The sequence below is a fragment of the Delphinapterus leucas genome, chromosome 14 (assembly GCF_059928025.1).
Source record: "Delphinapterus leucas isolate spDelLeu-1000000601 "Yukka" chromosome 14, BTC_Dleu_Yukka2, whole genome shotgun sequence".
Classification (NCBI taxonomy): domain Eukaryota; kingdom Metazoa; phylum Chordata; class Mammalia; order Artiodactyla; family Monodontidae; genus Delphinapterus; species Delphinapterus leucas.
In genome coordinates, this window is record NC_143142.1 from 18,129,352 (window position 1) to 18,271,417 (window position 142,066).

At 46.5% G+C, this 142,066-nt stretch overlaps 3 protein-coding genes and 1 non-coding gene across 7 annotated transcripts; all 4 read left to right on the forward strand.

Moving 5' to 3' along the window:
• Nucleotides 1-4,132: 4,132 nt before the first annotated feature.
• On the forward strand, nt 4,133-4,205 carry TRNAE-UUC (transfer RNA glutamic acid (anticodon UUC)). The gene has a single exon. It is a non-coding gene; the product is annotated as a tRNA-Glu (tRNA).
• Nucleotides 4,206-7,604: 3,399 nt separating this feature from the next.
• On the forward strand, nt 7,605-90,910 carry CORO1C (coronin 1C). 3 transcript variants are annotated; one of them, XM_022550891.3, is made up of 11 exons: nt 7,605-7,711; nt 37,761-37,960; nt 60,122-60,244; nt 79,686-79,815; nt 82,400-82,581; nt 83,761-83,880; nt 84,727-84,831; nt 86,311-86,456; nt 88,449-88,506; nt 88,608-88,853; nt 89,951-90,910. In XM_022550891.3, the coding sequence occupies exons 2-11, from the start codon at nt 37,766-37,768 to the stop codon at nt 90,068-90,070; spliced, it is 1,425 nt and encodes a 474-aa protein (XP_022406599.1). In that variant the 5' UTR covers nt 7,605-7,711; nt 37,761-37,765; the 3' UTR covers nt 90,071-90,910. The 3 variants fall into 3 exon arrangements, with proteins under 3 accessions (XP_022406599.1, XP_089750737.1, XP_089750736.1); XM_089894611.1 differs by lacking the exon at nt 7,605-7,711 and adding an exon at nt 25,192-26,439; XM_089894610.1 differs by lacking the exons at nt 7,605-7,711; nt 37,761-37,960 and adding an exon at nt 46,782-48,454.
• Nucleotides 90,911-91,032: 122 nt separating this feature from the next.
• Nucleotides 91,033-118,147, forward strand: SELPLG (selectin P ligand). 2 transcript variants are annotated; one of them, XM_022550890.3, is made up of 2 exons: nt 91,033-104,597; nt 115,485-118,147. In XM_022550890.3, the coding sequence occupies exon 2, from the start codon at nt 115,490-115,492 to the stop codon at nt 116,840-116,842; it is 1,353 nt and encodes a 450-aa protein (XP_022406598.1). In that variant the 5' UTR covers nt 91,033-104,597; nt 115,485-115,489; the 3' UTR covers nt 116,843-118,147. The 2 variants fall into 2 exon arrangements, with proteins under 2 accessions (XP_022406598.1, XP_022406597.2); XM_022550889.3 differs by lacking the exon at nt 91,033-104,597 and adding an exon at nt 111,551-111,987.
• Nucleotides 118,148-130,638: 12,491 nt separating this feature from the next.
• TMEM119 (transmembrane protein 119) lies at nt 130,639-137,479 on the forward strand. The gene is made up of 2 exons (XM_022550995.3): nt 130,639-130,703; nt 134,835-137,479. Exon 2 carries the CDS (start codon nt 134,847-134,849, stop codon nt 135,693-135,695), a length of 849 nt encoding a protein of 282 aa, XP_022406703.1. The 5' UTR covers nt 130,639-130,703; nt 134,835-134,846; the 3' UTR covers nt 135,696-137,479.
• Nucleotides 137,480-142,066: the final 4,587 nt, after the last annotated feature.

Consider the following 142,066-nt stretch of genomic DNA (forward strand, 5'->3'; position numbering starts at 1 on the left):
GAAAATTTGTCACCCCGTGCACACATTGCCAGCTGAGGTTGAATGAGGCAAAGCTCTGTCTTCTTGTTTCAGCTTGTACTGTAAACAAGTATCCTTTCCTGGTATATTTAGTGCCACATTTTTAGCCTTTGTGTGTTTTGGCATGATTTTGCTACTTAAAATGGCCCCTAAGCATAGTGATAAAGTGCTGTCTAGGGTTCCTAAGGACAAGAAGGCTGTGATGTGCCTTATGGAGGAAATATATGTGTTAGATTAGCTTCATTCAGACATGAGTTATGGTGCTATTGACTGTGAGTTCAGTGTTAACAAATCAAATACATATATGTATAAAATTCAGCAATGTACAGTACATATTAAATAAGGTGTCTTTAAACCAAAGCACACATAAAACCAGGTTATATATTGATTGGTTGGCAAAAATGTGGCCAGAAGCCTGTAGGAACCTAACCTTTTATTTCCCCTAGGAGCAATAATTCAATATTCACTTGCTCAGTGTTTCTGTTGACTTTATAGAATATAACTACGTAGAATAATGAGAATTGATTGTACCTTTGCATGTCACCATGATTATTGCCTTAGGATAAATTTCTGACAGTGGAATTACTGAGCCCGAGTAGAATACCTGTTCTGAGGTCAAGTTTGTATCAGTTAGTTCCTGCTGTGTAACAAACCTCTGTTTTCACCTCTGTAAAAGGCTGATTTAAAAAAGCCATATTAGGGCTTCCCTAATGGGTTTGAGGTCTGGTCCGGGAATATCCCACATGCCACAGAGCAACTAAGCCCATGCACCACAACTACTGAGCCCGCGCTCTAGAGCCTGCAAACCACAACTACTGAAGCCTGTGCACTTGGAGCCCGTGCTCCGCAACAAGAGAAGCTACCGTAATGAGAAGCCCATGCACTGCAATGAAAAGTAGCCCCTGCTCACTGCAACTAGAGAAAACCTGCACATAGCAACGAAGACCCAACACAGACAAAAGTAAATAAAATAAATAAAAAATTTAAAAAGCCATATTAATTCTCATCAGCTTAGTATGAGGATTCAAAGAGTTAGTGCCTAGCAAGTTAGTAACACTGGGCCTGGTGAGGACTAAGTGCTTAATAAATACAAGCTCCATCATAGTGTTTATTTGTATTAAAGATCTGTGGCAGATACTCTCACAAACACAATCACAGGTTAGTATTATTTCTCCCCATTAAAGAGATGAGGAAACTGAAGCCCAGGGAGGTAACATAACTTGTCCAAGGTGTCCGAGGCCCCAGGAAGTGGCAGGGCCAGTCATTACATCAGGGCTTCTACCAGCAACTCAATTCAGCAGGGCTATTGTGCATGGACTTAGCTTCCAGCACATGCCAGGCCCTAAGCCAAGCATGCAAGTTGCATTTTCTTCATAGATACATTTTCTCATGGATGCTCCCACAACACCAGTAGGACAAAAATTAATCCAACATGGATCACAGACTTAGATGTGAAATGTAAAATTATAAAACTTTTAGTGAAAGCATAAGAGAGGGACATCCCTGGTGGTCCAGTGCTTAAGACTCTGCGCTTCCACTGCAGGGAGCACTGGCTCAGTTCCTGGTCAGGGAAGTAAGATCCCACATGCCGTGTGGTGCGGCCAAAAAAAAAAAAAAAAAAAGCCTTGGAGAAAATCTTTGGGATACATGCAAAGCATTCTTAGATCTAACACTGAAGCATGATTCCTAAAAGGAAAAATGGATAAATTGGTCTTCATCAAAATTGAAAACATTTTTTTCTGTGAAAGACTCCATGAAGAGGATGAAAAAACATAAAGCAAACTACAGACTGGGAGAAAATATTTGCAAACCACATATCCAGCAAAGGACTAGCATGTAGAATATATACATATATATAATGCTCAAAACTCAACAGTAAAAAACCAAACAGTCCCATTTATAAATGGCAGAAGAGGGCTTCCCTGGTGTCACAGTGGTTAAGAATCCACGTGCCAATGCAGGAGACATGGGTTTGAGCCCTGGCCCAGGAAGATCCCACATGCTGCGGAGCAACTAAGTCCGTGTGCCACAACTACTGAGCCAGTGCTCTAGAGCCCACGAGCCACAACTACTGAGCCCACATGCCGCAACTACTGAAGCCTTCGCACCTAGAGCCTGTGCTTCTCAACAAGAGAAGCCACAGCAATAAGCCTGCGCACCGCAACGAAGAGTAGCCCCGGCTCGCCGCTTTTAAAAAAATAAATAAAAAGTAAAAATGGCAGAAGACATGAAGAGATATACAGATGGCAATAAGTACATGAAAAGATTTTCAACAGCATTAGCCATTAGGGAAATGCAAATTAAAACCACAACGAGGTATCACTATATACCTATCAGAAAGGCTAAAATAAAAAAGAGCGACAACACCAAAGGCTGGTGAAGATGTGGAGAAACTGGATGCCTCGTAGATTGCAGGTGGGTGGGACTGTAATATGATATGATCACTCTGGAGAAGAGTTTGGCAGTTTTTTAAAATACTAAACATACAATTACACCCATACCTCATTTTATTGTGCTTCACTTTATTGCATTTTTTTACAAATTGAAGGTGCGTGGCAACCCTGCATCGAGCAAGTCTACAGTGCCATTTTGCCAATAGCATTTGTTCACTTCATGTCTCTGTGTCACATTTTGGTAATTCTTGCAATATTTCAAACTTCTTCATTATTATTACTATATTGTTACGGTGATCTGTGGTCAGTGATCTTGGATGTGACTATTGCAAAAAGATTATAACTCGCTGAAGGCTCAGATGATGGTTAGCATATTTTAGCAATAAAGTGTTTTTAAATTAAGGTATGTACATTGTTTTTTAGACGTAATGCTATTGCACACTTAATAGACTATAGTACAGTGTAAACATAACTTTTATATGTTCTGGGAAACCAAAAAGTTTGTGTGACTGGCTTTATTGTGATATTTTCTTCATTGTGGTGGTCTGGAACCAAACCCGCAATATCTCTGAGGTCTGCCTGTACCATACGACCGAGCAATAGTACTACTGGACATTTTTCACAAAGAAATGAAGACTTACGTTCACACAAAAACCTGTACATGAATGTTTATAATGTTCATAGCAGCTTTGTTCATAATAAACCACCCCAAACTGGAAACGACCCAGATGTCCTTCAATGGGAGAAGGGTTAAACAAACTCTGCTCTATCTGTGGAATACTTCTCAGCAATAATAAGGAACAAAAGGGACTTCCCCGGTGGCTCAGTGGTTAAGAATCTGCCTGCCAATGCGGGGGGTATCCCTGGTCCAGGAAGATCCCACATGCCGCAGAGCAGCTAAGCCCATGTGCCACAACTATTGACCTTGCACTCTAGAGCCTGCGAGCCACAACTATTGAAGCCCGTGCGCCTAGAGCCCGTGCTCCGCAACAAAAGAAGCCATCACAATGAGAAGCCCACGCACCGCAACAAAGAGTAGCCCCTGCTCGCTGCAACTAGAGAAGGCAGCAACGAAGACCCAACGCAGCCAAAAATAAATAAATTTATTAAAAAAAATAAAGAACAAAAGAAAAATGAAAAGATAACAGCAACAAAAAATAATAAGGAACAAACATGTAACAACCTTGATGCATCTCCAGAGATTTACACTGAGAAAAACCAGTCCCCAAAGGTTGCACACTATATGACTTCATTTGTCATTCTTGAAATGACAAAATTATAGAAACTGAGAACAGATGAGCAGTTGCCAGAGGCTTAGGAGGGGATGGGGGGAGGAAGGAAATGGGTGTGGCTATGGGTGTGGGTGTGAGAGGTCCTCCTGTTGATGGAAATGTTCTGTATATTGTATCAAGATATCGATATCCAGAGTGTGATATTATAGACTATAGTGTTTTTTTAACCTCTTTATTGAAGTATAATTCTTTACAATGGTGTGTTAGTTTCTGCTGTATAACAAAGTAAATCAGCTATACGTATACATATATCCCCATATCTCCTCCCTCTTGCGTCTCCCTATACTATAGTTTTGCAAGATGTTAACCACTGGGGGAAACTCATAAAGGGTACATGTGATCTCTTTGTATTATTTCTTATACTTGCATGTGAACCTACAATTATTTCAAAATCTTAACATTTACTTAAAAAAAGGCATCCTAGGGAATTCCCTGGTGGTCCAGTGGTTAGGGCTCTGTGCTTTCACCGCAGGGGGCCCAGGTTCGATCCCTGGTCAGGGAACTAAGATCCCACATGCCTCAACTTGTGGCATGGCCAAGAAAAAAAAAAAAAAAGGCACCCCATACTATTATATACAGAATGGATAAACAACAGGGTCCTACTGTATAGCACAGGGAACTATATTCAATATCCTGTGATAAACTCTAATGGAAAAGAATGTGAAAAAGTATGTGTATATATGTATAACTGAATCACTTTGCTGTACAGTAGAAATTAACACAATATATTTTTTTGAATTTTTGAATTTTATTTTATTTATTTTTTATACAGCAGGTTCTTATTAGTTATCCATTTTATACACATCAGTGTATACATGTCAATCCCAATCACCCAATTCACCACCACCCCCCTCCACTTTCCCCCCTTGGTGTCCATCCATTTGTTCTCTACATCTGTGTCTCAATTTCTGCCCTGAAAACCTGTTCATCTGTACCATTTTTCTAGGTTCCACATATATGCGTTAATATACGATATTTGTTTTTCTCTTTCTGACTTACCTCACTCTATATGACAGTCTCTAGATCCATCCACGTCTCTACAAATGACCCAGTTTTGTTCCTTTTTATGGCTGAGTAATATCCCACTGTATGTATGTACCACATCTTCTTTATCCATTCGTCTGCCGATGGGCATTTAGGTTGCTTCCATGTCCTGGCTATTGTAAACAGTGCTGCAGTGAACATTGGGGTGCATGTGTCTTTTTGAATTATGGTTTCCTGTAGGTATATGCCCAGTAGGAAATTAGCACAATATTGTAAATCAACTATACTTCAATAAAATAAATTTTTTTAAAAAGGCATCCCATCTGTAGCCAATCAATCAATTCTAGTTCCTATTTCTCAGAAAGAAGCACTCAAAGCAGTGAGAATCAAGATTGATCAATTGAGGGTGAATTTTAATATTCCCCAAGCTTTGTCCTCTTCTGTCACTCAAGCAGAGGTCTTGCTTACTGAGATTACTCTAGTAATCTGAGATTACTTCCAGTCACTCATTTAATTAATAGTATTATTATTTGTAAATGCTTCCACAGGGCTAATCCACCCAGCTTCCATGTTGCCCTGGCAACCTAAGGCTAAGGTCTCCATTTGCTACTAAGAGAAACTAGAAAAGTGATTTGCTTAGGAGCTTCCAAATGCAGGTCCCACAGTTCTTTCTTCTTCATATAAGACCTGGCATGTGTATCATGTGGGATATGGAATCATTCTTCTTTTTCCTGATCATTAAATTCATCTTCATCTAGCATCGATCTTTTAAGGCTACTTCAGAAATCAGGTTTTGAGAGCAGGAAAAGACTCTCAAATCCAGCATCTTACCTGGACCTGAATCTCTCCATTTAGGGCCGGTTTGGACAGAACCAAGGTTTCCTTTCGGGCCCACGAAGGAAAGGAATTCAAGAACAATGGGATGATGAGGGAGGAGGGATTTGCAAAGAGTTATGCAATTTTCCAGCTGCTTCTGGGAGTAGCAGCTCTCCACTGACCACATTTGGGTCAGGTGTGGTGAGGTGGCATTGCTTCTGGCTTTAGACGCTTTCTGTGCAAGAATCACCTCCCCCACCTTAAGGATAAAACTGGAAGGCAAAGGCCTTGGGATCTTTCTCAGCGTATTCTATGGTTGCAGTATTGTGGTGTCATCCTGGGGGAATTGATGTCCTGGGAAGTTTTACTTCGAATTTTATCATTTATAGAACTGGGAGATGGGAATCCACATGTTTTAAATACCTACTGTATGCCAGGCACTATGCTGGATACTTCTCCATGATTTAATTCATTGAATCTAAACTCCTGAATCTTCAAAACCACTCTCTGAAGTAAACATTTAGACGAATCCCACTATATAGACGAGGCGAGCAGGGCACGGAGAGGGGAGGTGATTTGCCTGAGGTCACACAACTGGTAAGAAGTGGAGCCTAGATTTAAAGCCGAGTCTGTCAGAATCTACAGTCCATGTTTTTCTCTTTTGTCATGCTGCCAGAGAGGCATCTTTAGTGTAATGACTAACTGACGGCTTATGCCGAGTCAGGCACCCTGCTAAGTGTATTACTAACCAGGAGCTCATGGAATCCTTCCCAAGGTGCGTCTGCTATTATCCCTATTTTACTGATGAAGAAACTGAGGCTTAGAGAGGAGAAATAATTTGCTGTGATAGCTGTTTTGGTTCAGGTGGGCCCTGATTTACATAACACATATTTCTGTGGCTGATGCTTAACATGAAAAATTCCCCTGCTGTGAACTGCAAAAATGCCTTGGTTTGGGAAGTAAATAGCCTACCCCATCAGCAGGTCTGCTTTGTTAATTCAGTTCATCAGTCCCAGTTTCCCCAAACCTTGGCATTTCAGAGCTTGGTATGTGAGAAAGGAACTCTGGCTATAAAGAGGACAACTTCACGCTACAGGTCAGGAGATTCAGGCTCACAGAGATGAAGGGAACTGCCTCAGGACACACAGTCTGACAGCAGCAGAGATGGACTGGAATCCCGGTGCTCTGACTTTCAGGCCTGGGCCGCCCAGTTATTAAGAGAGGGTCTTTGGCCAGTAAAAGGAAGGGAGGGACCCTGTATCCTTCATTTCCTCACCTGCGAAATTGGGTCAAGATAGGCCCTTCTGTGTAGTGGGGGCGGGGGGATATGTGGGTGTGGTCCAGCCTAGGGGCCGCCACCTTGTGCTAGCAAAGTGACAAGGTCTAGTGGAAGGAGGATCATAGCGTCGCGAATCCCCAGAAGTGGTGGTGGGAGGGTGTGAGGGCAGCAGAAGCGGAACTTCGGGAGCCAGAGGCGGGGATTCGAGAATTCTGGGCGGGGCTTGGAGAATTAACGCTGTTAGATGGGCAGTGGGCGGGACTTGCGATGCTGCGAATAGGGTTACCAGCCCGTGGGCGGGGCTTCTAGAAATTGGGGCGGGGTTTGTGACGCAGAAGGGCCAGTTCTGAAGGAATGAGAGGGGAGCTGGGCTTAGGGAGCCAGGAAGCTGGCAAGGGGTTTGGATGGGGCAATGGGCGGGGTTCAGAGGAGCTGATGTTACGGTTTTAAGGGACTCTGGGGAAAATTTTGAGGAGCCGGGGCATGTGGCCCGGCCGGGCCGAATAGGTCAGTGGGCGGGGCTCTAAGGTAACCGCTCCTGGTTCTTTGGGGTCAGTGGGCCTGGCCCTCCGGCCACTCAGAGGACTAGCGGGCGGTGCTTGCACTTGGGCACCGCCTTCCTCCGCGGCACTCCTGCATCCCTCGGCGCGACCAGAGGGGGCGCTAGAAAGAGTGAGGCGTGGAACGCCGGGTGGGAAGCGGGCTTCCCCTCCCGGAAGTGGGCGTGGTGCTCCGCAACCTGGCGGCCCTGGTTGGGCGCGGTGCGGCGCGGGGGCGGGGCCTGCGTGCAGCGGCGGGGGCGGGGGCGGCTGTCCGCGCCCCTCCCCCACGCGGCGCTCAGTGCCAGGCGGGAGGTGGTAGCGGTTGGAGGTTTCTCCGGGCTTTGCAGCTGGGACTTCGGCGGCGGCGCCTCAGGCACCTCAGCCCTGGTGAGCTGCGCGCGCCCGGCGGGGCGGCTTGGGAGCGAGCCGGACGGGCGGACGGACCTGTCCTTTAAGCGTGTGCCGGCGCCGGCTGACAGGAGCGGGCGGGGCGTGGGACAGGGCCCGGTGGAGCGGACAGGGCTTGGTGGGCGCGCGCGGCGCGGATCCTTGGGCCGGGGGTCCGCCCTGGCCGGTGTACATGGGGTAGGGGTAGGGGCTGCCGCGGGAGACTTGGGATCCGGTGGGGGAGGGAGTTGGGGACCGAACCGCTCGGCCTGGGGAGAGTGAACCCAGGTTCCTGTGGGGAGGAGGCTGCCCTGGGGAGACTTTTAGGGATCCGGAACCCTCCTGGCCGGGCGAGGAGCTGAGGGGGGACGAGGCTGCCCCGGGAAGGATTTTAGGGGTCAGGGCTCCGCCAGGTTGGGTGGGGTCTTGGGTGGGGAGCGGCTGCTAGAGGCTAGGGCGCAGAGCCCGGGGGGCGCCAGGCCTGGGAGGCGGGACTTGAGCCGCCCTGGGGAGCGAGTGGGTGGGGGGTGGCTAGGGGCCGGGCTCACGTGGCGCCGGGGGAAGCTGGTCCCTGCGTGGGAGGGGCGAGGGCGGCGGTCCGGTCTGGGGGTTGCCAGCTTTGGGGTGCGAGGCCGGCTCTGGGCCCTGAAGAGCTGGGTTGGGGGTCGGGAAGGGCGGGGCAGGGCTGAAGCTGGGGTGATGTGGGTGGGGGCGACTCGGGAGGAGGATGAGCCGGGCGTCGGGAGCGGAGGGCTGGGAGTGGCGGGGGAGGGGCGGGGGGGCGGGTTGGGAGAGGAAGAATGGGACAGGAAGGCTGCAGGGTCGGGGGCCTGGAGCGTCCGCGTGAACTGGGTGATTCAGAGATAACGCTCGTCTAAGAGCGGAGCAGCTGGCGAGGGACGCAGTAAGAAGGAGCGAGGTGCAGGTGGGGCTCCGCTGCGCCTAAATGACTGAGGATGAACTCAGATGTAGAGGTTGGAAATGCAGGGACCGAGCCCTCTCCCGCCTGTACACACAGGCGCGCGCACACAGCTCTGTGTCTCTCAAATGACTTGAATGTGTTGGGAAGTGGCAGGCTGCGGGGAGAGCCGAGAAGAAAGGGGCTTCCTCTTGCAGGGAGGCGCTGGCCCTGCCGTCCTTTTTTGGGAGTGTTCAAAGGGTTTTTGATTGCTGGAAAAGGAAACGTACGCTTTACTGCATCGCGGTTTAGAATCACATCCTATATTTGGCCTTAATGTAGGCTGTCCTTGTTTTGTGGTGTCTGAAGTCCTTGCTCTACATGTTGCAAACGTGGGATTCAGTGTGAGATGCAAATTGCAAGTCGCTCATCTCCCCCAGGAGAGCAAGAGGCCTTTCTTTCCTATAATACATTAAAACGGAATTGAATATAGTGCGCGTTTGTAAACTGGTACTGGGTGGCGAATGTGTTTACTTTTGCAAATAGTTATCACAAAATATAATATTAGGCCGTCTCACTGCAGCCTTCCTGCCCGGGATTACATCCTCAAACAGTACTTGTAGGGCTCGTAGTCACTCTATGTAATAATGCATTTCATTGTCCTTATCTGGCAGAGCTCTCCTGACACCAGGCCTGCTAGAATAGACAGAAACACGATTAAGTATAAGCAGTTGCTTTGCACCGTCTGTTCAGTTGTGAAGGCAAATAGATATCTGTTTATATGACTGCACTTTCTTCATTCCCTATAAAACTGAAGAAATGGGAAAAATCTATTTTGGACTTGATTCTGTATATTTCAGAAAACTAAGGAAACTAATTTTTTTTGTTTTTTGGCTTGGAGGTACATTTCAGAGTCACAGTGTTTGGATATGAAGCCTAATAGTAACTCTTGGGTCTGAGAGGTTGCATAAATAAATAGGGGGGGAAAGTGAAATAAAAGTGGGAATTGTATATTAGGCCTTGAGGTGCCATGTTTTGTGGTAAATGTTTGTCGTGTGTACTGGGTATAAAGGTTGGGTACACACCTTTTTGACAAATCTGGAATGTGCCTTGTCCGTATTTGTTTTTCATTATTTGTGGAAGGTACATGAAAGCTTGATGGATTCTAATAGACACATACCAATGAGAGATCACTGCACAAAGTATTGAATTTTTCATGATCATTTGTTACTTTGCCTGTAGATTGTGCTAATCAGAAGTTATGTCTATTACTTTATATATAATTTGGGATTAGATTCAGGGTTGACAGGACTTTCGGTGTGTGTGCTACTTCATTATTTTTTTAAAAATTGAGGTATAATTGACATGTAACATTATGTTAGTTTCAGGTGTACAACATAATGATCTGATATTTGTATACACTGAAATGGTCACCACAATAAGCCTAGTTACGGTGTGTCACCATACAGAGTTACTTTTATTTATTTTGTGACGAGAACTTTTAAGATTTATTCTCTTGGCAACTTTCAAATACGCACTGCATTATTATTGACTATAGTCACCGTGTTGTCCATTACATCCCATGACTTAGTTCATTTTATAACTGGAGGTTTGTACTTCTTGACTTCCTTCACCCATGACATACAACACTCTTTAAATACTTGGATTTTTTTGATGTAAGTTTTATGCTTAACGCAGCTGTCACTTTTGAGATTCACTCCAACCATGAGGAGAGTCACTCAGATGCCTATGAAATGGAACATTCAAAAGGATAAGTGATCAGTTCTTAGTTATGTCACTGGGGGTGTGGAAATTCTATGTGATGGCAAATTATTTCTTAATACTTTGATTTGTCACAAACGGTGCTTTAGAAACATTATATTAACCAGGTTGTTTTACCTTTGACTTCTTTTTTCAGAGGTGGAACAATAATAAATTTGAGTGCCACTTTCAGATTCAGGGTACAAATCCTGTTTGTTTCCTTTTGATGACTTCCCAGTGTCACCTTGTTCCTGTCAGAGCTCTTTTCTGACACTTGTATGTCTTTTTAAACTTAAGATGCCTTTTCTTTATTAAAACATGGAAATACTCATGAATATTTCAGTATGACCTAGTACCTAGAATGTTAAGTAATAGAATCTCTCTGGGTTTTCATTGCCCTAGTTCAGATGCTTTAAAATGAGTGAACAAGATTCTACACTGCTTTTGAGAGCTTATTTTGTATTTCAGTGGCACATAATGGAATCTTCTTTGTTTTATAACCACTTTATTGAGATATAATTTACATACCATACAGTTCACCCATTTAAAGTGTACAATTCAGTGGTTTTTAGTATATTCACAGAGTTGTGCAGTCATCACCACAATTTAATTTTTTTATTTTTTAATTTTTAAAAATAAATTTATTTATTTTTGGCTACGTTGGGTCTTCATTGCTGTGTGCACGCTTTCTCTAGCTGCGGAGAGAGGGGGCTACTCTTCTTTGTAGTGCACGGGCTTCTCATTGTGGTGGCTTCTCTTGCTGCGGAGCACGGGCTCTAGGTGCGGGCTTCAGTAGTTGCGGCTCACGGGCTCTAGAGTGCAGGTTCAATACTTGCGGCACACGGCTTAGTTGCTCCGTGGCATGTGGGATCTTCCCAGACCAGGCCTCGAACCCGTGTCCCCTGTATTGGCAGGCAGATTCTTAACCAATGTGCCCCAAGGGATGTCCCACACCACAATTTTAGAACATTTTCATTGCCTCCAAAAGAAACCCCATACCCATTAACGGTCCCCTGCCCCCTCCCCCCAGCTCTTCTCCCTCACCTGCCCTAGGCAACCACTTATCTATTTTTTGTCTCTATGGATTTCCCTTGTTTTGGACATTTCATATAAATGGAATCATGCAATATGTGGTCTTTTGTGTCTTTTATTAAGCATAGTGTATTCAAGGTTTATCTATGTTGTAGCATGTATAAGTACTTCATTCTTTTTCTAATGGTTGAAAAATATTCCATTGTATGGATATATACCACATTTTGTTTTTCCATTCATCAGTTGGTGGATGTTTGGGTGTTTCTCCATTTTGGCGATTATGAATAATGCTGCTGTGAACATTTGTGTCCAAGTTTATGCATGGATATATGTTTTGCTTTCTCTTGGGACTTACTGGGTCATATTGGTTACTCTGTGTTTAACTGTTAGAGGCGCTGCCAGACTTTTCCAAAGCAGTTGCACCATTTTACAGTCCCACTAGCAGTGTATAAAGGTTTCCGTTTCTCTACATCCTTGCCAACACTTGTTATTCCCTGACTGTTTGATGCTAGCCATCCTAGTGGGTGTGAAGTGGTATCTCATTGTGGTTTTGATTTGCATTTCCCTAATGGCTAATGATGTCCAGCATCTTCTCAAGTCATTAGTGGACAATTGTATATTTTCTTTGGAGAAACCTCTGTTTAGATGCTTTTGCTCTTTTTAAAATTGGGTTATCTTTTTGTTGTTAAGTTATGAGTTATTTATATATTCTAGATACAAGTGCCTTATCAGATATATGACTTGCAAGCATTTTCTACAGTTTGTGAGTTATCTTTTTTTTTTAAAATAAATTTACTTGTTTGTTTGTTTTTGGCTGTGCTGGGTCTTTGCTGCTGTGCACGGGCTTTCTCTAGTTGTGGAGAGTGGGGGCCACTCCTCGTTACGGTGTGCGGGCCTCTCATTGCGGTGGCTTGTCTTTGTTGCAGAGCACGGGCTCTAGGCACGTGGGCTTCAGTAGTTGTGGCACATGGGCTCAGTAGTTGTGGCTCGCAGGGTCTAGAGCGCAGGCTCAGTAATTGTGGCGCACGGGCTTAGTGCTCCGCAGCGTGTGGGATCTTCCTGGATCAGGGCTCAAACCTGTGTCCCCTACATTGACAGGCAGATTCTTAACCACTGCACCACCAGGGAAGTCCTGAGTTGTCTTTTCACTTTCTTTTCTTTTTTAATTTAATTTAATTTATTTTTGGCTGCACTGGGTCTTCGTTGCTGCACGTGGGCTTTCTCTAGTTGCAGCGAGCGGGGGCTACTCTTCCTTGTGGTGCGCGTGCTTCTCATTGCAGTGGCTTCTCTTGTTGCAGAGCACGGGCTCAAGGTACCTGGGCTTTCAGTAGTTGTGGCTCGAGGGCTCTAGAGCGCAGGCTCAGTAGTTGTGGCGCATGGGCTTAGTTGCTTCGCGGCATGTGGGATCTTCCTGGACCAGGGATCGAACTCGTGTCCCCTGAATTAGCAGGCGGACACTTAACCACTGCACCACCAGGGAAGTCCCTCCTTTCACTTTCTTGATGGTGTCCTTTGAAGTAGAAAAGTTTTTAATTTTGGTGAAGTTTAATTTATGCATAATGGAGTCCAAACCGATAATGAGTTAGAAATTATTTAGACCTTAAAATCAGATCCTCACTGGTAGTTTGGTTATATAAATTAAAATCCAAATGTGAAAGGATTAGGGAAAGATTTGAGTTAGTTCTACATCAAAAAGGGTTCATCAGGGAACATATAATTACCTGTTTAAATCCTCTCGTGGTCTCCCACCCCATTGTCTGTGGTTAAAGTTCAGACTTAATATGGTGGTGGATGAGGACAGCTCTGATTTCAGCCTGTCTCATCTCTCACTGCTCCCCTTCCTGTGTTTTCATCTCCATTGCCACTCCCTGAACTGTCCAGCCTTAAGATCTTGTGATGCGCTTACTACTCGGCTCCCCTTACACCTGGTGAATCCCTCTTGTCCTTTGGGATTCTCCATGAAACCTTCCTTAGTCCTCACAGGCAGACATTGTCCCTGCTCTCATGCATCAGACATTCATCACTCCTGTCTGCTAGGAGGAACTGGATTTGAACTTGAACCTACCGTCTGAAAGGCGCCTTCCCATAGAAGGCAGAATGTGGGAGAGAAAATCACATGGAAAGCAGACCGAGATTCTGTTGCTCACAGCGTGGTCTCTAGTGCCTACTGGATATTTGCTGAATGAAAGATTATTTTTATTGAAGTTAACTGGAAAGATCCTGAGGTCAGTGGGTTTCTCTGGTTATTATTTACACCTTTGTTGCCTATGTTAAAATAACGTGAAGTACAGGAGTAATTCCTCTCTGCCTTTCTGGCACCCAAGTCCAGCTCTTACCAAAAAATTGCTCAGATGTAAACCGAGTGTTTGAAACATTTTCCTGAGGGCAGAATATTCTTGTCCAGGTTCTTTCCCCCTAATAAACAGTGATGACTGGCGCACAGTCTTCTCAGCAGGGCAGATGGCCAGGGAGCACATTTGGTTTGGGATGACTTACCAAGACCAAATGCAGCAGGCCTAGCCGGGTGGTGTTGAGGCAGTCAGTGCTGGAACTACCCCAGTGCACGCCTGATGGTGGGTGTAAATTGGGTTTTAGAGGTGCATACTTCCTTCCTTTTCATTCTTTTGTTCGTGCTCTTCTCTCAGAGCATCTGGTTAATACTTTAATTAAAAATACTGCACTTAGTATCTTCTTGAGAATTAGGAGAAACCAGTTGGCCATTTGGGGTAGGTTTTCTGTGTGTTCACTGAAGGGATTGGATTGTGGCAAGGTAGTAAAAAGAAAAATAAATTTCAAATTTGTTCTTTGTCTCCTTAGGATCAATGAGCTATCTGTACTTATATAGTTTCTTGCTCTAAGAGTTCTGTCTAGAGAAATTGAGGCAATGAAGGGTGCAGACCTTCAGAGCCAGACTGAGCTGGGTTTCACTCTCTGCTATGATTTTGTCAATTAACCTACCTCCCTGAGCCTCTTCTGTAATATGGAGTTGCTAACGGTACCTTGCTGGGTTTTGAGTAGACACCCAATAAGTTTGTGTTCCCTTTGTCTTCACTCTTAAATGTCTGTTTTGGTTTTTTTCTTAATTAATTTATTTTTGGCTGTGATGGGTCTTCCTTGCTGCGCGTGGGCTTTTCTCTAGTTGCAGTGAGTGGGGGCTACTCTTTCTTGCAGTGCGTAGGCTTCTCATTGCGGTGGCTTCTCTTATTGCGGAGCACGGGCTCTAGGCCCGCGGGCTTCAGTAGTTGTGGCATGCAGGCTCAGTAGTTGTGGCTCGCGGGTTCTAGAGTGCAGGCTCAGTAGTTGTGGCGCACGGGCCTAGTTGTGTGTGGGATCTTCCCAGACCAGGGCTCGAACCCGTGTCCTCTGCATTGGCAGGCGGATTCTTAACCACTGCGCCACCAGGGAAGTCCTTAAATGTCTGTTAATGAATGGAACTGGGGAGAATCAAGTAGGGTAAGTTTAATATATTTTATTTCCGATATTAAGCTATTGTTGTGTGGATTCCCACTCCTGCCTCAGCATTTTAGACTTCAAATCAAACTTGAATCATTGGAGAGGAAAAAAGTGTCTAATTTTAGGATAGGAAGGTAGTGTTAAAAATGAGGCAGTTTTTGGCCATCTATCTGAATTGGAAATGTCTATTCAGACAGACTTCTCTTATTCAGGCCTTATGCTGCTATTCAGTCTGTCTGTCTGTCTATTTTAAGGAAAAAGGTTTAGTTCCTGGCAAAAGATTGATCTTTTTAGGGTTTGGAAGGAGATTGCACTGCAGGGTGTGAGATGCTCATGGGGTTGAGTATGATGTGAACGGCAGCATTGTGATACAATGTAACATTCTGTGTGGGAAAAGAGCCTCCATAGTCTCATGGGATGTTAAATTAGGCCTGTCATTTGAATCTTACATTAATGACAAAAATTGTTCCTCCTGTTTGCCATGGTCAAGAAAAATCAAATTAATGCAAAGATCGGAGTGAGAGAAACTACTATAAATGGGAGTAGGAAGGCTTGTATTTTGTATGACTGAAGGTGGGTATTTCACAATACATATTTTTCCCCCTTCGGTCATGCAGTTATCTACATTTTAAAAAATTATGAATAATGGATCATACTTTTAGCTCCAGTATCTCACCACCTTTTGAAAAATATATCATATTGGGGGTTTGGGAGATAATTTCTCACGCCCAGAGGTCCTCAACTTGATGCCTGTGAGGATCAGCTCTAGACCTTGGTCAGCCCAGCTGCCTGGGCTCCAGCTCCCTGGTGACTCTGAATCACAGCCAGAGCGGAAGGTACCTTGCTGCCTTGTTCCTCATCTGATGGACGAGGGGACTGTGGTCACAGGTGCTTGAAAGACTTGCCCAAGATCAGGAACTTGACTGTCTCTCCCTTCTGCCCCCACCTCCTTCCATGGGTAGTGTGAATTCATTTTTGTAGTAGGTGGTGTGGATTTATACTATGGTGTGGATTTTCTTTTTTAAACAGTGTGAACCCAGTGTTCTTACCCTGAGTTTTAGTCCTTGACCCAATGCAACAATTCCCTCTTAAGCTTCTGCCACAGTCTTTTGCCAGATTTACAAACTGAGCCTACTCACTGTTTATCGCTTCAGTTCACCATCACAATTGGTAGTTAGTACCAATGGGTTCCCTCCCCCCACCTCACATCTTCAGATTGTACATGTATTAAGCTATGAAGCTTGGTCCAGATTTTCAGGGTTTCTTTTTAGATGCAGTTTGGGGAAACTTGAAAATACGTGGAATCTCTTGGAAAAGCCTTTGGTAGACTTCATTTCCTAGTTTACATGTAAAGTTCCTTGACACTATTTTATTGATCCCTTTTTGTGTCCTCAATCATGCAATCTGACCATTAGTATGCAGTCTTGGTAAGGATTTATCTTGGGTGTTTCAAAGACCAATTAATATTGCAAAGGTTAGCCCCATTAAGCCATCCATATATGAAAAGGCTGATTTTGACAGGAACAACATCCAGCCAGTACTGGAACTACAGACAGGCATAATGAAAACCCCGTGGCATTGGCAGAAGTTGACCATTACTTCACAGCGTGGTCATTCTATCTCTGGGGAACCAAGGCAGCCTGGTAATCTGGGCACGTGGCAGTTTGGTGTAAGAGCCTTTTCTGCCCCATTGTGGACTCATATGTGTGTCCCCACGTTCTGACAGTTGCTGAGGCCTTCATTCTGGATGAACAAAGCTGTAGTTTTTCAGTTTCGTGAACGGCCATAAACACACATGGGAAGGGAAGTGTTGGGAGTGTGAAGCCTTTGGGGGTGTATTTCCACTCTTGACATTGTCAGGGTTCTTGACAAGATTCACAAGCTCCCCCTCTGTAGGACGAATGTTTACTCACCATTATTTGCTTACTTCACATGAAAGATACTTAAATTCCTTTTCATAATGGTCAAGCATTCTTTTCTAGTTAAAGACTCTAATTCCTTTCATTCTTAGGAACTTAAAGAATTGAGGCTGGTTTATTAATGTAAGAACTCAAATGCTGCCTGAGCGGTGACTGAGAAACACACATAAACTTGAGCTATCATCTCCGTTAAGCAGAAGGATTTATTAGGAGACTGACTAGTCACTTTACAAGCTAGATGGTGAATTAATTTTGCGGTTAGTAGTGTCTTTAGCTTAACAATGTCATCCGAGTTTTTCTTGGCAAGCAAGAGAAAGGCCAGAGCCAACAAGTGCTGGCCACAGCTCTTTGGGGTGATATTTAATAAGATGCATGTTGTCTGTTTTAGAAATAGAGTAACCATCCCTTAGGCTCTCTCTCTTATGGGAACCGCTGTTGCTTTACAGTGTTACATAGGAAAAGGGAAATTGGAAGTATTTATTTATTTATTCATTCATTCATTCATACATACATACATACATACATACCCTGAAACGTCCCTGGTCTTCTTATGCAGTATAGAGCTGTCATACATGCACTGGGCTGAATTATTATACATCGTCAGGTGGAACAAATGATACATCTTACCTGCGAAGGATAGTTGTGAGTCATGTGGTTCTCCAACCATGAAAGGTTGAGAGCCCAGAGGCAGCTTCTGTTTTGGAGGCAACGTGTACATTCAGTCCCCAACCCAGGGCTGGGTTGTGTTCCAAAGTCTAACTCAGTTATTTGGAACTGAGAAGGCATTTTTGGGTACAGATTCAGTGTTACAGTGGTGGGTAGGTTCCCAGCCTAGACTGAAGAAATCTGTTTAATTCACAGCACAGCTTTTTAAACTGTTAATGATGATAGCTGAATTCTGGATCTTGGAAGCTGGGAGTCATGTGACAAAGAAGTAAGGAACCCTGCTCCACCCCAGATGCCTGTCTGTGTAGGCTGTGTGGCATCCAGCAGCCTCATGCCACAGCAGCCCTCCAAGTTCATCTTCCTTCTCTCTTAACTTGAAGCTTCCACTCCCCTGGTTAAGCTGATCTCCTTTAAATAGTAGTCGCCAAGCAGATGGTTCAAATTCATTTCTGCTAATGTGCTCCTGGATGGCTACAGTTCCTACTAGGCTAGCACTGTTATTCAGTGCTAGAAGGACTACGGGCTTTGTCTTATTTCACTCATATCTCAACCCTTTTAGAGCTACAGTGTTAATATTTTTACAAAGGAAGCTCCTTATTGATAAACATCATCTCTCTGAAATGTTGGCATGTAGTCAGTATAACAATGTTTCAAGGGGAAAGTTGAAGGAAGGCGAGTGGGGTCAGACAGAGCCCATATAGAAGGCTAGCCCTGTTTCCTGGAATCGGGAAGAAGCCTTGCCTGCTTTAGAAAGGTTCCTCCTGTAACCTTGAAGACAGTGAATCTGCTCAGCTTGTTTCAAAATACACAGGATCCTTTTTTTTTTTTCTCTCTTTTCATTTGGGAAACACAGCTTGAAAGGGTCTTATGTTTTAGCAGTGACTGGTTTCCAGGACCTCTGAGAAGTAGATCAGGGCAGGGTAATGGTTGTGAGTTGGGGCAGCTTGTGCTACCAGAGCTGTGTGCTGGTCCCCGACTATATCTCTGTCCCTTTATAAACTCTTACCACAAAGCCCCTTCTTTCCTCAGAGGGAAATAATTGATCTTTCCTTTTTGTTATTGCCTCTTTGAAGGGTTTGGATTGTCTGGTTTTTAAGAACGTCTTATTCAAGCATTTTATGATGCTAAGTGTGGTAAGGATCAGGGACTTGATTTTTCTGGTGCAGTTAGAAAAAGTCTTGTTCACAAAGTGTTAATGGCAGGCTTAATATTTTGATTTACTTTTAAAAGATATAATAGTTTTAAAAATACATTACAAGCTTCTTCTAGCCCCCAAGTATGTAATTCTTGACGCTGAATTCTCTGTGTGGAGCCTGAGCTCTGCGGGGGGTTGAGAGGACAGGGTGGTGGGGAGTCAGTGTCTCTGGGACACTGGGTCGAGGCCCTGCCCGAGGGTTTGTGAAATAGCGCTGGGCTGACTCAGAGGAGGTGTAATTGGGGAAGAGTAGTGTCAAATGGATAAGGGAGATGGCCCAGATTGTCCAGGGTCATGAGAACAGAATACACATTTATACGGTGTGTTTGTGTAAAAGGTAAGCATAGTTTAGATATAGAGCTATAAAGGTAGCTGGAAGTGTAATTTGTGGGTGTCCCTAACGTTACTGATTTCTGTGCTATTCCTAATTACATTTTGGGTTAAATGAGTAGAAATTTTAAGTAAACATAAGTGTGGAATTATTATTTTCCACTTTGTGAAAGTGAACACTAGTACCCACTCTATGCCACGTTCCGTGAAGGCAGAGAATGTCACAATGTTTTTGTGCCTCCGTTTCCAAGTGGGCTGCGTGACACATGGTAGGTGCTCAGTAAATGGTAGTCGAATAATTGAATTTCAGTTTTACATGGTACACTTGTGATAGTGATTGTTAGTCTTCCCATTTTCCTAGAAGATGAAAGGAAAAGAGGAAATTTTCTGTGGTGTAGAAGGACTACTGATTGTAAACATTTGCCTAGTAAATTATCTTATGATAAGCTAGTCATCATTTTCATTTAAATAAGTGTGTTAGCATATACACACATTTATTTACTGAAACGTTTTATCTGTAAAGCAAATTTTGGAGTTCTGGTTATTTAAAGTGTGAATTCTGATGAAAAATAGGGTGGCATCACATGTTGGTACTTTATTGCAAATTTACCTAACTAACTTCTTGAATAAACTGAAAGTACTAGTGGCATGGAGTTCTTAGGGCTTTGATTTGTGGTTTGGTTAGCAACTTCGACTTCAGAAAGAATCCATGAAGGAACGTCCTAGTGGAAGTGTGCCTTCACCTGGAGAGTTTTGTCAAAACAGATATGGGAAGAACCCTAATTTGTATCAAGATGAGGATTTAAAGTTAAGGTAGCCCTCGAAAAAACTGAGTTTCCCTTTCTTGTCTTTCTCCTTTCCTCGAGTTTCTTATCTTTTAATCGACTGCCTGTAAAGTGTCTGCATTGGACGCTGAGGGGCCCCTAGGCCCAGCCCCAGGGGAATCACAGGGCAGGTCTCAGCTCATTTCAGTGGCTCCTGGATCTCCAAGGATTTAATGTGCTTGGGTTCATTTAACTTGAGAAATTGACAAGAACCAAGTACTTTAAGAAAGGGTGAATTGGGCACCCTTTCAGCTGTTGAATCATTTAGGAGTTCATTTGTGCAATATTAAAATTTGAAAATCTGTAGGCTTTGGTTTATATCTTTTTTTTTTTTTTTTTACGGTACGCGGGCCTCTCACTGCTGTGGCCTCTCCCGTTGCGGAGCACAGGCTCCGGACGCGCAGGCTCAGCGGCCATGGCTCACGGGCCCAGCCGCTCCGCGGCATGTGGGATCTTCCCGGACTGGGGCACGAACCCGTGTCCCCTGCATCGGCAGGCGGACTCTCAACCACTGCGCCACCAGGGAAGCCCTGGTTTATATCTTATTAGTAACATGTGATCACAAAAAAAGAATCATTCTGTAGCTGCGTTTTTGTGTGTGTTATTTCTGGCCGTTTTTAGAGGTTACTACAAACCATACATGTAATTTGTTTGTTGTAAATGTAGTTTTTTAGAAGAGTACTGTTAGGGGTGGGAAGCCCCTGGTCTTTCTGCTAACCTTCTACTCAAAATGCTTAGAAAAGGATTCTTCCTGCTTTCATTTGAGGCGTATGGAATTTCTCTTTTAGTAGTTACTATTATGCAGTCCAATTAATTTAACATAAAGGATTAAGGACTATGATTTTCTTTTCAAATCTTTATCCAGTTTGGAGGGAAATTGGGATGGTTAAGGTTACAGTTTTACCAGCTAAGGCTGGTAAAAGCTTCTAGTAATAGAGAATTCACTCCCCAAATACTTAGCCCAAATGTTTCCTCCTGAAAGTGAGTTTTGTTTGTCTCCACTTTCCCGGAGGTATTTTCATTTTATTGGTAAAAGGAGATGTGTGGCGTTTTCCCCCTAAAGAACTGAGACCTTCGGAAGGTGTTGGGTGGTGGTAAAGTATTTATTTGGTAGTAACTACATTTTCCCCAGTTTCTTGTACTCTGTTGTAGACACTGATATTCTGAGTTTTTTGTTTTTCCCCTCTTTAGAAGAGAGGTGTGCTGATAAGGAAATAGTTTGTAATTTTACCAAAAAGGATCAGACAAAACAATTTGTCTGAAGGTGCAGTAAGATTTCAAGAGGTACAGGCACACCTCATTTTATTGCACTTCACAGATACTGTGTTTTTTACAAATGGAAAGTTTGTTAGCAACCCTGCATCCAGCAAGTCTATCAGTGTCATTTTTTCCAACGGCATATGCTCACCTCATGTCTCTGTGTCACATTTTGGTAATTCTCGCAATATTTCAAACTTTTTCATTATTATACTTGGTATGGTGCTCTGTGATCAGTGATCGTTGATGTTACCATTGTAATGGTTTGGGGGCATCACAAATCATGCCCATAATAAGATGGTGAACTCAATAAATGTGTTTTCTAACTGCTCCGCTATCTGGCCATTCCCCTGTCTCTCTCCCTCTCCTCAGGCCTCCATATTCCCTGAGACACAACAATGTTGAAATTAGGCCAGTTAATAACCCTACACTGGCTTCTAAGTGTTAAAGTGAAAGGAAGAGTATTATGTCTCTCACTTTAAATCAAAAGCTAGAAATTATTAAGCTTAGTGAGCGAGGCATGTCGAAAGCCAAGATAGGCTTACAGTTAAGCTTCTTGGGCCAGTTAGCCAAGTTGTGAATGCAGAGGAAAAGTGCTTGAAGGTCTCCAGTGAACCTGGAATGATAAGAAGCAAAGCAGCCTTATTGCTGATATGGAGAAAGTTTTAGTGGTCTGGAGAGAAAATCAAACCAGCCACAACATTCCCTTAAGCCAAAGCCTAATGCAGATCAAGGCCCTAACTCTTTTCAATTCTGTGAAGGCTGAGAGAAGTGAAGAAGCTCCAGAAGAAAAGTTTGGAGGTAGCAGAGGTTACTTCATGAGGTTTAAGGAAAGAAGCTGTCTCCATAACATCAAAGTGCAAGGTGAGGCAGCAAGTGCTGATGTAGAACCTGGAGCAAGTTATCCAGAAGATCTAGCTCAGATTATTAATGAAGGTGCTCACTAAATAACAGATTTTCCACATAGATGAAACAATCTTCGACTGGAAGAAGATGCCACCTAGGGCTTTCATAGCTAGAGAGGAAAAGTCAATGCCTGGTTTCAAAGCTTCAAAGGACAGGCTGACTCTCTTGTTAGGGGCTCATGCAGCTGGTGACTTAAGTTAAAGCCAGTGCTCATTTACCATTCTGAAAATCCTAGGGCCCTTGAGAATTATGCTAAATCTACTCTGCCTGTGCTCCATAAATGGAACAACAAAGCCTGAATGACAGTACGTCTGTTTACAACATGGTTTCCTGAATATTTTAAGCCTACTATTGAGACCGACTGCTCAGAAAAAGATTCCTTTCAAAATATTGCTGCTTGTTAACAACTCACCTGTTCACTCCAGAGCTCTGGTGGAGAGGTACCACGAGATGAATGTTGTTTTCATGCCTGCTAACACAGTATCCACTCTGCAGTCCATGGATCAAGAAGGAGTTTCGACTTTCAAGTCTTACTATTTAAGAAATACATTTTGTAAGGTTGTAGCTGACACAGATGGTGATTCCTCTGATGGATCTTAGCAAAGTCAATTGAAAACCTTCTGGAAAGGATTCACCTTTCTAGATGTCATTAAGATCATTCATGATTCATGGGAAGAGGTCAAAATACCAACATTAATAGGAGTTTGGAAGAAGCTAATTCCAGTCATCATGGATGACTTCAGTGGAGGAAGTAACTGCAGATGGGATGGAAATAGCAAGAGAAGTAGAATTAGAAGTGGGGCCTGAAGATGGGACTGGATTGCTGCCATCTCATGATAAAACTTGAACAGATGAGGAGTTGCTTCTCATGGATGAGCAAGGAAAGTGGTTTTTGAGGTGGACTCTACTCCTGGTGAAAATGCTGTGAAGATTGTTGAAATGATAACAAAGGCTTTAGAATATGACATAAACTTAGTTGATGAAGCAGCAGCGGAGGATCGACCCCAATTTTGAAAAAAAGTTCTAGTGTGGGTAAAATGCTATCAAACAGCTTTTCATGCTACAGAGAAATCTTTCGTGAAAGAAAGAATCAATCGATGTGGCATATGTCATTGTTCTCTTATTTTAAGAAATTGCCGGGAATTTCCTGGTGGTCCAGTGGTTAGGACCCTGTGCTTTCACTGCCGAGGGCGCGGGTTCAATCCCTGGTCGGGGAACTAAGGTCCGGCAAGCCGCGCAGCGTGGCAAAAAACTAAGAAAAGAAAAGAAAAAAAAAGGAAATTGCCACAGCTACCCAACCTTCAGTAACCACCACCCTGATCAGTCAGCAGCTATCAACAGAGAGGCAGGACCCCCAACCAGAAAAAAGATTATAACTCTCTGAAGGCTCAGATTAGATAGTTGGCTTTTAACAATAAAGTATTTTTAAATTAAGGTGTGTACATTTCTTTCAGGCATAATGCTATTGTACGCTTAATAGTGTATAGCTACAGTATAGTGTAAACATAACTTTTATACGCACTGGGAAACCAAATACTTCTTGTGACTCGCTTTATTTTGAGATTTGCTTTATTGCGGTGGTCTGGAACCAAACCTGCAATATCGTTGAGCTGTGTGTGCCTATATGCTGCTGCTTTTTCTATAGGATGGCTGAAAATTCATTTTTATTTTAAACAGTGTTAGTTTCATTTTCAAATAGCCTGTTCAATATGTTTTTTGTTTTATGGTTATTTTTTGGCTGCGTTGGGTCTTCATTGCTGCGTGCGGGCTTTTTCTAGTTGCGGCGAGCGGGGGCTACTCTTGGTTGCGGTGCGCAGGCTTCTCATTGCGGTGGCTTCTCTTGTTGCAGAGCACGAGCTCTAGGCGCGCGGGCTTCAGTAGCTGTGGCAAGTGGGCTCAGTAGTTGTGGCTCACGGGCTTAGTTGCTCTGCAGCATGTGGGATCTTCCCGGAGCACGGCTCAAACCCACGTCCCCTGCATTGGCAGGCGGATTCTTAACCACTGTGCCACCAGGGAAGCCCCTGTTAAATAGGTTTACCTTCGAGCTCTGGGCACCTCTATGGGCAAACTACCTTAATTTTGAAGCCACAGATCCAGTTATTAATCTGAAAAGGCACAATAAGTAATTTAAATATTTTCGCTACGTTTTTGCTCTTTTCAGACACCCTACTTGTAAAGAGAAGGCTCTTGGGAGCTGCTCCTAAGAAGTGGTTCTTTGTCCTGTATTGACTCCCTGCCCCCGTGAACTTCTGTGTCCCAGTGTTTGTCGTAGCAGCACAGTGACGTTGGTGTGAATAATTGATTGTGGTGTCTCCTCCTGGAGACTGTCAACTTCGTGAGAGCCGGGCCCGTCTCCTTGCTTACCATTGCATCTGCAGCGTCTAGCATCACGCCAGGCGCACGGTCAGAGTTCAGTAAATAGTTGTTGAATAAATGCGTCATGAGTGACTGGGATTAAAGACCTCTTCAGCATTCACAGTCGATCGTATGTGTTTTGTGTATAACCCCGCGGGTGCTGCTAACTCCGTTCTCCTTGAATTGTGTGTGTTTTGTTAGGGGATGTGAACTGGATCCTAGTGAAAGAAGCGTTCTCTATAGATTTGTAGGCTTTAGATTATAATAATTATATTAATAATAGGACCCTAGAAATAATTTATTTTAGTTCTCCTATTTTATAGATGAAGAAACAACCAACCATAGGACTAAAATGATTTAGTGGTTAGGTGACTGTGTCAGGATAAGCTAGTCTTGCATCCAGGCCAGAGTTATTCCTACTCTTACCTCCCCTTGAAATATGGTCAGGAGTATGTTTATTTAATCACTGCTTGCCCAGGGTATAGGGTATTAAAAAGGGAAGACAGAAATTCTTCAGTTGAATGAGATTACTCTGTTTTTTTTGACATTGCTACTTTTGCTATGGCTAGCCTTATGAGGGTCTTCATAAAAATGCCTTAAAAAATGCCTTAAAAAAAACACCACAAAACGATCTTGGAGTCCAGTAATTTCATTTCCTGGTATAAGTATATTGCCAAAGAATTATGAAAATTTTATTCCAAGAGAAACTCCATCTGACTAAGTAGTGGAAACAGACTTAGCAAGTTTGAACAGTCGTACACAGTGTGCTTTCCCCCAGTTGTTGATAAGAAAAGTAGGTCATCAGTATAGAAAGAGTATTTTGAAACACATTCGTCATTAATTTTTAAGTGAGAGTGCTGGGCCAGTCATGGTGGTAAAAGTTCTGCAGTTGGGATGAGAGCTCTTGGGATTAATTTGGCTCTTTGAAGAGAGAGGCAGAGTCGAGCTTCCGAGCCTGATCTCCTGTGGGGCACTTTAGGGAGATGCTAGCAGCTCAGAGGATTCTACTCAGTTCCACCGCGTTGTCTGGGCAGGCAACGCCTGCTGCTGTCTCTGATGGGGGTTTCTTCAGCAGTCCTTTCTTAAAGCTCCAGGGAGGGGTATAGTGGGTGTGTTTATAAAGATGCTGGTGATAAGCAGAAAACTGGGAGATAGAGGGATTGTAAACATGTCATCCTGACACATTATGTTCTGAAAAATCTGCTCTTCCTTTGATAATGTAGTAAAAAAAAATTCTGTCATTGAAGAGCTAGAGATGACCCCTACAACCTTGTAATCTCATGTGTTAGTAACTGTAAAATTCATGTCGTGTCATTCTTCTTTATTTTAAGGGAGTTCCAGGCCCTTTTCGGGCATCTTTTAGTTGTAAAGGGTCTCTCTTTAATACAAGTGTGAGAGAGTGGATTTGAGGATTTGGGGTTTCTGTATTTAGGATCTTTTATCTGTTGCTATTTTGCTCTCCATGTCACGCTCATTTCTTTTTTTTTAAATTTCAGCCTTACTGAGTGTAGTTGACACACCGAATTGTAAGATATTTAAAGTGGGCCTCGCGGTGATTTGATGTACGTACATAGCTCGTTTGGTCTCTTGTCAGACTGAGTTTTCAGCAGTCACTCTCAGAGCTGCACGTCTCACTCTGTCATTGGGGAGCGGGGAGCGCCTGTGTTGATGGCAGGCAGCCCCCACTTCTTTTTGTAACCAGTTCCTAAAATGAGTACAGAATTGTAAACTGTGAAAGTCGAGTCCTTTTCTTAGAAAGCTTTAAAAAGAGTAAAAACCTGTCCGTTGCACCTCACCTTTTAGAACTTGTTCTAGATGTGTTGATTCCAGCCTTTTAGGCATGTCGGTTCAGGCTCTTGGACAGTTGAGCACAGAGCCCTCTGGCCTAAGCCTGAGGGTTTTCAGTCAGAAGCAAAGATTGGTTTCCTTTGGCACAGCTAATGCGCTCTCTCGTTGGTCTCAGCATATTTGAATGCGAACAGCCAGTTTGTGTATTGTATAAAGTGTGAGCCAAGCGCAGTTTCCTATTTAAAAACGGCACCAACAGGCCAGGTGGAACTGTGAGCTGTGGAGGCAGCACCCCATGGAGCGGTTCTGAGAGGCATCACTGGCTGACGTGGGAAAGCCAAACTGTATGTGTGTGTGGAGTTTATCACTGAAAAAGTATGAAAGTTCAGGGGGTGAAAAGTTGAATTGCTCCGTACTTTGTGGTTCGAGGTCATCGTGTCTCTCTCCGAAGTCCTTTATCTTTGGGCGAGTCACACAGTGTCTCTGGGCTGAAAATGAAAGTCCGGAACTGGTGACCCTTTTTACTCCAGGCTTCTGTGAGGACCCAGCCTGGATGTTTCTTGGTAAATCCGACTTGCATTTCTTTGTCTTTTCATTCCAAGAAACGTTTAAAAACCAAAATGATAATGGGTTCTTGAGTCGAAACAAAGTGCACTTAGAGTCGGTACGCCTCCTTCTTGGCATTTTAACCTAGTACCTGGGTGGATAATGGGATGAAAGCGTTTGGAAGGCTATAATGAGCGTGAATTTTCACCCTTTACTTTCGCCATTCTTGGTGTCATGATAAATTGAACCAACATAAGGGCTGTTCCATACTTGCAGTCAGTTGTCTTAAGTGGAGTGCAAACCTTTCAGCCTTAGCTGCTGTGTATGAGGAATGTTGTGTATCTATCTGACTTTCTCCTGTGCTTTATATAAAGCAAATTGTTGCATGCGGTCTGTTTTCTTCCTTCGTAAAACAACTTCTATTAAAGTAGGTAAATTAGGCGTATTTTTCTTGAGTATCTCATATATGAATCTGTTAACTAAGGAATTGGATGCAGTTCAAATGATTTGTTAGGTGAACTCTTCAAGTGTCACTGATGAATTTTGTTTAAGGACATTCAAAAAAAAGCACAGCCGTCTCATATCCAAAAATGATGAACGTTGAATTTTTGTATTTAATCAGAGCACCTCCCGTATTTGCTTTCGGTGTCTGCTTTCTTGTGAATGTGTCTTCTACGTAGGCTTACATATTACCTTTCTAACTTCTTACAAAGAATTTTTAACTGTTGGCATTGCCATTTAAATAACTGATTTCGGGACATTTGTTTCCTCCTCTGCTGTCCTGCTTGCCACTTTCTATTAAATAACGTGTCCGATCTCTCCCACATTAAAAAGGGCCAGAAAAGCATCAACTTAGAGGGAATGTGTTCTTTCCCTATTGGGACATTCTGGAGTCTCCTGTGGTTGCTGCTGGCTAGGGGACATGCTCAGCCTTCTGAGTCCTTGAGTAATTGACGCTCTGGAATGGTCTCAGCTAATGTGCCGAGCAGGATCTTGCTGCTAGTAGGGGTTTTCCTGTATGTGTTCCTAGCAGGATGTGTTTCCTTTCATACAAACCATAGAAGTGCATCTGCTGGAATCTTTAAACAGGAAAATGTCAAAATTGTCGTCATTTTTTACGAGATTGATGGAAGTAGACAGAGAGAATAGAGAAAAGGTAGTAACATTTATTCAGGTGTTTTGAGTATATTTTATTTGGTGCCATTACAGTATTGTAAACACCCTGTCTTGTTTACATTTTTCCCTCCCAACACCCAACACATTTCTTGTATGGCCTGTGAAATAAATTTTCTCTGTAACTTGACTAGGCAGTACCATAAGAAGCATGCCTTCACACTCCCCTGGAGGTTGAGGATGATCAACTGACTGTAAGATGGAAATTTTCTTCTGAGAATGATTTTCATCAAACTTTACTCTGATGCTTATAAAATAAGTCCTTAAACCATGGACCTTATTTTTACAGCTTGTTCTTGGTTAAGATGTTTACCCAACATGTAAAGAAAATTTTAATCATTTTTGTTTCCTTAGATGAGCTGCTAAGTATTGTGGATCTTGGTAGTCAGCTTTTAGATTTTCTTTATTTGGAGCTGAAAACGAGAATATATTATCTACCCATTAGAAATTTATGTAGGAATGTAAAATTGGTGCAGCCACTATGGAAAATGGTATGGAGGTTCCTCAAAAAATTAAAAATAGAGCTACCATATGATCCAGCAATTCCACTTCTGGGTATTTATCCAAAGGAAACTAAATCACTGTCTTGAAAAGATATCTGCACCCCTGTGTTCACTGCAGTATTATTTACAATAGCCAAGATAGTGGAAACAACCTAAGTGTCCATTAACAGATAAATGGATGGGAAAATGTGGTATGATGGAATATTATTCAGCCATCAAAAAGAAGGAAATCCTGCCATTTGTGACAACATGGGTGGATATTGAGGGCATTATCCTAAGTGAAGTAAGTCAGATAGCGAAAGACAAATAACATTTCAATATATCAGGGGTCCACAGCCTGTTAGGAATCAGGCCACACAGCAGGAGGTGAGTGGTGGGCGAGCGAGTGAAGCTTCATCTGCTGCTCCCCATGGCTCACATTACCGCCTGAGCCATCCCTGCCACGCCATCTCGCCTCGGTCCGTGGAAAAATTGTCTTCCATGAAACCGGTTCCTGGCGCCAGAAAAGGTTGGGGACTGCTGCTGTATATCACTTAACATGTTGAATCTTAAAAATGAAAACAAAAACAAAACAAAACCCAAACTCATGGAGACAGCACATTTTGGTGGTTGCCAGAGGTGGTGGATTAGGGGGGTGGATGAAATGGGTGAAGGGGTCTAAAGGTACAAACTTCCAGTTATAAGATGTAATGTACAGCATGGTGACTATAAAAAAGATAGATAAATTAAAAAGAGGTTTACTACGATGGCTGCTGGACAATCAAGACTTAACTCTTGCTTGGCCTTCAGTATCATCTAGAAACTTGGGCAGAGGAGACATGTGTCTTTGTTTCTAAAACTGAGGTTTCAACCACATCTTAGAGAGAGCATTTCAGAGTTGGGCCTGTGCTCTCAACCTGCTCTCACATTGTCTTTCAAAGACACCTCAGTTTTTATTATAATGAAAACCATTCTAGAATAGTCCCAGTCTTATTGGAAATTTGGGCAGGCCTATTATTATAAGGCCTTGGGTAAGGTTTGTAATTCCCAACATTTTGTGGAAATTAAAAACCACGTTGCATTTTTTCTAAAATCAGTTTATTTTGAAATTTGTAAACATTTCTTTCATTTGCTTAATGAACGACTTATTGCTACATTGTCTCCCTCCTTATTACTACGAGGATCCTTTATTACTGTGATAATTGCTAAGAAAGGGCCCTATGCAGTTTGAAGAATTTGTACTTGAAAGACCTAATGAGCAGGCAACCTCTCCAAGGTTGAACTCTGACAAGACATTTAAAATTGAGAACTTCCCTGGTGGTCCAGTGGTTAAGACTCCGGGTTTCCACTGCAGGGGGCATGGGTTCTATCCCTGGTGGGGGAAGTTATGCATGCCTTGGGGTGTGCCACCCCCCACCCCCACAAAATTGAATGTACTCTATCCTTGGACTTTGTGTCTATGTATTAGTTCAGGATTCTTTCACTTACTCCTTTTAATGTAACTGAAAATTAGATTTCTTTATAAAATGCTTTAGTTTTGGGGACACTCTAGTTTATAATTTGGAACAAGATATTTAATAAAAGAACGCCTAAGTTTGATGATATGACGTTTGGAAATTTATAGCCAAGCGTTTAAAAAATTGGTGAAACACTAATAGCATTTGATAATGCAGGCCTCTTTCTCGAGGAGAGGGTTTTTTTTTTGTAGTAAACAGCATGCTGAGGTGGGAGAACATAAAATTTTGTAAAGGTTCCTTGATAACTGATACTAGTTCATTAACGTGAAAATCATACTTTTGGCTCATAATCAGTAGGAAATTGATTTGGGTTTTCTCCCTTTGGGTAGGGAAACCTATTAGCAGTCTCTTAAATAACAATTGTTGACATTTATGGGACAGTGCTTATTACTATGCTTCAGATTCTATGCTAGGTACTTTGCAGGTTTTTAAAGAACAGCTTTATTGAGGTATAATTCACATATCATACAACTCACCCTACTTGAAGTGTACATCAGTGCTTTTTAATATGTTCACAAATATGTGCAACTATCACCACAAATTACAGAATATTTCCATCACTTGGGAAAGAAGCCCTGTGCTCTTTAGCTGTAACCTGCTATTCTGCAGTACCGCTTCCTCCCCTCCAAGCAACTGCTAATTTACTTTCTGTGTCTCTAGGTTTGCCTATTCTGGGCTTTTGTGTGAATAGAAATCATAATATGTAGACTTTTGTAATTGGCTTCTTAGCGTAATATTTTCAAGGTTTATCCAAGTTGTAGCATGTATTAGTAAGTACTTTATTTTATTTTATTTTTTAAATATTTACTTATTTATTTAGGCTGCGCTGGGTCTTAGTTGCGTCATGCAGGTTCTTTAGTTGCGGCATGCAGAATCTTTAGTTGTGGCGTGCGAACTCTTAGTTGCAGCATGCATGTGGGATCTAGTTCCCTGACCAGGGATCGAACCCGGGCCCCCTGCACTGGGAGCTCAGAGTCTTAGCCGCTGGACCTCCAGGGAAGTCCCCGACTTTTTTTCTTTTTAATTGCCAAATAACATCCCATTGTGTGGATATATCACATTTTGTTTTTCCGTTCATCCAGTGGATATCCAACACATGGGTTGTTTTCACCCTTTGGCTGTTGTGAATACGCTGCTATGAAAATTCCTGTACAAGTATTTGTGTGAATACCTGTTTTCATTTCTTTTGGGTATATTCTTAGTTGTGGAATTTCAGGGTCACATCATAACTCTGTTTAATCGTTTCAGAACTACCAGACTGCTTTCCAAAGCAGCTGCACCATTTTACATTCCCGCTACCAGTGTATGAGGGTTCTGATTTCTCTGCATCCTCATCCATACTTGTTATTCTCTGGCCTGATATTAGCCATCCTAGTGGGTGTGAAGTGGTATTTTATTGTGGTTTTGATTTACATTTCCCCAATGGCTAAAGATGTCCAGCACCTTTTCATGTGTTTATTGGATGTTTATGTATCTTTTTTGGAAAGATATCTATTCAAGTACTTTGCTCATTTTTAAATTGGATTATTTGTCTTTTTATTATCGAGTTGTAGGAATTTTTTATATATTCTAGATACAAGTGCCTTATCAGATATATGATTTACAAAAATTTTCTCCCATTCTGTGGGTTGTCTTTTCACTTTCTTGTTGGTGACTTTGAAGCACAGAGGTTTTTAATTTTGATGAGGTCCATTTTGTACACTTTTTATTTTGTTGCTTGTGCTTTTGCTGTCATATCTAAGAATCCTTTGCCAGATCCAAGGTCATGAAGATTTATTCCTATGTTTTCTCCCAAGAGTTTTAAAGTTTTAAGCCCTTATAGTTATATCTTTGATCAATTTTGAGTTAATTATTTTATATGATGTGAGGTCAGGGTCCAGCTTCTTCTGTATGTGGCTATTCAATGGTCCCAGCACCATTTGTTGAAAAGACTTATTTTTCCCCTCATTGAATGGTTTTGGTACCCTTGTCGAAATCGCTTGACCAAAGATGTATGAATTTATTTCTGCGCTTTCAGTTCTATTCCGTTGGCCTACATGTATGTCCTTGTTCTGATTTTGTCAGATTTCTGCGAGATGATCATGTGATTTTTGGTTTTTATCTGATTGATACATGTTACATTAATTGATTTTCAGATGTCACACCAACCTTGCATTGTGGGATAAGTCCCACTTGGTCATGGTGTATAATCCTTTTCATGTGTTGCTAGATTTGGTCTGCTAGTATTTTGTTGGGGATTTTTGTGTCTATATTTATAAAAGATATTAGTCTAGTTTTCTTGTGATGTCTTTGTCTGATTTTGGTATCAGACTAATACTGGCCTCATAAAATTTGTTTGGAAATTTGTTCCTGTCTATTCTTTGTAAAAATTGGTGAAGAACTGGTATTAATTCTCTAAATATTTGATAGACTTCAGCAGTGAAGCCATCTGGACCTGGGTTGTCAGATGTTGTTTTTAATTCTTATGATGGGTATCATCCCCTTCATTTTATAGATGAGGAAACGGAGGCTCGTAAAGGTTAGTGGCAGAGCTGGGATTTGAATCTGGATTACGGATGATAACAATAGCTGACATTTATTGTGTATTTAGTTATGTGTTTTTAACCAGACAGGGTACTTTAACGAAATCATCTCCTGCTGTAGTCCCATTAGCAAGTGCTCATTTAATGATCACTTTAACTTTATATGTAATGTACCCATTTCCAGATAGAGAATCTGACACTTAAGGAGATTATGACTTTGCCCTACTGAACCACGGCCAGGAAGTAAATGGTACAGCTGTGCTTCTCACTCACAAGGTTGCCTGACTCTGGAGCCTGCCCTCTTAATTGCCTTTCTCTACTGTGTGCAGCAAAAGCAGCTGTGCCACATGTGGGCAGCTGAGCCCAGATCAGATTCGACCTTGGATGTGAACGGCCTGGCCCAGACAGCACAGCACTCCGGGAGCCCCGGCTTTTCTCACTCTCTCTGCTCTGTAGCTAACTGTCCTCCATGGTTGTAGCAAAAGAACCTATCATTCTGACTTCGTGTAGTTAGATGAAAATTTGTGTAACATATGTCACTCTGTGTAATACAGAAATGACTTTTAAAGGTGTGTCAGCCAGCTGGCAGATTTGTGTGATGTCTTTCAGTGAAGACATTCAAAGCACTTTCCATATTTATGTTAATATTCATATTGTTGGTGAGATTAGATGGTATCTTGGCCTATTTGAGTGGAGAGGAAAGATTGTCTCCATTTTTCAGGTTGAAGGGCTTCCTCAAATGTCCGTTCACATTGATTAGTGGGCCCCAGAAAACTGACCCAGTGCCTGTGTGGGTAGCGGGGCTGGGTGGGTGGCGGACCTCACAGAGGGTGGTGAGGGCTGACTTCCTGTGGGGCAGGGGGGGTGCTATCTCAGCCAGGCAGCCAGCCTTCTGGGAGCTTCCAGAACACAGGGCTGGAGGCTCCCCTGTACAGGACCAGGTCGTCTGTGTGGTACCTGCTGGTACCCGTGCTCACCTGTGCTGGTGTTGTTCTGTCCAGGGCCTGCCCTGTGGCTTCTGGGGCGGGTGAGGGGTGGCCCCTGACGGTGCAGCACTCAGGAGCAGAGCTGGGTGTCTAGCTGCTCCTAATTAGGCTTTTGGTCAGTTTTCCCTGCAGCTCCTCTCCCACATCTGTTTCCCTTCTGAGTGCTCGGTGGTTTCACGGTGGGCCTGGTGTCCTGTGAGCCGCTCCTCCTGAGACCTCAGCTGAGTGGAGAACACTCACTTCTGTCAGTTACACTTGCCTGACAGCTTTCCTCTTCCACGGTTTTGTGGTCACATTTGCTCTCTTGTAGGCTCCTTTCCAGTGTTCTTTCGCTTGTCCTTTGGTGTTTATACCAGCTTTTATTCCTTTCCTGTCATTTTGTTAGGATTTCAGGAAGGAGTGGAGGTAAAACGCCATTTGTGTTTCTTTTGTAGATTACCTCTTCATGTACTTTGTGTAATTTCCTACTGGGATTTTCATGTTTGGAATCTATAAAAACTTTATATATGAAGGATATCAACTCTTTGGCATATGGTGTAATTCTCCCTTCTTCTTTGTTAACTTTACTTTTGAAACACTTGCTGGAAGGTAATGGCAGGGATTCCGGCTTCTGCTCACTTGTGCAGATGGTCGGGTAGGGAAATGGATCCTGAGACCAGCTGGCTGTACATTGGCTTTTGTGTGGATGTGCTTTTCTTTTGGTTTTCACCACCTCGTGGAAGCTGTCTTATCTCCTCCAGTTTGAGAAGTATTCATACTGTTTCACACATGGAGGACCCCGGCCAAGTGGAAGCAAGTCATTTGCCGTCTCCTCCACCAGGTGCTCTCAGCCTCGGGTCCTGGTGGTCAGCTGGGAAGGTGTGGCAGCAGCTGGGCTGAGGAACACGCCTGCTCACCAGCCTGCCAAGGCTTTGTCACCTCAGCCCAGCCACACGCCCTAGGCTTGGAGAGAGGCCGCTTCTGCACATGCCTTGAAAGGGTAGAAGGAGACTGGCAAAACTAACTTCTCTCCTTTTGTGCTTAGCAGTGGGCCCAGAGCCACGAGGAAGGGAATTCAAGGGGAGGAATTAGCAGCAGCCCCACATGTGTCCCATTTGGCATGAGTGGACAGGTGTTAGTTAGCCCTCCTGTCCTTGGGGATCAGGGGCACTTGTTTTCAGCTGAGCTGTGAAGGTTTGACTGTGTTCCATCTCCACTTGTGTTTTCTCGTGGCTCCTTCCTCCCTAGCCTGCATGAACAGAATGTCCTGGCATTAGCAGATGGGAAAAGGACACTGTGGTGCAGCCCAGGAGACCTCAGGCAGGTGGGGCTGCTGATCCTAAAGCCTGAACGCTGTCAGCGCACATGTCAGTTGGACAACCCAGTGGAAGTTGGGGTCCAAAATGACCCATGAGGAAGCCTGGGAACACCAGCTTGGTGTCACTTCCTGTCCCCTAGGCCCTCTGGTTTACTTGGGAAGTGGCTGTGGTGAGTGATCAGCTCTGACATCCTGGTTTCCATTACGCTCCCTGAGTTTTTCTGTTCCTCTGTCTCACTGCCGCTGCCGGGATCACTCCAGGCCTTTCTCAGGCCCGGTTCACCATCACAGCCTCTTAGCCCATCCCCTTGCTTTTTGCTTCTTGCTGTCTTAAGAGGTCCAGTGTGCTAGCGTTAGACCTCTTGTCATCCTCGTCTCTACTTTCCATTAAAATTTTTGCTACTCTTTTCCAAGACGTGGCTTTTGCCCCATGGTAGCAGTCAGACTTCTGGTAGCAGTCAGCACCAGGAGTTTGGTTCCGAGTTGCTCTGATTGTCCTGCCTGTGTTGGAAGCCTCTTGAAGGCAAGGGTGGTTTGCTTGTGCTGAATTCTCCACTGCATGTAGTTGGTCTTGTGGAAACACTCGTGAGCAGTCTCCGCTCTCAGACCAGAGTGCTGATGTCTGGAGAAAAAGCTGAAAAATGGAAAAATTGCCTTGGCAGACTGAGGAAAAAGCCACAATATCATAATTTGGGGGAGGAAGGATTCCTCAGTTTCAGATCTATCAGATAACTTCACTTTGGAGTTTCCTTATCTGTAAAAGGGGAGGGTGGGTTAGAGTGGATTGTCTTTCCATTCCCACCCAACTCTGAAAGGCTAATTTCCCTTCATTCTTTTTTTTTTTTTTTACATCTTTATTGGAGTATAATTGCTTTACAATGGTGTGTTAGTTTCTGCTTTATAACAAAGTGAATCAGTTATACATATACATATGTTCCCATATCTCTTCCCTCTTGCGTCTCCCTCCCTCCCACCCTCCCTCCCCATCCCACCCCTCCAGGTGGTCACAGAGCACCGAGATGATATCCCTGTGCTATGCGGCTGCTTCCCACTAGCTATCTACCCCACGCTTGACAGTGTATATATATGTCCATGCCTCTTCCTCGCTTTGTCACAGCTCACCCCTCCCCCTCCCCATATCCTCAAGTCCGTTCTCCAGTAGGTCTGTGTCCTTATTCCTGTCTTACTCCTAGGTTCTTCATGACATTTTTTTCCCTTTAATTCCATATATATGTGTTAGCATACGGTATTTGTCTTTCTCCTTCTGACTTACTTCACTCTGTATGACAGACTCTAGGTCTATCCACCTCATTACAAATAGCTCAATTTCGTTTCTTTTTATGGCTGAGTAATATTCCATTGTATATATGTGCCACATCTTCTTTAACCATTCATCCGATGATGGGCACTTAGGTTGTCTCCATCTCCGGGCTATCGTAAATAGAGCTGCAATGAACATTTTGGTACATGACTCCTTTTGAATTATGTTTTTCTCAGGGTATATGCCCAGTAGTGGGATTGCTGGGTCATATGGTAGTTCTATTTGTAGTTTTTTAAGGAACCTCCATACTGTTCTCCACAGTGGCTGTACCAATTCACATTCCCACCAGCAGTGCAGGAGTGTTCCCTTTTCTCCACACCCTCTCCAGCATTTATTGTTTGTAGATTTTTTGATGATGGCCATTCTGACTGGTGTGAGATGATATCTCATTGTAGTTTTGATTTGCATTTCTCTAATGATTAATGATGTTGAGCATTCTTTCATGTGTTTGTTGGCAGTCTGTATATCTTCTTTGGAGAAATGTCTATTTAGGTCTTCTGCCCATTTTTGGATTGGGTTGTTTGTTTTTTTGTTATTGAGCTGCATGAGCTGCTTATAAATTTTGGAGATTAATCCTTTGTCAGTTGCTTCATTTGCAAATATTTTCTCCCATTCTGAGGGTTGTCTTTTGGTCGTGTTTATGGTTTCCTTTGCTGTGCAAAAGCTTTGAAGCTTCATTAGGTCCCATTTGTTTATTTTTGTTTTTATTTCCATTTCTCTAGGAGGTGGGTCAAAAAGGATCTTGCTGTGATTTATGTCATAGAGTGTTCTGCCTATGTTTTCCTCTAAGAGTTTGATAGTTTCTGGCCTTACATTTAGGTCTTTAATCCATTTTGAGCTTATTTTTGTGTATGGTGTTAGGGAGTGATCTAATCTTATACTTTTACATGTACCTGTCCAGTTTTCCCAGCACCACTTATTGAAGAGGCTCTCCTTTCTCCACTGTACATTCCTGCCTCCTTTATCAAAGATAAGGTGACCATATGTGCCTGGGTTTATCTCTGGGCTTTCTATCCTGTTCCACTGATCTATCTTTCTGTTTTTGTGCCAGTACCATACTGTCTTGATTACTGTAGCTTTGTAGTATAGTCTGAAGTCAGGGAGCCTGATTCCTCCAGCTCCGTTTTTCGTTTTCAAGATTGCTTTGGCTATTCGGGGTCTTTTGTGTTTCCATACAAATTGTGAAATTTTTTGTTCTAGTTCTGTGAAAAATGCCAGTGGTAGTTTGATAGGGATTGCATTGAATCTGTAGATTGCTTTGGGTAGTACAGTCATTTTCACAATGTTGATTCTTCCAATCCAAGAACATGGTATATCTCTCCATCTATTTGTATCATCTTTAATTTCTTTCATCAGTGTCTTATAATTTTCTGCATACAGGTCTTTTGTCTCCTTAGGTAGGTTTATTCCTAGATATTTTATTCTTTTTGTTGCAATGGTAAATGGGAGTGTTTTCTTGATTTCACTTTCAGATTTTTCATCATTAGTGTATAGGAATGCCAGAGATTTCTGTGCATTAATTTTGTATCCTGCTACTTTCCTTCATTCTTTACCTTGATCTTTCTCTTGAAATTAAAACTGTTGAGCTGTTTCTGGATCTTGAGTTAGGAATTTTTCATTTCTTTGTCATGCTTGCCCTGACACATTTTGCAGTTTTCTCTGGCTACGTGCTGCTAAAGGAAATTTGGATTTGCCATTTGGCTACATTTTAGGAGAGCAGACAAAATGCCATACCATTCTGTTATTTTTCAGCTTTTCATTTGTAAAAGTAAAGCTTTCACTAAGGGGCATGATTTTAATGTACTTTTTGTTCTGCCACAGACACGATGAGGCGAGTGGTACGACAGAGCAAGTTTCGCCATGTATTTGGACAAGCGGTGAAAAATGACCAGTGTTACGATGATATCCGGGTTTCTCGAGTGACCTGGGATAGTTCCTTTTGTGCTGTCAATCCCAGATTCGTTGCCATAATCATAGAAGCGAGTGGGGGAGGAGCGTTCCTTGTACTCCCTTTGCACAAGGTAAGTCATCTGACTTTCCATCCTGTGAGACACCCTCTGGTAATCTCTGTTTAGTCTGTAATAGATTGATTTTGGAGATTGATAGTCACTAAGCATTGTGTGATTTCTAGGAACATTAGACTTGGATGTAATTGAGCTTAAGTTCCACACGCTTTACTAATAACCACATCAGTTTTTCTCTGACAGAATCATTAAACAGAATGGCAAATTCTGTTCTGGGTGTGCCCTCTACGGATGAAAAAGATTCTTATAATGATGCTGTGAGCATGGACAGGCACAGGAATTTTATGATTTGGTTCATAATCATCCACGTTTCATAAAAGTTTTTCCCCAAAGTGCAATTTTAGAAACAGTTATGTTTTTAAATGGGCAGAAATTGATAAGATCATAAGGGAATCTTTTTTGTGTGTGAGGTCATGAGGACTGAGACTTTTTGGTTTTGCTTTGTTTTTGGTTTTGAATGGTAAGTGGGATGAGGGCTCAAGAAAATGTCCGCGAACAATGCAGATTTCAAGTCTGGACAGTAGTAGGTTTCAGCATAGGATCTAAACAGCGTTAACAAGCGGTGGAAATAAAGGCTCTGTGTTGAAAGTGGTTCTGTGTGAGTTTGAACCCGCTGGGCTTCCTAGTTCTCCCTTCTCCTGACTTTATCCTTCCAGAGAGCCCTCTCCAGTATAGGGGAGAAGATTGGAGATTTGTAATTTTCTGCCTGTTCTTGAAAATTGTAGATGAAAGTCTGTACTAGCTTTAACAGGAAATCCCAGAATGGCAAATAATGGGGGGTGGGAAACACCATGAAGAGAGAGCTTGGAAAGAGTCATTTTCTGATTAGCTTTTAGGAGGAAAATAAGTTTGGTGAGTCCTGAGCCCTAATGATAAGGATGCAAATGTTGGGTCATGTTACAGCTGTTTCCACTCTGCTGGGAACAGTGGGTCTCCCTGAGTCTGAGCCATGCCTAGTAGAGGCATGTCTCATCGTAATGGACCATGTGATTCTGAAAGTGGTTACAGTAACATGAATTTCTGTCAAAGTATTGTATTTTGGTGTTTTTTCCTTAGGAAAACTCTTGCTGGGAAAACTTCCAATTCTCTTGTACTTTTCATTCTCTCAGATGCTCATGACTAACTTGTTTTATTTTAACATCTGATTTGTATCTCAGTGGCTGGATTGATGTGATATTACACAATAGAACCATCTCACTACAGAGGAGATGGATGCCTTTGGGGAACAAATCTGACATATGTTTCCAAACGTACTTTCTTATTGGCGAAGTTGTTAATCATGTCTAAAGGAGAATCTTTTCATTAAATTGAAATTAAATTTTCTACTCAGATACTTTTGCTTTTGTGGAGGAGATTGTTGTTTCAGTGATGAACAATACATTACACTATTGTAGCTGTACTTACCTGATTTGGGAGTGGGGGTTGGAGTTTAATGCCAGTCGCGTTTGATCTCCACGACTTTCTAGTCGATTTGTTCACCAAGAGCAAGGAGCATTTGGAAACTTGACTTTTCAGTTGTGGGTCTTATGGCAGCCAGCTGAGAAGACACCTCAGCTTGTCAACCAAGGTCAGGCACTGAAGTACCGTGATCTCTTTTGAGTTCAAGAGGGATAAATTTATGACTTTTTGCTTCAAAGAAGGAGAATAAGCCAATTAAGAAGCCCCAAATAAACTTTTGAATGGCTAATCTTCCTCCAAGTTCAGACAGTTCTCTTCAAGTCCCACATTCACAAAAGGCTCTGTGAGCCCACCTTTGCTTTCACAAACCGTGGGAAACTTAGAGTTACACTTATACTGTTTAAGGGAGCCCTGTGTGCAGGTCCTAAGCTAACTGGATCTTATGCTTTGATTTTCAGTTGCATTAAGTGACCAATACCTAATAAATAGGTTTTATTATTTTGTTCTTCAACCAGCTGTATAGGAATTGGGACAGAATAAGTTGCTTCAGAAATTATCATGTTTGAACGAAACATTGGTTTTTGGAGGAGCCTCGAGGGTCTGTCTTTTTCCCAGGCTTATAATACATCCTGTGTGGCTCTACTCCTTAAATATTAATTTGTGTTGGAAGAGGTGACATTGGCATAAACTAAGCCCAGTGGCACCCATTGGAAATAAGGTCAGTACTTGGGGTTATCGACTTTTATAATCGACGGGTTCACACGTACTCTGGGATTTTTGTGTATTAAAGTGTGTGTATTGAGCCCTTAGGGTCAGTGTGGCATCGAGGAAGGAACATGGGTCTGGAGCCAGGGGTTCAATCCTGTCTTGGTCACCGACTTGTGGTGAGACATGGATATGTCACTCTGTCCTTATGCTCTCCCATATCTCTATCTGTAACGTGAGGGGCTCTATATAAAAGTGATTTTCTAAATGGTTCTGAAGAACTTAGGGGCAGGATAAAGATACAGACGTAGAGAATGGACTTGAGGACACGGGGAGGGGGAAGGGTAAGCTGGGACAAAGTGAGAGAGTGGCATGGACTTATATATACTACCAGATGTAAAATAGATAGCTAGTGGGAAGCAGCCGCATATCACAGGGAGATCAGCTCAGTGCTTTGTGTCCACCTAGAGGGGTGGGATAGGGAGGGTGGGAGGGCAAGAGGGAGGGGATATGGGGATATATGTATATGTATAGCTGATTCACTTTGTTATACAGCAGAAACTAACACACCATTGTAAAGCAATTATACTCCAATAAAGATGTAAAAAAAAAAAAAGTGGTTTGCTAACCCAAAATTCAGCAAAGGAAACACTGTTGTTCCTTTTTTTTCCCTCCTTAGTGCCAACACGTAACTTTGGGAAGTAGATGCCTTTTTACTCGTGGCTGCTTTTCCTCCAAGGGCAAGGCTGAGCCCAGCAAAGAAAAGTGGTCTGTGGCTCCTGTAGACAGTTCTGTGTCTTGGGAGCTCTTAGAAGGATCCGCTGTGATGGCAGGGCCTAGCCCGGAGCCCCGAAGTGTCAGGTGACACCCACCTTTCTTTTCTTCCTAAGACCCTGTCCCTTGACTACTTACTACCTAGGCTTTTAGAAAATAGAACTATGTTCCACGTTGTCAGAAAACCTGCATTTCTGCCTGCATTAAAGGGCTGATTGCCCTCTGGATATCTATTTCCTTATAATTTTAGTATAATAATGAATATTTGAATACGGATCGTAAGTTTTACATTTTTACAGATATTTCGTTGTTCATATAGTACGAGGTCTTCACTGTTCTTTGACTATGCACATGTAGTTTGATTGTCTATAGACTGAGTGTCTGCTGGGTGCCATCTTTGCTCTCCAGGAGCACTGCATCTACTTTTCATTGTGGTCAGTTTCCTGACCACCCCCCGGCCCCCAGGAGATTGCTGGTACTGCGGTGTTTGTCTCACCTTTAGAAGTGCAACCTTGAAGGACAAAAACACTGGGGACCTGAGTACATGGTGAACCCATTGATCCTAGTACAGGACTCTGCCCTGGAAAAGAGATCCTACAACTTCAGTGTCTTGGCAACTTTGAAATAGTTTTACAGTGAGGTGCTGCTTTTGTTTAAAGGCAAAGAAAAACCAAATTCCCACATATAATAAGAAGTGATGCTTGAAATTAAGATTGTGGGAAATGATGCTCTGGGTGTGTATTGGGCTCCTGTACGTGTTGATGGCAGTCTAGGATTTCTCTAAACATGAACTTAAGGAGGTGGGTATGGTTTTTAATCACTATCTCAAGAGACTTCTGGCAGTGTGTATGTGTGTGTGTGTGTGTGTGTGTGTGTGTGTGTGTGTCTGTGTCTGTGTCTGTGTCCCCCCGCTGCTTTTTTTTTCCTGGTTATAGTCAGCCAGGTTGGTTTTAGTGATGCTTTGGGGGCTTTCTGTCCATGTTAATATTGAATATGTGTGTACTGATCTTAAGATGTATTGTGACTCTTTCTGAAAGGCTCCCATTTTAAAACATGGCCTTCCATGAATTCTTCTTCAAAGTTAGTTAGCGTCAGCAGGAAATGGGACTTATTGCAACCTCATGAGGCTTATGATTAGATTCCAGGAGAATCATGGTCTCTGTCTTCCAGGACTTAAAATTAAAAATGGAAAGAGTGGTAGAGACAAATACATTGACACATACACAGCAAGAGGTAAGCTTAGGAATGCATATATGTTTATTTAAGTGTATGGTTTATGAGGTTTTTGTTCGAAAGGTTTTATTAGAGAAAGTAGGATTTTAAGAGATCACTGCTGGGGGAATACAGAAAGTGCTCAGCCCTGAGGTGGGGCGATTTAGATTAGCACACATGATTCAGGGTTTCTTTTGTCATGCTTCCCTCAAGCTGTGGCATGCTGTTCAGTCATGACTTCTCAAGGTGTGGCTTAGTACATTTTCTTATTCTTTGGTCTTTCATAGGATGAATAATATCAGTCTTGTTGAACAGAAGTTGGCTTTGTGGTTTTGGCCGTTGCGTTCTCCCCACAACTACACAAGCTGCCTTGTCAGGAGCACACAGGTTCCAGCTCCCTGTGCGCTACCACGTGGGCACGAAGGGCACGAACGAGGCTCTCCTTGTGCAGGAGCCACGCTCGTGATGTGAGACCAAGGCATTCCCATCCCTGTTGTGAGCCATGGTGGCTCCTACAAACAGCAGTGTTAGATGTGTGTGGGCACAGGCGTGCACATACACACTAAAACTTCAGATCACAGTGAACCTGGAGCAAGGGTTGAGGGAGTTGGTTAGAATTCTATGCTCTTGATGTCTTGACATCCACTTGGACGAGGATGCAGATTGGAGGGCTCCTGTCTTCCCTAATGGCTTTCTCCCTTCCTCCCTTGACTGTTCTTACTTTGGAGGATTGGAGTGATGGCTAATTTCATCTTCCCAGTAATTGCCTAGGAGAGCAGCTCTGCTCTGGGCCATGATGGGATGGGTGTGGCCAAGTCTTTGTCAGCCTTTTGGGTCACTGTCTCCTCTCTCTTCTTGCTCCTCTGGTGTAGCTGTGAGGTGCCTTCTTATACACAGTTATGTTTCTCCCATATATTTTAATAACTGTGTGTGGGAATATTTGGGATCTTGCTTTATTTATGTCTGTGAACTATCTTTTCAACTCATTTTGTAGTCTTTCTCAACTAGAGTTTTGTGAAAGAATTCAGCCCCTACAGAAAATCATTTCAGTGAATATTTTCTTAGTTTTCTCAAGAAAGGGACATAGCTAAGCCTTATAGATGGATAGGAGAGAAATTAATCCATTATATAAAGTAGCTGCCTTAGGGCATTAGGACTTAATTCCTTCACAGAACCCAGGTTGACAAGGGCTGCTTTAGAGTATTTTTCTGTCATGTTTATTGAAGAAGAAATTTATTGAGGAAGAAATCTTGATTCATTTCAGTCAGTATTCTAAGTGCTCCTTCTTAATGTTTAGTATCCAACTCAAATTTTGTCTCCAGTTTGCTGAGACAGTGGAAATCATCCTCTGGGATTCCTTAGCTGCTTGTCTCATGCCACTAGTACCACAGTGCATTATCACATTGTAATGTAATTATTTTCTTAGCCACATAACAGATAACGGGCGGGTGGTTGGAATTATATGCTCTTGATCTCTTGACCTTCGCTTGGATGGAGGATACAAAATGGATGGGTGTATGGTAGGGTTCTCCAGCATCTCACCTTACTGTCTTGTGGTAGCAGCCTCCAAGATGGGCTCCAATGGTTCTTGCCTCCTTGTGTCTTGCCGTTGTGTGGTTCCCTCCCACATTAAATAGGGCTGACCTGTGTAGCCACTAGGATATGGAGGAATTGATGGAGTGTGACTTCTGAGACTCGGTCATAAAAGCATATTGGCTTCTTTATTTCTTTTGGAGCTTTCAGGCTGTAAGGACACTCAAGCAGCTCTGTGGAGAGGTCCATAGGACCGCCCGCCAATAGCCAGCACTGACTTACCAACCACGTGAGTGTGTCATCTTGAAGGTGGATCCTGCAAACCTAGCTGACACCTTGACTCAGGAGAACCCTCAGCCAGAACCACCCAGATAAGCTGCTTTTGAACTCCTGACCCACAGAAACTGTGTGAGATGAGAAATGCTTATTGTTTTAAGTAGCTAAATCTTAGGGTAACTCATTAAGCAGCAGTGATAACTAAAACATGTACAGTTGACCCTTGAAAAACCTGCCAAGGGGGTTAGGGGTGCAGACCCCTTGGCAGTTGAAAATCTATATATAAGTTTACAGTTGGCCCTCTGTATCCATGGTTCTGCATCTGCGGATTCAACCAACCGTGGATCTTGTAGTACATATTTTTTGGAAAAAATTTGCATATAAGTGGACCTGCATAGTTTAAACCTGTGTTGTTCAAGGGTCAGCTGTATTCTCAGGATGTGGCACTTGACTCAATAATGTTAGGTCACACAATGCACAAATAAATGAGTAATTCAAAGCGGCCTAAAAGGCCTTTGGATAATTTTAAACACTCTTTCCACCTCTCCTTTTAAAAAAAAATCTGTATAGGTAGATACATACATATAGATATACAGCATTCTATAATAAATCTTAAATGAATAATTGAGGGATTCTGTAGTAGTAATATCAGAAATATTACCAAAGCTCTATGAAGAGCGAATTGTTGTTTAAGCTTAAGTGAAATCTAAAACAGTACTTTAAAAAAATTACATTAATTCATTCACATACTTATTTCTCAGACATTTGAGCACCTGCTCTGTGCCAGGACCTGTTTCGAATCTTGCTCTTAAAAAAGCTTTGCTAACAGTTGACCTCGATCTCTCCAATGGGGAGGTTTGTCTGTGTCTAAAGGGCTCTGACACAGCGATGGGAGATGAGTTCTAAATGAGACTCAAGGAAGATGTCACAGAGAAGGTTCTGTTGGAAGTTGAGTTTCTCCTGAGTGTAGGAGCCAGGGATGAAACAGAAGAGGAGCCCAACCAACTCACTAAACTGATGTGTTAGAAGAGGGGCTCTGTTCCCAGGAGGGCGAAGAATGAGGGGGGCCACATTCCTTCTTTCTGCGTTGGGATGGCCTTTTCTCGTATTGGAGAAATGGAATGAATGCTTGATTGGAGGGGGATTGGGAGGAGCTGTAGGACAGCTTTTTGGTAGAAAAATTACACACTTCTTGGCTCTTTTTTTCCTTCACTTCCAGTGTAAATAGTACAAAACTAGTGTTTTCCTTCACCGTTATATGGAGAAGAACCAGGATAAGCACTGCTCTGCATTTTAGGATTTTTGTTAAAACTGGATCTACGTGGCATCTTTCCACTGTTTCAGCTTCAGGAAAAGATAGTGACTTCATGTTATATTCATAAAAATAAGGCTCCAGAGTGACATCAGAATGTGCTTGGAGGGTCCCCTTCATATATGATGTCTTAGTTTTTGCACACGGTGGGGTTGCTGTCATACCTCTGTTCTACAGTTGCAGAAATTAAAACTCAGGCTGAGTGACTGCCTGGAGCTGTGGGGTCTTCCGTGGATTAGAACCTAGGTCTCTGAATCTTTATTTGGTTTGTACATGTATATATATATATTTTGTTTTGTTTTGTTTTGTTTTTTTGCGGTACGCGGACCTCTCACTGTTGTGGCCTCTCCCGTTGCGGAGCACAGGCTCCGGACACGCAGGCTCAGCGGCCATGGCTCACGGGCCCAGCCGCTTCGCGGCACGTGGGATCTTCCCAGACTGGGGCACGAACCCGTGTCCCCTGCACTGGCAGGCGGACTCTCAACCACTGCGCCACCAGGGAAGCCTTGTACATGTATATTTTTGATTAACATTATTTTCCCACTGAGTGTGAAAGATTTTTTTAATAGAAACCGTGGTCTAATTGACACTTAATCCTTTGCATTCTTTCTCTGGGATTAGAAGACTTAATAACAAAAACACTAGCCTGTCAGGGCTCTGATTCTGGCAGCTCAGAGAATTGTCTCAAGGTTTGGAAAGTGCTTGGTCTCTACCATGCCTTTCGAGTAGACAGTGGCAGTGATGGAGTCGCAGCAGCTCACATCATTGAGGGCTTCCTTTAAGAGCCAGGCGCCGTGCTGATAAGTGCCTTCTTTCATGGACTAGTTCAAAAGAAATGGCAGTCTCCCGATGGTGCTTTTCTCTGTGACCCCCAGTTACTGCCAGCACCTGCTGGATTTGCATTGGCTGCGCCTCCCCCTTACTGTACGCTGCTGACAGGCAATTTCCATTCTCACAAATAGCGGTGCCCCATTTTGGACAAGGGTGGCAATGCTAGTAGCCCTTTGTACAGATGTGGACATCTGGCACAGGGTAGCTTTGGTGTGATGGGCAGGGGCTTTTATTCAGTGCCAGTGTCCTGATGTGTCCTGGGATGCCCATTCACCGCCTCCTGAAATAGACGCTGTCTGTCTGCTACCCTGAGCACCTTAACTGTCAATTGTTTGGGCTGTGAAAGGCTGGGAGGCAGGGCAGGGCCAGCAGTGGAGGATGCGGGGTGGGGGGCACCAGGTGCAGAACAATGACTTCCAAATTACTTCCGAGCTGCCAGCCCCACGAGCATTGCACGGCCTCATTACCACATGAAGTGCCACAGAAGGACCTTTTCATCTGCTCCCAGTGACTGTTTTCCACAGTCTTGTTGGGTGGGTGGGGGGATGGGAGGGGGACACCCTACTCACCCCCAGTTAACAATGGAGCACAAAGTCCTGGCAGAAGGAATCTTACCATGTACCCTGGGGCTATTTTTGATTACAGTGAGTGGCTGTGACTCAAGATTGTGCCCTGGCAGATGACGGCTCCCCCCTCCCCTCCCCTGCCTTCCTCCTACCCCCTCCCCTGGAGATGAGCAGGCAGCCTGTCCTTTGTGCGTTTCCTTGGCCGGCCTCTCACGCTGCTGCAGTTCACTGATATGTCCACAGCAGCCGGCCTGCAGGCCTGACAGGGCTCTGACAGTGGTTTTTACCATATATGGCCATCAGAGCGCTGGGGCTGTCAGCCGGCCAGGATCATTTCCTTCCTTTGCTTTGATTGGCTGCCTGGCTCGGAGAATGGTGGGATCTGGGAGTGTGTGGTGAGGGGAAGCCACTGAGTCAAGTGCAAAGAACATTTAACTCTTTCCTGGTTTTCTGGAGCATGAGTCTGGGCTGAGCACATGGGCAAGTGCTGCTGCCAGAAGCCACCTTGTATAAACGTGATGATGACCCAAGTCAGGGAAGCAGCGAAGAGCAGGTTTCTGAATACTGATTACTCTACTAAAATAGACTCCAGGTGCAATGGACAGATTTCTGCTGTCCCCGTTTGTCCAGAAGCCTCTTTATAACCATATGTAGTAAATGTTCTGCTCTCACCAAGTTGAATTCCATGCTAGTTGGGGGTGGGACCTGAGCTGAGTCCAGGGAAGGCTGAGCCTGGAGGGCAAGTGATGAGCACAGCACGTGTTGGCTTTCTCAGAGGAACGGGGACTTGCGTTTCCTTTCTGGCTGAGCTTTAAGTCGGGAGTAAATGATACAGGCTACTGAATTGGGTCTCTGCTCCAGTCCTCCTGCTGTTTACAACCACTGCAAGATGTGAGCTGCCTCGGCCATGCAGCCCAAGGCATTTGCCTAAAGAAAAAGAAAAAAGAGAGCTGTGATATTTTTCTGTTTTTCATCCCCACTTCAAAAAGGGTGGGTTTTTGTTCTGAGGCTTGTGGGTAAACCAGTGCAGAGCTGGGATTGGAAGGGGTAGCTCTGGGGCTTTTCCTCATTCACCAAGGGTCCCATGGGAGGAATCTCCAGTGTCATTGGAGATGACACTCAGTACCAAGGGTTAGGCAACAAGTTACTCTCCTTTCTGCTTGGATATTAAATGCTTTGTTTTAATTTCCTATATTTGCACTTAGTTCGATAGTTCTTTTGCTTTCCAGTTTTTCCTTTCGAGCTGAATTGTATTTTGACTAGGTTCTACCTCATCTTGGGCTCCTAGTTTTTCTTTGTTCTCAGACCAGAGGGATCGTATGGAATTACTTGTCTGCGTTGATGAGGATTTTGCTTTATAAATTTTCTGCTAAGTCAGGAAGTTAAGAAATAGAGCTTCTCCATTTGCTGTTGTGTATTTAGGTGTGGTTGAGTAAGGAAGTGCCAACTCTTCCACGTTTTTGCTTTGTGATAATAAAATATCCATAGTTTCATAGTAACTGCCCTCAAGTTCTTAATGGACTTTTAAAATGGTCTGTTCACTATTCAACGCAGTTTTTAAAGAGGACCTGTGATGCCAAAATGGTTTGCTTGGCATTTTCACTTGTGCCCGTAAAGACTGTTCCTTTTCACTTACAGGCAGGGGAGGGCTCTCAGCACCATGCTGCCTCTCCCTGGCAGCTGTGGCGGCTGGCTTACTTTCCAGGACCCGGTAACCCAATCTCTATGTGCTATTCCAGAGCACCTCCTCTCACCCTCAGGGTTGGCGTTTCTGGTTCCCTTAAAGTAAAACCTCCCCAGAATGTTTTATTCCTGGGCCACGAGCTGTCACTCTTGGTGACCAGCCTGTCAGCAGGCCCTGTATTGTGTGCATCGGTCTTCCTGGTAAGTCGCAGGGGTCCCTGTCTTGCTCTTCTGGCCAGTCTCTCCCCTGTGCCACGACCACTGTCACTGTAGCTCCTCCCTGTGAGGGAGCAGGGCCTGAAGAGATTGCAGTGGAACATGTATCCACATAAATAATACTGTTCCAAGAAAAAGGAAGTTGAAAAAAAAGGAAAACCCACTTCAGTAGATATCCTTTTTTGACTCCTTTGAACTCTGCACAATATGAATGGAGGCCTTATGCCCAGGCTGCAAACTTTTCCTTTGCTTCCGAGCACATGTTTGACTTAACCGTTCTCCTTGTGGAGGGTTCAAGAATTCTCAGGGTATTACTCCAAGGCCAGTAATGAGGCATTACCTGCCTTTGAAGAGATCTTTTAATGTATGGACAATATGATAAAGTTACTGAACTTTGGACACATCAAGTGATTTTGATCAGCATTTTTTCCTAAAATGAAAACCTGTATGAATATAAAGTAGGGAATGAACAGTTTGAAAATCTTTGTTCCTTGAGTCACGGTGGGGGGTGGAGTGGGGCCTGTTTGGGCCTTACATCTGAGGGTGGTGTAACCAGTTTGGATAAATAATAAGCTCAGATTATAGTAATGGATTATAAAGTGGCTGGATTATAAGAAGAATGCAGATGAGAAGTTTGGAGGGAGGTCCTGGGAGGGAGCTTCCTGCTCTGGACTAGCTGAGGGAGATGGCCTAGGAAGCGGTCACAACCCACCGCCCCAGACCAGCTTGCCTTTCTAGGACTGAATCCAGAGTGTAAACTAGAAGGACACTGTATGTCGAATACCCTGAGCATCTGAAAGGGGAATATTTGATTTGAGTGATAAAAGTAATGGGTGTCACTTTTTGGCACCATAGGAGTTTTTTTTTTAACTTTGTGGAAATGTATGTTAGTTGTGAGAAAGAGTAAGCCTGCTGGGTAAAGTGTTATGTGGCTTTAACCAATGTTACTTTTGGAAGGAACCAGTAATTATTAGATTGAGCCTCGTTGGCACCAGTTTGGTAGTATCTTCAATCTAATATTGAGTGAGCTAATGTGTGGATCGAAAACAATTACCATGTGAGGGGTCTGTCTTACACTAAGAAACAATCATTCTGAATGATTAATGCAAAGGTCATATGGGAAGCATCCCAATGTTGTATTTTGAGACTTTAGGAGGGTGAAAATGTCTGCACCTGTAAAATACGCCATTAGCTTCCTTGAAAATACATCCTAGGGTGGAACTCCTTTATAGAAACATCTATGAGAAGATTTCTGTACGTGTCTGTTTGTACATATTAGAATTCTTTTGATTGAACGGTAGTGTCTTCGGCGTGTGGGATGAGTGCACTTCCTAAATATGGATTCCTTTTTGAAAGGAGATATGACAAATAAGTAAGATAGGACCTCCCTGGTGGTGCAGTGGTTAAGAATTCGCCTGCCAACGCAGGGGAAACGGGTTCGAGCCCTGGTCTGGGAGGATCTCACATGCTGCAGAGCAACTAAGCCCATGTGCCACAACTACTGAGCCTGTGCTCTAGAACCCGCAGGCTACAACTACTGAGCCCACACGCCGCAACTACTGGAGCTGTGTGCCTAGAGCCTGTGCTCGGCAACAAGAGAAGCCACTGCAATGAGAAGCCTGCGCACTGCAACGAAGAGTAGCCCCCGCTCGCTGCAACTAGAGAAAGCCTGCGTGCAGGAGTGAAGACCCAACACAGCCAAAAATAAATAAATAAGTAAAATAAAATTACTAAAAAAAAAAAATAAGGTACACTATTTGATATAAATGGAAGCAGTTGTGGTTTCCTATTCAAACTAATGGGAAATATCTTTACAACTAGAAATATCGTTTCTTAAGAGTTACATTGAATTTTGTATGCCTAAGGAGGAAATGTTTTTGCCAACTTATTTAAAATTATAAACATTCCTTCTTAGAGCAGTTTTACAAAGATATGTATTTACTGATGCTTCAATTTTGATTTTTCACCCCTCCCCCCCACCCCCCCCCCGAAAGAAGGAAAGCAAGCCTGTAGGAGGAGAGTATTGCCTAACTCTGTGAGCTTAGTTGAAGCATCAGTCTCCAGGAGCTCTGCTGAGGCTTTTGGCGGCTTTGAAATTTTTGAGGACCTTCCCCATACCCAAAGTGAATGATAGTGCCGGTGTCTAGGTGGTTTTCTGCCACCGTAAGGGTTGCTAGCCAGAACATGTCAAAGCCATCAACCTCAGCTTGGGCCGCCACATGGAAATTGTGCTGTCACACCTCTCCCTCGTGCCAGCTGTACACACACTTTGGAGGCTGCATTTTCCCTGGGGCTCATATTGCTGGGCCTCCTGCAGGCCACCGGATCTTTTAGATAATAATAGTCCTTAAGCCAGTGCCCTGACCTATTTCACCAGTGTCCCACAAGTGTATGAACTGGGGTCTGGGCCAGAGCCTTTGGGAACCTTGGTGTTGGTCATTTTCGCCACTTGAGTTGACTTGCTGGTAATTCTCATCACTTGGAGTTTTAGCTAGAGAGGTACAATAAAAGCTCTATGGCATGTGATCGGGATAACTAGTAAGTAATCAATACATTTGAATATTTAAAGCAAGAAATCTGAATCTCCAACTGGCTAGTCTCAGCCAAACTTTCAATTCCATGCTAGCAAAGTAGTAATATTCTAGATGATGTAACTGAGGTGATGCATCCTTAATGAAACAGTGGACTGATTTGTTAGTAAATGAAATTATTCTATATGTAACCCTTGGGAAATTGATGAGTAGTTATTAAATCACTGTTCAGCCAAAAAAGATACTTTAAAAGGTGTTATTTAGTTGTTGTCAGTCTTTCTCCCAGCCTCAGCATTCATTTAAACTTGCTGCTTAGACGTGCAGGTAGGCCGTGTTGTCACCATGACTTGCAATGATGTCTTTCTGAATGGTCCTTCACAATCTAGAATTAGACATGGATTCCTTGGTTTATTCACTGGATGATAAATGAGGATGTGTCATGATTATGAATGAGAAATGCATTCTCATTAGATCCCAGGGCAAAATGACTTTCAGAAGTGATGTGCCCTCATCTTTACCATATAAGGCCGTTATTGTATGGTTTCCTTCAGTTTCCATGGACTTGGGCTCTCAGCAGTTTATAATTGCCCAGCTCCGCCCTTTTAAAGATACATACTTACGGGTGAAATACGTTGTTGTGCTTTAGGTTTGATTTTGTTATGGGTAAGAAGCTATTTGGAGGTGCAAGCCCTTGGAATCACAGCAGCTGATAACCTGACTGTGTGTGGAGCACACCCTGTGTGTAAAACCATCATTGCACATTTAAAATGGCATTTTTTTCTCATACTTCGTTTTGTTCCTCTATCACTGTCAGACATTTAGTCGATTCCCTTTCTGTTGTGCTGCAGGATGATGCTACTTTCCCTGTTTTATTTGTTGTAAGGATTTATGATGATGTTATAACCAGAGGAAGCAGCTGTTTGCAGGGTATCATTTTTTATTAACTTGTGTTTCTGATGACCAGCTGCCACTAATTTCAACATTACTCTTGTGCCTTTTTCACAACCCCATGGCATAGTGGAAATTTTCTTTCTCTGTAGAAACCTAGTAGGATTGTCAGTGATATTTTAGATCTCTGCTTCTTGGTTCCTATTTCTTTACTTAGAAAGTGGGAATAATAGGGTTGCTGTTTCATGAAGGTAGTTGTGATAATGCACATAAAAGATTGTCATACAGTTCTTAGCATGTAACATAAGCACTCTGAAAGTGCTAGCGATTTTTATTACTAATTATTTGTTTTTGATAGAAAGGGGGGAAATAAGTGGCAGTTGTCTTTTGAATTACATTCAAGTTCCCGTGAAACTGTTGGGCGCTTTATTACTTTTATGCTATAGACTTGTCGGGGCTGAGTTGAGAATGGCAGAAATGCTTCTTACTATTCTCAGATATCTTACTTGATTGAAGAATACTGGTGAGTAGCTATTTACTTTTGGCCAGGGTTGTATAATTTTAACCTTAAAAAGAAAAGTCATTTAGTAAGCTTCTGAGTATAATTAAGAACAACTAGTATTAATGTACTACCAGATTCCCCTCAAAATTGCTGTATATCTGAGCAAAAGCTCTTCCTAGCCCAGATTGAAAAAAATTATTTGGTGTCCTTGGATGTTTAGAGTTCAGTGACTATACTCTGCCATCAAGGATGCCAGATGGGGTGTGCTGGGGTGAGCCTCAGGATGCAAAGACCCTGGGATACAATAAAACATTTCAGGTAGAAAACCTCTTTTCCTTGGGATTAAAGGGTTTTTTTTTTAGATTTTTAAAATAATTAATTAACTAATTAATTTATGGCTGCGTTGGGTCTTAGTTGCAGCGCGTGGGATCTTTGTTGAGGCATGCAGGATCTTCACTGTGGTGCGTGGGCTTCTCTCTAGTTGTGGCTTGTGGGTTTTCTCTTCTCTAGTTGTGGCGCACAGGCTCCAGGGTGCGTGGGCTCTGTAGTTGCGGCACGTGGGTTCCAGAGCACGTGGGCTCTGTAGTTTGCGGCTCACGGGCTCTAGTTGAGGTGCGTGAGCTCAGTAGTTGTGACATGCGGGCTTAGTTGCCCCACAGCATGTGGGATCTTAGTTCCCTGACCAGGGATCAAACCCACGTCCCCTGCATTGCAAGGCGTATTCTTTACCACTGGGCCACCAGGGAAGTCCCATAGATTTTTTTTTTTAATGTAAATTAATAACAATACCTTGGTGTGTTTCTCAACTTTATTATATTTTAAATATTTTTTAAAAATAGGAAACAAAATAATAGGACACTCATGTACTCACCTACAAGATTAAACAGATGTTAATATTTTGCCATGTTTGTTTCATATCTCCCTTTTTTGAAAACAGTAAAGCATAACAGATGTAGCTAAACTACCATTCTGCTTTCCATCTTTTCTCCTTCCCCAGAGGTAATTGTCTCCTCAAAGTTGATATGTATCATATGTTTGTACTTTATTACATGTGTATGTACCTATAACATAGACTATTATTTTGCATGTTTTAAACTTTTATATAAGTGATATTTATTCTCACACCAAAGGACAGTTACATTGCTTCTGCTTTTTTCACCGTTTCCAGCAGTGCTTCCATGAATACCCTTGTGCAAAATATGGGAGCGTTTCTCTCGCACAGACCATCGAGAAGTGGTATTGCTGAGGGGCGGGCAACTTCAGCTCCAGTTGTTTCCAAATTGCTCTCAAAAGGAATCGTAGCAGGATACTCTCCTGTGCGTAGTTTTTATGAGTTCCTCTTTCCAAACATGTTTGCCAGCACTTGTATTTAGACTTCTAAATTCTTGCCAATTTTAATAGGTGTCAAATATTACCTTATCGTTTTAATTTGCAGTTCCCTGATTACCAGTGAGATGGAGTACTTTCCATACATCTGTTGGCTTTTCAGGCTTCCTTCCCTGTGGATCCCTGTTCATATCATTTGCCCCTTATTCTATTAAGTTGTTTATTGATTTTGTCAGGTATATATTTTATGTATACATACATGTATATATGTATGTATATACACACACACACATAGATATAAAATCTTCTCCCAATCTGCAACTTGTCTTTTCACTTTACTTGTGTTTTTTGAGAACAACCCACACTGCTGAATTTGCATTACTTTTTTCCCCCTCCTTTTTTTTTTTTTTTTTTGCGGTACGCGGGCCTCTCACTGTTGTGGCCTCTCCCATTGCGGAGCACAGGCTCCGGACGCACAGGCTCAGTGGCCATGGCTCACGGGCCCAGCCGCTCCGCGGCATGTGGGATCTTCCCGGACCGGGGCACGAACCCGTGTCCCCTGCATCGGCAGGCGGACTCTCAACCACTGCGCCACCAGGGAAGCCCTCCCCCTCCTTTTTCGAGGGGAGTTTGCATCAATATTTATAAGTCACATAGGCCTAAGTTTCTCTTCCTTACACTGTCCTTCATATCAAGGTGGTACATTTCTTATGTAGTGAGTTCAGCAGTGCGCCTTTATTTTTTATTCTCTGGGAACACTGGTTTGAGATGATTTCTTCCTTGAATGTTTGGGAAAACTCATCTGTAAAACCATCTGGGCCTATTATTTTTGGTATTTACTGATTGATTTTGGGTGGGCAGTGATGTATGGAGTTACAGTACTGGTTCTTTTTTTTTATTATTATTTTTGGCTGCGTTGGGTCTTCATTGCTGCATGTGGGCTTTCTCTAGTTGTGGCGAGCGGGGGCTGCTCTTCGTTGCGGTGCGCAGGCTTCTCATTGCGGTGGCTTCTCTTGTTGCAGAGCATGGGCCCTAGGTGCGCAGGCTTCAGTAGTTGCAGTGTGTGGGCTTCAGTAGTTGTGGCTTGCGGGCTCTAGAGCGCAGGCTCAGTAGTTGTGGCACACGGGCTTAGTTGCTCCGCGGCATGTGGGATCTTGCTGGACCGGGGCTTGAACCCGTGTCCCCTGCATTGGCAGGCAGATTCTTAACCACTGCACTGTGGGAAGCCCACAGTACTGGTTCTTTTATGATTCTGGGTCTCTTTAGGTTTTCTGTTTATTGAAGGAGCTTTGATACATCACACATTTTCTAGGAGCTTACTTATTTCATCTGGAATTTTAAGATTTGTTTTAGCTATATCCCACAAGTTTTGATATGGCATGTATTTACTGACCAATTTTAACCTTTTTCTGTTGGCTATTATGACTTTCTATGTGAATTATTTAGTAAATTAGAAATTTTTCGGGGACTTCCCTGGTGGTGCAGTGGTTAAGAATCTGCCTGCCAATGCAGGGGACACGGGTTCGAGCCCTGGTCCGGGAAGATCCCACATGCCGTGGAGCAACTAAGCCGGTGAGCCACAACTACTGAGCCTGTGCTGTAGAGCCCGCGAGCCACAACTACTGAGCCCGCATGCCACAACTACTGAAGCCTGTGCGCCTAGAGCCCGTGCTCTGCAACAAGAAAAGCCACCGCAACGAAGAAGCCCCTGCTCACCACAACTAGAGAAAGCCCGCGCTCAGCAATGAAGACCCAACGCAGCCAAAAATAAATAAATAAATTCATTTTTAAAAAAAAGAAAAGAAGAAGAAGGCTGATACCGTTTATGTTCCTGGTACGGTAGGAAGGGTAGGAGTGATGTGGAGGACTTGGATAGGTTGGCAAACACTTTAAAAAAAAAAAACAAACTTTTCAGATGCTTTGGAGATTTTTGGCTTGTATTTTTCTGTTAATTTTTAATTGTATTGCGTTGTACTCAGAACATGTTCTGTACAATATTGATTCCTTGGTAGTTTTTGAGATTTGCTTTGTGGTATTCTAATTGGTGATTTTTAAAAAAATGTTTATTAGTGTGCTTGGAAACAAAAAAAAAATGTGTGTTTTAAAATGTTGGCTATGGGCTTCCCTGGTGGCGCAGTGGTTGAGAGTCCGCCTGCCGATGCAGGGGACGCAGGTTCATGCCCCGGTCCGGGAAGGTCCCACATGCTGCGGAGCGGCTGGGCCCGTGAGCCATGGCCGCTGAGCCTGCGCGTCCGAAGCCTGTGCTCCACAACGGGAGAGGCCACAGCAGTGAGAGGCCCCCGTACTGCAAAAAAAATAAATAAATAAAAATAAATAAAATAAAATGTTGGCTACAAGTTGTATATATCCGTTAGATCAAGCTTGTTACTTTTGTTAAAGCCGTTTATATTCATACTGAGTTTTGTCTGTTTGATCTCTTAAATCTTTATTACAGTCTCTTAAGATTATGGTTTTGTCATTTTCCCCTTGTACTTCTGTCAATTTCTGCTTTAATTATTTTGAAATTTATGTAGTTAGATGAGTTAAAGTCCATAGTGACTATAGCTTTTCTCTGAATTGTTTCTTTAAATGTTAAAATGTAATCTTAAATAATGCATTTCACCTTAAAATCTATTTGTTCTAGTATAACCACCTGGTACATATTTTTATATCCCTTCCCCTCCTTTAGTTGCCTTTTTGTATTATTATTTTGTAAATGTGTCTTATAACTGGTTTTAATCTGATCTGAAACACCTCGTCTTTTAGCGGGTGAGTTTAAGTCATTCATATTTACCGCAGTTTGTGATTTATGGTTGTTTTTATTTCCACCATCTTATTTTGTGCTTTCTAGTTTTCATGCTTTCTCTTGCCTTTTTTTCTTTTTATTTCCTCTTTCTCTTATATTGAATGAGTTTTTAAAATTCCACTAACCTTCCTACCACTCCATACACTTTTTGGAAGTTATATATTCTCTTTTAGTGTTTACCCTTCATTTTAACATACTTACATGACTTAAAGTCTAAAACTAGTCAAATTTTCTGCCTTTTTCTAGGGAAGGGCCCTGAAACCTTTGAATTCTGATCATATCTTTCTATCTTACATGTTATTGTTGTTTAGTGTTTTAGTTCTGCCTTGTCTTACCTGTACTCCAGTTAGTCATAATTACTACTGTTCTATACAGTCAATGCCTATTTACATTGACCACATTTACCAATTTGTTTGCTCACTTCTTGTTTTGGTATCCCAGTTCTTTCTTCTGGTTCACTTTCTTTTCCTGAAATAAGTCCTTGAACTTAGTTCTTTGAAATTAATTTTGAAATTCTTTGAGATAAGTCCAAGAACTTAATTCTTTGAATAAGAGTCTTTAAATGGTAAATTTTCTGTATCTTTTTGTTTAAAAATGTTGGGGTTTTTGTTTGTTTGTTTGGTCATCACTTTTGTTTTTTTGTTTTTTGTTTTTGTTTTTTTTTTTTTTTACGAGGGCCTCTTACTGTTGTGGCCTCTCCCGTTGCAGAGCACAGGCTCTGGGCTCGCAGGCTCTGCGGCCATGGCTCACGGGCCCAGTCGCTCCGCGGCATGTGGGATCATCCCGGACCGGGGCACGAACCCGTGTCCCCTGCATCGGCAAGCGGACTCTCAACAGCTGCGCCACCAGGGAAGCCCTGGTCATCACTTTTGAATGATAGTTTATCTGGGCATAGAATGCACAGGTGGTTGTTTTTCTTCCCATTTCTGAGATAGCTTCTGATGTCTTTGTTTCTGTACTTGCTTTTGAGAAGTCTGCTCATAGCTAGTCTAGTTATTCTCTCTGTAGGTAATCTGTCTTTTCTCTATGGCTGCTTTGGTTTGAGATTTTATCTTTGTTTTAGGTGTTCTGAATTGCACTAGGATATTCTACTTGGGACCTGTGCTTCTTCAATCTGAAGACTTATGCCCTCAGTTAAACTTGGAAAACCCTCAGCCCTCATCTCTTCAGTTTTTTGTTTCTCTTGCATTCTCTCCTTCTGGAATGTCTGTTGCAATGCGTGTCAGACCTCAACCTGGCCTTTGTGTCTCAGAATGTTTTAAATTACTAAATATCACACATTCAAGAGAGTAACTATATCTATAGCTTAAATAATAATAATACATAATAAAACAGTAATAATATTAGAAAATAAAACACCTGTGAGTTCACCGCCAGCACCTTGAGTAGTAGACCATTACGTGGGGTAGGAACTCCAGGGGAGGAGCACTCACAGGGGGAATTAGGTAAAACTACCTGGCTTGGGTGCTTAGTAGCAGCTTCTTCTTTAAGGAAGGATATGGTCAGGGGTGTTGGTAGAATGGATTCCGGCAGTTGTTAAATTTTGGGTAACGTATTTTGAGCACTAGAGGTGCTGGGGCGGTACCAAGTGCTTTACCTTGATTGTCTCAGTTAATTCTCACATCAGCTCTTGAAGAGAGAATTCTAGCGTTCTCATTTTACAGGTGAGAAACTGAGGTCACCAGATGAAGTAATTTGGCCAGAGCCTCAGGGGAGAAAATGGCAGCGCCACACCCCAGCCCTGGCAGCCTGGTCCCTGACCCTCACTACTTCTCGGCCTGTCAGTGACCCACGTGGCTTCTCATACAAGACCCAGGTTCTCTGTAATATTGTGTTTCTTCCTTGGCATTTTCGTTTACGAATTCCTGTTTTTGGTGATGCAATTCAGGAGACCGAAACTCTGGGTTGAATTAGTTTTGCAAGAGAAAGGGGGAGCGTGTGAAAAAACCCAGGCCTCAGGTCCGTAAGCTGGTGCACCTTCACACCTCAACTCAGAACTCACCTTTCTGCGCAGAAAACCTTCCCAAAGGCTGGAGCCCCCGCACAGCTGCTTGAATGTCCTTCTTCTGTGTTCCTGCCGCCTTGGGCCTGTCCTGGTGCTGCACGTCTTGTGCTGCGCTGTAACTGGAGCTTTAGATGGACTCCACGCTTGGCCAGGACGTGGAGGGCGCCCTGCTCACCTCTGTGTCTACAACACTCAGCTCAGTGTCTGGCCCAGAGTTCACGGATAACACACGCTTGTAATTCTTTAATGATTGAGTAAGTTAACATTATACAGGAAGAACTAATAATGAGTGCCAGATTCTTATTGAGTATTTACTGTGTTCTGGGTACTCTGATTAATTTTTTACACACCTTATACAGATGGTTGTAATGCTAGGTTATGATTTACCTCATTTCTCATTTACTCCTCACGGTAATCCTGGGAGGTAAGTATTACTGTTACTCATTTTACAGATGACAAGCTGAAGCTTAGAGAGATTACCTGTCTGAGATCACACACTGTTCAACCAAGAGAGCCTGGACTTGAATCCATATCTGTCTGACTCTGGAGCCTGTGGTCTTTGTGCTTTAGCACACTGCTTCTCTGGAGATTTCCACAGTTAAGTCAAAGTGGAGAAATCCAAATTTACTGATCTTGAAAATTTTCCAAGAAGCCTGCCCCCGTGTTGTGACAGCTGGCCATAACAGGAGAGTAGCATCAACCAAAAAATAGGTTCACTTTTGCATTGTGGTGATTCCTTTCTGTTCACCTGCGTTTAGCATATGTAGAAGAATGTCAGCAAGGACTGGCATTAACCTTTTTAAAAAGAAGCAGCCTTTGTACAGCTGTTGTTGTAATAGCATTTGTCTTGGTTAACACCAGACAAAATTGGTCCGATAAGCCAGATTGGCTTGTTAGGTTCAAGTGTGTAACATGAGCACGTTGTGATGGTTGCTATGACCAACATTAGAAGTTGTGTTCTTAATGAGATGTGGATCTGGGTAATGGCTGAGAGCTAAGGTGGTTAATTAGAAGGCCCAGCTGGCGTTTCTGTTGACGGAAGAGACCGAGACTTTGAAACGTACTTTGTCCTTCGGCCGCTGAGCAGTGGTTAAGGCTTTTCTTTTCATTACCTTCACTTTGCTTGCTCACTGGAAGTGCCATCCACTTCCAGAACTGTTAATTTGTATATTCAAGGGCATTAGCTTATCATATTAAAGGTTATATTTTACATTTTGAATAATACCAGGTTTGGTTTTTTTTAAAACAGTAAAAACACACCTATAATTTACAATAGGCTATTGTTAGAATTGTATTGTGGTAAAAAGACTCTTGTATTCTCTTTTGCTGTGTCTATTAATGCCGTTGATTAAATAAAATCTCTGTGGTTCTGGAAATGTAGATCCTTAATTTGATGGAGTATCCTTGGTAGTAACTGTTTCTAGAAATGCAAGTTGACATTTCTTAACAGTTGACGTTGGCTGATATGAACGTCATAATTTGTAGATTCTTGAGAGTTTGGGGTAGAAGTAATAAAGGAGAAGTGGGTCTGACAAAACATAAAAACTCTGTAGCATTGATGTTACATAATAGGTCTGTTTCTCTCTCCTTTCAGACTGGTCGAATTGACAAATCCTACCCCACAGTGTGTGGTCACACAGGACCAGTGCTGGACATAGACTGGTGCCCACATAACGATCAGGTCATTGCCAGCGGCTCAGAGGACTGCACGGTTATGGTAAGTTCCCTCGGTGTGGTGGGCACACAGGCCAGCGAGACTCACCTACTGCCTTCAAAGAGCGTGTGTGTGTAGGCTTGAAATGCAGAAAATCATAGAGCTTTGATTGTCCATTGGACTATACAAGAATTTAGCGACACTGAAGTTTAACTGCAGATAAGCCGTTTTACAAGTTTATATCAAGGAGTTGTACTCTCTTGTCTTTTTTCTTCTTTTGCTTGTGTGTGTGCACATACTTGTTAACAGTTGACACATCTGCTTGATGGGAAGATTTTAGGGAAAGTAAAATGACTTTCAAATAATTCTGTGAATGCCATTACACCACATGACCTCCCTCCCCTCTAAAAAAGGAGAGATAAAACTGCTACCACAAATTGCATATTACAGTGAAATACGATGCCAAAGGTTATATAGATAGATGGGATATGAAACAGATATTGAAAGATAATAAAGAGTTTTTGTAGGTGCTTATTTCCAAGCTAATGTCTAGTGGACCCTGGTTAACGAAGTCCTTTCTATGCAGATGTACAAATAACCAATTTGAAAGGTTGTTAAAGTAAGTTCTGTATGTTCCCCAGTTTAGATTCCAAAGGTAGGTTATGTATGAAACCAGGCTTTGGAGTACTTGTGAATGTGAAGCTTCTTGTTCTTGATTATGTTCTTCTTAGCCTTCAAATGTAATTATGAGTTTGGATCCATTTTTAATCCTAGCGCAACATCTGCTGCAAAGACTGGGCAAGAGCGCAGACAGGGAGCCCTGAAGTCATGCCTGGAGTGGATGCAGGTCGTCCCTCAGGCAGCCTCACACCTGGCAGGTGGAGAGCTGCGAGAACTGCACTCTGGTTATCCCCCTCTTGGTTTTCTGTGCACTGAACCAGACTTAGAAGCATTGTTTGGAAGGCTTTGTTAATTACAGTTATTTTACATAAAAGGAAATTAATTCCTGAACTGTGCCATTTAAACGTTTACCCATTTTTCCTCATGGACTTTTGGCTAAGGATAACTCCTCCTGTGATCTCATGATTTTGGCAGCCAAAGTGTATTAAAGAAATATGCTGCTATTAAAAGGAATTGTTCCATTTAACATGCCTTGCTAAATTGATCATTTGAATGGCTACAGACGCATTTTGCTAAGGGGAAGGAACAGTATTTAGACCTGATGCCCACATCTTAAACTGAGAGTCTTAACCTTTCTTGGAGAAGCTGGTTTGATCCATCCCTCCCCATCTCCAGCATTATCTGTCACATTGCCCTTTAAAAAAAAAAACCTTTGCATTATAAAACACACTAAACGAGCAGTTAAGTGAGTTCAATTAAGTGAAAAAGTGAATTGAGGGACTTCCCTGGTGGCACAGTGGTTGGGAATCTGCCTGCCAACGCAGGGGACACGGGTTCAATCCCTGGTCCAGGAAGATCCCACATACCGCGGAGCAACTAAGCCCGTGCACCACAACTACTGAGCCTGTGCTCTAGAGCCCGCGAGCTACAACTACTGAGCCCACGTGCCTAGAGCCCACGCTCTGCAGCAAGAGAAGCCACTGCAATGAGAAGCCCGCACACCACAACAAAGAGTAGCCCCCGCTCGCCACAACTAGAGAAAGCCCACCCACAGCAACAAAGACCCAATGCAGCCAAAAATAAATAAATTAAAAATAAATAAATTCATTAAAAAAAAAAAGTGAACTGAGTTAGGAGGTTTATTACTGAGTGAACACCCTGTGACTGCCACCCAGGTCAAGAAATGGAACTTTCCCAGGCTTCTCAGTCTCTTCCCTGTGCCCCATCCCAGTCCCCATCCACCCCTCCCTCTCCAAGTAACCAGTAAAACTCACTTCCTTGCCTTTCTTTGTGGTTTTAATCACTCAAGTGTGCGTCTCTGGACGCTAGAGCTTAGTCTTCCAAGTTCTAAAAACTTGATATGCCTTTTAAGTCTTTCCTAATCTACAGGTTCCTCCTCCATCCTTTTCTTGTTGAAGAAGCCTGATCTAAAAAAAAAAAAAAAAAAAAAAAAAGAAGCCTGATCTTTGACCTGTTGCTTCCAGAAGTCCAGAGTTTGCTGATTGCACCCTCGTGGTCCAGTTCAACCTGCTACTCTGTCTTTCAGATTCCCTGTGAGTTGGCAGCTGGATCCTAGAGCATGATTAGATTCAGATTCCATCTCTTTGACAAGCCTAGAGCTCGTGCTCTGGTCTCCCCTCAGGAGGCACGAGGTGTCAAGATGCCTGATTTTTTGCTCTTTTTTGATTTGTGCAGTTATTGATGCCCAGCACCTAGATCCAGCAACTCATTAGGGGGTCTCAAAATGGTGATATTAAATGCTGTGATTTTGTTTTCAGTTTTCAGCTGGTAAAATTTTTAAGGTGATGCTCTCTCTTTTCTACTATTTAGTTACCAGGAGTATAGTTCATATAGGAAAGCAGGGTAAATGCTTGATTCTTTCCTTTTATTTACCCAGTTTTCAAAATAATGAATTGGTTCTTTATCTTCCTCAGAAGGTGACCAATTAGTTTTTCATTTGGAGGTTTTTTTCCCCCTTTCATTTCATTTTGAACTGAATGGGTTTCAATCTATTACAATTCTTTTCTCAAAGCTCAGGGGATTCAGTCTATGTTAATGGGAACCTCTTCACAGTTCCTGAGTCCTTCTGAAGTGACCCTACTTGTTTCTGTTGCTTCCTTGCTCTTCTGTATGTCCAGGTGTCCCAGGCCCATCCCTGACCACACACCTCAAATCCGCCACTGCTCTCAGAAGCTCTGGTTTGTTTTAATGGAAAATGGAGTTTCTAGATCACTCTCTGAGTGCTTAGGGATGCTCACTGTTACCGTAGCGATCATTGTTTTTAAGACTTTGCAGTAAATTTGGCTAGAATATACATATATATTTAAAGATATAATACCTTGTGACTTCGTCTTAATCTTTCCAGTTCAAATTCAGGACTGTATAGTTTTTACCTAACTTCTTTAATAATACATCTCTGTCTCCTTTCTTTCACACCAAGAATCCTGGTTCTCAGGAGTTCAGGATGAATTAGAATATCCTAATCTATCTCATTTGCTTTTTCACAGTATACATACAATAGTCTCACACTAAAAATACTAAGAGTATCACCACCATTATGATTACTGAAAGCAGTTTAAAAAAAAAAAAGGCACTTGGATCATCTGAAGCTCCTTCTCTAGTAGATTCTAGACCCCAGTACTCTGGAAACCAACCAGAGAGGGCTCCCTTCCAGGACAGGCCCCACCCTGAGGAGCAGTTCCAAGGGATGGAATCAAATAGGAAAGGCTCGTGGGAACTGTATTCTCTAAGTTCTTCTATATTGACAATAGCTTGTTGTGACCTTTATACTTAAAGGTGAATTTTTCTGGATATAAAATTCTTTGCTTGCAGTATTTCCTTGAGTATCTAAATATTTCATTTTCTTTTGGCATAAAGTGTTGCTGTAAAAAATCAGATGATCAGAAAAAATCTGATTTTCTTTTCCTTATAGAGTATATGTTCTTTTTGCATAGATGTTCATAAGATTTTTTTTTCTTAAAATGTAGTAATTTTACTAGACTATTGTTGGTTATTCTGAGTTGGTATTTCTGTGTGTGATGTGCTCTTTCAATATATGGTTTCAGGTCTTCCCCCCCCCCCCCCCCACCGCCGCAGGAAAGTTTTATTGACTTAGAGTCTTCAGTATTTGTTCTGTTCCTTTGCTTTGGTTTTTCCCTTCAGGGACTCCTGTTATCCAAATGCTTTATCTTATTTACGTATCTTCGATATTTGTCAGTTTCTCTCCAAACTTTTTTTCTTACTCATTTCTTTTAGGCTAAAATTTTTCTGCTTTTTACCTTTTATTTCTTTGGGGACATTATTTATGTTTATTTGCTCTTAGCTTCTTTGTTAGTCTTCGTTTCTAAAGTACTTTTCCTTTTATTTCTATTTTTTTTCTTGATTTCCGCCACCTTACTTTTGAGTTTCTCAAGTTCTGATTTATGTTTCCTGTCTTGTATTGTTTTCTTAATAATGTCTTTCGAAATGTGTGTGATAGTTTTTATCTTTCTTTGGAGCTGGTCTTACTAGCATTCCTGTACTGTCTGCAGGGATGTATTCTCTTTTTTTCTCATAGTAATTTTGGAGGCTTGATATTTTTTTTTTTTTTTTTCTCCCTCTCTTATTTTTATGTGAATTTAGTTTTCCCGAGCTTTCAGAAGCTGGCTTCCTTCATAAAGCTGTTCTAACTTCACAGAGCTCCCTCTTCTGTCCTTTTCAGGTAGTGTTCAGAAACATGGTGTCTTGCTGTCAGATTTCCTGACCTGCTTTTTTTTGGTCTTTCTGATTCCTTTGTCCATCTTATTTCTGTCCTGCTCAGATTTGATTCCATTTCTTGGAATTTCCACTCAGTGTGGCCCTGTCTTAGGAGGGAGTCCTCTCTGGTTGGTGTCTAGGGTACTGGGGTTTAGATTTCTCCAGCCCCTTCATACCTTTTTCGTTTCAGGTCCCTGTTCTCACCTGCTGTTGGAGAAGGCAAAGCCTCTTCCCGTTTCCGTTGTGGCCTCATATTGGCCTGCTCTTCTCAGATCTGTGGGGCACCCCATTGCTGCCCTATGATTTTTTTCGCACAGAGGCCGACAACACACGGGTTGTGTGGCTGTTGGTGGTTTTCCTCCACACACTTGGCATTTGGGTTATCACCTAGTTTTGTGTATATATTGTCCCTGTGTTTTTGTTTTGTTATCTGCCAGCTCTATGTTTTTCTTGAGGGACTTGGGAAGATCCCAAAACTGTGCTGCCACTGACACCACCATTGTCCCAGAATCCTCTGACGTTGCCCCGTTATTGGTATTGCCAGAGTGAACATTTTGTAAATTAAATAATGCTTTGGGATAAATCTTCCTCCTAGTTTTTTTTCACTCCCTTAACTATGGTGCTGATATTTTAATCACTTAATGTCTCCCAAATAATTTGTTATTATTATTGGGGTAATTACAAAATGCTTTAACAACTCAGCAGTTGAAATAAAATTTTAAAGAAGTATTTGATCTTCTACCCCACCTGCTTCTTTTTTTTATTTTTGAATTTTATTTTTTATACAGCAGGTTCTTATTAGTTATCTATTTTATGCATATAAGTGTATATATGTCAATCCCAATCTCCCAATTCATATCACCACCCCCCCCATCCCTGCCACTTTCCCCACATTTGTTCTCTACATCTGTGTCTCTATTTCTGCCCTGCAAACCAGTTCATCTGTACCATTTTTCTAGGTTCCACATATATGCGTTAATATACGATATTTGTTTTTCTCTTTCTGACTTACTTCACTCTGTATGACAGTCTCTAGGTCCATCCACGTCTCTACAAATGACCCAATTTTCTTCCTTTTTGTGGGTGAGTAATATTCTGTTGTATATACGTACCACATCTTCTTTATCCATTCATCTGTCGATGGGCATTTAGGTTGCTTCCATGTCCTGGCTATTGTAAATAGTGCTGCAATGAACATTGGGGTGCATGTGTCTTTTTGAATTATGGTTTTCTCTGGGTATATGCCCAGTAGTGGGATTGCTGGGTCATATGGTAGTTCTATTTGTAGTTTTTTAAGGAACCTCCATACTGTTCTCCATAGTGGCTATATCAATTTACATTCCCACCAACAGTGCAAGAGGGATCCCTTTTCTCCACACCCTCTCCAGCATTTGTTGTTTGTAGATTTTCTGATGATGCCCATTCTAACCAGTGTGAGGTGATACCTCATTGTAGTTTTGATTTGCATTTCTCTAATAATTTGTGATGTTGACCAGCCTTTCATGTGCTTCTTGGCTATCTATATGTCTTCTTTGGAGAAATGTCTATTTAGGTCTTCTGCCCATTTTCTGATTGGGTTGTTTCTTTTTTTAGTATTGAGCTGCATGAGCTGTTTATATATTTTGGAGATTAATCCTTTGTCCGTTGATTCATTTGCAAATATTTTCTCCCATTCTGAGGGTTGTCTTTTTGTCTTGTTTGTAGTTTCCTTTGCTTTGCAAAAACTTTTAAGTTTCATTAGGTCCCATTTGTTTATTTTTATTTCCATTACTCTAGGAGGTGGATCAAAAAAGATCTTTCTGTGATTTATGTTAAAGAGTGTTCTTCCTATGTTTTCCTCCAACAGTTTTATAGTGTCCAGTCTTACATTTAGGTCTCTAATCCATTTTGAGTTTATTTTTGTGTATGGTGTTAGGGAGTGTTCTAATTTCATTCTTTTACATGTAGCTGTCCAGTTTTCCCAGCACCACTTATTGAAGAGACTGTCTTTTCTCCATGGTATATCCTTGCCTCCTTTGTCATAGATTAGTTGACCATAGGTGCATGGGCTTACCTCTGGGCTTTCTATCCTGTTCCATTGATCTATGTTTCTGTTTTTGTGCCGGTACCATATTGTCTTGATGACTGTAGTTTTGTAGTATAGTCTGAAGTCAGGGAGACTGATTCCTCCAGCTCTGTTTTTTTCCCCTCAAGACTGCTTTGGCTATTCAGGGTCTTTTGTGTCTCCATACAAATTTTAAGATTTTTTTGTTCTAGTTCTGTAAAAAATACCACTGGTAATTTGATAGGGATTGCATTGAATCTGTAGATTGCTTTGGGTAGTATAGTCATTTTCACAATATTGATTCTTGCAATCCAAGAACATGGTATATCTCTCCATCTGTTTGTGTCATCTTTGATTTCTTTCATCAGTGTCTTATAGTTTTCTGAGTATAGGTCTTTTACCTCCTTTCGTAGGTTTATTCCTAGGTTTTTATTCTTTTTGTTGCAATGGTGAATGGATTGTTTCCTTCATTTCTCTTCCTGATCTTTCGTTGTTAGTGTATAGGAATGCAGGAGATTTCTGTGCATTAATTCTGTATCCTGCAACTTTACCAAATTCATTGATTAGCTCTAGTAGTTTTCTGGTGGCATCTTTAGGATTCTCTATGTGTAGTATCATGTCATTTGCAAACAGTGACAGTTTTAATTCTTCTTTTCCAATTTGTATGCCTTTTATTTATTTTTCTTCTGATTGCCATGGCTAGGACTTCCAAAACTATGTTGAATAATAGTGGCGAGAGTGGACTTTCTTGTCTTGTTCCTGATCTTAGAGGAAATGCTTTCAGTTTTTCACCATTGAGAATGATGTTTGCTGTGGGTTTGTCATAAACGGCCTTTATTATGTTGAGGTAGGTTCCCTCTCTGCCCACTTTCTGGAGAGTTTTTTTAATTATTATTATTTTTTATTTTTTTTAACATTGTTATTAGAGTATAATTGCTTTACAATGGTGTGTTAGTTTCTGCTTTATAACAAAGTGAATCACCTATACGTATACATATATCACCATATCTCCTCCCTCTTTTGCGTCTCCCTCACACTCTCCCTATCCCACCCCTCTAGGTGGTAACAGAGCACCGAGCTGATCTCCCAGTGCTATGCGGCTTCTTCCCACTAGCTATCTGTTTAACATCTGGTAGTGTATATATGTCCATGCCACTCTTTCACTTCATCCCAGCATACCCTTCCCACTCCCCGTGTCCTCAAGTCCATTCTCTACGTCTGCGTCTTTATTCCTGTCCTGCCCCTAGGTTCTTCAGGACCTTTTTTTTTTTTTTTTAAGATTCCATATATATGTGTTAGCATATGGTATTTGTTTTTCTCTTTCTGACTTACTTCACTCTGTATGACGGACTCTAGGTCCATCCACCTCACTACAAGTAACTCAATTTCGTTTCTTTTTATGGCTGAGTAATATTCCATTGTATATACGTGCCACATCTTCTTTATCCATTCATCTGCTGATGGACACTTAGGTTGCTTCCATGTCCTGGCTATTGTAAATAGAGCTGCAGTAAACATTGTGGTATATGACTTTTTGAATTACGGTTTTCCCAGGGTATATGCCCAGTAGTGGGATTGCTGGGTCATATGGTAGTTCTATTTTTAGTTTTTTTAAGGAAGCTCCATACTGTTCTCCATAGTGGCTGTATCAATTTACATTCCCACCAACAGTGCAAGAGGGTTCCCTTTTCTCTGGAGAGTTTTTATCATAAATGGGTGTTGAATTTTGTCAAAAGCTTTTTCTGCATCTCTTGAGATGATCATATGGTTTTGCTTCTTCAGTTTGTTAATATGGTGTATCACATTGGTTGACTTGCATATATTGAAGAATCCTTGCATCCCTGGGATAAATCCCACTTGATCATGGTGTGTGATCCTTTTAATGTGTTGTTGGATTCTGTTTGATAGTATTTTGTTGAGGAGTTTTGCATCTATATTCATCAGTGATATTGGTCTGTAATTTTCATTTTTGTACTATCTTTGTCTGGTTTTGGTATCAAGGTGATGGTGGCCTCATAGAATGAGTTTGTGAGTGTACCTTCCTCTGCAATTTTTTGGAAGAGTTTGAGAAGGATGGGTGTTAGCTCTTCTCTAAATGTTTGATAGAATTCACCTGTGAAGCCGTCTGGTCCTGGACTTCTGTTTGTTGGAAGATTTTATTTTTTTTTTGCGGTATGCGGTCCTCTCACTGTTGTGGCCTCTCCCGTTGCGGAGCACAGGCTCCAGACGCACAGGCTCAGCGGCCATGGCTCACAGGCCCAGCCGCTCCGCGGCACGTGGGATCTTCCCGGACCGGGGCATGAACCTGTGTCCCCTGCATCAGCAGGCGGACTCTCAACCACTGCGCCACCAGGGAAGCCCTGTTGGAAGATTTTTAATCACAGTTTCAATTTCATTCCTTGTGATTGGTCTGTTCATATTTTCTATTTCTTCCTGGTTCAGTCTTGGAAGGTTATACCTTTCTAAGAATTTGTCCATTTCTTCCAGGTTGTCCATTTTATTGGCATAGAGTTGCTTGTAGTAGTCTCTTATGATGCTTTGTATTTCCACGGTGTCTGTTGTAACTTCTCCTTTTTCATTTCTAATTTTTTTGATAGGAGTCCTCTCCCTCTTGATGAGTCTGGCTAAAGTTTTATCAATTTTGTTTATCTTCTCAAAGAACCAGCTTTTAGTTTTATTGATCTTTGCTATTGTTTTCTTTGTTTGTATTTCATTTATTTCTGCTCTGATCTTTATGATTTCTTTCCTTCTGATAACTTTGGGTTTTGTTTGTTCTTCTTTCTGTAGCTCCTTTAGGTGTAAGGTTAGATTGTTTATTTGAGATTTTTCTTGTTTCTTGAGGTAGGATTGTATTGCTGTAAACTTCCCTCTTAGAACTGCTTTTGCTGCATCCCATAGGTTTTGGATCATTGTGTTTTCCTTGTCATTTGTCTCTAGATATTTTTTGATTTCCTCTTTGATTTCTTCAGTGATCTCTTGGTTATTTAGTAGCTTATTGTTTAGCCTCCATATGTTTGTGTTTTTTACGTTTTCTTCCCTGTAATTGATTTCTAATCTCATAGTGTTGTGGTTGGAAAAGATGCTTGATATGATTTCAATTTTCTTAAATTTACTGAGGCTTGATTTGTGACCCAAGATGTGATCTAATCTATCCTGGAGAATGTTCGTGTGCACTTGAGAAGAAAGTGTAATCTGCTGTTTTGGGATGGAACGTCCTATAAATATCAATTAAATCTATCTGGTCTGTTGTGTCATTTAAAGCTTGTGTTTCCTTATTAATTTTCTGTCTGGATGATCTGTCCATTGGTGTAAGTGAGGTGTTAAAGGCCCCCACTATTATTGTGTTACTGTCGATTTCCTCTTCTATATCTGTTAGCAGTTGCCTTATGTCTTGAGGTGCTCCTATGTTGGGTGCGTGTATATTTATAATTGTTATATCGTCGTCTTGGATTGATCCCTTGGGCATTATGTAGTGTCCTTCCTTGTCTCTTGTAACATTCTTTATTTTAAAGTCTATTTTATCTGATAATGAGTATTGCTACTCCAGCTTTCTTTTGATTTCCATTTGCATGGAATATCTTTTTCCATCCCCTCACTTTCAGTCTGTATGTGTCCCTAGGTCTGAAGTAGGTCTGTTGTAGACAGCATATATATGGGTCTTGTATTTGTATCCATTCAGCAAACCTGTGTCTTTTGGTTGGAGCATTTAATTCGTTCACGTTTAAGGTAATTATCGATATGTATGTTCCTATTACCATTTTCTTAATTGTTATGGGTTTGTTTTTGTAGGTCCTTTTCTTCTCTTGTGTTTCCCACTTAGAGAAGTTCCTTTAGCATTTGTTGCAGAGCTGGTTTGGTGGTGCTGAATTCTCTTAGCTTTTGCTTGTCTGTAAAGCTTTTGATTTCTCTGTCAAATCTGAACAAGATCCTTGCCAGGTAGAGTAATCTTGGTTGTAGGTTCTTCCCTTTCATCACTTCAAATATATCATGCCGCTCCCTCTGGCTTGTAGAGTTTCTGCTGAGAAATCACCTGTTAACCTTATGAGAGTTCCCTTGTGTGTTATTTGTCGTTTTTCCCTTGTTGCTTTCAATAATTTTTGTCTTTAATTTTTGTCAGTTTGATTACTGTGTGTCTTGGTGTGTTTCTCCTTGGGTTTATCCTGCTTGGGTCTCTGTGCTTCCTGGACTTGGGTGGTTATTTGCTTTCCCATGTTAGGGAAGTTTTCGACTATAATCTCTTCAAATATTTTCTCTGGTCCTTTCTCTCTCCTCCTTCTGAGACCCCTATAATGCGAATGTTGTTGCGTTTAATATTGTCCCAGAGGTCTCTTAGGCTGTCTTCATTTCTTTTCATTCTTTTTTCTTTATTCTGTTCCATGGCAGTGAATTCCACCATTCTGTCTTCCAGGTCACTTGTCTGTTCTTCTGTCTCAGTTATTCTGCTATTGATTCCTTCTAGTGTAGTTTTCATTTCAGTTATTGGATTGTTCATCTCTGTTTGTTTGTTCTTTAATTCTTCTAGATCTTTGTTAAACATTTCTTGCATCTTCTTGATCTTTGCCTGCATCCTTTTTCCGAGGTCCTGGATCATCTTCGCTATCATTATTCTGAATTCTTTTTCTGGAAGGTTGCCTATCTCCACTTCATTTAATTGTTTTTATGGGGTTTTATCTTGTTCCTTCATCTGGTACGAAGTCCTCTGGCTTTTCATTTTGTCTGTCTTGCGTGAATGTGGTTTTTCCTTCCACAGGCTGCAGAATTATAGTTCTTCTTGCTTTTGCTGTATGCCCTCTCCCCACCTGTTTCTTAATACCTCATGTTCCCTTTTGTTCTCCTGAAGATGAAAGACCAGTGTACAACAAATCAAATGATTTCAAACAGCAACATTATTAATTTAAAAAAAAAAAAAGCAGAAAAGTTCTCTGTAGCTTCCCAAGCGTAGCCTCCTGGTAATGATAGCCCAGGACCTGCAACTGTAGATGGATATCAAGGTCCAGCTCCAGTAGAGAAAGGATGCTGAGATAAGCCCAGGTCACTTAAATGCTCTCAGCCTCAGTTGCCTTACATGCTTAAAAAACTAAATTAAATAGAACAAGCCAATGGAGAGGATCCAGGAAGTATAATGAGTTACTGTTTTTTTACAGTGAGTTTTTATATATAATTATAGTGGATTCATGGTAGTAAGAATATCTTTAGCAAATAATTCAGTAGAAAAAAACAGAGTAGAACCAATTTACCAAATGATCTGTAAAATGATTAACTTAATTAAAAAAATACTTTTTGTGTTTATAGTATAATTCCATTATGTCCTCTGCATTTAAGCAGTGATTTGTTCACTGTGTGAGAATTGATTCTGTGGCAGTCATGTTACATTGATTGCAGTTTTAGAGAGGGAATGCCAGCCTTATGGTTCATTCCTCCATCTTTTAGAGATGGCTTCTTTAAGCAGCCAAAAAGTAAATTATATTGGCATGGTTTGCCTTTGGTGTACTACCTTTTCTTTTCTTTTCTTTTCTTTTTTTCTGTTTTTTGGCCGCATTCCTTGGCATGTAGTGTGGGATCTTAGTTCCCCAACCAGGGATCAGAACCTGTGCCCCCTGCAGTGGAAGCATGAACTCTTAACCACTGGACCGCCAGGGGAGTCCTGGTGTACTACTTTTTTTTTTTTTTTTTTTTTTTTTTTGCGGTACGCGGGCCTCTCACTGCTGTGGCCTCTCCCATTGCGGAGCACAGGCTCCGGACGCGCAGGCTCAGCGGCCATGGCTCACGGGCCCAGCTGCTCCACGGCATGTGGGATCTTCCCGGACCAGGGCACGAACCCGTGTCCCCTGCATCGGCAGGCAGACTCTCAACCACTGTGCTGCCAGGGAAGCCCCATGGTGTACTACTTTTGAAGTGATGTTTTGTATGAGCAGATAGCAATGATATAAACCCCTCTTCCCAGAAACTATACTCTGCTCCTAGGTTTTCCAGGTTTTTGGTACTGTGAGCTCTTTTTTCTAACTCTCCTCACAGAGAGTTTTAACGATTGTAGCTGTTAAGTATTTTACTTGGGAAAATTTTAGCTCTAAGAAAATATCAGTGTTTAAATAATACAAAGCGCAGCCAAGGGGAATCCCCTGGCGGACCAGTGGTTAGAACTCTGTACTTTCACTGCTGAGGGCCTGGGTTCAATCCCTGGTGAGGGAACTAAGATCCCACAAGCTGAGTGGTGCGGCCAAAAATAAATAAATAAATACAAGAGCAGGCAAGGCAAGTTTAGTGAATGATGTTGATTCAACACTGTCCCTTATCTGCAAACACAGGTGCAAAAACTGGCGAATTCAGACAGTGGCGCTGCCTGACTGGTTCTTCCAGAGTCTGGGAGAGGGAAAGATCTTGCAGGAGGAGCATCTTATTTGCCTTTACCTAGATGTTCTGATTGGTCCCAAATGATGAAGTTTAAATGGACACTTTTCCCTTTTCTCAAATCAGTCTTAAACTCCTGTGGAAATCAACAAAAATAAACTCCCCCCTTTTTTTTTTTTTTTGGCGGTACGCGGGCCTCTCACTGTTGTGGCTTCTCCCGTTGCGGAGCACAGGCTCAGCAGCCATGGCTCATGGGCCCAGCTACTCCGTGGCACGTGGGACCCTCCCAGACCTGGGCACGAACCCGCGTCCCCTGCATTGGCAGGCGGACTCGCAACCACTGCGCCACCAGGGAAGCCCTAAACTCCCTATTTTACCCATTTTTGCTTCTGTTGTAAATTTTCCTATTGCAGTTTTTGCCTTGAAATAAAGGTAGAAGTGATGTGGTTGGTGATGGGAGCGCATTCCCCAGGACTCTGGTCCTACTCAGTCATTCAGCAGGACTTCTTGTTATTTCCATTCTGTACAGATTGCGTCTGGGCCATTGGCCAAGTGGGTATTGTAACCTTGGCACATCGGAACCCAACTCTCACTTCTTGATTTTCTCAAAACCAATGTTGTTCTCAGTGTCATGGTTCATTTACGGATGTCCTGACTCTCTGCATCCTGCCCCTTGGGGTGTTGGATCAGTGGCTTCTGCAGGGGGTTTGCTGCTCTGCAGCTGCTGCAGAATCTCAGGCTCTCCCTGTCTCTTTAGATCAGCTCTTTCCTTCATTCTGCCTTTGGAATTGGTTTCCTCTACATTTTAAAAATGCGGCGTTTGGGGGGAATAGCCGTTTTTATTGCTGTAACTCTAGTGCCTAACCTGGTAGCAAGTTCACGATGGGTGATTAAAACAGGGAGGCAGTGTCTGGAAACACTTTGTGTTTGCTTTAAATTTGCGCTGTGTTTGAGAAATAAAACCATCAAATAAATGTACTTTAAAATGACTACTTGAGAGAAACCCACTCTTCTTAACTTTCCTCGCTTTTTTTCTTGTTAGAACTGTTCTCTTGAGCTGTCCTTTTTCCATATTTAGAAATTCACATGGGAAAAGGATGCCAGTGATACAGTCATTCCTGAATGGATGCTTCAAGTTGTTTTTTCCAGAACCATGTTGGGCTTTCACCGATTGATTCTCTTTTTCATCTGGAAGCCCTAGAGACTAATTGTGCTTTTCTCCCTTTCTTTCAAAACAAAACAGGACAAAACATTGCCGTAGTAATGTGTTGTCCACATAGAAAATTCCAGGAATACACAGTATTATTTTAAAAAAAAGAAAAGAAAAAATCAGGAGGAGAGGGGATAGCTTGTAGTGGCTGCTGTGCTGAGATGCCCACTCAGGGCACAGCAGAGGGTGTTTGATGCCACTTTTCCTCTCTACTCACCGCATACGTTTTTGGAAGAGCCGAGTGGTATGAGAGTCCTAGCCGCAGCCACGGAACAGAGAGAAGCTGACGGACCAGCCTGGAAATCAGAGCCGATCTCATTTGTGCTAATTGGCCCGGGCATGAACTGGAGCTTTCACACATATGATATCTTGGATATAAACAGCCCTGCAGTTGGTACAGGGCTGAATTAATTTGAAGACAAATTAATTTCATTCCATAGAATCCTGCTATCCAGACTTAAAATTACATGTTGGGGTCATGGGGGTCACAGTTCCAGCAAGAAAAATAATCATGAACATATAGTAGATCCTTTTTTTGCCAAGTGCCGTTTTAAGTGTTTATGTGGTGATTATATTTAACCATTGTTAACAGCACAGTAAGGCAGGAGCGTGTCCCATTTTACCACTCAGGAAACACAGGCCCAGGGGGTGACAGTTTTGTCAAAGGTCACCCCGTTTGCAGTAGTTCACATTCGGGTAGTGCTTGGGGGTGCAGAATGTATCAGCTCATTTGACCTTTGCATTTACCCCTGAGGAGGCAGAGCCGCTGCTGTCCCCCGTATGGAACAAGGAAATCAAGGTTCCCGGAAGTGAGGCCCCTCCTTAATGCTGACACATCCAGTTAGTGTCCCAGCTCTGGTGGAGACTGTGTCTTCTAATGCTCCAGGCCAGCATCCTTTCCACCACACCAGGCTGCATCCCAGGTTATGCACAAGAAAACTAAACAGGGACCGAATGGGACTTCTGCAACTTCTCCAGTCCAAGCTGGAAGGCCGTTGCCGGCTGCAGCAGAGAGCCCTACAGAGGGCAGAGAGCCGCGTACCGACAGGCCTGTGAGCAGGGCCAGCAGGCCCGAAGCAGGGCTGTGTCCACTTCGTGTGGAAGGACTTACAGATGTGCCGGCCCTTCCCCACAGGCCGCCTTTCTCCCCACATAGGCCGGAATGCCATTGTCTTTGCATTTCATCGTACAGGCTTTTCTGGTCACTCTCCCCTGCCTCTGGGAATCCTCATGCCAGTGTTATCTTTCTTACTCTGGTGACTTTTTCCTGTCAGCCCCTCATCCAGCCTCTTTGGAGCATCAGCTCTTTAGAAAATTGCTCTCTGCATCTGTGTTTTTTATTTTGAAACTGGATCGTTGATTTCCTTCCTTCCTTCTCCCTTTCCATCTCTTTTTTTCCTTTATAAATTTATTTATTTATTTTTGGCTGTTTTGGGTCTTCGTTGCTGCACGCAGGCTTTCTCTAGTTGCGGCGAGCGGGGGCTACTCTTCATTGTGGTTCGCGGGCTTCTCATTACGGTGGCTTCTCTTGTTGCGGAGCACAGGCTCTAGGCACACAGGCTTCAGTAGTTGTGGCTCGCGGGCTCTAGAGCACAGGCTCAGTAGTTGTGGTGCATGGGCTTAGCTGCTCCACAGCATGTGGGATCTTCCCGGACCAGGGCTTGAACCCGTGTCCCCTGCATTGGCAGGTGGATTCTTAATCACTGCACCACCACGGAAGTCCCATCTAAGTGCTTTAGATTCATGTTACCACATCGGTCTCCAGACAACCCCACTGAGGGCAGGTTCATTATTATCCCCATTTTATTGGCGAGGAAACTCAAGGCCCAGATAGGTTAGGTGAATGTCCCCAAGGTCATACAGCTGATACGTAGCAGAATCAGGATATTCTTCACCCCTGCACCGTACTGGGGGCACAGACTGTGTGCCAGGCACTATCCTAGGACTTTCTTAACTCAGTCCTCACAGCAGCCCTAGGAAGCACAGGTACTGATGCTTCCCTGTGCAGTGATGTTGAACTGTTTGCCGAGGACCATCACAGTAAAAGGCCTGGGCAGGATTTGAACCAGGGTCTCTTTGGCTCCAGAGCCCATGCTCCATGCAACTGCTTGTCTTTGCTGTCTTTTTGACTTTTGGCCTCATAGACAGCTCTGCTTTGTTAGACCGTAAACCCTTTGAGAGCGGGACCTGGGTTTAGTTGTCCTTCTCCGCTTGCCTGGTAATGGGCCTGCGTTACAGTGGCTACTCAAGAAAAGTGCTGCACAAGTGAGTAACCGAGGTAGTGAGATGGGTTAGGTGCCTGGATGAAATACATAAGCCTCATTGAGGGAACCATGGAACCTGCTAAAAGTGAGATAAAGAAAGGGACAGAGAGTTTCCTCATTTTTAAAATTATATAATAAACGTTTTGTTCCATCATTAACATCTCCTCGCCATCCAAGGAAAAGATGCATGAAGAAGCTAGAGAAAGGAAAAGATTAAGTCCCATTATGAGCTCTCATGTTTAAGACAGGAAATGCTGCTTATATCCAAAGCCTCCCATCACTCCACGCCTCATTAGGGATTTAGAACACACACTGCTTAATCTCGGGTCGTTCAGGCAGTGAAGGTTTTACTATCCTTGTGGGAAAACCCAGCAGCCCGTGGTCACAGTGCCCCCTGGAGACGACAGGTGGAATTACCACGCTTTCCGTCCTAAGCCTATGTCGGAATTCATATTGCAAAATGCATTTCCTGTTGAGTCTCTGAAGTCTCGTTTCATAATTGTTTCTCTGCCGACTTCCTGCTTTGATTAAACCAGTAGTTGTTTTCTGTTCCTTCTATTCACAGTTTCAGTCCTGCTTTACATTCAAATAGCCAAGTTCAATGTGGAGCTGTTTTACTGTTCATAAACCCTTGAATAAAAATAGGTGAAAGCAAACAGATAGCTCTGGAGGGTAACAGATGCCCACGCTCGGAGTCTGTTATGTTTGGTGGAGAGAGACAGTGGTCTGGGTGAGGGGTTGGGAGAGGCAAGGTAGGTTCCCTTTGCCTTCCACACTTGTTCATGTCTGCCGTGTTTAAAATCTGCTGAAAGATGAGCGTGCAGGGGAAATTGGGTGACGTCCTAGACTTATGCCCTCAGAAGGCAGGTTTATGAACAATCACTTAATTCACGACTTTCCTGCGGTCCTCAGACTGGCAACATTTTTGTTCTGATTTTTTTCAGGACGACAGAACCGAGCTGAACCTTAACCACTCCTAATTCAGACTCTACCTTTCCACCAAGCAGTCGAAAACAGACAGTTGTTTGTCTCCTCCTTAAAAATCCCCAGCAAGGGAAAATTCTGTTTCTCACTTGTTCCACTGTTGAGTATGATTTTTTTCCCCCTGGCAAATTCTAAATTTGTTATGAGTTCCATAAGATCTTTTTTGGTAGAAGATTTACTCGTTTTAATCTTCATACAGAAGAAGATAATTGTTTTAAACTTTAGCCTGTTCACAAACTTAAATGTTACTTAATATCTGGTTTTAACAGCTTTATTGAGGTATAATTCACATACAGCTTACCCACTTAAAGTGTACAATTCAGTGGTCTTTAGTATATTCATAGATATGTACCACCATCACCACAGACAATTTTAGAATGTTTTCACCACCTCAAAAAGAACCCCCCCAAAAACAGAGACCCCGTATTCTTTACCTATTGCACCCCTCCCCCACCCCCAGCACTAAGCAACCACTAATGTATTCTCTGTCTCTATAGATTTTCCTTTCTGGACATCTCATATACATGAATCCTACAATATGCGGACCGTCATCACTGGCTTCTTTACTTAACCTAACATTATCAAGCTTCATCCATGTTGTAGTGTGTGTCAGTACTTAATCCCTTTCTGTGGTCATATATTCCTTCGTGTGTCACATTTTCTGTATCCATTTATCAGTTGCTGGACATTTGGGTTGTTTACACCTTTTGGCTGTTATGAATAATGCTGCTATAAAATTTGTGTACAGGTTTTAGTGTGGACATATATTTTCATTTCTCTTGGGTAGGTACCTAGGAGTAGAATTGCTGGGTCATAGGTAACTCTGTGTTTGATCATTCGAGGAACTTCCAAACTGTTGCCCAAAGTGGCTGCACTATTTTTCATTCCCACCAGCAGTGTATGAGGGCTCTGAATTCTCTATACCCTCGCCAGTGCTTGTTGTTATCTGTCTTTTTGATTCCAAACTCCTAGTGGGTATGAAGTGATATTTTATTGTGGTTTTGATGTGCACTTCCCTGATGGCTAATAATGTTGAGCAGCTCTTCACGTGTTTCTTTGCTGTTCACATATCTTCCTTGAAGAAACACCTAGATTCCTTGCTCATTTAAAAAATTTGGTTATTTTCCTTTTATTGTTGAGTTGTAAGAGTTCTTTAAATATTTGAGATAAAAGTCCCTTTTCGGGGGCTTCCCTGGTGGTGCAGTGGTTGAGAGTCTGCCTGCCGATGCAGGGGACACGGGTTCGTGCCCCAGTCTGGGAAGATCCCACATGCCGCGGAGTGGCTGGGCCCGTGAGCCATGGCCGCTGAGCCTGCGCGTCCGGAGCCTGTGCTCTGCAACGGAAGAGGCCACGACGGTGAGAGGCCCTAGTACCTCAAAAAAAAAAAAAAGTCCCTTTTCGGATAGATATATGACTTGCAAATTATTTTCTCTCATCCTGTGGGTTGTCTTGTCACTTTCTTGACAGTGTTCTCTGAAGCACAAAAGTTTTAAATTTTGATGAAGTTCAATGAATGTTTTTCTCTTGTAAGAAGATTTCTTTAGTACATGCTACAAAGCTATTAGCTATCTTTTCATTTTCTCAATGTAGAATTATAGAAAATATGATGTTTGAAAAACTGCACCACCCCCCAAGAAGGTTTGGTGGATGGAGTTTGCTTTCCCCTCAAGAATCATGGACTTAGCTAGGGGTTTTCACTCCAATGCGTCTCTTCATGGGTGCTTCAGTCATTTTGTATTTTTCTTTCAATTTTTTGGTATGCTTCTAACTGGAGAGTTTTGAACTTAACAGGGAATTTATTTTATTTTATTTTTTATTTTTTAATTTTTTTTTGCGGTATGCGGGCCTCTTGCTGTTGTGGCCTTTCCCGTTGCACGGAGCACAGGCTCCGGACGCGAAGGCTTAGTGGCCCTGGCTCACGGACCCAGCCGCTCTGCGGCATATGGGATCTTCCCGGACTGGGGCACGAACCAGTGTCCCCTGCATTGGCAGGTGGACTCTCAGCCACTGCGCCACCAGGGAAGCCCCATTAACAGGGAATTTAAAATAAAATCTCTACTAATAGTAAATAAAAGCAGAGAGGTCTAACATTTTTAGACCTTATGGATATTCTGCTCTTTGCTCTCCTGCTGCATTTGAAAAACAGCTGTACGTGTTTCACCACATTCTGCGTTTCATCCAAAGACCACTGTATGTTCTGTTTATGCAGAGCAAGGCTTCACACTGGATGGTCACAGTAAATGTGATAGCGAAAGCCGATCGCTTTCATGTGGATGACCTTTCTTCCTTTGCCAACAGGTATGGCAGATCCCAGAAAACGGACTCACCCTTTCCCTGACTGAGCCCGTGGTCATTTTAGAAGGCCACTCAAAGAGAGTCGGCATTGTGGCCTGGCACCCGACGGCCCGCAACGTGCTTCTCAGTGCAGGTAGGAGCCGAGCTGACCTCTGCTTTCCCCTTGCCCTCACTTCTCGTGGCCTCTGTGTGGAGGGAACAGCAGACGCATGCTGACTGTGCTGGCAGTTGTGAAGCAGATCATTGGAACCCACGACAGGGTGCCTAAATGTGGGAGTTCCCCAACACCCGTGTGCATGTGTGTGTGTCGAGGCCACTTGGGCAAAGCCAATGGAACCTGTGGACTTCCTGCCTAGAATTAGGAACAGACACATGCTTACTTATATAATCACATTTCAGCAGAGTCGTGGTTCCTGCTGGGGCCCTCCGTGCCTCCATGGCCCTCAGTTGTAATTATTCCTGATGTAGTAGAAGGAGCCCAAGTAGGAGCCAGGAGCCCTGGGTTCCAACTTTGGTGTTGCCGCCAACTTTGGGGTGATCCTGTTAGTCAAATACCCTCCTTCCTTTTAAAAAATACTTTCATCTTTCTCCTTATACCTGCAGTCCATGTGTACTATGGAGAATATATATAAACAAAAGGGAGAAAAGAAAAATCATTTACAATCCCACCACCCGGAGGAAACATCATTATTACCCTTTTGATGTCTCTTTCCAGAGATATTTCTGTGCCCATAAACAATTTTACATACAAAGATGGGTTCAAACACTTTACATGTGACCTGCTTTCTGCACTTGCTGGTACACTGTGGTTCTTTTCAGGTGCCATTACATGTTGTATGATATTTTTAATGATTCCATTAATAGTCCATTGTCTGGATACCTGTTTATTTAGTCAGTCCCCTATTTTTGGACACTGAGGTTGTTTCCGATTTTTCACTGTTAAACAGCACTGCAGTGAACCCTTGTGACCAAGTGTTAGTGTTCCTATTGGTTTCCCACTTGTGTAGTTTCCAAGTTTCATCTTAAAGAAATCTTTTTCTTTGTCTAAAATCTGAGATTTTATCTGCTTTTATAGAAGCAATACAAAGGACAGGAAGGAGCTTTGTGGGGTGATGGAAATGTTGATCTTGACTGTGATGATGGCTACATGAATATGTACATGTATCAAAACTTAACCAATGTATACTTAAAATAGGTGCATTGTATTTCATGCAAACTATACCTTAATAAGATTGGCTTATTAAAAAAGCAGTGCTAATGTTAGTGGTAGAATTTTAAAGATCTTTCTCCTCACCAGTAAAAAGGAGAGGAGCAGTTCAGTTTTTAACTGGGTATGAAAGGTATTTGTGACGTAGTGAGTTAAGTTAAAAATTTAATGCCTGGTACCTATTGAAACCAAGAACTACTTTAAAAAAAAAAAAGTAAGTCTCTTTTTTAAAATCACAATTGACTATAACTGGGAAGCCTTCCAGAACCTCAGTCTGATAAGGAGAGAAAACAATTCCAAAGGTGGAATTCCCTCATGGAAAATACCCTACTGGCCGCCTCATCGAGGTCAAATCTAGGGTATCATCAGCAGACTGAGCCCAGTCTCCCTTTTACACGCAGAGGAGAATGGTTGATTGCACCGTTGTGCACAGTTTTGCATAGTTTAAGACTATGTGATCCATCCACAGTGGCTGAAGTTACTCATTTGCCTATGATGAACGAGGCAGAGGATGGGTCAAATCTCCATCGCAGAGTTTAGCTCCAACTTTTCATACTGTCTGTCGTACAGTTTTTTTCACCCATTTCCTACTTCTGACCCTAGGTAACGTAGGTGTCCTGGTTATTAGTGGCTAATTTTTCTAAGTGCTTGCAGAATTGGCTTATTGACAAGAATCCATCTTCAGGATGTCCGTCCCTTATTTTGCTTCATCCTTGAGCTAATGTCCTGGAAGCAGCAAATGGTGCCTCTTTTTAAAGGGGCCTCGGGGACTTGGGGCCAGCCCTGGAGGGAAGGGAGGATGGAACTGAAGAGCTGAGGGGCTGTGGCTCAGTGGACCTGTGGCCTCTTTGGGGATCAGGTTCTGAATTCACGTGCCTACTTGACGACACTTGACGACACTTGACAACAGTTTGTGCTTCTCAAATCAGGCCAGTCTTGGCCTATTTTTCTCCCCTTTTAAAGATAAAGATCTGCTGTGAGCAGATGGCTAGGCATTTCCCTTCACTTGTAATTTACATGCTTTTGTGCAAGACCATGTCTTAACAGCATGGTTGATGGGAATAACCTGCTATCCAGTCTTTGTCTTGAGCCTCCTAAACCACCATTTAAACCCTTTATTTTTAGTTCCTCTGGAAAAAAAAGAAGCTGTATTCGTTCTGATGCTTGTTTTACTAGAAAAGGAAACTTAAGATCACTCAGGGTCCACCAGCCCAGTTAACTCTTAAAAAAAACCATAGGGTTCAATTTTCCTGTTGTTCTTTGTTTGGTTGGTGTTTTTGTTTCACATGAGCCCAAACTTCACAAGCTGTATTTTTCCTTTAATGTGTTTCTTTTACACAAATTTCTTTTTTTCTTGGTCACATCAGTTTTTGACTGCCAGTAAGTAAGCCTTCTTATAATTAGCATCTCCATTTCAATACATAGGTGTGTTTATCCTCCCTGTATTTGTATCGATAGTTTTCACAAATGTGTTGTTGTGCAGGCGTTTCTTATCCCTGCTTGCTTTCAGGCTGTGATAACACCATCATCGTCTGGAACGTGGGGACGGGGGAAGCCCTTTTAAACCTGGACGATATACATTCGGACATGATTTACAACGTGAGCTGGAACCGGAACGGCAGTCTGATCTGCACAGCCTCCAAAGACAAGAAAGTGAGAGTAATCGATCCTAGGAAACAGGAGATTGTTGCTGTAAGTATTCTTAGGAGAAAAGCCCCAGTATGTGTAGCGCTTTAGGGAGTGAGAACTTTCTGCGTTTTAAGGCAGACCGCAGGGGCTGGGACTGCCAGTCCGTGGACCTTTGCTGTGTGCAGACGCCAAACTGTGAATCAGAAGAGTCTCGGCCAGGCTTCTGTCTCCCAGTTGCCCTTCTCTCCAGAGCTGTGCATTTCTAGCTTTTACCCAAGCCTTCCCTCTCACTTGGCAACCATTTCTCACAAAGAAACAAAGTTTTCTTTATCAGTTTGCTTAAGAATGTGCAAGTCTAGAGCAGCTAACCCACAGAGTTTACTGCATGCTGGCTTAGGACTGCAGATGGATCTGTTGATTCTCTCCGCTGCTCCCCAGTCGGTCTTTAAAGGGCCTGACAAGATGCCGTGGGTTCTCTCCACAGCTCAGCGTCCCCGTTTCTGCCACCTGAGCTAGGCCTCCACAGAATCACAAATCACAGCAAAAGATGGACACTCGGGCCTTTAGTCAGGTTGATACTGCAAGTGTTGAATCCAGAGGTGCCTCACTTCCACCCCACTCTGCCTCGTCCCGGCCCTTCTCTGAGAAGGTGGCTCTTGGCCAGTGATAATTCTCAAGAGTCGGGTGACAGGCATGGCTGGTGCTTATCAAGGCCCCATACCCCGTGCTTTCTCCACTAGAACCTTCCAAGGGGTGGGGCTGGTGGGCTCCTGCTGAAGAGATGAGGCTAAGGAACGGGTTAGCCAGACTCCACGTTCTGTCCTGTGAAATTGCGAGATGCTGTAGCGACCGTCCACCTTCAGGTTATTATCATACTCTTGAGAAACAAAGACTTGGCAGAGCCGTTTCGTGTGTTTTGTTTTTGCAGAGCCTGGACTTGGGTTGGTGGCAGGGGCTGGTGGAAGGACTGAGGCCTTTCAGTCCAGACCTGGCGCGATTGCTCGCTCACCAGCCAAGGGGCCTTGGCCAGATCCCTTGGTGTCGCTTTGTTTCCTCCTCCTTCAGGGAGGGGAGGTGGCCAGTACTGACACGCTCGTGCACGTACGTGTACACGCACACACACACACCTTTGACGTGAGTGCCATGTGGGGTGGCGGGGTTCACTGTCTGAGCCCCCGCTCTCCCCCACTTTTCCTTCCTGCAGTCTGACTGTGTAAGCTGCCTCTTTGCTCTCTCGCCCAGGAGAAGGAGAAAGCACATGAAGGAGCCCGACCCATGAGGGCCATCTTTCTGGCTGACGGCAACGTCTTTACCACTGGTTTCAGCCGCATGAGCGAGCGGCAGCTGGCCCTCTGGAACCCGGTATGCCCCTTCCCAGCCCTGCCACCCCTTCCCCAGCCTCGAGCTTTCTCTTTTCTGAGCGGGCCTTTGGGTTGGTCAGTAGATGATAGGGTTCTCAGTGTCGTTTGCTGAACTCCTGCTTGTCTTAAGTTGGATGTGAAGTTCTCATCCTCACTGGAGACTTACTGTGAAATGTATTTTAAAAATGCATTCTTGATACTCCCAAGGAGTCTCTGTTGACTGTAGATTTTAGAAAGAATGCGTGAAGAATCCAGTGTTTTAGACTTGGGAAATAAGTTCTAAACTTAGTTAAAATATTTCCTAAAGAACATGATCAAATGTCTAAATCAAAATAGTCATGCTTGGGAAAATGTTCATGACAGCACAAGTGGGAAAAACGTACTGAACTGCATATATGGTATGATCCCAATCTGTGTGTGCTTCTATGTTGGAAGGAAATAGGCCAAAATGGTAATTGTTTCTACCCCCCACTGGACCGTGGGATTACGGAATATGGGATGATTTTTATGTTTTTCCTTGTACCTTCTGATTTTTAAAAGAACATGAGTTTATTTTTGTAATAAGAAAAAAGTACTTTAAAAAAAGAAAGCAGTCACAAAGGAGATAGGCTCTAATCTCTGTCATGGGATCACACTGATGTGTGCATTATGTTGCCAAATTTTCAGTGAGTTGGATCTCATCTAGTATTCCTATTGGTAATTACATGTATGAATATCATATGTGCATTGTTTAAACTTTCATTATTTTAGGGAAATGGGTAACTTAATTAGGGATGAAAATGTATCATCTTATAAAAATTCACCTTTTAAAAATGTGTGTGCGTGTGTGTGTATTTTTTTTTCCCAGAAAAATATGGAGGAACCAATTGCTCTTCATGAAATGGACACTAGCAATGGGGTGTTGCTACCTTTCTATGACCCCGACACCAGTATCATTTACTTATGTGGAAAGGTAAACAGTAATTTTGCTGTTTGATCTTAAATTTAATCCTGTAAGAAGAAAAGTTTATCCTTCAGAGATTTAGTAGATGAGCAATTGTATAGAGAATAGTGCTCCATGGGTATAAGCTTTTGAGGGCCTCAGAGACTCTCCAGAGGGTTCTCGCTCCTGGAGTTCAGTGTTAAGGCCCAGTCCTTGCAATTACATGGCCTGACTCAAGTGTCAGGAGGTGACAGTCGTTACAAGAAGACCCCACACTGAACTCAGGACACCTTCCTGCTGCCTGATGATTTCTGCCTAACTAAAGTGTTGGTAGCTTTATTATCATTACTGTTACTTCATTTTAGAAGGTAAAGACCTCAGTATTCCTCATTCTTCTGTAGGCTCAATTTCCCTTAGAATTTTTGTAGTTGAAATAAATGAATTAATACAAATGGAGCTGTTGATATGTTCCCTTCCCCAAACCTGTCAGATAGTCCCTTGCTGGGGATGAAGCTGGGGGTGTTTTACTTCTGTTCACAGTTGATGGAGTGGGCTGCAGACCTGCTTGACATTTTTATAGGTCAGTTATTTAGAAACTGAGATCTTGTCTGTTTCCTTGAAAGTCATTTTACTTGAGATGTTAACAGCTGCCATAGACTGCATTGTTACCCAGATGTTACTAACACTGGGTGGAAAGTTACTGTGAGTATGTAGAAAACAAATAGTGTATGATTAGCTTGTCTTCCATTGCTTTAGATAGTTACATCATTGAAACAAATGGAAATATGAGAAAGGAGAGGGTTGTTAGGGCAGAGTACTGCCTAGCTATTTATCACTTCTTCTTACACACACATCTCTCCCTTCAGGCAGGACTGCCTTCATTGTTCACGTTCATGTAACTGTGCAGACAGTTATTTACACTGAGAGAGGCTAGCCCGTTCTTCAGGTCTTCAAAAAAAATCTGACCATTCTAAGCCAAATTATCACAGAACTTGACACATTGTAATGGGATAGCATTCTCCTCTGAAGTTAAAGGTTACTCACTAAAACTAATGTCTCTTCATTAGAAAAATCTTACTTCTTATTATCCGATTGTCTGGTGTTAGCGCCCTCAGGTCTGTGCCCATGGAGGTATGCTGAAAAGTCAGTAATTGCCCGCTAGCCCCTCTTGGTCTGCTGTTTGTTTGTTGTGGCGCAGTTGTTGGGCGGAGGTGTTAACCTTTCTGCCCCGACTCTGACTTGGGGCCAGACTCAGTGCAGGAAAGTCAGAACCTTCAGGAGGAGGCAGAGGAGGCTGTTTAAAGGGTGAGCTAGCCTTGCACAAGCGAGGGCTTGCTCTGCCAGGAAGAGAAACCATCATGTGCTCGAGGCAAGCCTCGTAAGGGGAGGAAAGGTCAGCCAGCGTAGCGGAGTCCCAGTCAGTGCTGGGTGTATAGAGGAGAGAGACACCCACCTAAATCAGATATTTCGGCTAACGTGAAACGCAAACCTGTCTCCGATTCCTTGTAGGGTGACAGCAGTATCCGCTATTTTGAGATCACGGACGAATCCCCGTATGTCCACTACCTCAACACATTCAGCAGCAAGGAGCCTCAGAGGGGGATGGGTTACATGCCCAAGAGGGGACTCGATGTCAACAAATGTGAGATTGCCAGGTAAAGAATCGGTATCGGAAAGTGTTCAGCCTGCTTACGCCATTCGTGTCCATGCCTGAGTCTTTCTACCTGTGTGTGTGCAGAAGAATCGTAGAATTAGTATCTTGTTTCCTGCCCGTTCTTAGAAACGTGGAGTTTGAAAGCAAGAAGAAACCCTTCAAAATCATTTCATCCAGCTGTGCCCTCCCCATCCTTCAGATGATAAACTTGAAATGCAGCGGTTAAGAGGCTTCACTGGGGCGTATCACACCCTAATTTAAGTAGTGAAACCATGTTGCTTGTCTTCAGGCTGAGACTGTGGCCAGTGTCCCCTGGGAGGCAACCAGGAAGAGCCTGTCCCTGGGATGGAAATGAGGGATGGTTTTTCTGCCCTGCAGAGGGACCAGCCAGGTTCCAAACCGGGTTGTGGAGCCCGCAGATCCGAAACTAGAGAAACAAAGTTCCACAGCGGGTGTTAGGTTAGCTTGGCTTAGGAAGCTTGGCTGTGTTGTAACTTCTGCCTCTCTGGACTACTCTGTGGAGTTTTTATAACGCTGCGTTTATATGGACATTTTTCTAAGCGTGCTGACCTGGTCACACAAATAATTGACACGTCTTTAAAAATATAAGAAATCTTTATGAGCCCTTTTTTTTAATATTAATCACTGCACGGTTCTTTTTGCTTTTGTTTTTTTTATAATACCTTCAACTCTATAGCTAGAAAAATGAAGGAAAGCTGTCACAGATAATTCTAAATTGTGGTTTAAATCAAACTAATCAAAATGTGGTTCAAAACAGATTGAATCTGAATTTCAAAATTACATTCAGGATTTGGGAACACATTTATTTTACTGTCATCTAAAAGTTTAAAAGACGTAGTCGGCCCTTTGTATTTGCGAGTTCCAAATCCAAGGATTGAGCATATTTGGAAACAAAAGTTCCAGAAAGTTCCAAAAGGCAAAACTTGAATTTGTGGCGCATGGGAAACCATTTACGTAGCATTTACTTTGTGTTTACAACTGTTCACATAGCATTTACGTTGTACTGGGTATTGTAAGTAATCTAGAATGACTTAGAATATAAAATGCTATGCCATGTTATGTAAGGGACTTGAGCATCCACAGATTTTGGTGTCCGCGGCAGCTCCTGGAACCCACCCCCCGCAGATACCGAGGGATGACTGTATAAGGAAGTCATTCAGGACGCCTCCTGTTTACTCAGTATTTCTGGGGCGTTGGTTACGTGTTGGGCGCTGTGCTAATCACATGGCCCGGATCCCCTTTCTCTTTGTACCCGTGCTGTGAGGCGGGTGCTGGTTTACCCCCCATGTGGATGAGGAGCTCGAGGCTGGGTCAGGTGGGCACATGCCCAGGTGTGGGGGGTGGAGCTGGCCATCCAGCCCAGGCCAGCCTTCCCACCACTGGGCCAACCGCACAGGTTTTGGGCTTGGTCTTCCTACTCTTCCCACACCCTGGATAATTCCAGATTTTTCTTGAGTGTTATGCATGATGTGGTTTGCTCAGATGCCAACATTTAATTCTAGGATTGTTTTCGTTTCCTTTTTAAAAATCCTATTTACACTTAACGAAAGTTCAGCCACTTCTCGTTGGCAGAAGACGTGGCATCCAGGTCATAGGTACTCTCTGAGACATGGGTGTTCACTGTCTTCTGGCTTGGTAATTGTCTTCTGGCTTGGTAATTTTCTCATAAGCGGTTCATTGTCGGTGGTGTTAATCATTTCCCCACAGTTGATTTGCCCCCAGGTAATTGGAACTTGACTGTCACCGTGATGCATAGGCCTCTGTTCGTGTCTCCTATCCGCTGTTCCCTAGCATAGCTACTCTCAGCTTCTATTTTCTCCTCTGTGAAATGGGAACGCTGAATTCTACCTGCTCCCCACGATGCGTCAGATGAGGTGATGGGCAAACACAGAATGTACGAGTGAATTATTAAGCCTGTTACTTGGCCTCCTGTTTCACTTAATGCAACTTTGCCTTTATTTCTTCTTTGAAGATTCTTCAAACTTCACGAGAGAAAGTGTGAGCCTATTATCATGACTGTCCCCAGGAAGGTAAGTGCCCAGTTGTCTAGGCAATCCATGTTTTTAAAAGGTTTTAAAAATCCCAGAGCTCCCTTCCTTACCTGTGGATTTCTCCACTGTGTCTCGTGTAGTCTGACCTTTTCCAGGATGACCTGTACCCTGACACGGCGGGGCCCGAAGCGGCGCTGGAGGCGGAAGAGTGGTTCGAGGGGAGGAATGCAGATCCACTCCTCATCTCCCTGAAGCACGGATACATTCCCGGCAAAAACAGGGACCTCAAGGTGGTCAAGAAGAACATTCTGGACAGCAAGCCCACGGCAAACAAGAAGTGCGACCTGATCAGTGTCCCCAAGAAGACCGCAGACACGGCCAGCATGGTAAGGACCACAGGGCCTGGGGCGTGCTGGGCCGGCTCAGCCTGGCCCTCCCGAACACGCCTGCCAGCCTGGGCGTCTGCGGGCACTGTCCCCGCTGGACGGATGGGGTTCAGTAATGGTAACAGGCACTGTTTGTAGGAACCACCTTGATCACGTGACATTTATGAGTTTGACTCCTTTAGCTCTCTTTTTTATGATGACCAGGATAGAAGTCAGTCTGTTACCGATGCCGGGAAGATGAGGTCTCAGGAAGGAGGGAGTGGTGAGAGATTTAAAAAGTTGCTAAGTGTTTGAGGGGCAGAAGGATCTGGGGTGAGTGGGACTTAGAGGCAGAGATGATCCTGGGCATCTTGGCAAGAATCGTTTCAGGGGAGTGATGGAGACCAGAGGCTGACAGTGAAGACCCCTGTGGCCACGGGAGAGCAGGGTCGAGCCAGGGAGGAGAGGGGGCTGGCGTCTGCAGGCTGTAGAATGGAGTTCTGGAGGCCAGGAGGGGCCGGGAATTGTCGATGTGGAGGTGGCAGAGACAAGAGGCAAAGTGCCCTCAGGAGCTAGTGTTTTGACTGTGACCGAGCAAGCCACATGAGGCACCACAACTTTGGGGACTGCAGGGTTTCCTGCAGAAGAACCAGCTCCACGAGGGAGAAGCTCGGGCTCTTTAGAGGAGCAGGCAGGGCAAGGGATATAGTTCCCAAGGACCTTTCTAGGAGCTGATAGGAGCTCAGTAGCCTCTGGAGGGTCACCTGTCACCCTGGTCACGTAGAAGATGCTCCTGCTGGAGTTGGCTGATCGGGGTGGTTGGGATATGGGGCAGCCTTGCAGGGATCAGTCTCTTCCTGCAGTTTAGTTGTGTCCCAGGAGTCTCCATCCAGGTAGGCGCACAGGTGGGGCCAGGAGCTGTGATACACTGTTGCTTTGCTGTGGGTGCCAGTTGGCCCAGCCAGCATTCCTGGCGTTCCTACAAGGCTCAGCCGGGCTGCTGCAGCCTGCCACTTCCAAAATGGAAGGTCACAGTTATACCCCGTGCATTCCACCTGTGCTGAACGTTGCTGCTTTTTAGTCATCCTCTTCCCTCCCCTCTTTTTTTGTTTCCTTAGCAAAATGAAGCCAAATTGGATGAGATTTTGAAAGAGATCAAATCTATAAAAGACACAATCTGCAATCAAGATGAGCGTATTTCCAAGTTAGAACAGCAGATGGCAAAGATAGCAGCCTGAAGGTCCACCCCCCACCCCGCAGACGGAGCAGGAACGCGCGCTCGTGGCTGGTAGTTGGTGTGGTCCCAGGGAGGGCGAAAGGGAGGCACTGCCACTTGGAGACATTTCAGATCTGTCGACCAGCGATAGGCCACATTCCAGTAAGGACTCAACTCGTCTCCCAAATTTGCAGAAACAAAATGTGGTTTAAAAGCTGAGCTTTTTACCAGAAAGCTTTTTTTGATGTTTTAAGTGTTATGTGACTTGTGAACTTCTAAAAGACAAAAGTGCTACTTTGATAATCCCAGATATTCTGAATTTTAGAAAACCAACCAATTCTGATTCAGTGTCCTGCCCAAGTACCTTTGGTTTTTTTTGTTTTTGTTTTTTACAAACAGGGACCAATGCCACATTGCTTTTTATATTTCTTTTTTTTTTTTTTAATGTTGCCAAAACCAAAAGTAGCTTTTTTTTCTTTGTATTTTGCTACTTTGCAGTATTTGTGTGTGGGGTTTTTTTTTCTCCTTAATTTGAAAGGGACAGCACTGTGTATGTTTATAAACTAAATGAAGATATTATTTTGTATAAACATTCATCTGAGAACAATCAGAGCAGTAGCCACACTGCTGGCTTCTTTGCAGCACAAACCTGGTCATCTTAATGACTGTATAGAAGGAAGACTTGAAAAATCACGTGGGTCCATATTCCCACCCCTCCCTTTCCATTGAGTCTTCTGATCAAAAAAAAGCTCATATCGAATCGTTCCCTTTCTCTTTTCTAGAAATGGGGTGGTTGGACCAGAATGGAACTTTGCTTCTTGGTTATCCTGTGCTTCAGATGATTATAATCGAACCTAAACTAGCCTGTGTTTCTGCGGTTTTGTTACACACATAGAATCTATTATCTTCATCACTTTAACGTCATGTTCCAGGTTTTGGTCAGTACTTGACAAGGGTGTCCAGGACGAGGAGCCACATGTGCTGTGGGGTGTTCCTTCTTGTCCCTTTCAGCAGCTGGCCTGGCTCCCGAGTACCCTGGGATGGGGTGAGACAGACTAGGGAACCTGGAGGGAAGCGTTCGCCCCACATGATCCTCTGCTTTCCCGCGTGTCCCGTGCTGCCCCCTTGCTGTGCTAGACAGGTCCCCCACACCCCTGCAGCTCCTGCCCTTTCTTCTCCCTCCTGTATGCAGCCCCCTCTCTCAGGGCTCCCTTGGCCGTCCCTCCCTCCTCCTGCCTTTCGGTGCTAACTGCATTCTGCTAAGCTGAGGCCAGAGGGTGCTGTTGAATATTGATATTGAGACTGGGGAGGAGGGCCGAGAAGGAAGCAGACGTCTGCTGTAGCTTTGATGGTGCAGCTGGTCCCTGCGCACCCTCTTCACGAACTCCCCCGCACCCCCCTGCAGCTGCACCGTGGCTGGATCCGAGCACAGAGACTACCCAGCCCTCGGCCAGACACTGATCTCCCATGGCCTGCCCCACTCCCGGGTTAGCTGGGACGTCTCTCCATTTCCATTTTCTCAGAGTGCGTGCTTGAGGAACAAGATTTAAAGAGCCTCTGCTTTGGAAGGGCTGAGTGCCTGTGGTGGAACGGGAATCGTGTCAAGCATTAGGACCACGGCGGGGACGCTTGCACGTGCTCTTGCTGGCGTGGGGACGGTTTGGGACTGGCTGGAAGCGTCTGTGCTCAGGGACCCAGGCTGAGGCAGAGCGTGGCGTCGGTGGGTTGGGCTGCATGGTCAAGCCATCCTCGTGTTTGAATAGAGAAGAAGGTACCGTGTTCTTTACCAGTCGTAGGATTGCCGTCTCCATGGTTTCAGGGCATCTGAATGTTTGGTGTGGTTTTGTGTGTGCGTGCGTGTGTGTTTTAAATATTAAAGTGGATAATGAGGTGTTAAGAAAACAATAACAGTGATTTATATTCAAACCTGTATGTGTTTCTTTATCAACATAATCTGCTGAGGACCTTCATTTTTAAGATTCAGAAGTGTTCTAAGGTTCAGACACCCAATTAATTAAGTGAACAAAATTTTTGATGGCGGTGAAACACCGTAGGGAATGCGGTTCGGAGAGAAGAGGAGGGTGAGGGCGAGTTATCCTGATCTTAGTGTGTAGTGTAGGCTTATTTAATGGACGGACTCCCTGCCAGTCTCAGTGGGCGCCTCAAGCTCTGTGGATTATTTTTCCTGTTTTGCCTTTTTTTTTTTTAAATCCGTGCTATCCCGGAGGAAAACCAGTGAATTACTCCTAGATCGGCTCTTATAGAGCGGCCATCGTATTCTGTCAAAACACTTGCTTCCATTTTCAAAGATAAAAAAAAAAAAATCATTGGTTACCAAACGGTGTCCGTGTTTATTTCGCACGCCCACTGTCTTTGAGGCAGCACGCAGCTTGCTGCCTGACCCAGCGTCTCTGACTCGGTGGAACCACCCTCTCAGGGGGTAAGTACGGGGCACATGTGGGTGGGCCCCAGGTTCCGCAGGTGGAGTGGGGTCTATCCTGCCTCCAGCCTCTGCCAGGGGCGGATCTGGGGCAGATAGCCTAGTCTGGATGAGCCCCGAATTGTGAAGGAGGGATGAGACTTGCGTAGAGTTCAAGTGAGAAGAATAGCCACGTCTGGCCACCCAAGGAGCCCACTGCGCGGCCACCATGGGTCCCACGACAAGCTGATTCCCTGGGAATGGGGGCCTTGGAAAGCAGCTCTTTCTTCAGTAGGAAGCCCAGTACTCCTGGCTTAGCTGTGCTTTTTATTCCAGCAGAAGGTTTTCAAGGTCACTTGAATTTCTTGGCCCTCTCTCCTCTTCCCTTTTTGCACTGAAACATTGTCCCATGACATCTCAGTGATGGTAGCAAAGAATTTCCCTCCATTTGGTTTTTCTAAATGTCACTATGATGACTACTTGGCACAAAGCCTCCCGTCCTCAAACACCCTCTTCCTGAAGTTGCTGTAGTCTGTGAGGAGAACGGCGGCCAGGGTCGTTGTCAGCCCGTCTGTGGTTGCAGGAAGTGGAAGTCGGCTGTTTCCGTCTGCAGCCCCTCGGTGCCCCCAGTCAGGGGGCAGATGCGTGGTGTGGGGCGTTTACGACCGACTGGTTTCTCACCTTGGCCGCCTTGCTCCTTTGCCAGAAGACCCAGGGTTACCACGTTAGCCCCAGACAGACAGCCAGGCCCCGTCGAGGGAGAACTTCCATTTTTTAAAGCCTAGTTCCCTTGCTGTACTTGGTGTTCTGTGTCCAGAAGAATTTTGGTTGGCTCTTCAGAATCAGTTAACTCGAAGCAGCCCTTCCCTTTCTGCTGATAGCACATTCCCACGTCCTAAAGCCATCGTTGGGTCACAGACCCGAGACGGTCAAGGACACACACCTCTCCTTCTGCAGGTGGGCAGCTGCACAGTGCCCTTTGTTCCTTTTTCACATGAAAAATGATTTTTCCTCCACTGCTGGAGGGAGCGTGTGTAAATTGGTACTCTTGCCGAGGGCAGGTTGACAGGGTAGATCAGGAGTTTTCGACGTTCTTGCCTGTTAGCCCAGGATTTTCACCTCTGGGAATTTTGTCCCAAGGACAGTAGCGGGAGGCATGTTTGGGAACTGGACGAGTGAAAATTAGTCCAGCAGACGGTGGCTCAGTTATTAACCACCCCGGAGTAGATTGTTTTTGACAAACCCTTTTAGGGATATGTGCCTATATTGATAATAATGAATATTTCTGTGTAGGGTAAAGACCACAAATGTTGCTATGTAGGGTAGCAGTTGTGGGTAATTTTTCATTAATTGGATTTTTTCTGAATTTCTAAATTTCCTATAAATATCTTTATTCCCAGAAAGAAGTTATTAAAAGTAATGTATGAGTGAGAAATTAATAGTACCTTAAAGCAGGCATCGTAAGTCAGTGGTGGGGAAGGAAGTGGTGGGACATTAAAGTCGCTCTGGGGGCAGGGACTCCTTAGTGCCTCCCAGCAACACCAGTGTCCGTGCTTAATGGGGTCAGTAGTTTTGTTTTCAAATTTAAAAGTAAAAATAAGTCCCTTTTTATCTAGACTTCAGACTGGCAATAGAATAAATCACAAGGGAAAAGATAGGTTGGCTGCGTAAAAATCGAATTACATATTCAATATGTCCAAAAAGCAAAGGCCACGGAAACCGGGAAATATGTTTCCAACCAATACAATATGGGATAATATATTTTAGTATGCTTAATCCGAGTCCCAGCTGCCGCCTCTGTTTGAATGGGATGGTTTCACCTCCCTGGTGGAGTGTGTCCAGTTTTAAGTCCGAGAGGGTCTTGACGTGCAGATAGCAGTGTTCTTTGTCCCGCCCCCAGGAATTTAGTCCACCAGCAACTGGTTTAACACAAACTTAGAAGTGGAAGGAGTTTGCTAGGAGACGCTGGTCATAGTGTGCTTGGGGCAAGTTCCTGGAATGGAAAAGTGGAGGGAGAGAAATTACTCCAGGTCCAAAGATCCTCAGGGGTCAGGTGGCTGCCAAGTTTGGTAGATGGGGGTTGCAACCTTGAGGAAGGTGAATTGAGAGAGGCTGGTGGGCTCTTTGAGATTCAGTGTAGTTTCACGTTACTGCATGGAAATGAAACTGGGTGAGAAAGCTGATTTTCAGAGCCTGAGTTCATGAATGGGGGGCAGGGAGTGTTGGGGGGAGGAACCCAGCTTCCGTGAGGGGAGAGCAGTGCTGGTCCAGTTTCCCGGGGAGCCGGGTCAGACCGGAAGTTAATCCACTGAAGCACTCAGCTCAGGAGGTTGGGAAGCAGTTGAAAAGCAAGTGGACGGATCTCTTCTGCTACCAAAATCACTAGGTGCTGAGTTTTTTGTTGTTGTTGTTTTAATGGAGGCTTCCTCATGCTGATCTGAAAGACTCAATGAATATTTTTGGAAAGGATGATGTGGTGGGTTTGGAGCAGCCCTGGAGAGAAACGATTCAGACAAAGGCCCGGCAGACAGCTGTGGGTATAGGGAAAGCTTTGGGTTGAAAGAAACGGACAGTCATCAGTGTCTGAAAGGGGAAGAGCAAGGAGCTGGCCTGGTGTCGGGTGCTCTGCTTGAGGGCTTCAAACATAAAGTTAGTACCTTCCCCACCTTCACGGCCAACTAGTCCAGGTGATGCAGACCGATCACAGTGTGAACGGGTCACGCACAGAGTCCCGGGGCCCCTGAGGTGCTACAGCAGCTGAGGGGGCAGGGCAGCCTTCACCTTCTTCACAGCCCTGCTATCTTCTCATTACTCATTTCTAAACCACCCCTCCCCACCATGGTTCCATTCATCTTGGCATTCACTGAGGAAATACGAGATTTTAAGGGGCCTGCAGAAAATTGGAGTGGAGCCAGTGACCAAGTGGCCCAGCCAGGAAACATTGTTTGGACGGAAGCTCAGTTCCCTGAAGGTCGAGAAATCAACCTTCAGGGTTTCAGCAACAAAATCCAAGCTTTGGAGCTCTAAGCGACAAGGTCTGAGAACTGGGAAGTTGCCCCATACATAATAGAAAGTTGTTGCAGGTTCATTTCTGTGCCAAGACGCTATTTGGATTGTAGAAGGTAGACAAAGCACCTCCTGGTTAACGTACTGCCATTCTCAACTGCAGTTCCCAAAGTGACAAGCGAGTTCTTACTGCCCTGGCCAGTTTCTACCAGGGCAGTGGATTAAAATGTCACAAAAGACGGCAAGGTGGAGATCCCATATGGGCATCTGGGCACCTGCCAGAAACCCCCCCTTGTAGAGTGACCAGACTATTGTTTGAACAGCCTTGTAACTGGTTCCTCTACCTCTGCCCACCTGTTCCCTTTTTTGCTTCCAGAGTGATGTTTTCTAGAACAGAATCTGTCAAGATCTCTGAGAGAGACACAGGTGGTTCCCCTCTTATCTCTAGCTCTTCAGCTTCCCCTAGGAGAGCCCCCTTGACTTGCCCCTTCCTCCCTCCCACCTGGTTCCTGTCTCCTCTCAGCCACTCGTGTTGGCTCCAGCTTCAAAATACATCCATATTCCAGCTACTTCTCACACCGCTGCTGTAACCCTGCTAGTTCATGCCCCCATCATCTGTGAAATGAGCTGAGCTGCTTCTGTACTGTGTTCTCCAGAGAAACGGAACTAATAAGATGTGTCCATATACATAGTGAGAGATTCATTATAAGAATGGGCTCGCATGATTACGGAGGCCACGTTCCCATATCTCCAGTCAACCAACTGGAGACCCAGTGTTTCAGTTTGAGTCCAAAGGCAGCAAAAAGCCAAGCTCAGAGGCAGTCAGGCAAGGAGTTCCTGCTTACTGAGCCTTTCTGTTCCAGTCTGGTCTTCCACTGATTGGATGAGGCCCACCCACTCACTCACTGCTTTCCTCAGTCCACCAATTCAAATGTTCATCCCACCCAGAAACATCTTCACAGACACACCCAGAATAGTACTTGACCAAATTTCTAGGTACCCTGTGGCCCAGTCAAGTTGACACGTAAAAGTTAACCATCACATCTTCCAAACCAAGCTTCCTGTTGTCCCCTGCTTTAGTCTGTTCTCAACACAGCAGCCAGGGCAACCTCTTAAGGTATGAAGGCAGGGTTGGGTAAACAAAGGCCCACAGGCCAAATCCAGCCCACTGAAAGTTTCTGTACAGCCCACAAGCTAAGAAGAGCTTTGTTACATTTTGAAATGGCTGGAAAAAAAACCCAGTGACAAGTAAAAATTACGTCAAATTCAAGTTTTAGTGTCCATAAATTTTATTGGAACACAGCCACGCCCATCTGTTTGAGCAGCACCTATGGCTGCTTTCACTCTGCACCCTCAGAGTTGAGTAGTTAGGATGAAACCCAGTGGTCACAAAGCCTGAAATATTTACAATCTGGCCCTTTAGGAAAAAGTTGGCTGACTCTTGTTTTTAGGCCCAAAACCCTCCATTGGCTTTTCATCCCACTCAATAAGGGCTGTAAGATCCTCCCAATAAGTTGAGGCTGGCCCTCGACTTCCTGACCTCGTCTCCTGATGTCCCCTTGTCACAAGGCCTCCTACCTCTGAGCTTTCACATGTGCTGTCCTCTCTGGACCACCCATCCTTCCCCCCACCCCCAGTGTCTGCAGGGCTCATAACACCTATCACCACCAGCTCTATCAACTCATTGGGTTTCTGTCTCTCCCAAATTGAATGAGAACAGGACAGGAACTTGACTATGCTATTCCTAGATTCTGGCATATGGTGTTAATAAATACTTGTTGAATGAGTGAATTGAAAATATAGACGTTATTATCTGAGATGGGGATACCTATTGGATTATCTGGGCAACAGTGCTTTGCTTCCAGATTATGACCCTCCCCTGACCACAGTCCACCCAGGCTGGACCAGCGAGCCCGCCACCTTCAGTGCCGGCAAATCTGAGTTCTCCTTTACAAAGGCCTGGGATTTGGGGGTGCAGGGAGCTAGCAGGCAGGACAGGTACACAGTGATGGAGAAAGCGCTCTGGGTCCCTTCTGCTCCCTAAGTCCATGCCCGAGATCCTGCTGCGTGAGTTACCCCAGGAATCCTACTGCCACCTAAGCCAACCTTTGAGTTGAGTTTGTCTGCAACCAAAACTCGTGCCTCATGCAGCTCTGTCTCCCTTATCAGAGCCCGTTGAGTTCTGAGGTCCAGAGTTCTTCATCTTTGTACCTTTAGGGCCAAGCCCAGGCTTGGGGTGGCTCCTTGGAGACATTGATTTCTTCAGCTGCTGTGCTCCTTGGAAAACTCATGGAGTCTAGAGCACTTCAGATTTGACTGCCGTCTGGCCTTCTAGGTCTGGGACCAGCCCCTGCGCCGGCCACTGTCCACCCTAAGCTGACCCAGTGAGCCCTGGAGAGTCCCTGTCCACTCTGGAGGACTGGCTTACTTTGCAGGCTCCCATCCCAGCAGCCAGCTCCTGAGAGGCAGCCAGAATCAGGCTGAATGTGAACTCCTCAAAGTTCTGTTCCCATTTGAGAGGGGAATTGTTGTAGGAAGGGGGACCCCTTCCAGGGCCCAAGAGTGGACTCTTGTCTGACAGTCAGAAATGAATTGTCCGAGGAGGCACACGTGCTGACAAAGCAAGAGACTTTATTGGGAAGGGACGCCCAGGTGGAGAGCAGTAGGGTGAGGGAACCCAGGAGAACTGCTCTGCCACGTGGCTCGCGGTCTCGGGTTTAATGGTGATGGGGTTAGTTTCCGGGTTGTCTCTGGCCAATCATTCTGACTCATGGTCCTACCCGGTGGCACACGCGTCACTCAGCCAAGATAGATTCCAGCGAGAAGGATTCTGGGAGGTTGGTAGGGACATATGGACCGGCGTCTCCTGACCTTTCCCGAATTCTTCTGGTTGGTGGTAGCTTGTCAGTTCTGCATTCCTCACCAGGAGGTCCTGTTGCCAGGTAACTCATGCAAGTGGTTACTGTTGGGCCTTGCCAGGGAGGGCAGTTTGGGTCATTGGTTCCCCTAACAGAATGACGTCCTGGCTGTGGTGGCGCCCAAAGCGGCCGTTTCCCCTTCGGACATTCAAATGAACCAGTGGCAGCCTGTGAGCCCTCCCTTGGGTCAAAGAGGGTGTGTGGGGAGGAAGAAGGGAAGGGCAGGCATTTGGGTTTGCTTCCTCTCTGCCTCTCCAGGGCTGGGCCTTTTATTAGAATATCCCTGTTCTCTGTTTCATGAGACCTTTGCTTTCACTTGAACAAAGTGTCCTGTGGGTAAATTTGAAAACTGCTGCGCTGCCAGCTGGACTCCTGTTTGTCTGAGAGGAAGCCACAGGCTTTGCGGTCTGGCCCACCTGGGCCCTTCCCTGAGCCCCAGCTTCCTAGGAGGCATGATGGCCACTTAGGAAGGCAGGCATGATTCTATGGGACGCCACCCCCGTTTTCCTGCAGTTTTTTCCATTTTCAGGGAAATGGGCATAGGGTCCTACAGGAAGTGGACATCTTGTGAGGGAGGGGCCCCACGGGTCCCCAGCAAATTACAAAGATGATTGGATCTCAGCTACTCCTGGCCTGTCCTTGCCTATCCACATATTTCCAGAAGTCCACAAGTGTTTTTTTATTTGTATGTTTTTTCTCGTTTTCCTCAATAACTGACCAGCTTATGTCTGGTGAATACCACGATGGAGCTAAGCTGTGCTGGCTTTGGCCACCTAATGCTTGCTCTCTTTGTCTCTATGGTATTAAGTTTCATAAGGACGGTTTCCCACTGCACTCCACAACCAGAAACGACTAAGGAGCAACAACCAGATAGGCCTGTACAAGCAGAGCTGTACAGGCAGTGGTGAGGCCGTTGGGACTGGGTGCCCACCGTGAGGCTGTGACCGTCACCCTGTGGCAGCTGCAGCACTTTCGCCCATCAGCTGACGGAAGCACGACCGCATTTAGCGCACAAATGATCACCTGGGAGGGTCCGAGTATAAGGAGGTTGTGGACTGTTTGGATATCAAATCCTTCGTCGTCCAGTTGGCGGCCCAAGGAGCCACGCCGTTCCCTTTAAGATGGGGCTGCTCCAGCAGTAACAGGCTTTAGTTAATGCCCAGGACCACATTTTCCCAAAAGGCCCATAAATGGGTCTTTGTTCCCAGGCTAGCCCACCACTGGACTCTGGTAGAGAAAGGAACTTAACACGCGTTGGCTTTGCTGATTGTAATTCCTGCTCCACACCCCAGCTGCTCACTTCAGGTTAGAGGGTGGTGGGGAGCATTGCATCCCCTTGGACCAGTCATCGCAGGCAGGGCCAGCCAGGAAAAGCTGGAATTACTTACATATTTATTCAACAACCTTTTATCTGATTGAATGCAGGCTCTGTAATCAAACCCTGGTTCTGCCACTAACTAGCTGTGTGACCTTAGGCAAATTACTTAAATCTCTCTGGGCCTTGGTTTTTCTCATCTATAAAATGGGAATACTAATAGTACCTACCTCGTGGGGCAATTGTGACGATGAAACAAATTAGCATATATCAAGAGCCTAGGACACTCTCTGGCACAGAGGAGCACCTGATAAATGTTAGCAGTGTTTATTCCTATGTGCCAGGCTCTGTGCTTGGCCCAGGAGATGCCACAGTGAACAAAACAGACATGGTTTTCTCCTGGGGCTTCCGGGGAAATAGACATTTATTAGATAATCCCATGTACATTGGAGAGGGGCACAGGGTTCTGAGATTGCAGAATGGGACAGGGTGGACAGGACAGGCTTTTCCTGAGGAGGGGGCACATGAACTGGGTCTGAAGAGTGAGGAGGGGTTACCCAGGTGATGACCAGTAAAGACTGCTCCAGGCAGAAGGAACTGCGCATGCAAAGACCCTGTGTCAGGGGGAAACATAAAAGGAGCTAGAAAAGAGCCGGAGCAGAGAACAAGGGGGCATGTGAATGAGATGAGGCCAGGGGTGAGGGGGGTGGTTAAGCATTGCCAGCCATGCTGGTGATTTGAGTCTTTATTCTAAAAACAATGGGGAGCCATTGAAACCTGCATAGGGAGAGAGTTCCTGCAGTTGGAGCAAAGAAGGGGCTTCTGCTCTTAAACATTGAGGAATGGCGTCCTGAAACCTATGGCAGGTTTTGCTCTTGAGTTTTAGGGTAAATGGACTCAGGGAGTCAAAGAGGTGAGGCAGTTGGCCTCTGCGTATATTGGCAGCCCTACCTGTTTACTCTCAGGCCTTAACTGAGTCCTTACATTGTTTTGCACTAAGCATTCAAATCTCCATTTTCCAGATGAGCCAACCTCAGAGAGCTCAAGTGAATTCCCTAAAGCCACATAGAAAATGTGAAGCAAGGACCCAATTCTCCTGATTCTTAGGGCTGTGTTTTCTACCTGGCTGCATTCAGTGGCCCTACCTGGTAGCTTTTGGCCTGACCACTAACCTGAAGGCCCCAAGAGGGCAAGGACAGTGTGTGTCCTGCTTGTGGCTTATCCCAGTGCCCGGCGCTTGTCAGGGCTCAATAAATGTGCCCTGCACTGAGAAAGCCAGCAGTGTAGTCTTAAGGGGACCAGTGTTTCTTTCTGCCCATCAGTGGGGACCAGGTGGGTCCCTTTTCCAATCTGGTTCTCCTCATAGCCAGTGACTCCCATTTTTCTAGGCCAGGGGTCAGCAAACTGCAGCCTGTGGGACAAATTCACCTGTTTTTGTAAATGAATTCCACCTGTTTTTGTAAATAAAATTTTGTTGGGACACAGCCATGCTCATTCATTTACATATGGACCACGGCTGTTTCCATGTTACAACTGCAGACTTGAATAGTTATTGACAGAGCCACAAAAGTGAAAAGATTTGCTCTCTGGCCCTTTACAGAAAAAGCTCCCTGATTCTATTCTAGGGAATGCATTGTTCTCTTGAGAGTTTAGTCTGTGATATGAGCAGGTTCCTTAAACCCCTCCAGAGAATCTTCCACGGAGATCTTCCGTAGTCAGGCTGAGGAGCATTTGGAGAAGTGATATCGTTGGTCCCATCGCTGTGGCTGGGGGGCATTGGGAAACCATGGCTGGCAGCCCCGAAAAACACAAGCTTAGGGGGTGGGAGGAGCTGTCCCCCAAAGACCCCATAAGGTTAGAAACAGACAAAAGCAGCAGATTGTCTAGCCATCCTGAAATGTAGGGTATCTGTAAAGTCCTCGTAGAATTTAAAATCTGTTTCCTGATAATAAAGCTGACATATACATCATTATATACATTTTTCTATTTAAAATTATAGAAAAGGAAAATAGAAAGGGCCACTGTCATGCTTACAGGGCACTCTAAGCTTTTTTTTCAGTCCGTCCTCTAAGCACCCACACCCCTGAAAGTATGCTGTTTATACATTCTTAGACCCCTGCTTTTACACCTAACAAGGTGTGAGTGCTTTACAAGCATTCAGCATAAATGGGACTTTAACACCTGCGTCTTATCCCATTAAGGGACAGGTTTCCATTGCGTGGGACTTGAATGTTTCTTCCCAGTGTTTCTTAGGTGGAATACCATTGCTTCAATCTTTGAAGGCATTCTGGAGTACTTTTCTGGGTTCCGTTTGTGGAAGTGGAAACCTGCTCACTTTGAATGCTTGCATCTTACAGGTGTTTATGTGCCACGAGGTGTGCTGTGCTTTCATGGTCTTCGCACAGGCACCGAGAACCAGTATCCTCTTAGCGATATTTCCTCCTCTACAAGGCAGATTTAGCAGCACAAGTCTTCCCTTGACATAGCTTTACCTGCTGCTAAGTTATTGCCTTCCCCCTTACATAGAGCACTTGCTGGTATAGAGAAGATTCACCAGCACTCAAATACTCAGCCAGCACGATCCCAGGCCAGGGGTGGAGGTTTGGGGGCTTTTCTCTGTCTCCCCGGACTCTGCCGCTGACTCTGTGTGATCTTGAGAAAGGCACAGCCTTGCTCTGAGCCTCAGCATCCCCACCTCCAAAGGCTGCCGTGAGCCTACGAGAGGATAGATGCACAGTGTCTGGCGCATAGCAGAGGCCAAGGAAATGTTAAGCGTTTGTATTACGAGGCTTTGCAGGGGAGGAAACTGAGGCTCCAGAGAAGTGACTTGCCTAGGTCACGCAGCTTGTAAAAGGCCAGTTACGAGGCCCCTGATCTTGAGAGTGGTCCCTTCCAGGGCACTGCTCCTGGCTGGTTCTCACAGCTCACAGGGGCATAAGGGACTGGCGGCTGGACAGTGGCAGAATTAACTTTTCCCCAGGCTGTGCCCAAATCTTCTGAGAAGCAGCTTGTAGCTGCATGGGGGTCAGGGAGGAAAGGAGGCATCTGGGAGCTGGGGGGCTCTGCATCTGCTTGCTCTGGACCCCCTGGCCAGTACCCCACCCCAGTGCCGCAGGTGAAGCTAACAACCTCTGATACCCCATTCAGAATAGAACAAATGATCAGGTCCCCTGGCCCTGTGGCCTGGGAGGGGCTGGTCCCTGCTCTAGGACAACCAACTCATCCCACTTTGCCTGGAGCTGACCCAGTTTTAGTACTGGAAGTCCCATATCCCAGGAGCCCACTCAGTCCCAGGCGGGCCGGGATGGTCAGTCACGCTCTACTGTGTAGACTGTCAGCCCAGACAGTCTGGGTCTTGCCTGCTGCAAAGTCATGGCTGTTCCCCTCTCCACCCCGACAGGTGGGCGATTGGCCCGCTGGAAGTTCCTGTCAGAGCCGCCCTCGTGCCCCTCTGACTTGGTCATCAGCATCCTCCCCAGTTCTTGGAGGACCTTCCATCTTTGGAGGTTTCCTATTTTATAGATAGAGAACTGGGACCTGGATGGGGGGAAGTCACCCCAGGGTCACACAGGTCCCTGATTCCTGGTCCGCTCGCTCTCCTTGACCGCTGCATCTTAGGGATCTTGCCATCGGCTTCACACCTGTGGGTCTGGTGATGGGCTGTTGTTCAGGATGCGCTGGGATTCGGGGTGGACATCCAGGGCAGATCCTAGCAGAGAGACTGTCCCGCCCCCAAAGTGCTTGTGAACCCAGGCTAGAAGAGACGTACCTGGAATGCTTATGGTCGGGGAGTGGCCTTCCTCTCCTGGGTAAGGCTTTCAGAGTTTCTCAGCCCCTGCCCCGGAGGGCTGGCTACTCCCCCACCTGCTGGGGAGGAGCGGGAAGCTCTGAGTGTCTCCCTTCCTCTTTGGGGCCTTCAGCTTCCCTGTCTGTACAGACTGAGTTTTGGGCCCCTTCCAGCTGTAGCTTCCTAAAGTGATCAAGGTTCTGTCATGTGAACAACCCACTGGGGCTCTGATTTTCAGTTTAAAACAACCTGTGTGCAAGGCAGGATGTGAACCTCTCTCTGCATGTGTCCTGAGCCCCACCTTGTACAAAGCCACTGGCCAGACCCTGGGAGACAGCCCTTCCTCCTTGGCTTCCTTGAGAGTCTGTGCGTTCTCAGGCCTCCCAGCCTTGGCTCCTGCTCTACGCTCTCCTTGGGCTGCTGCTTTCCTCCTGGGCTGCCCGCCCAGCCCACCCCTGCTTGTCATCTCAAGGGCCACTTCTCCTTGGAAGAGTCTCCTGACAACTCCCCCCCCGACCCAGGGTGGGTTAGGGGCCCCTCCCTGGCTCACCCCGGGGTGACGTGACCACACTGTGTCCTAACGGTCTGTTTACCTGTTTACTTGCTGGCTTCCCCACCATCCTCCTTTGCATCTGGTCACTCCCTCCCTTCCAGGATGGGTGCCCTCTCACCTCCACACCCCATCCCCGTGGAGTAGTGCTGTGGCATTTCTTGCTGTGGCATTTCTCAGCTTGGGCCGCCCCCCTCCCCCACCAACTACCCCTCCCCTGCAAGTTTCCATGTGGTTCTAGGTGTTTTCATGGTTACAGGAACCCAAGAGTGGCCTCGGGCTCAGCAGGGCCCTTTCTCCTACTACACACCCAAGCTCGATCAACGTCCCCAAAGCTGCAACAAACAAGGAGGTGTGGGCCGTCACGTGGCCTTGAGTAACCACACTTTTGCTTCCTTCTTTTACACACGGCCGTTGGGGGTTGGAGCGGTCTGAGGCCACAGCAGAGGTGCCACAGCCGTGCTTGGCAGCACAGGCTGGGTCCTTGTTACTAAAGCAGAGAAGCCGCTTCTCCTGGGCCCACGAGGCAGCCATCTCGTGCTCTGCTGAGCACGGTAAGTGCCAGCTTGCAAAAACCACAGGGAGTGGCTGGGTGGCAGGGTCTCCAGGGACCAGCAGGCCTGCCTGACAGCCAAGGGCGGGCTGGGGGGCAGCCCCTGGAAAGGACACCCCAAAGCCCTGGGCACTCGGGATTGAGGTCTGCCTGGAGTTGGTAGCCTTATTCTGCTGTTTCTTCCGGATCCTGCTCTGCCTTTCCTGTCAGGTTTGCCAGCAGCTGCCGGTTTAGGGGCTACTCTGAATTCAAAAAACTGGAGAAATCAGGAGCATTTCCCTAAAAATCATCCTACTCCTTCTTTCATGGTTGGGAAGCCAAAGCCCAGAGAGGTGAAGGGATTTGCTCAGGCTATGGATCCATAAAAATAGTGTTTCCAAACTGTGTTCTTCACATTCTTATAGGATTGAGAAAATGATGCTTGTCCACAGCAAATTATTAAAATATTAGTTTTAAGATACTACTGCTAGCAAAGGAGAAAATAATAATGATTAGAATACTCCTATTACTTTTGTATCTGGGGTGCTTTAGGGGCATAAAAGAGAATGGTGGGGGGCTGGTAGCTAAAGCAGTGTCCCCTTACACACACACACACACACACACACACACACACACACGCCCATAGACAAGGATCAGGGCAGGCAGGCTCTGGTCTCCTGGAATTCTTTTTTCCTCAGGAGGTGGCTCCCCGGCCCCCGGGCAGGCCACACCCTACATGGTAGATGCCTCCCTCACTGGGCTTGGCCGGCAGACAGGGGAGATTGAAACTCAGTGGAATGGGCTGGGATGCCAGGCTGAGCATTCCCTGGGAACCTAGGCCTTCAGAGGGGCCAGGGAATCATCTGAGAACCCTGCCCCCTTTTTACAAATGAGAAAACCAAGGCTCAGAGGGGGGAAGCAGCAGCCCATGGCAGCATGGCTGGGAGGTGGCCGAGCTTGGACTTGTGGTGGCCCCATCTGGCTGCAGGACCCTCGTGGAGCCCACAAAGAGCCAAGGCCTCTGTCTCTCAGTCTCCTTTGCTGAGCTGGAGCAGGAAGACAGTGGGGGTGGCCTCTGGCTAGAAGGAAATAGGATTGTTACCTGTTGTACTTCTTGATGCAGGATAGGCCACTAAATCAAGAGACAAGGTGTTGGGGCAAGGAATAGTGACTTTATTTGGAAAGCCAGCAGACTGAGAAGATGGCCCACTAGTGTCCCAAAGAACCTTCTTACCTGAGTTAGAATTCAGGCTTCTTGTATACTAAAAGGGGAGGGGGTGTGGCTGGTTGTTGCAAACTTCTCGGTGCTGGAATCCTTTGTTCTTGCAGCTGTCCACATAGTTCTGGCTGCAATGTTCCTGTAAACCTCCAACAAGACAATTGTTATTTTCTGTTCTGCAACTTTTTAATCTCCATATGAATGGAAAAGTGTTATACCTTTAAAGGTCAAGCCCGGGAATATTTCAAGCTATAGATGACATTCTTTTACAAAGGTGCAGAGCCAGTAGGACTAAGCAGAGGCAACAGAGCACAAAGGTTAGAGCTAAAGGAATAGATCCAACATGGAGTCAGGCTTGTTCTTCTCTGTTACAATTCCCTACTGTCAATGTCCATTCCACAATCTTGCAGGATAAGGGGCGACGACCACTCTGGCTACTTCCTGCTGAACGGGGGTAAGGAGGGGGTGATGGTGGAATGGAATTTATCAACTTGGAACTGGTAGTATTCCCGAGTCCTAGGCTGGGTATAAGCAGTTTGCATTATGAGGGTACTGCTCCCCCTTTTTATGGCCCTGTCACAACACTTAGACAAGCACTTGAACATATATATAAACTCCAGCACTTGGGATGAGGGCACCTAGGCTGCTCTGCCCTGAGCTGTCTTTGCATATTTCCCCTGTTGGCCAAACAGATAGCTTTATTAAAGCATTTCCTTTCCAACAAGTACAAGTGAAATGGGAGAGTAAAGTCATTGTTACTTATCTGGTAGGAGGCTGGTAGGATCTTAACAGCAACTTAAGATCTTCTGATGGCTTGCAAGTCCAAGTCTGCAGACCTATTGGCTACAGATTCTCCTGCCTGGGCAGACACCTATAATGGCCTACCATCCAATATTTCAAAAGGGCTTAATTTAAGCTTGCTTCTGGGAGCCGCTCTAATCTGTCGCAGGGCGACTGGCAAGGCCTTATCCCAAGGTAAATGAGTAGTTTCCAATCAATATGATACCTGTTGGGTTATACTTGTAGACAAAAGCAAGCCCATTGTCACTTTGGCGTTAGGCAATCCAAACTGAGGAATAATTTGCCTTTCCTGGGGCACCATCAGCCCACACTTCTCATCTTACCTTTCTGTAGACCTCAGGGGGATCAAGTTCTGTCTGTTTTTCTGAATTTTCTAGGAGAGCCCTCTGTAGGTGTTAAAGCATGTTCTGGTGGGACTCTGATATCAAGTTGTCCTGGTGAAAAAGTCACTTGAGCATTCAGTTTACAGAGGCAATCTTGGCCCAGGTTGGGGATAGGGCATTCAGGCATGTACAAGAAACTACGTTTTAATATCAGATCTCCTAATTGACACTCCAATGGTTTGAAATAAATTGTCAGCTCTGTACTTCCCCTGATACCCCAGTGACTGGGGTAGACTGGGATGTTCTCTGTGCCAACTTAGTGCTTAGCATGGAATACGTTGCCCCTGTGTCTACCAGAAAGTCAATCAGTTTTCTTCCCACTGTCAATTTTACCTGGGGCTCCTGTGGGGATATTTGAATTGAGTGTCATAAATCCAGAGGAGCCCCTGGGTCTCTTCATTCATCATCTAAACATTCTTCCCTTTCTACATCTGAGAGGCCCCACTCCTTTCCTTTTTTAGCCCTCCTTTAAAAAAACAATTTTTTTTTAATCGAAGTATAGTTGATTTACAATGTTGTGTTAGTTTCAGGTATACAACACAGTGACTCAGTTATACATATATTTATATCTATTCTTTTTCAGATTCTTTTCCCTTATAGGTTATTACAAAATAGTGAGTATAGCTCCCTGTGCTCTACAATAGGTTCTTGTTTATCTATTTTATTTATAGTAGTGTGAATATGTTAATCCCAAAATCTTAATTTATCCCTCCCCCACGCCTTTCCCCTTTGGTAACCATAAATTTGTTTTCTATGTCTGTGGGTCTATTTTTGTTTTGTAAATAAGTTATTTTGTATCTTGTTTTTGAGATTCCACAAATAAATGATATCATATGATATTTGTCTTTCTCCGGCTTACTTCACTTCATATGATAATCTATAATTTCATCCATGTTGCTGCAAATGGTATTATTTGGTTCTTTTTAGGGCTGAGTAGTATTCCATTATATATATATATATATATATATATATATATATATATATATATATATACACCACATCTTCTTTATCTATTCATCTGTTGTTGGACATGTATGTTGCTTCCACGTCTTTAGCCCTCTTGTTCTTTAATTGCAGGCATTCTCTCTCTCTCAGTGTCCTTTCTCTTTACAACAAGTGCATTGTTCTTTACCTAGTGCTGGCTTATCTTTCTCAGAGCCTCCTGTCTTCCAGGGATCCAATGCAACAATTAGAAAAGTACATTTCACCTTGTGCCTTCTTTTTCTGTTTATGTTCTCTGCTCTTGAATACCTTAAAAGCAAAGTCTACCAACTGAGAAAGATTCATTCCAAATGCACCATCTAATTTTTGTAACTTTCTGTCTGGGTATCTCCTGATATCTGGGGCACTTTGCCTGATAAAGTTCATGTTTATCTTTCTAGTATTTTTAGGGCCCTTGGGATTGGCATCAGTATAATGTCTGTAGATCTGATAAATCCTTTCCAAAAATTCAGAGTGATCTTCATTTGATTTGTGCTGAATTTCTTGAATATTTTCAAACTCTTTTGTTTGGGGACCCCTTTTCGAAGCCCTGCCAAGATGCACTTAGGGCAGTGCTCTAAAAAGGGCATTGCTGCCTCACTGAGGATCCCAATTTGGTTCAACTGTGGGTGCTGCCAGGTGGGCTTTGGGTGTACCATTTGGGTCCATTAGGTGGAGCTGGTACGCTTCTTCCCTGGCCTTATCAGTGACCATTCTCCTTTCGTCTCCTGTAAGGATCATGTTGAGAAGAATGTGTATGTCTGTCCAGGAAGGGTGATGGGTGGCAAAAATGGAAGCAAACAATTCTGTCATTCGGAAAGGATTCTCCCTATAAGGAGGATTGTCCAATTAAACAAGTCCAGGGTTGACAAGGGACTGTGCATCCACAGAAACCCAGCCAGGTGGCCATTTTCATTTATGCCCCCCTACGGGATAATTGCCCTGCTCTGGGATGGCTCCCAGTCCAAACTGGGTGCCCTGTTGGGTCTTAGATGGTGATACCAGATAAGGTCCCTGTGCCCAGGAAAATAATTGATCCCTATAAGGAGAGGGAGCCAGTCTGACCACTACTTGAGCCCTGGGGTTGGGAACTGGGGCTGGAGCAAGAAGAATGGGAGGCAGTGGAAGAGGTGGAGGTACTGGCATAGTGGCTGGAGTGGCTGGGACCCAGCTCAGCCAGGAGAGCGTTTAAGGTTTGAAGCAATGTATCCTCATTCTTGTTCCCTTCCTTTTCTTCCTGTGTGACAGCTCTTGCCTCGGGTTTCTTTTCAAGCCTTTATACCGTAAGGCGACAACTGTCTGACTTTTTCTCATCCTGATGTAATAGCACAAATGCTTGCATGTAGGGGATTTTATCATTCTTCCCTGCTTCTTCACAGAATAGCTCTAATTTCAGGATTGTATTGTAATTTAGAGAGCCGTTCAAAGGCCACCATTCCTTAGATCCTAACAGGTACTGTGGCCACACACTGTTACAATAAAATATCATCTTCCTCTTACTCATGGGCTCATAGCTGTAATCCCCAGAGGACACTCTTTAGGGATAGTTGAAATATTCCCCATCTTTTAAAGACAGAAATACAAGATGGAGTTGGGCTTGTTCTTCTCTGTGTCTGTGTGTTGGTCCATCTGTCTACAGACAGACAGATATCCCCTGAAAGTTGTCAGTTGTTAAACTAAAACCAGGTGTAAGTCTCAGTGAATTCATTGGTGAAAGGACCTCACTTCCTCCGTACCAGGCTAGCAAATTTAGGTACGACAGTTGAGAGTTGGGTTTTTTGGAGGGTGGGAGGGAAGGCAAAAGAAATCTTAGCTATCACTATGGTTTGTGTCCCTGTAAAGGGTCACAGAACATTCAACAGATATATCTGCAGTATTAAAATTTCATGGGGGCAGGTGGTAATTAGGAAAAGTAATGTCTGGAAAGGCTCCTTGATAGGGCTGGGGTAATTGATTAGAAAAGGTTGGGAAGTGCAGGATGACAAATGTGAGGCCAAACTCCTGCAGGTGGCACGTCCTGTGCAACTGTATGCCTGTTGCCCAGCCTCACTCCTGTGTCCACTCCTGCAACACGCCTTTAATGAGCCCCCAGGATGCCAGGCCTGTGGGGGCCAGGGATCCTGTGGAGACTTGTGGTCTGGTGGGGGCATAGGGCAGCCACAGTGCCTGTGCTCCAGTGGGCCAATGTCACAGCGCCCACCAAGCACTTGCCCGTCTGCTAAGCCCTGGGCGTGTAGCGTGAGCCGTAAGATGTCTGTGGTTCCTGTCCTCTTAGTGTTTATGAGCTGATGGGAATGAATGTTTTGAAAGTAAACAAACATTTTTAAAAAATGGTTTAAACAACTGGACTAATGATGCCTGGGCAATCTGGGAAGGCTTCTTGGAGGAGGCAGCATTTGCTTTGGCTCCGGAGAATGGCCAGGTCATGTTCACAGGTGGTACAGAGCTGTGACTATGAGGTGGGCTCTGGAGCAAGACCAACCAGGTTTAAGTTCCTGCTCCTTCTCTTACTGGCCATGTGACTGTAAGCACCAAGTGGGCCTCAGTTTCCCATCTTTCATGTGGGGTTAATACGAGGAGGCTGTGGGGCCCAAGTGAGCTAATAGTTCACGCATAGCTCTTAGAACAGTGTCCAGCACATTGTCTACACTTGATACACAAACCAGAGGAGACCAAGGCTGTGTATGGCACCCAGGACTTACTGTGCAGACAGGTTTCTGGGGCTCCTGGCCCCAGCTCTCTCTGAGTGACAAGGTCAGAAGTGTGTCAAAGCTGTCCCAGGGTTGTAGATTTTTCAGGGATGTGGCCTTACATGCAGAATGACAATGACAACACCTGGCCTTTATTGAGCACTTACTTTGTGCTAAACGCTCAACCTGGATCAGCTCACTTTAACACATAACAACCCCACAAAGTGTAGGCGCTTCTGGTATCTTGTGTTCCAAGTGAAGAACCTGTGGCTCAGAGAGGTGTGTTCAGTTGCCCAAGATCACACAGCTTGTAAGCCACAGGGCTGGGACTGGATCTGGTTTGTTACTGGATTTGATTCTGAGCTGGGCCAGGTCCTGTCTGTTACCAAACCAAAACTGGGGTCTGCTCGCTTGTGTGCAGTAAAGCCAATCTACTGACACCATGTTGTGGTGAAGGAAAGTGCAGCGTTTTTTGCAGGGCTCCAGACAAGGAGTCTAGGACAGCTAGTGCTCAAAAAGCCCAAACTCTCCGATGAGTTTTAGCAAAGCAGTTTTAAACGCCAGGTGAGGGAGGGGAGTTCCAGGGACTGTGATCAGCTCGTGCACAATTCTCTGATTGGTTGATGGTGAGGTAACAGGGTGGCATCACAGGGGTTAACATTATCAATCCTCATGCGCCAGGTCTGGGGTCATCAAGTAGTTAATTTCTTCCATCTGGCGGGGCGGGGGGGGGGGGAGTGGTGGGGCGGGTAGGGGGTGGTGGTGGTTAGCATTTGTAAAACAACTCAGGAAATGTGCATCAGATACTGTTATCTAGGTACTTCAGGGAGGAGCTAAAGCAGGGCATATGGGGGAGGGGTCTGTCCTGGGAAGGCCCCACAGGGTCCTGCTGGGTTACATGTCCAGTGCAGCAGGACTCAGACCTGTGCTGCGATCTGGGGGGACACTTGGGCCCCCGCTGGATCCCCTCTCTCGAGGCTGCTCAACCCACACCCTGAGACGCTCAGTCTTTTGGATCCTGAGATTTCAAGCTCTTGAACGCTGGGACTCCTGGGATTCAGGATTCCAAATGGGAGGTCCCAAGCTTCTTGAGTCCTACAAGCACCTTTCCTGAGTGGTCCAGGGCAGCCATGTGGCGTGGTCTCCGGAGCTGGGGTGTGGCCCCTGGCAGCTCGCTCCTCCACACAGCCTGGGTGGGGCTTGGGGCAGAAGCACCCCGGTTTCGGGTGAAGACGAAACGGGCAGTGTCTGACCTCCTCCGTTAAGCAAGCAACAAGAAAAATAGGATGTGGCATCTCCTTGCGCCTCTCTCTGAGCCCTGCCCACCCCACTCCTGTGGTAAGTGACTGTTTTCCTGCCATCAGAGGAGAGAAGAGGTGAAAGGTGGGGCCTGAAGGAAGTGACCTCACTGCCCTGAGCCTTGCTTCCCTAATCTGTGTAACGGGAACCATAGCAGCCAGTGCTGGAGTGAAGATGAATGAGGCCCCCAGATGATGAGATACTGAAATGATCCATCCGCAGTGGGGGTTTTATAATGTATCATAAATGTGTTTTAGCAAAGATTAAAGTTATTATCCTACCTGCCATACACAGTGCTTACGCTCTGCTCCTCTCCTTGTTAACTGCGTGCCTCTTTGGAGCCACAGAGCCTCTGGGAGCCATGTGGGTTTCAGTCACATGGGCTGAAGCCTGCCCAGCCACGGCCTGGCTAGACGCTGCTGTGTCCCTGGTCCCTTCCCCTTGAAGCCCACAGTATGGCAGGTACTAGGCACCTGGATTGCCTGAGACTGACTGGGACGAGGGATTTTCAGTGCTAACACTGCGGATGTCTGGGATAAGCTGGTCGCCCTAGACAGGCCCAGGCAGGGAGATGCTGGTTTCCCCAGTGCTCACGGTTGCATCCCAAAGAGGCGGGGAGGTCTCTGCTCTCACACAGGTCTTTGCAGCTTCCTTAACTGCTTCCCTAATGTAGGGAGGTAGGGAGGTCGCCATCTCTGTACTCTCCCTGAGTTGGAGGCCCCCCTCTCCTCTGCTCCTCTGTCCACAGCGCCCCTGCTGGATGCCAGCATCAGGGGATCTTCCCTACAGCATCTCATTCCATTCTCATCTTTGAGACAGTATCGCCCATTTTACAGATGAGGAAACTGAGGCTCACACTTGGTGAAGCGATCTGCTCAGGTTACACAGCGGATAAGTGGTCTCTCCTCCACCCCAGGCTGCCTCTGTGTGCAGGGGACTGTGGGGATGGGTGCAAGGGGAGAGCCCACATTGGGGAACACAACCTGGTCCCTTCCATAGTACCCTCCCAGCCTCCCTGACTCACCCAGTTACCTCCCTGACCCAGGAACTGGTGGGTTGCATCTTCTGTTTTTGTTTCTCCCTCTCTGCTTCCAGGAAGTGACTGAGGGCTCTGCCTTCCAGGAACCGAGAACTGCCCAAGTGGGGGTGGTGGGTGTGAGTCTTCAAGTTATGAAATATGTCCCAGAGCTGGTGGCTTATTCCTAAAGTCCCCCACCTGCCGGAAAGTGGGGCCAAGGTTAGGCCATATTCTCTTCCCCCAAGAAGGAACTCGACCCCCTGTGCAAAACAGTCTGCCTCCCAAAGGCAAGTTCAGAGGCAAAGAGTGTGTGTGCGTGCGTGTGTGTGTGTGTGTGTGTGTATAACACACTTATTAAGCACCTACTGTGAGCCTAGAACCTTTGAATCCGTCATCTCATTGCATTCTCCCAACAGCCCTGTGAGATGGGTAGTGTTTGTTTTTCCCATTTTACAGATAAAACTGAGGCTCAGAAAGGCAAAGATCTGGGTCAAAGTCATTCCTCTTGTAATGGACAGAGCTGGGACTTGAACATCATTTTGTTAGACCCCAAAATCTGTGCCCTCAATCTTGTGCCCTTCATAGCACCCAGTACAGAGGGGGCTGACCTTTCTGGGTGATACGGCCTTCAAGGTCCTCCTTATTCTTACTTTGCCCTCCATTCCCCAGCTGGGTCCCCAATAGCAGCCACAAACCCATCAAGCTAAGCTGTTTTCCAAGCCTTTGCTCCTTCTGCCCCTCCAACTAGATCAGGTCTCTCCACAAAGCCTTCCTGAGTCCTCGCTGGCTTCGAATCTGATCTCTGGCACTCGGCAGCTGTGTGGCTTTGGGCAAGTTGCTCTACCTCTCTGAGTCTCATCCCCCCTCAGTAAAGTGAGGACAACTGTGAGAGCCAGATGTGTCTGGTGCAAATATCATTAAGTTTGGTTTAAGAAATTATTTTAAGATAAAATCAGGCTGGCATTTTAGAAACCATCATAATTCTAACTAACATGTGAGAGGTTGGATTGAGCCTAGAAGCTGAGGGATCCATGAGTGAGTTACAGTCACTCAAAGAATGATGAACAATTGCTCTCTGCCCCGAATTACATGAAGTGCAAGGAAGGCTATTGAATAACTGGAAAAGAATTTGAAAAAGAATAGATATATGTATCAATACATGTATACTTGAATCACCTTGCTGTACACCTGAAACTAACACAACATTTAAATCAACTATACTCCAATTAAAAAAACAAACAAGGAAAGGTACTGGAAATTATCCAGGCTCTGCCCCAGACACTGTGCCTGGGACTGCATATTGCTGAAGGGTGTTATGTCAGGGAATCGAGTGATATATGAATCCTGCCCCAGAACACAGCTGTTGGTCACCACAGGAGTCTCAGCTGCAAGAGTTTGAATCCCACAGATACCAGCCAGTGCCAGGGGGAGCGTAAGGGGAGAGAGGGAAATCCAGAGGGCGTGAGCGTTCACAAGGCCAAGTAGAAAGATCAATGAGATGTCCAAAGGGAAAGGCACTGCCCTTTCTGGCTACCTGTTCGGGAGGCTGAGGGGTGATACCAGGATGGACAGTGGCCCTCCCTACTCACAGGCAAATGAGATGACTGTCAACTCGCTGAGGACAGCCTCTTCAGAAAAGATTTGAGTTTATCTCCTGGCCCCAGATAGAGCAGTTGATGGCTCTGGGCCCTTGAGGACTTATGGGATAGATTTACTGAAAGAACTGAAGTAGCTGCCCTTTGTGGGAGCTGGAGATGGGAGCAAAGTGCTAAGGGCTTTGCAGGTATCACCTCATGTTATCCTCACAATAGTCTCCAGATAGGTGCTGTCATCCCCATCATGTAAGTGAGGACCCAGCCAAAGGGAACTGGGCCAAGCCAAGACACCAATAAAGGATGAGAAAACTGAGAATCTGAGGGACAGGACAGGGCTGTGTGGGATGGGAGCCAAGATAAGGAAAAGTGGAACAGAATGATGTGGAGAGAAGAGTCAGGATCGGACTCTGAGAAGCCTCAAAGGGCCAAATGAACAGCTTTATCCTGCAAACCTGCAGCCACCAAACTTGCTCATGGACCCCATCAGTGGATGATATAGGAACATTGGCCTATTTATTAATTGTATACAAGTACCACTGCACTCATAATATATTATAAATGTACACAAAAATAGAAATTAAGAAGTGACATCAAAGTTAATATAACTAGAAGATCTAATATTATCTTTCCGCACCCCAGTAGATTGTCTTGCCCACAAATAAAAAGTTTTAATAAAAATAAGGAGGCAAACGCATTTCTATGCACCATGTAGAGGGAGTTGAAGGGCTACCCCCCAGACGGATTCATTGATGTTGGTAAGTAATAATAGCTGCTATTTGCTGAGGGTCTTCTGTGCACCAGGCATGTGCTGGATCACAAGGATGCCCCAGGCCAGATGAGCTCCCAGCTGTGGCCGTCGAGGGTGCTTGGCAGGTCCAGGGGTACAGCTATCCTGACATCCCTCTGTCCGTATCCCCCTCCAGGTGCCATGTTTCTGAAACTCCTATTGCTCCTGGCCCTGCTGGGCCCTGGAAGCAGCCTCCAGCTGTGGGAGACCTGGGAGGATGGAGCCAAGGAGGCCCCAGGCCCCCTGCTTGTCCGTGGCCGGAGAGAAGTGGATGAGGACGACTCCGACATATATGACTATGACATACAGACGGACCCTCCAGAAATGCTTAACTATAGCACCGAGGCCCCCAAGCTTCTGCCTGTGATGGGAACATTGGAGCAGAGAGAGTCTGCAGGGCCTTTAACACCTGAGCCAACCACTCTCGAGGTGGCCACAAGGGACCCTGCTGTCCTGGATGCAAGAGGGGCAGCCACTGGGAATGTGAGCATGGAACTGGTCATACTGGTCACTCTGACCAAAGAACCAGTCACTGTAATCCCTCCCATCATGGAGGTTCCATCCACAGAATCAGCTGCAGTGGAGGCCCTGTCCACAGGGCCAGCAGGCAGAGCGGCACTGGCCACAGAACCTGCAGCCACAGAGGCTCTGTCCACAGAGACCCTGCCCACGGAGCCAGCAAGCACAATGGCACCGGCCACAGAACGCACAGCCATGGAGGCCCTGTCCACAGGGGCCCTGTCCACAGAATCCACTGCCATGGGGGGCCTGTCCACAGAATCCACTGCCACAGGGGCCCTGTCCACAGAACCCACTGCCACGGAGACCCTGTCCACAGAACCCACTACCACGGAGACCCTGTCCACAGAATCCACTGCCACAGAGGCCCTGTTCATGGGACCCACAGTCATAGAGGCCCTGTCCACGGAACTGGCCACTACAGCAGTTCTTTCCATGGAGCCCACTACCACAGGGGCCCTGCCCACAGATCCAGCCACTGTGAAGACCCTGCCCACAAGACCTGCTACCACAAGGGGCCTAACCACAGCCCTCGCTGTGCCCTCTGACCCTCCCAAGAGCACCATTGTGGCAGTTGGCAATTCATCTGATAACTTGATCTACAAATGGAAAAATGGTCAGAGTCTTTTCCCCCGGAGCTCTGTGGCCCCAAGCTCCACAGAGGGCCTGCTTGACCCCAGCTCGGTGAAGCAGTGTCTGCTGGCCATCCTCATCCTGGCCCTGGTGGCCACCATCTTCCTCGTATGCACCGTGGTGCTGGCCATCCGCCTGTCCCGCAAGAACCACCTGTACCCCGTGCGCAATTACTCCCCCACCGAGATGGTCTGCATCTCATCCCTGCTGCCCGAGGGGGGTGAGGGGCCAGCTGCCATGGCCAACGGGGGCCTGCCCAAGGCCAAGAGCCAGGGCCTGAAGGCGGGGTCTGGGGAGGACCGCGAGGGGGATGACCTCACCCTGCACAGCTTCCTCCCTTAGCTCCCGGCCAGGCTGCCTGAGCAGGACCAGCCCCCCAAGCGGCCTCGCTGGGCCGCCACCCATACCCAGGCTCTATGCCATGGGTCCGGGCTTCCTTGGAGCCGCCTGGGGATGGGAATGTTTAGGGTGGGAACCCTGGCCGCCCTACACGGGACTGAGAGCAGTCAAGGTCCAGGCACCAAAGCAGGCCTGGCAAACGGAGCCTCCAGTGGAGGCTGGAGAGGCCGCCTCCACCTCCCTGCCTCCCATGTGTTCTTTTTTTTTTTTTCTCCCATGTGTTCTTGGCCCCCTCTAATGCCTCCCACGGCTGCTGGAATCTCATCCCCATGTGCCCAGGAGGACTCTGGGTTCCCTGCCCACACCCCCACTGCCACTTTCTTCTGGTGGCCATGGTCACTGCACAGGAAGGGGGCACTTTTGGGGGGGTTACACCATTCCTGAGTTCATTTCCTGTCACTCCCGGTTTGGGGTATCTCTCCCAGGAGCCCGGGGTGAGGGCTGGGCATGTGACGGCTGGGCAGGCTTGGAAAGCCCAAGGCTACAGGCTTCTTTGGGACTTTGTGGACCAATGAACTTCCATCTGATGACAGAGTGACCCCTGTCCCGCCCTCCCTCGCCTCCCCCTGTGGCCTTGTTTTAGGGTGGGCTCTGCCTTGTTCCCCGAAGTCTCCCAGGGCCCAGCTCGGGGCCCGGGAGAGCACAGACACTCAGTAAATGTTTGGTAAACAAGCGATGGCTGAACGAACTCTTCAAGGTACCAAGGTGCCTCCTTCAGGTGGAGAGTTGGTCCTTTGCTGTTCACGCCCAGCCCCAGGCCCCTCAGGAAGACCCGTGTACGGGCTGTTGCGGTTACTTCAGGAGGCATCTTGCTGTACCCTTGGGCAGCTGGGAGGTGGGGTTCAGGCTGTTGGAGGACAGAGGGTGCTGGCCTCAGGAACCACTTTATTCAGCACCTCCCGTGACCCAGTTCAAGCCTACGGAATTTGATTCCCCCGCCAAATCTCAGCCAGATACCCCTCTAAACATCAACGCCATCCTCCGCAGAAGCCCACCCTGACCCCTCTGTTCCACATGGGGCCCATCTCCCGTTAACACCCAGCGGCCCCTCCTCACAGGGGGAGCCTGGCTACACCCTACAAGGCCTTCCTACAACTGACCACCTGTCATGTAGAGTTGGGGGCCAGTAAACTTTTTCTTAAAGGGCCAGACCATAAATATCTCGGGTTTGGCAGGCTTCTTGACTCTGTCATCATGGCATGAATGCAGCGATTGACTCTGTGTCATAAATGAATGTGTTTGGCTGAATTCTATTGAAACTTTGTTTACAAACAGGCAGCAGGCTGGGTTAGGCTCTAAAAGTTAGCTTGTCCCCGACTTAAGTGTAGAGTGACCAGATGTCCCGGTTTGTTTGAGACTGCCCTGATTTTAGCACTGAAAGTCCTATATCATGGGATATAAGACTTTCAACTCCAGCAATCAGGACAGTGCGTGGCCCTATTTAAGCACTGAAACCCACGTGGACCCTGAGGGTCAGATCAGGAAGCCAAAGGCTTAAGAGAAGTGAAGAGCCTGGCTTACTTCCTGACCGTGGTTGAGCTGGGATTCAAACTCTTGATTTTTGCTTCCCAATGCCTTTTAGTCATTTTTGTGCAGGAAGAAGGACAACACACACACACACACACACACACACACACGGGCCTCTTTGGGAATGCAGGACTCCTCCACTCCAGGGCATAACCTGTAGAGAGAGGGTTCAGAGAAAATGTTGAATCTCAGGGGTATTGGCTGCAGCTCGGAGAGACGGGTTGGGGGAACAGGAGAGACTGTTCCCTTGGAAAGGCAGGAGGAACACGAAAGGCAGCAGGGCCGTGGGGGACAGAATCAGGGATAAGCAGAGAATTGTCTGCTTCTACCCTCCCCCACCCCACCTCTGAACCTCTAGAGCAAGTGTGATACACAGGAAGTTGTGTTCAAGGTGCTTTGGCAGGGGCGCTGGCGGAGAGGGTTATCTGCCGTGGGCGGGAACAGCTGACCCTGCAGAAGGCCGGTTCCTAAGGGAACAACAGGAGTTCACTTCGCCTTTGGCAGTGATCAGAAAAGTCAGCGGGGGGAGCTCCACATCACGGCGGTGGGGACCCAGAGGCTGAAGGACTTGGGGGCACATTTGGGCAGTCCCTCTGGGGTCTTGCTTCCCCGTCCATCTGGGCAGGGAGCAGGTCTCTGCGTTCGCCTGAGGGCTCCCGGAGCGCCTCTGCTCCAGGACGTTGGTTCTCCATCTCTACTGGAAGAGGACCACCCCTCCGCCGCCTTCTCTTCAAGGTGCAGGATTTGTCAGCAGCAGGGATGGTGGGTGCTTGAAGCAGCCACCAGGGGGCGCCCGCCACCAGCTCTTGGAGCCCATGGCAGCCTGGAGCTCCCTTGGTCCAGTCTCTGAGGATGAAGGAGTGATGGTTCAAACAGGACCCAGCTGCAAACCCAGTGGGGTGCTGGTATATATTTAACAACTGGCTCGTTGGGTGGGTTGGTGCCCAAGGTACGATTTGCAGTGCTTGCCAATTTCCTTGCTGTAAATGCTCCCATGGCTGACTTTGAGAAACCAACCATTTATATGGTAGATGATACAAAAAGGTAAATAATGCCAACAGGGTAGGTAATAGTAGGATGTAGTAAAATCATGAGGCAGTGATGAGTTTTGAGTATTGAGGACCTTGGTTTTTAATATAATGTAATTTAACTGTGAAACGACTGACTCACAAAATTCTGAAAATTTGACAGCTGGCTCTCAGAAACTGGTATAGGCTGGCTCCTGCATCTCAGTGTGTCCTTCCCCTTGTCCAGACCTCCCCTTGCCCTTGAACATCACCCCCTGAATCTCCCCATCCGTCCACTGAGCATGAGAATCTACCTCATCTTCATGGATCCCCTCAAACAGCCTAGGAAGGAGGAACTAGGATTCTCCACATTTTACAGAAGAGGAAACTGAGGCTCAGAGAGGTGAAGTCACCTGTCCCAGGTCTTACATGAGGATCTGAGATTGGAACCCAGACCTGGATTAGAAAGCCACGTTCTTACCACTAAGTTACGCTATCCTTGAGATCACAGCGGGGTTCTAGGGGAATCCCATGCCCCAAATTCCCACCCCTGAAGACCTGTCCTAGCATCTGGAAGTCCCCCGTCAGTCACCCTTTGTGGCTTCTGGTAGCTGAGGGAAGGCATTGGGACTTGGGAGAGTGACAAGGCCGAACCCAGCTTGCAGAGAGCAATGACACAACAGAGCTGGAACCCAGGACAGAGAGAGATGGCTGGGACAGGAGCTGGAATTTACTGGGCACTCAGTCCATGCCCAGCCCCACGCCAAATGCTTTATCTGCCTGATCGTATTCAGGCCTCACGACAACCTGTGATGTTGGGACAATTATTATCCCACTTTACTGCTATGGAAGCTGAGGTCCAGAAAGCTAGACCGCTGGCTCTAGCAGGTCGCACTGCTAAGAAACCAGACTCTGCTGACTTCACCTCTGGTGCAGGGAAGGAAGGAGGGTAGACAGGAAATGGGGGTCAGGAGGTGGCATGCTAAGTTTACTCCAGTCCCTTGTCCCTTTGGAGGGGGGACTGCCAGCCCTGCAGGTGGTTCATCTGGCAGCTGATCTGGGCAAAGGCTTCCCAAACCCTCCCTCCATATCCCACCCCCAACTGCCACTCAGCCAAGCCTTCCCCGATGCCTGGGATGGCGTAAGTGCTCCATAAGCCATAGCTGTTAGGATTATAAAATGCAGAAAAAAGACTGGAAGGAAGTACACCAAATTATTGAGAGATTAGCCATCGAGTGTGGGATTATAGGTGAATTTTATTTGCTTCTTTCGACTTTTCTGTGTTTCCCTAATATTTTTCAATGTACGGAACAAAACCTAAGTGTTTAGGAAGTCTGGGGGTCCCAGGTCTCCCCAGCTAGTGAGTAAAGCCGTTGTTCTTTAGCTAGTAATGCCCACACAGGAAGGCTCTGAGCTTGTGGTCCTCACCTGGGGGTGACTTTGCCACCCCAGGGGACATCTGGCAATGTCTGGAGATACTTTTGATTGTCGCTACTTGGAGGACCATTACTGGCATCTAGCAGGTGGTCAGAGACCCTGCTAAACATCTTGCAGTGCACAGGACAGCCCCACACAGCAAAGAAGTGTCTTGTCCGAATGTCAGTGGTGCTGAGGTAGAGAAACCTTGCTTTTCCCACTCGGCAGTGAGAGCCCCACGGAGCTCCCCTTCTCAGAAGTTTTTGGAAACCCAGAGGGGCCTCTGTGTGGCCATGAACTTGGTTGTTCCTTTTGGTGGCTGGAAGGCTGTAGCCCTAGCTACCCAGGCTCTTGCCACTTGGGGGGCCCGCAGAGCCAGTGCCCCATGCCTGAAGCTGGCAAAATAAGGATGCTGTCGCTGAGCCTGGCAGGGGGACAGCCTTGGAACTGTTTTCCTAGGAATGAAGGAGAGAGGAACAGGCCCAGGGCAGGAGACTGGAGAACCAAAGGGGCAAAGACTAGTCACTTTCCCGGGCACATGAACCCTGCGGGGGGGGGGCGGGGCGGGACATGGGCAGATGAATCAAGGTCCTCTCCTGTCTCAGCACGGCTTCTGGGCTGCCCCCTCCCTTGGGGAAGTCCTTCCAGGAGACCCTGTTGTTCTGCCTTGTGTCCGGCCTCCAGGGCCCCTAGAGGGACAGGCTTCAAGGGATCTCCCCCAGAGTTTCAGTGGCCCCTCAGCAAATCACTGGATACAAATGAATCTGTAGGACAGTGGGGTATCTAATTCCACCAGCTGAAGCTTCTGGAACATGACTCCTGCCCTGCTTGGACCCCCGTATCACCTATTGACAAACGTGTTGGCTGGATGAGTGCAGGAAAGCTGTCACCTCTCATTCTCACTCCGCTCCGGCCCCCATGAGACTTCTTGTTCTTTCTTCCTCACATGCTCCTGCCCCAGGACCTTTGCACTTGCTGTTCCTCTGCCTGGTGTCCTCTTCCCAGATGTCTGCGTGACTGGCATCTTCTCATCCTTTATGTCTCAGCTTGAACGTCGCCTCTTCAGAGGGGCCCTCTCTGCATCCCTGCCCCCAACTTTTCTTGAGGACAACCCCATTTTCCCCTTCCAGGTACAGATGACCATCTGGACAGACGTTATTGATATATGGATTTTTGCTGTGCAAGGGCGGGGCCCTCTGTCCCTCACGTTCACTCTCTCCTTTTCACTGCACAGTGCCTGGCACACAGCAGGGGTTCAGGAAACATTTACTGAATGGACAAATGGGCAAGGAAGGTTGGCGAGGGTGTGAGAATGGAAGCAAGGCCACGTGACTGGAAGAAATCAAGGGAAGCTTAGGTTTGAGGCTCAGAGTCAGGCAGACTGGGCTCGGATGCCCGCTCTGCTGTTTACAAGTTGCTGGACGTTGGGCAACTCTAACCTCTTGGAGCCTTCCACACCTGAGAAATGGGGAGAACGGTCCTTGCTATTCGTACGGCTCTGACATGGCTGGCACACTACAGGGGCCCAGCTGGGGCCACCCTGGAGGGATAGTCCCTGGCTATGGGGCAGTCGTGGACCCTCTGAGGGGAACTGTGGGGCCTCCGCGTCCCCCCAGGCCTGTCCCCCCAGCCCCTGTGGTTTGCCTAGCAACCCCCGCCCTGCTGAGCTTGCCGTCTTTTGGCCTAAAATTAGCTCACAAATTCCTTAACTGCCTGGTTTGTGCTTCCAACTGACAATTCAAACCAGATGTTTCCAGCTGTCGGGGGCCCTTCCCCCATGGCCAGCGCCTGCGTGTGCCCCGGGGAGGTCGGACCCTACCCAGGAGAGATCAATCCGCTACACGCACTCAGGGCCCCGGCAGCAGGGCAGGTGCAGGAGCCAGCCTGGACCTCTGGGCTCACCCCTCCAGGGATGGGGGCCTACTCGCCGGCTGGCCTGCTGGTGGGTGAGGGCTGCGGTGAGTAACTGCTCTGCTCTTTTCCGTCCAGGAAACTTATGGAGCGCCTGCTGTATGCCAGGCCTCTATTCGCTGCTGTCCAATGCTGTGAGAAAGATTGTCAGTCCGAGGTGCCACCTGTGTTGCTGTTGTTATTATTAGTGTATGTATTTAGTGCCAGGTACCAAGGCTCATTGCATTCTCACAATAACCCAAGGAAGTGAGTGTTACTATTACCCCCATTTTACAGATGAAGGAACTGAGGCCCAGAGTGGTGGGATGACTTAGCCCAAGGTCACCCAGCTCTGAAGCAACAGAACCCAGAGGTCCCTGAAGGGCAGGTGGTCTCAGCTCACCCTGGGTGTGTTTTGCCTCCTTGCTGTCACCTCCATGTGGCCCTGTCCCTCCTGGTGGATGGATCTGGGGGTTGTGGAAGACCCTCTCTGTCAGGCTGTCCCTCGGCTCAGGTGCAGAAGGCTGACTCATGGCAGCTGCCAGGAGAGCTGGTTCATTAGGGATCCCCGGGAGCCACGTTTCTGGTCCCAGCTGAGTCAGAAGCCAGTGGCCAGGCTTCGCAGGGGCTTTAGGTGGAGCCCCTTCCCCTCCCCAGAGGTGGGACCCAGAGCCCTCTCTTGGTGAGGGTCCTCAAGAGAAAGGGTACGTGTGTGTGTATGTGTGTGTGTGTGGCATCGGGGGTAAAGAGGAGAGGGGATTGATGCAGGGGGAGGAGAGGGTTTCACACACATGGGGAACCATGGTTGGCCTTCACTCATAGAGCCAAAGCCCCTGCCAATGCCCACAGAGGCCCGATCTGGCCCTGGTGCCCTCCGACCTCACTTCCTCCTACTCTCCCGCTCACTCACTCTGCTCCAGTTTCATTGGACACTTCTTTTCCACGCCTTGAAAATGCCAGGCGCCCCCTACCTCAGGACCCTTGCACTTGCTCTTCCCTCTGCCTGGACTGTTCTTCCTCTGATCATCTCCCTGACTCACTCTCTCACATCCTTCAGGTCTCTGCTTGAACATTACCCTTTCCCTGCTGTATTTTCCTCCATACCCCTCACCACCATCTTCCATACTGTATATAATTACCAAGTTACGTTTTTAATCATTCTCCAGTCCCACTAGAATGCAAGCTCTGTGAGGACAGGGATTTTCATCTGTGCTCTCAGCTGTAGCCCCAGTGCTCGGCACATAGTACGTGCTCGGCACATAGTACGTGCTCGGCACATAGTACGTGCTCAATAAGGATTTGCTGAGAGAGAGAGAGAGAGAGAGAGAGAGAGAGGAAGAAAGAGAAGGGAAGGACAGGAAAGAAGAAAGGAAGGAGGGGAGAAGAGGAAAGATGGGAGAGAGGGAAGACGGGACAGACGATCTCAGTGTAAAGTGAGGGGACACAGAGCAGGAGACACATGAGACAATGTACTGAGTGTTTGGGTGACTTAGGGCCCTGAAGCCCAGCTCCAAGCCCTCCCCACTTTGCCCCTCTGCTCAAAGACAGGCAGCCCCCCCAACCCAGTTCCAACAGTGCTGCAAAGGCAGTTCAGAAGAATCACCTCAATTCCTGCTCGTGATGGAGGGTGGGGATGGGCAGCGGGGGCTCCTGGGGAGTGCCCGCCCAAGGGCACCCCGTGGGCAGCTGGCAGAGCAGGAGAGCAAGGCCAGGTCTGCAGCCGGTGGTGCGTGTTTACACTCCTGCCCTCCGAGATGGCTCCCATGTGGGGTGCACGGAGCTGCTCCTTGCACAGGGCCTTGGGGAATGTAAATGTTTACAAGGCAGCGTGCAGCTGGCCAGGCCACCATGGCCACAGGAAGCCAAGGATCCTACTGGCTCTGGTGCCCCCCCCCAAAAAGGAGAGAGATGCAGTGTTCTTAATTTTTAAAGAAAACTTTGAGTCATAACCTACGTAAAGCACGACCGTCTGAAGTGTGCAGCTTGATTTTTCTGTGTGCACGTGCCCACGTAACCACCACCCAGACATTGTACGTCTGCAGCCCCAGAAGTTTCCTTTGTGTCTCTTTCCAGTGAACACCCCCCAAGGGTAACTGCTTTTCTGACTTTTGTCCCCGTAGCTTAGTTTTGCCTTTGTTCTAGAACTTCCTGTAAATGGAATCACCCAGTCTGTGTTCGACTGGGTCCATTTCTTTTGCTTGGTGTGTCTATGAGATTCATCCAAATTGTCCACCTCCCATCTTTTCCTTCCACTGGGGGAAAGTGTCCACTGCATGGACCACAGTCTGTTCATCCATCCTCCTGTTGGTGGACATTTGGGTAGTTGCCAGGTTTTTTTGCTATTATGGATAAAACGACTATGGACATTTTTGTCTTCGTGTGAACGTGTGTTTTCATTTCTCTTGGGGAAATACCGAGAGAAGAGATTTCTTCTTCTCTCATCTGGGAAGCACATGGTTAACTTGATAAAACCCACCAGACTGTTTTCCAAAGTGGCTGTGATATTTTTCTCCCCCCGTGGTGGTGGGTTGTTTGCTGGGGTGGGCAAACAAGTGGAAAATTCACTTCGAATCACAGAGAGAGAGAGGTTGGAGGAGCCTCCGCTGACCCTTCCTGGTGCAGGAAGGGAAGCTGAGGCCCAGGTCACACAGTGCATGAGGGGCAGAGCCAGGAGCAAAGAAAGCAGGTCTCTCAATTTCCAAGCTCGAACGACTCCTTGGTGAGAACCGATCAGCACCCCGTCTGGTTTCCCTGGAAGAGGCCTCATGCCAAGCCCTTTTCCACCACAGGGCCTTTGCATTTGCTGTTTGTTTCCTTGGCCCAGGAAGCTGTTCCTTCTCCTCCTTGAGTGGTTGATTCCTCTTATCCTGCAGATGTCGGTGCTGATACCTCTTCCAGGAAGCCAGCGCTGACCACAATTGCTAAAATAGCTGCCCGGACACCTGCCCCTGCCCTTCCCAAGATATTTCCCGTCTCCTCGGCCTTTTTATCTCCTTGATAGCATTTTGCAGTGTTAGGTTGTCTTTCTGAATTGCCAGCTGACTTGCTTCTCAACTGTCTCCCCTGATAGGAGCTCCTTGAGACAGAGCAAAATTATGTCAGTGAATCCCCTCCCTGGGCCTCAGTTTCCCCATCTGTAACATGGTCAGGTTGGACTAGAGTCATTCAGCCAGTGGAGGGGCATTTACTGAGCACTTACTGTGTTCCAGGCACTGGTGCTAGGGATACAGTGACAGAAAAAGCCCTCGTTCTGGACCAGAGAAGCTGAGAGTCTAGAGGCACATGGAAACAGGCCTTTACAGGCCAGTGTACTCTAGGCAGGGAACAGGGGTGCAGGAGCATAGAAAAAGCTGCTGATCTCCCTCCCCAGAGGCTGGGGTTCAGGGAGGGCTTCGTGGAGGTGGTGATGACTGAGCTACAAGATGTGCAGGTGGGTCAGGCATGGGGGCCCGTGGAGGGCAGCACTTCAGGCAGAGGGAACAGCCCGAGCGGAGGTGCATCAGCGTCTGTCTCATTCACAGCTCTCTCTGGGCCCGGCACAGTTCCTGGCACATGGAGACACTTGGGAAAGAGCTAGGGAATAAAAGAACATCTCTAGTTTACAGATGGGGAAACTGAGGCCTGGGGAGGTTTCACACACACTCTGCCTCCTTGGAGCCCCCGACTGGAGGCCTCTGCTCCATGGGTGTCCCTCCGAAGGCCAGGCCTGTGCTGTGATGTAGCTGCAGCCTGGGCCTCTCAGCCACATGAAAGGCTTGGGATATTTTTGCCTGGAGAGCAGGCCCCAGTGGCCTCGGGGGCTGTATAATTATAAGTGGCTCTGAGCCCACAAGAGGCTTGAGCTGGGGGCTGTGGTGGGCCAGGCGGCCCTCCCCAGGCTTAACCCGGGGAGGACTCTGGCAGAGACTCAAGTCTGGGTGAGGTTTTCCCTCCTGCCTAGCCCTGGCTGTTCAGTGGGGTGGCGGGGGGGCATGGTGGGCACAGGGTGGGGTCTCTGAATCGCCTCAAGGCTGGGCAGACGACCCATTGCTCTCTGCCTCTGAACATGCAGGTCGCAAGTGAGTGGCCCGGCCACCTCCATGCCCCAGGCCTGCCCTTGCCTTGGAGCCATGGTGCTGCGGGCTATGGGGGTCACCCGGGCCAGACCCCGCAACAGGTCCTGGAGCTGGAGAATGTGGACCGTGAGTCCCTCAGGACGGATGAGGAGTGGCTGGAGCCTGGGGATGTGAGAGTGGAGGGCAGAGTGGTCATTGACATGGCATCAAGCACTTACTGAGCACCTACTATGTTCCAGGCACTATCCTAGATGCCGGAGTTACGGCGGTATTCAAAACAGGCAAAGTTCCTGAACCCCATACACCTAGTTCATCTATTCAATAATCTTCAGGAACTGCTCTGAAGGTGCTGGATTCCCATCTACCTCAGGGCCTTTGCACATGCCATTCTCACTGCTAGGAATCCTGTCACACCCTTGCCTTCCTAAATACCTCCTCATCTTCATGAGTGACTCTACTTTCACCTCCTCATGGAGGTCCCCAGGAGCTCCAGGACCAGACTACTCCGCCCAGACTGGCCTCCCATAGCCCCAGAAATGCCCCATCCCAACTCTTAGCTCAGTCTGCAGTCAGATATTCATTTCTTTGTCTACTTGCTTATTGCAGGTCTCCTCTCTTGGTGCCTGTGTTTGCTCATCACTGTCTTCCAGGGCCTGACACTGGGCTGGGTGTAAAATCGATGCTCAAGGAATGTTTGTAGCGTGAATAAAATTTAGAAAGTTACAGCATTGGAACCTTACCACTGGCAGGCTTGTGGTGGGCATCTAGACTGACCCCACATTTGGCTGCAGCCCAGAGAGGGGCAGAGGTTTGCCCAGCCACCCACAGCTGATGCATGAGGGGGGGTTGGAACTCAGGGATTCTTCTTTCTCCCATCAGTGACTGACATTTTGCTCTTCTGTCCTCAGGTAGAAGGTTGAGATGTTTGGCTTAAGGAGATCATGTGTGTGTGTGTGTGTGTGTGTGTGTGTGTGTGTGAAACATGGTCTGATAACACTTTAACGGGGTCACTAGCCTGGCAATTTCACTTCCAGCTAAGACACAGAGGGGCTGGTGAAGAAGCAAGGGCTCTGATCCCCAACATGCTGTTGGATCCCAGGTAGGTCACGCCGCCATGAACCTCAGTTTCCACATCTGTTGAATGGGCTTTGCTTACTCATTCACCTCTCTCCCCCTAAGGTCTTCTGGAACCCGCTGGGTTTGACGCACAATGATAGGTTCTATGGGGGGAGGAAAACCCAGTGCTTTGGAGGGTGGAGGATTCCAGCCAGCTCTGCAGGGAACAAGTAATCATAGGCAACCGTGGTGTGAGAGACAGAATAATGCCCTCCCCCCCCCCCCAAAGATGTCCACATCTCAATCCCTTAAAACTGTAATATGAGTTTGTCACCTTACCTGGCAAAAGGGATTTGCAGGTGTGATTAAGTTAAGGCTCTTAGGGAGCTGATCCCGGATTATCTGGGTGGGTCCAGTATCATCACAAGGGTCCTTAAAAGTGGAAGAGGGATTGGAAGAGAGAACCAGAGAGGTGGCAGCGTGAGAACTCAGACCCTGCAGCTGACTCTGAAGATGGAGGAAGATGACTGTGAGCTGAGGAATGCAGGCAGCTTCTAGAAGCTTGAAAAGGCAAAGACTCAGATTCTCCCTGTGAAGACTCTGGGATAAACAAAGCTCGGCTGACACCTTGATTTTAGCCCAGTGAGACCCATTTCTGACTTCCAGCTGCCAGAACGCTAAGATAATAATGGTGTGTGGTTTTAAGTCATCAGGTTTGTGATATTTGTTATAGCAGCCGTAGGAAACTTATACACTTGGCACCTGGCCAATGCTTTTGTATTGTCCAGCACGTTTACACCCTCTGAGTCCAGATTTTCCCAGCAGCCTTGTGAACAGAAAAAATTCTCTAGCCTCGTTTCACAGATGATGAAAGAGGCTCCCCATGGGGCAGGGCCTGGTGAGGGCAGACCTAGAACCTGGGTCTCTCTGTCTCTGGTCTGGGGCTGCTCTGGCCCCAAAGGAGGAACACAGAATGGGACCGCGACTTAGTCTGGGGCCTCTGGGCCACCCGTGCTGGAAGCAGGCCCTGTTCAGGTTAGTTGTACCTCTGCCCCTTGATCTCTTGGGATCCAATCCCCCTCAGCCCTCAGACTATTAGGGCAGGGGCTCCTCCCCAGGCGGTGGGCCCTGGGGCAGGTCTGGCCACTCCTGCTCACCTGCCATCTGGTCTAAGATGGGGCTGGGACACCCCCTGGCCATCTTCAAGAGAGCTCAGCTGTTACAACATGTCTGTGGGCAGCCACTTGCCCCAGGGGGCCTGTGTGCACATGAGTGAGTGTGTGTGTGTGTGTGTCCATTGGTGGACGGTTCCCCATTCCCTTAGGATGCAAGGTTTGGGGTGATCTCAGAGAAGATGGGAAATTTTCTAGTTTTATTTTCCAAACAGCTGCCCTTTCTTTGAGCAGGTGAGTCGGGGCTGCTGGGACCATAGAAGGGAATAGCTACAACCTAGGGCCTTGGTTCCTAAAGGGTGGTCATGATCTGTTCATTCACGTACTCCCCCTGCTCCAAACCTTCACTGGCTCCCTACCGCCTCGTGGATGAATGCCATTCTGAGACTTTAGCCCTGCCCGGTGGCTGCTCCCACCCTAATCACCAGCTCCCCCTTTCGTCCACTTCACGCTCCAGCCCTTGTCCGTGCGTGGCGTTCCCAGCCACCTGCCTTTTATCCACACTGGTCCTTCCTCCTGGGATGCCCTTCCTGGGTCTCCTCTTCCTGGGGCTCTGCTCATTCACAGCCACATCCTCTAGGGCGACTTCCTTGCCTCTTTCTCTCAGGGGATCTCTCTCCGTCCTGGGGTTCCCCGAGCCCTTGGCCTCTCTCCTGCCACAGACCCATTTCTGTTTTGTAAAAAAATAATTTACATATGTGTGCTTCTCCTTGGAAGTCTGCGAGCACCTTGAGGGCTGGGCTGTGTCTGATTTACCTCTGAAATCTGCTCAGCACTGGGCCTGGTGCTCTACAGGTGTTCATTAAGCATTTGATGGATGAATGAATGAATGGTGCAGGAATGAATGAATGCAAAGGACTACTGTCCCACTGGATTCCTCAGGTCTGCCAGAGGGCCCGATACCCTGGGTGAGCCTCTTGAATTCACCCTGCCTTATTTTCCCCATCTGGGAAATGGGGCCACGACTCCTGCTCTGGCCATTCCATTGGGGTATCACGAGGCCACAGATCTCACGATGTTACAGCCGTAGGGAACCCAGAGGGCTTCCCACCCACCCCTGCAAATGGGGAAACAGAGGCCTGCCGAAGGAAACGGCCTGACCAGGGCCAGACAGTGGGTGCCAGGACTCGCTCCCTGCCTCAGGCCTGACCCTCCATGCATCCCTTAAATGCAGCCCGGCTCCCACTCTGCACCCTGAGCCTCGGAAAACCTGAGTCACAGCTGGAACCAAGTGCGGGGAATTTTCCTTCTCATTTTCAGGGACCTCGGAACCTCCTTGACCTCATCCCCTTCAGAAGGGGAGGCAGGATCCCAGCTCTCTGGGCCGTGGGTGCTCCACATGACGGCCCTGTCTGTGTGTCTGTTTATCCTCAGACTGCCCTGGGGACCGGCGGTCAGGGAGGAAATGCCCCATCTGGTGTCCCCGGGGCGTGGAGGGGACGCCCACGGGTGTGAGCAAGGGGGGACTGTGTGTGTGGCCGAGCTTGGCCCCGCCCCTGCCCCTGTCCCCACCCCAAACCCACTTAATGAAATCAAGCTGGCCCTGCCGAGGGGAGGGAGGGAGGCGGGAGGAGGCGGGAGGAAAGGGGCGGGCGGCGGCAGCCCAGAGCCGCGGCCACAGGGCACTGCCACGGACTTGCTCTGCTCCACCTGGCGGGACACCCTGTGTGCAGAGGAACTGGTGAGTCCTGGGGGCCCCTCCTCTCTCCAGGGAGCCTGGTGTGTCTTGGAGTTTAGGGGGCCAGTGTGAGTGCTTTGGGGGGCTTCTCTATGTGTGAGCTTTGAGTGTGTGTTGGATGCTGCCTACTTGTGTGTGATCTGCGCTAAGGGGGCGGGTGGCGGGATGTGTGTGCACCTTGGATGCCTCCCGAGTGCGGTGCTGGGTTGGCCGGAGTGTTGCGTGTGTGCAGTTGTGTGTGGGCAGTTGGTTTCTTGCTGTAGGGGATGTGTTGTTCTTGGAGAGTGGGCACCAGGGTAGGTGCTCCCAGGGTCTGCGGGAGGGTGGTATGGATGGGGGTGGTCCCGTCCATGGGGATACACGGGGGCGGTCAGGGGGTACATATGTGCACATGTTGTCAGAGAACCAGCCCGTTGTGTGTCCACGTGTGTCCTCTGTGTATCTGTGCTGGTGGGCAATCTGGGGTGTCGAGATGTTATGCGTCTGTGTCTTTGTGCCTGTGTTGTGTCTGTGTATTGTGTGCCCGTGCTGCTGCCGCTCTGCGCGTGTGTGCACGTGTGCGTGCGTGTGTGTGTGTGGATTTTGAGCCTTCAGGATGCCCGTCCCTCCCCAGGCCTCCCATCCAAGGGGCCCAGGTCCCTGTCCTCGGCTGCCCCAGAGCAGGGGGTGCAGAACTTCAGCCAGAACCCCTCCCCACAAGGCCACTAATTGAAGCCAGGTTTATGGGGGCCACCCCTCCCCCTCTGGCCACTAGTCTCTGAATGGGGGTGGGGCAGCCACTCTGGCCCATCAGTCTCAGGTTCTGGGGAACTTGGCCTTAGGGATGGATTTGCCTCATCTGCCTATTCCTGACCTCAAGTGGGGCTATCACATTTGAAAACGATAAACTCTATGGTGAGTGAGCTGGGCTCTGAAGAGAGTCCCTGCTCCCAGCTAGGAGTCCTGGATAGTCACGTGGTACCACTACTTGCCGTCCACACTGTGCCAGCCACCTCTATTTCTCGTCCTAACAATAGTCCAGGAAGGTGGCCTTATCCCCATTGTACAGATGTGGACACCGAGGCCCAGAGAGATGATCTGCCTGGTCTCAAGACACACAGCTGGGAAATGACCTCCTCCCAGGTATTCGGAGCCGCCTCTCCAGTCGGGCTCTGCCCTGACTGGCTGTGCGACCCTGGGCAGGCCTTTCCGAGTGTTGGGCCTGGGTTTCCTCTTGGGTTAAACAAGAGGGGATGGCCTGACCCCACCTCTTAATGGCCTGTGAGTTTCCACATCCTGGAAAAAATGAGGACGCAGGGAGGAGGTGGGGGCAGCTGATGGGCAGAACGGTCATTTCAGAGCAGCCCAGGCCCGGGTGCCCATTCTACAGAGAGAAGACTGAGGCCCAGAAGGGTCAGGGGGCTCGTCAAGCAGGGTCACACAGCCATCTCCTGTGAGGCCCGGCCGGCTCCCGCACTTTGCCGGCACCTTTCCCCCGGAGCCCTGTGGGGAGGGTTGTGGTGGGTGTGGGGGACTCTGAGAAGTCGGGGTCTTAGCCTTTAAGATCCAGAGGTAGTTTCTGTGGCCTCTTTCCTTATCCTCTGCCCCTGCCCCCAAAAATCCAGGGGAAAGGAGGACTTTTCTCTGTCCGAATCACTGCCGCACATTCGTGTGTGGGTGTGTGTGCGCGCGCGCGCGTCTGGTCCTGGATTCCTCACTGGCCACTCAACAAGATTTCACTCAACGAGGTAAAAAAGTTGCTCTTTCCTGGAGAATGGGGGGAGACAAGGAGCAAATTTACACATCAGGTGAGAATAATCATCATTTGTCAACCTCGGGTGGGAAAATTGGCTGATCCTGCATCTCTGCTGGGGTAGGAATTCGACGGCTTCTGAATTTCACCTTCCCTCGGGGAGCAGCTGCTCTGCGCCAGGCACTTTCTGAATGTGTTCTCATCCGGTCCTAACAGCTCAGTGAGCCAGGCCCTGTGCTTACCTCCTCACTCTGCCCCCAGTCTACAAATGGGGAAAGTGAGGCCCAGAGGGCCCGGGCAGCAAGCTAGGCCCAGATGGAGCTAGGATTCTAATCCTGGCCTAACCGGCCTTATCACTCTGCTGCCTGCAGAGCTTCAGTACAGAAACTCCACAGCCGTCCCCCCAGGAAAGTCCCCTGGTCTTCAGGCCGCACTGGTCAGAGTTGCCGTCTATGGTGAGAAGTTTCAGCTGCCACCATGAAAGGTCTCTCCCGGGCTTGACACAAGGCGGGGGAAGGCAAGAGAGAAAAACCCCAAAGATCAAAGCTCTTTGTAGGAACCTATGCTAGCAAGTGTCAGAGAGTGGAGGGCCCAGGAAGGCTCCTAAACTTTGTGGAACACCTCAGATCCTGGTTCCAGCTGACAAGTGATGTCAGCCAGTGATGTGAGCCCATTCCTGGGCCAGCCTGAGGCACATGAGAGAGAGTGTGCAGGGTGTGTGTGTGTGTGTGTGAATTCTCAGAGTCACAAAGGAGGAGGTTCAAATCCCAGCTCTGACACTTAGCATCTGTGTGCCCTTGGGCAGGTCACTGTCTGTCTCTGAACCTCTGTTTCCCCATCTGAAAAATGGAGACAATGTTAGGGCCCAGGGCTTCTCTGGAATTGCACCCACAAAAGGGGCTTAGATGAGTAACCTGTGATAAAAGTACACAGTGACCAACTCATTTAAAATGAACCCCTGGGTGAGTGTTGCCTCATTTGATGTCCTGGGAATTATCTTTTGTGTTTTGCCATCTGAGCCAGTTTGTCCAAATTCGTGTCACATCAGGTGGCCCCGGGTCACTTGGAACAAGCCACTCAGTGGCCCCATGTCATTCCTACATCATCTTCTGAATCCCCAAGTCAGCATGAGTTGGTACTGTCACCCCCTTTACGGAGCTGGGCCTGAGGCCTGGGCACTCAAGGGGACCTACCGTCAAGATGTTGGGCACCTGACTTCCTGCTCCAGCCCAGGAACTCGCTGTGTGGCCTGGGGCCTGCCCCTTGCCTTCTCTGGGCCTCTGTCTCCCCATTTCCAACCCCTGGAGAGGGCACCTCAGTCGGGGCATCGTGAGGCTTTTCCATCTTGGCACCTGTAGCCCCATCCAGAGTCCTGTGCCCTCTGCTGGGTGGGGCAGAGGCTCTCAAGGGGCAGCCTGGGGTGTGCAGGAAGGGGTTCCTGGGTTTGTCTGAGAGGCCAGGCTCACTCACACTGGCTGGGAGATGTACTGCTTTAGAAGCCGACTCCTCCGTAAAGCTGGGCCATAAGGAATGTATTAGTCAGCTGGGCTGTCTGGGCCGGGAGGGTCTGGGGGCTTCACGTCGGGAGCAGCTTTCCAGCGGGGGGAGGGAGGTGCGGGGTTCATCTGGATCCCATTTGGTGGCGGCCATAGGACTTAGGCTCCAGCTTTGTTCCAGGCACGAGGGTTCCCTCTGGGCCTCCAGGCCCTGCTTTGAGCCTCGAGGTGGGGGTTAGCCATGGGGCACATGCTCACACAGGCCTCTGCTGAGCTCAGAATTGGGATGCTTCAAAACCTATGAATCTTCCAGAGACGGGACCGCAGAGGAGCTGGGAGCAGCGAGGATGGCTTCCCAGAGGAGGGGGCAGCTCTCTCAGTTATTCACTGAGCCCTACCATCCTCTCTCCCTCCATGCCTGCATCCAAACCCCAGCTCTTCCTCAGCAAGTCACTTAATCCCTCTGAGCCTCAGTTTCCTCACCTGGAAAATGGGGAGAATGTAGTACCTGCCCTATTGGGCAGTTCTCAGGATTCAATGAGAAATTCCATGTAAGAAATGTAAAATAGTGTCTGGCACATGGCAAGCAATGAAAGGGTAAGTTCTTATTCATTCAGCCAACTCCATCAATGTGCGTTTATTGAGCACCTGCTGTATACCAGGTATGATGCAAAACCCTGAGGGTGCCGAGATAAACAAGATTTAGCCCTTGCCCTCCAGAAGCTCAGAGTGAAGTCGGGGGGACCAGTGTAAACCCCGGGATGGGGCCCATTGTATGGTGGGGAGGCTCAGGCCCGGGGAAGGGAAGCGACTTGCTGGAATAGGTTCTGTGTCTGCTGCGCCTCCTCGGGGTCCCCTGAGGATGGGGCCCCGCCCTGACATCTCTCCTGCCTCGTTTCCCCACAGGCTCCAGGCAGCATGGTTTCCGCGGCGGCCCCCAGCCTCACGGCGTCTCTGCTGCTCCTCCTGCGGGTCCTGCCCACGGCGTCCTACTCCGTGTCCCTGCGGGCCACCTTCCTGGAGGACACGGCGGGCAGCGGGGAGGCCGAGGGCGCGTCGGCCTCCTCCCCGAGCCTCCCGCCGCCCCGGACCCCAGCCCTCAGCCTCACCTCGGTGGGGCCCCAGCTCACGCCCCTGGCGGGCCCCAAGCCCCCCACCAACTTCCTGGACGGCATCGTGGATTTCTTCCATCAGTACGTGATGCTCATCGCCGTGGTGGGCTCCCTGGTGTTCCTACTGCTGTTCACCATCTGTGCCGCTCTTATCACCCGCCAGAAACACAAAGCCTCTGCCTACTACCCCTCATCTTTCCCTAAGAAGAAGTACGTGGACCAGAGTGACCGGGCCGGGGGCCCCCGGGCCTTCAGCGAGGTCCCCGACCGTGCCCCTGACGGCCGGCCCGACGAGGCCCGGGATTCCTCCCAGCAGCTCCAGGCTGACATCCTCGCTGCCACCCAGAACCTCAAGTCTCCCGCCAGGGCCGCCCTGGGCATGGGGGACGGAGCCAGGATGATGGAGGGCAAGTCGGAGGAAGAGGAGAAGGGCAGCCGGGAGGCGGACCAGGAAGCCCAGGGACATGGGGTCCCGGCAGAGAAACCAGAGGCGCCGCCAGGGGAGCCCTGCTCGGCACAGGCGGATGGGGCTGTGGCAGCTGCTGGAGGCCAAGGGGAGCCAGAAGCAGCCCCCTCATTAGCCCTCGGAGCTGGGGGCCCAGCTGGTTCCCTCGAAAACCCCTGTGCTTGCGGCAGTGTCCCCCCCAGCATCTAACAGGCCTCTAGGGCTGCCGGCCCTGATTGTCAGACCCTGGTGGTCACCTCCTTGGGCACAGAAAGGTCCTCGGCCCTTACCGTGCTCCGACACCCCCTACTCAGCCACTCCCCGCGGCAAATCCTGGCACGTCTGATCCTACTACAGCAGGCAGAGATGCTGGTCTCTGTTCCACCCTCAGGAATCTCATCCACTTCGAGAACATTTGTCCCCGCAGCCCCAAGGTACAGCTCCTCTGGGGAGATGGAGCTGAGGATGTGTCCCTGTCACAGCCACGTCCGCTGGGAAACATATGTCTCAGGTCCCTTTTGACAATGCAAACGTCGCTGCTTTCCATCGAAGTAGGAAAGAGAAACAGAATAACTAGGAGTTTTGGAAGAGGTTGAACAGATGGGAGATGCAGAGGTGCCTGGGGTTGAAGCAGGGAGAGGTGCCGCAGAGGATCAGTCAGGAGGCTTCCGTGAGGGGTCCTGCACTGATCACAACAGGTTCCTAAGTGAGCATTTCCCAAACTGGGTTCCCTGGAAGAAAGATTTTGAGGTCCAGTGAATGAACTGAGGAAACATTGCTTCTCTGCTCTGCGTACCCCCCTTGGAGCCCCCCAAGGCTCTGACAAGTCCCGCAGTAAAGGTGCCCATGGAATCTGATTTCGCTTAGCCTTTCCCAAAAAGCTTTTGGCCGCGGAGTACTTTTGTTTTTGTTTTACAGCCACAGAGTAAAATCCTGAAGAGAACACTCTGGAAGTTACAGCTCCAGGTGTGCTCCAGGGCGCCCCCTCCCCAGTTCCTGGTTGGTCCGGGGTGAAGGCTGTGGAGGTGGAGGCTCGGCCTCTCAGGGGCTGCCTCTCATCCTGCTACTGCTGCGGGCATGGGGCAAATGAATTGAACTTTCTTGCCAGGGCCCCAGAGCAACCTAGAAGTGGTGGGGGGTAGGGCTGTGTGTGAGGGGACCCCACTCTGGGGGAATCTGAGGGGATCAGGGAGGGTTTCCAACAGGCTGGAGCAGGGGGACCCTGACCCCCTGCCCTTCACACACACACACACACACACACACACACACACACACATATCTGGCAGCCTGTGCCCATAGCATTCTTTAGTCTTCGACAAGGGAGCCTGAGCTCCGTCCTGATTTGGGGAGGCTCTGGGGGGGGTTCCTCTTCCCCATCCCTCCGTCCCCCCTCCCCCCAACCTCTGCACAACTCTCCAGGTGCTAGGATGTAACAAACTAGCACAATAAACCTTTATTCTGGCCTGAGCGTCACTGGTTTTCTTGGGGCGGTAGCGGGGGAGGAGTGAATCTGCTGGGAGGTGGGAAGCATTTCCCCTGGGCTGTTCCATGGGGGTGGGGCAACTTTCTGGGGCCAGGGGCTGAATGGGCAGATTGGTGTGGGAAACGGAGGGAGGGATGGATGCTCCATGGGAACAGGGGCCGGAGCTGGTGCCCCATCAGCCCTGGGCTTGTGGCCACAGAGGCAAGTTCCACGCATGCCTCTGCTACTTACTATGTCTGTAGGAGAACCACCACCTCTCCGTTTCCCCCAAGGGGCAGTGGAGGGGCTTGGGGCTGAGGTTTCGGTTTCCCCTGACCCTGCAGAGCGGCTAAGGACTGGCCCGGGTGTTAGGGACAATGCCACACTCGCCGCACCCTTGGCCAGTGGTGCGTGGGGCTGGAGGCAGCCCTGGCTTGTGTCTCCTCGCCCACCAGCCTCCTCCCCGCCTTTGATGGCCATCCCTGCGGCCACTGCTCCCCCTCCGTGCTGGAGCTGCCAGCTGGAATCCAGATGCGGCTGGGCTGCGAGCACGTGCTGGATCCCTGGGGTGATGGGGGCAGGGAGGCCATCCTCCTGCAGCCCCTCTCCTCCGCCGACCCCACATCCATCCGGAGGGGGCCGGGGTTTGGGTTTCATAACACACAATGGCCACTGTCCTGCTCAGTAGGGAAGGCCCCTCCCTCTCTCAGCCCAGACAGGCTCCCGCCCAAGAATGTAGGGAGAATCGAAATACAGATACCGAATACCCGGGTGCTGTGTGGCTGGGACCAAGTCACTCAGCCTCTCTGGGTGGGACAGGCTCTCTCCTTCTTCCTGAACTCCTGCGGGGTCCTAAGCGCTGGGGTGTGGCTGGGAAGTGCATGAAGCTTCCTCATGACAGGCAAAAGCCAGGTAAGACAGAAGCGGACTTTGGCGATCCCTGGGGAGCAGGCGGGGAGACATCTCCCAATCAGCAGCATCCTGGTCAGTGGCTCCCCATTGGTGCCCAGTGGTCCCTCCAGAGAACGTGGAGTGTGTGGCCTTAGCCACAGCCTGTGTCCCCAGGGACTGCTGGGGGAGATAAAGGAGGTGGTCTGAGCCCCAGTGCAGGAGTCAACCTCTCCCTCACCTCTGAGCTTTTACAGCTACTATTCCCTCTGCCTAAGACACCCTTCCACCCCCCTCCTTGCCTTGCTAACTCTCATCTTCTAGCTTCTGGCTTAGATGTCCCCTCCTCCTGGGAGTCTTCCTGGATGCCCCGCACCCAGCCTCTCTTCCACAGTCCCCTGGGCTCAAGGATGATAAAAATTGCTTACAATTAAGGGACATCTGTTATGTGCCAGGCATTGCTCTAAACAGGGGACATCATTAACTCGTGGCAACCCTACGAGGTGGGCACTGTTATTATCCCCATGTCACAGATGGGGAAACTGAGGTCCAGAGAGGGGAAGTCAGTTGCCCAGGTCCCACCGCCAAGATTCCAGGCCTGCAGTCTAATTCTGGAGTCTGAGTTCTCCACTGGGCTCTACTGCTTTTCTGATGAATGAACGAGTGACAGTGGCCCCACTACCACTGAGGCTTAGAGCCGCTCCACTCTGCTCCCGCCTCTGTGATGGAGTTACCCAGGAGGGGCCGTTTATGCACACACATCTGGCTGGCACCAAGCGGGGAGTGAGCCGCGGAGGGAGACCGTGGTAGGAGCGTGTGTGGCTAGGGCCAAGTGGGGGTGGGGGGAGAACGGGGCTTAAGCGTGTGGGTGAGGGGTTCCAGTGTTCCCAGGTATCCGGGAGGCTGCCAGGGCACAACCAGGGCCCCACTTTCCCAGGGCTTTTAAAACCTCACGGCGGCCCCCAGCCTGGGAGTCTGTCCTGGGGCCAGGCCCTCTGCTGCCGTCGAGGGGGAGAGGGAGGGCGAGCAAACCCACCCCGAGACATGAACCCTAGCTCGTGTGGGAATGGGGCTCCTGGTGACGTGTGGTAGGGTTGGGGGTTGCTGAAGAGCCCTCTTTCCCATGTCCTGTGCTGCTCTGATCGCTCGGCAGGCTGGGCATAATCTGGCTGAGGTCATGTCCGGGGTGTGGGCAGGAGGGGCAGAACCCACACTTCCCAGGCCGTTGTGTGCTGAGCACATCATCCTTAACCTTCTGGGGTGCTCAGAGTGGTTTGGGCTCTGGGGTGAGGCCACTTGGGTCAATGCCAGCTCCACGCTTTCCTGGCTGTGTGACCTTGGGTGAATCACCTCACCTCTCTGGGCCTCTGTTTCCATGTGTGTAAAGAGAGGATGATCCTACCCCACCTGGCAGGGCTCTCCACCTGCACAGTGGGATTACCTGGGAGCTTTTAAAAATCCTGACTCCTGGACCCCACCCAGACCAATGAAATCATCGTGTCTGAGGGTGCGGCCAGGCAGTTGTCACAGGCAACATTCACAGTCCACGAGGAGAGGGGCCTGGAGGTCTGTCCACCACTGTCTCCCTAGCACTCAGCACGGTGCCTGGCACATAGCAAGTGCTCCGTGTGTGTGCGCATGTGTGTAAGGCTGAAGGAAGGCATCGTGCCCACACATCCATAACCACATTTAACCCTCCCCACACTCTACAGAGAGAGGAGCAATATCATTATCCCCATTTTACAGATGAGAAAACTGAGGCTCAGAGGGTGTAGTGACTTGCCTGAGGTCACACAGCCAGGCATAGCTGGTATTTGGACCCAGGTCTGTGGCTCCTCAGCCTGGACTCTTCAGCGCTGAGTCTCCTGCCTCATTTTAGAACTCTGTGGTCCAAAAGTAGAGCCCCTCCGCTGATGGTAGGGTGGGCACGTGCGTTTTGTATCCATTGCATTTCATCTTGGGTCCCCCTTCTTTGTTCCAAGCCCACCCTGCCTCCCGGGGTGGTGACAGTGACTGCCCAGTGCTTGTCTCTGTTTTCATTCATAGACACTTGGAATCATCCAGTTTTCCTTCGTTGGGCTTAATTAAAACTCTGGATTCCAAGGTGGCCCAGGAGTGAGTAGCAGGGTCCTAGATCTTTTGTTTTCCAACCGTAATTCTTTAGTGAGCACCTACTCTGTGCCAGGCATTGGGGAGAAACTGTTAACAAAACAGATCTGAGGCTATATCCTCGTGGAGGAGATGAAACTTCATAAAAGAATCATCCAGATGCAGCCACAATGATTAATAACAGGCATAGCCTCCATTTAAAAATGGACAGTTATTCACTTCTGGCGCTTTACCCATATTACTTTTTACAGCTTTACCGAGGTATAATTGACACACAATAAAATGTACATATTGAAGTGTACAGTTTGATAATTTTGACATATGTGTATAAAGCCATCACCACAATTAAGATGATGGACATATCCGTCACCCTTTGTAATCTCTCCTTACTGTTCCTCTGCATCCCCCACCCCAGTCCCCAGGCAACTATTGATCTGCTTCCTGTCACTATGAATCATTTTTATTTTCTGGAGTTTTGTATAAATGAACCATACAGTTCAGTGTGTGCTCTTTTTTTTTTTTCTTTTCTTTTCTTTTTGGTCTGGCTTCTTTAACTCAGCATAAATATTTTGAGATTCATTCATGTTGTTGTATCTATCAATATTTCCCTCTTTTTTATTGCTGAGTAGTATTCCCTTGTGTGAATGTATGAAAACTTATCTGTTCACCAGTTGATGGATGTTTGGGTGGTTTCCAGCTTTGGGCTATTACAAATAATGCTATGAACTACTGATATTTTTTTATCTCTTCCTCCCAGCCTTCTTAATGAGATGATGGTTAGTTCTCCCCATTTTACAGATGAAAAAAATGGAGACTCAGAGAGGTCAAGTAATTTATCCAAGGTCACACAGCCAGTAGTTGGAGCATAGAATCTTAAAGAGTGAGAATGTTTGAGCTACATGACTTTAGGGAACCGCTAAAGTTCAGAGAGCCTCAGACCAGCCCCTCATTTTATACTCGGGCATCTGAGGCTGGGTCTCGTCCAGAGCTGGGTGAGAATTTGGGGCTCCAGTGGGCAGTCTTGTGCTGTGTCTGGCTCTGCTCTGCTTTATCCTGGCTCTTCATCTGGTTTGGGGGAAGGATCTGTCTGGAGTGGGATAGGGATTTGACATTTTTTCAGGAGGTTTTAATTTTAGGATTCCTCCGGCTGCTCAGAAATAGCAGGAAGGATTTGGTGCTGGCTCCAGGGCCCGGGAGGTTCCCCCGCAGCTGCTCCCCCTCCCCAGGCGGGTGCAGGGTTTATGGCGGCAGCTGCAAAGTATGAAATAGTCCTGCTCGTAAATCTGCTCTTGCCAGGGTCCCTGATGCCAGAGGCCTCTGCGATGCTCAGCATGGAGTCCCACCAGCCGCTGGGGACCTGCAGGGACACTGAGGGTGCCCTGGCAGGCCGGAGGGTCCAGGTTTAGGGTGTCTACCTGCGGCCTCTCCCTTAGGGTTTGGGGAGCCCAACTCAGCTGGAGGGGCTGGAGAGGGGAAAAGACTGGGGTTGCATACGGGGGATTGGGAACAGCGACGGAAGGAGGAGGTAGTGGACACGGAAATAAGGAACCAGGAGACCCAATTAAGGGTCCTTCTAGCTGTGTGACTTGGGCATGTCACCTTTTTGAACTATGGGTTCCTCACTTGTAAAGCTGGGGCCACAGCCCTTGCCCTGTCTCCCCACAATACTGTGAGGTTAATAGATGTGAATGCACTTTACAAAGTGCAGGGCAGGGTAGCCTGGTGGTTAGGGGTTCAGATGACCCGGGATGGAATCTCAACTCTGCCACCTCCCAGCTGTGTGACCTTGGGCAAGTCACTTAACCTCTCTGGGCCTGAGTTTCCTCATCTGTGAAACGGGACCTTGGAGGGTTGGTGGGAGTTGAGTTCATTCCCTTAAAGGGCTTAGAACAGGCCCCCACGAGTGCTCAGTGAATGTGGGCTTTTGTTAGCTGTAAACTGTGAAGTGCGGTGTCCCACGAAGAGAAAAGAGGGAAACTTCTGTGTCTAAAGGTCTGGCTGTTCTGCAAGTTACCTCTTCTTTCCAGGTCTAGGTTTAGAAGCTTCAGAATCAAGAGATCAGTGATTCTAGATGCTTGGAACTTTAGAGTCTAAACATCTATTCTTGGGGGGCAGGGCAGAG

Bases quoted from the DNA above. Each gene is read 5' to 3' on its own strand.
- TMEM119 (XM_022550995.3), top strand. From the start codon at position 134,847: ATGGTTTCCGCGGCGGCCCCCAGCCTCACGGCGTCTCTGCTGCTCCTC.
- CORO1C (XM_089894610.1), top strand. From the start codon at position 48,152: ATGGTTTGCTTGGCATTTTCACTTGTGCCCGTAAAGACTGTTCCTTTT. The intron at 60,245-79,685 runs GTAAGTTCCCTC...CTTTGCCAACAG, and splicing joins CAGAGGACTGCACGGTTATG to GTATGGCAGATCCCAGAAAA. The intron at 88,507-88,607 runs GTAAGTGCCCAG...TGTCTCGTGTAG, and splicing joins TCATGACTGTCCCCAGGAAG to TCTGACCTTTTCCAGGATGA.
- SELPLG (XM_022550889.3), top strand. From the start codon at position 111,936: ATGTGGCATCTCCTTGCGCCTCTCTCTGAGCCCTGCCCACCCCACTCC. The intron at 111,988-115,484 runs GTAAGTGACTGT...ATCCCCCTCCAG, and splicing joins CTGCCCACCCCACTCCTGTG to GTGCCATGTTTCTGAAACTC.